This window comes from Periophthalmus magnuspinnatus, chromosome 11 (genome assembly GCF_009829125.3).
Source record: "Periophthalmus magnuspinnatus isolate fPerMag1 chromosome 11, fPerMag1.2.pri, whole genome shotgun sequence".
NCBI classification, from domain to species: Eukaryota; Metazoa; Chordata; class Actinopteri; order Gobiiformes; family Gobiidae; genus Periophthalmus; species Periophthalmus magnuspinnatus.
In genome coordinates this window covers 18410329-18554507 of record NC_047136.2, presented here as the reverse complement: position 1 = coordinate 18554507, position 144179 = coordinate 18410329, and the positions used below count along the sequence as shown (strand labels likewise).

The following is a 144179-nucleotide window of genomic DNA, read 5'->3' as shown; positions in this document are numbered from 1 at the left end:
CTGTGGGAAAAAAGAACAAAAATATTAAGGTTAAGATACATTTTATTGTCACTGCAGGGAAATTTTCCTCTGCATTTGGCCCATTTTTCAATGCCACTTGGGCAAGTGGGTGTCACAGCAAAGCACCTGGAGACCCATTTCCAGATCTTGATCTACATTTGGGCAGGACTACCATAGCTGGAGGATTTAATCTATGGTGCAGGTGGGTTGAAAGGGAAACCTGGAGTGCCTGGCCTTGTATCGCAACATATCGCACTGTCCTGAGGCGAGGAAGCGTCCAGACCAGACAGTCCAAACAGTGGACTGAGGATGCAGTGACGTGCCTACAAGGCTGTTTCGAATGTACGGACTGGGATACGTTTTATGAGTCTTCTTCTGGCATTGATGAGTTGACTGATGTTGTCAGTAGTTACGTTATCTTTTGTGAGGATCACGTGATCCCCCAAAAGACCGTTAAATTATACCCAAATAATAAACCATGGGTTACGAAAACCTTGAAGATCTTACTGGGTAAGAAGAGAAGGGCTTTTCGCGAGGGTAACCTGTTAGAACTAAAGCAAGTAACACGAGAGATCAAATGTGAAATTAGGGGAGCTAAAATCAATTATAAATCAAGGCTCGAGAATCAGTTGGGACAAAATAGAATGGGCTCGGCCTGGGATGGCCTAAACACTATTCTAGGTTCCACCAGGCAGAAACAGTCTAAGATTAACTTGAATGATATTAAATCTGATAAACAATTAGCTCAAGTTTTTAATTCCTTTTACCTTAGATTTGAAACAATGGATTTTACTAATGAAATTCTTAAATGGAAAAATGATTTGCTTTGCCCTGGCTCACCACCTTTCAATGAACGGTTAGTGGTCTCTTGCTTTAGACAAACTAATGCAAAGGAAAGTCCAGGCCCAGATAATATTTGTGGCCGCCTGTTGTCCTCTTTTGTCTTCTTTTATATATTTCAGATGTCAATCCACCAGCAGAGGGTGCCAAAGACATGGAAACAAAGCACAATAATTCCTGTGGCCAAAACAAAACACCCCAAGGTTTTAAATGATTTTAGACCAGTGGCTTTGACCTCATTAGTCATGAAATCCTTCGAGAGGCTTATGAAAAATGAACTTGTTCCTTTAGTGGAGCACTTGCTTGACCCCCTGCAATTCCCATACAGGGCGGGTCGGGGGGTGGAGGATGCCACAGCAACTCTTTTAAATATGGTCCTTAAACACCTAGAGAGCTCGAAAACGCATGCAAGGCTCCTATTCTTGGACTTCTCCTCAGCTTTTAATACCATCCAGCCACACCTTTTAACTGACAAACTTGTTTCAAATTTTAATTTGGATTTTAACATGGTGGGCTGGATTTTGGACTTCTTAATTGGGAGATCAAAGAGGGTAAAGGTGAATGGGTGCCTCTCTGATGTCTTAAATTCTTCTACAGGATCTCCTCAGGGTTGTGTGCTCTCACCACTTTTATATATTTTGTATACAAATGACTGTCGCAGTAATTATGTAAATCGACATATATTGAAATTTGCAGACGACTCTGTCATCATCAGTCTTTTGCATGGCGATGAAAAGGACCATGGCCCAGTTGTTGAGGACATGGTACAGTGGTGTGACAACTCTTTTTTAAAACTAAATGTCAGTAAGACTAAAGATATGTCTATTAACTTTAGCAGACAGGTCACAACTCCCAGAGCGACCGTTATCAAAGGTAAAGAGGTAGCGCTAGTGGAAAATTATAAGTACCTGGGAACCTTGATTGACCACAAACTGAACTTTAATGATAACACAGACATGCTGTGCAAGAGAGGTCAGCAGCATCTGTTCTGCCTCAGAAAACTGTCGTACTTCCAGGTGGACAGGACTTTGATGACTTTGTTCTATAAATCTTGTGTTGAGTCTGTTTTAACTTTTTCTATGTTGTGTTGGTATGGGAATCTGAATATCAAAGCTAAAAAATCACTCAGTAGAATTGTACATTTGAGTGAGAAAATCTTGGGGGCCCAACAGGCTACTCTGTCTGAGCTGTTCTCCAGACAGGTGAGAAGGAAGGCTCTGAGCATCTTGTCTGATGATGCTCATCCTCTTCATGATGAGTTTAGTTTTCTTCCTTCTGGCTCTAGGCTCAGGTTTCCTTCAGTGAGGAGTAATAGGTACAAGAACTCTTTTATTCCTGCGGCCATTTTGCTTTTAAATGCTGCTCAGGGTAGAAACCCATTTTAATCTTACTTACCGCTGGGTATTTTTCCTGTTCTGTGGATAGACAAATATGTACTGGTTTTTCTTGTGTCCTTTCAATGTTTTTATATGTGTTTGTCTTTTTTGTTTTCTCTCTATTGTAAAACTAATTGCCCCATGGGGGACACAAATAAAGTGAAGTTGAAGTTGAAGGAGTCTAACCTGGAACCCTCTTACTGTGAGGCAAGAGGCCACTCAGCTACTCAGCCACTATGTATAACAGATTTGATTAGAGATCGACCAGTATGGGTATATCATGGCCCATGCCAATTGTTTAGAATCCAGAGGAAGCAATAACCAATATTTTTGGGCCAATCTAGATTATTTTCTCCAATTTATATAATTTAAATTCACTACAAACTCACCCACAGCCCGTATTTTAACCAGAGACTTTTAAGAGCAGTGTAGTCATAATTTGTTTTCTTTCTTGATATCTCTTCATATTGAAGCATTCATAAAGTTTTATGTGTATTTTTAGCCAGTACATTGACCAAAACAATCGGCCTATGCTGGAGATTTAGGGCTGATAGCTAACACGCTAAAAAGCCCATATGACACTGAAGCAGCAGCACAGTATATTGGAGACATTATTAGTATTCAAATGCCAGCTAATAATAATTTATTATGATATATGTCAAAACAAAAAATATGGCAATGATGCAAGTATTCAAACAAGTTAAAGTGGCTTGAAAATTAAAAGATCCCAATGTTTTTTTTCTTTTTTTTTATGAGCCTTTCTTGACAAAGTTGGATGTGTAAATGATAAACTTTAATTCAATCCTAAAAATCTGCTGCCATTTTGTATTAATCATGTTGTCTGATTTGCAGTGTTTGTTTTAATGGCATCCATGCAAGAAAAATAAAACTTTGAAAAGATAATTGTTAATTCATTCTATTGATTGGACATTTTCACTTTGTTAGCCTTTCATTTGATTTACAAAAAAGCTTTCATGTTTCCTTTGATAGATGTTTTGTTGAGTTGTTGATTAGTTTTAATGCCCACATATGCCAGTAGAGCACATGTATTAATTTTTTATTCAGTTAAAGGGGTTAATTATTTTTTTTAAGATTGCTACCACATTATAATGTTTAACAAAAAACATGCCTGAAGAGGTTTTAGATGTCATCCATACATGTTTGAGTATTTAAGCAATCTCTCCCAGCTGTATTCACACCCTCCTTATGGTGCACACTAATTGTGTTGTGATAGCACTCTGAAGGGGGAGTGACTTAACACAGGGAGCAAAAGGAGACTCAGAGCATCAAAAATGAAAGCGAAACTATGTTAATGCATTGTTTTCGACTAATATAGTTTTTTCAAAACAATAAAAAGAAAATAGAAGTAAAATACCCCCTCTAAGTTTGGGACATGTTTTAGGCACCATTAACCTCCTAGGTCCTGGTGTCCACAAACACTGCCTGGGCAATTAAAAAAAAGGGTCACACTAATATTTCGTTGTTCCGCCTTTAGCTTTGATTACAGCAAGCATTCACTATGGCGTTGTTTTGATAAGCTTCTGCAATGTCATAAGATTTATTTCTATCCAGTGTTGCATTAATTTTTCACCTCCTGCATTGATGATGGTGGAGTCTGACGCTGCACAAAGCCTTCTCCAGCACATCCCAAAGATTCTCAATGGGGTTAAGGTCTGGACTCCGTGGTGGACAATCCATGTGTGAAAATGATGTCTCATGCTCCCGAACCACTCTTTCACAATTTGAGTCCGATGAATTCTGGCTTTGTCATCTTGGAATATGCCCGTTCCATCAGGGAAGAAAAAATCCACTGATGGAATAACCTGGTCATTCAGTGCAGATTGTTACTGAACCTAGACCTGACCAACTGCAGGAGGCTCACACCTATTTGCTTAGTTAAATCCAGGTGGTGACTTTTTTTTAGCCAGGCAGTGTATGTGGACAATACAATTTTTTTTTCTCTACAAGATCCTGGTGTTCACATATGAGGTCATTATACTGCTACTTAGTGGTGACAGAAGAATATAACACATTTTAGTTTAGATTCAAGATGGACTTTGTTAACGGCATGTGTCTTCCTGCACTTATTAGCAGCACTTCAAATGAGCCACATTTTTCCAAGAGGCACAATTGTTGTTTCTCATTTTGTTATTACACTCAATATTTTACACAAATATTGCTGTGTTCAGGCACTTAATAGTTTCTACAAATCATTATTAAAATGTGACTTTATTGTGTTCTACCAAAATGATTAAAATGTAGAACGAATATCCTCATATGTATGTAAAAATATAATTCTTTGTTTCTATGCTCATTAGGTCCCAATCAGCCCAAATAACAAAGAGAAACTAATAAAGCATGTCATGCAAAAGCTCAGGGCCTAGGAGGTTAAAGGTTCACCATGTAACTTTTCAGGTGGAGGGTCAGACAAATGTAACTAGCATTTGTTTTACAATGGGTGTTTTAGTTGCTCTATTAACCAAATAAAAGGCTGAAATATGGTGAATACTTATGAATAAACTGTGTTATTGATATAACTTCTTTCTTTCTACAATTTAATTTAAAGGTCCTATATTACACAAAATTGACACTGGTGAGCTTTTAGTTAAAATGTGACATCATAAACATACCTCAAGTTGTGTTTTGTTTCATTCACACATAATCCTGACTGATATACATCTCCAAAGCTCATAATGCTCTGTTCCACCTTGTGATATAATTACGTAGTAGTTAAAATTAACAGCAATTCCTTAACAGCAAGTTGACCTCAACTTATTCTAGTTCAATGCAAAGTGAAGCAATTCATTTATTTCCTTAAAAAAAATGTTTCAATGAGGCTAAAACAATAGCTGTTGCTTCACAGTTCGGGCATTCCAGGGCTGATATTATCCAAATAATTCCAGTAAAGGAGGGTGGAGTTTAAAAATGCATTGAAGCACTTCCCGTATTACCACATGACATTGGAACAGAGTGTTTTCATTTTGAGTGAAGAACTCAGCCCTAGTATGCAGGGTTTGTGCGGTAAACATGTGTGAATGAAACAAAACATAACTCCAGCTATGTTTTTGACGAAGAAACATAACATAGATCAAAAATTTTGCGCAATATAGGACCTTTAATAATCCACTGTCTTTGTTATAAAATGGCATTTTGGTATGTTTTACAGTCCAGATAACAATACCATCATCAAAAAACACATCTATGCCCCTAACAGTCATAGGCTGACCAACCCACACATGACGCAAGCTGAAAGTTTACAATGTGCCTATTTGAAATTCTGCCCAAATGAAAATGAATCACGGCCACTGGTGCACCAAGTGTCAGATAGTGTTTAGGGCCTTGTGTTTACTGACAATAGAGAACCATAATGAAACAGTGCCAATCTCCTCAACAACTTCACACATACAGCCCCCTCAGGAATCAGCATCCATTTCATCTACTTGATTAAAGGGATTACCTGCAGATGGGTCGTTTTCCACCCTCTTTCAGGATCTAATTGTCCAGGCAAACATTGCTTTTGCCCAATAGAGATGTTAAAATCATCTGTGGGTTTCTAAATGAGCAGCGGAGATACTGATGGCAGATAATGGATTATTACTGGCCACTGAACATGAATAATGTGGACACTGAACAGGTTTCAGTGTTAGTAGAATAATTAGAGTTACTGAATTTGGTAAGCAGAGTTGTCAAAAGTATCGAGAAAATCCAATACTAATTGATACTAAAACTTGTATTGAAACTAGATGCTCATTTGCGCAGGTATCGATACTAAAAAAGTCACATTCACAGGACAGAAATGAACCTTTCTTGAATAGCTTTAGAATGATCTTGAACTGTATCAGAACAAGTATAAGACACATAAACTAGTATACACCCATGGACCACTATGGCACATACCTGGACAACTGAGGGATTACACAGATATAAGACACATGGGAATAGAAAAGAAAGTAGTACTATGATCACATTCTATTGAGCGTTTTTTATCATCATTGTGGTATCGGAATCAGTATTGAATATCGAGTCTATTCCTTAGTACTGAAATTGAGTTTGAAAATTTGAATTGTGACAACACTAGTAAGAAGAATGTTTAGGTGATTTTAAGAAGTTAAAAGCCAAAATTCTAAATTAGTGACATAATTCTTTTGGCAATTTTATTTAATTATGCCTGTATCTGTCTTCTGATAAAACTTTGTTTTTTCCAGCCTGGGGTCAAGGCCTGTTTACAGTGGAATTAAAATTATTAATTTTAAATGAGTCATTTAATGTTTAAATAATCAATTAGTCATGATTAATCTGATTAGCTGGTTGTTGCCAGCCTTTCAGTGTGAGTAATTTCCACCCTAATAAATTAACAGTAATATTTTAGGTAGGGCTGTTAAATTCAGATATAAAACTAGAAACCTAAGCAAGTATCAATACTGAATATATATATATACATACACACACTGTATATATACATCTCATAACTGGGTACAATGTGACCTTTCAGTCTCAACTTGAATTTTATCACAGTGTAAGTTCACAAGGTGTAATAAATAAATACTATTATTTTATATTTGATTACAATATTATCTGAAAAGAGCTTGTAAAATTATCATTTGGGTGTCAAAATCAGTATTGACTTGTTATTCTTAGTAGAGAAATCAAGTACGAAATTTTTGTATTGTGACAATACTAAAAGTAGGCCGCAGATTTGTAACCTTGTTTTCTTGAGTCATATACAATAAAAAATATTTTAATATGAAAAAGGATTTTTTTTGTCAGCTCAGCATAGAACATAGAGTTACCTGCAGCAGCATAAGAAGGCCAATACATGTTGTAATAGGGTTAGTGTTGTTGCATTTTGTAGGTTGTTAATTGTAAAGTTGATCTGTTGTGATTCTTAATGGCATTTGGAGTAAATTAAGTGAGAATGGCTGCCCAGGTCTACCCTGCAAATAACTGACCTGCACTCTGAGGACAAGACTAATTAGAATAGTGGTTTATTCATTTGGTTTCAGCATGAAGATTTTTTAAATTTAGTTTCTTTCATAAGTTATCTTTTAATACCACAGTTCAGTGCACTGTCTCTTTTATTGTTGCACGTTCTACTACAGCAATAGTACCATCATGTGGTGATTTTAAGAAGTGCCATGGGTAAAAAGCATGTCTTCAGGCCATCTAGAAGCCAGTTTTAGGTTGAGCTATACAAATACTAGCAGAAATATAACAACAATGCCATTCAATTAAAACTAATACAGCTATTTCTCCACCAGCAGCAATTCATAGCTTTGATGTACTTTTTTTAAACTAAGAAAGGCCTAGATATAATAAACAGCCCTACTGAACCCAACAATTATTGTTGTATCCATTATTATTGAACAATAAGACATGATAATATGTACCGTGAGCTGATGTGGTTGTGGTGTCCTTGGACACCCATCATGCCTGTTGGATATGAATGAGTGTGATGATGAAGCGCTTTTCAAGGCATTGTTATAAAAAGCTATTGACTTCGTTCTCCTTTAAGAGTGACTTTCGAAGAGTGATCATACAATGTGATGTCTCACTTTCATGTGGGGGACAGAAGCCTGTATGCTACTCCTGTATTTACAGTTAGACCAGTTCATTTACTCTTCACTGCCCTTTTATTATTCAGATATAAACCTCAGGTCTGTCTCTCCAACAACAGACACATAGGTTTCAAGAAGCAGGTTTGGGCCAATCTCTGACTTTGTTAACGCTGGGGGTGGGTTAATGGAATAGCACCATGGCTTCACATTTCTTTTTATATTTACAGTGAGACGTGGATTGCGTTCCTTGTTCACAGTCTTATGGGATATTACCTGCCACTCTGTCATGAAGCTCCTGACCTCCTCTGGGGCCGCGCTCTTGTGCCGTCTGAACTCGTCCTTCACGTACTGGTCCCCGAGCGCGCGCAGGTGGATGGGCAGAAACCTGTGCAGCACGAGGATCCTCTTGTACAGCGCGCGCACCTGGGACACGTGCGTACAGGCCGCCATTAAACACGGGATCGATGATTAAACAGTAAGTATTAGGCTGTATAACGTGTAAAACGAGACCTCAAGGGTAAATACGTGCTCACAAGAAGGTTACTAACACATGTCCTTGTTTATCCCGGATATGCTCTTCTTCTAGGACGGGAGCAAAACTTGTGCTTTTCTTCTTCTTCTGTGGCGTACAACAGCGGCTCACATCCAAAAAGTTGCATTACCGCCATCTAGTGTCAACAAAAAATGCTATCTAGATCCTTACATACAGTCCAGGATGAAAGAAAGAAATGAAAAACTCTAAGTTCAGCTGCAACCCCAGTCCAAAACAGTTTTAAAGTCAATCAAACCTTGTTGTTGACGATGAGTATGTTAAAACAGCCTTTCTCTCTTGAGTAGTCTCTCTCTTTCATTCTTCGTCCCACTCTTGCTGCCATACTTTATATACATTTTTACGAATGGCACTTTCTCCTTCATATTTTGTTAATAGAATAACATTGTCTAGTGAATCTCTTTCCAGTGCCCTCTTGGCTATCCTATCAGTATATTCATGGGACAAACACAATTTCCCTTCAGGATCATGAATGGCTATTCAAAAATTTAATCACTAGATCTTGGCTTGATTTTGACGTACCAGATTTTATACTTTCTAATGCAGATACAGAATCTCTGCACACAAGGACATTCTTATTTCTACATACCCTAATCGGCTCTAAAGTCACATAAATACCATATAGCTCCTCTGTAAAGACATTCAAGAAATTAGAAGCATGCTTACTTATTTCACTTACATTTTGGGATGTACACAGCAAAGCTTATGTGGTTCGTTTTTATTGGCCCATTGCAGATCATTTGTCAGGAATAACAGAAGCCCCATCGTACTCTGAGCTACAAGCTTTTCAACACAGGTGTATTTCTGCAACACACCCATAACGTACAGGGCTATTGCAGGGGCTCGTCTGTCTGCACAAAACCCCCAAACCTCCTTCACTTCACAGGCCGCTCCAGTCTTCAGTACTACACTGTGCACATTGTCACTCGTTGAAAACAGAAGTTTTTCCAGCGAACCACTCCGTTTGAAAAGAGCGGGTAATGTTTTGTTTTTTGTTTTTTTTGTTTTTTTTTCCCCAATGTCTGAATCCTTTCAACTCGGTGTAGGTCTTCCCTTTAGTTATAACCTGTTGCTTTGATTGAAAATCCAGATTTGCGAATCTTTTTTTCTTGGAAATGTAATCTTCCATTTTGATAAGGCGGATTGTAAATAAAAAATAAAACTATTTCAAGAAAGAAGAAATAAGCGCAACAGTCCAGGGCTCAGCAGCGCCCTCTGCCGTGGGTCAGGCGTATTGTTTGCCTCACCGAGTGATAATTAAGACTAAACACGTTTAAGAAATATATTTCATACATTATCCAGAATATGGAAAGGCAGAGCATATTGTCAGAGTGTTTTATCTGTTATATACAGAGGGACAGCGACACATTATTTGCATCACATACAGCACAGTTTGTGAGGAATTCTACTGTGCACAGAGGCACAGCAGGGTGCTGCCTCACGGAGACCCTCATCTCTGTGTTTGAACGGGAGTTATGGGACATACGAAAATTCTGATATTCTTACTTGAAAAAAATATTGTTCCATATTGGATTCAAACGGAAAAGGTGTTTATAATACCTACCAGATGACAAATATTAATTATATTTGTCATCTGACCAGCACCAAGTACATCTCCGACAATGTTAGTGTCATATGAACCATCTCACACTCTGAGGATCTCAGGGACCGACCTCCTGCTGGTGCCCAGAGTCAGGACTAAACATGAGGAATCAGAGTTTCAGTTTTATGCAGCTAAAACCTGGAACAATCTTCCTGAAGATGTGAGACAGGCCTCGACTTTGACCATGTTTAAATCCATATGACTGAAAGATGATTATTTGTGTTTTGATTTGTTATATTGTGATTTTAATGTCTTTCTTATTCTATAAAGCACTTTGACTTGCTTTGTGTACAAATTGTGCAATACACATACACTTGTCTAACTCAGAAACCAAAGAAAAATGAGAGTCCTAATCAAGTGCACTTTGTAACTGAATATGATACTGAGGCAAACCGAATCAAACAAATAATCAAACAGAACTGGAGTATTTTAAGAAGTGACAGGACCCTAAGAGACGCTCTCCCAGAGACCCCCATCACCAGCTTTAGAAAAGCCCCCACACTCTGTAACAAACTGGTTAACAGCTATCTGCCTCCACTGAAACAAAAGACATGGCTGGACTAAGGCTGGCTGTTACAGGTGTGGTAACTGTACATTTTTGTTAATTCTTTCATGGACATTACGTCAGGTTAAAGTTTTAATATCAGAACCATCATTAACTGCAACACCACCATGTGGTATTCCAACTTGAATATCCATCTGGGCCAAACAAAACACAAACTGAAAAACAGACTGGCTGAAAACAAACAGGCTATAAGGATCTGTAACTCCCAGTATTCCATGGCCATGCATTATAAAGAAGCCAACCATGGTAGTTGTAAAAGCCTAAAAATATGTGGAATAGAACACATTCAAGAAACAGTAAGAGGAGTAGATAGACTGAAAAAACTTCTTCAGAGAGAGTCTTACTGGATCTATACTCTCAAGGCTTGTCGTAACACTCGGCACAAGGGGGGGGACCAAAGATACAGAAATCGGGGAAGGCTTACAGTGTTTATTTACAAGGTGAAGAACAATCAAATGTGGAACAAGTGGAGCAGGGTGTGGGTCATGGTCCAGGAGCAGGGCGTGGGAAATGGAGGCAGAGACAGGACGGATGGTACCGGCAGAGTAGAGCTGGGTCTGACACAGGAAAGCAGAGCCGGTCCAGGGAACAGGAGCAGGGCATGTGAAGCGGAGTCTGAAACAGGGAGGACTGTACCGGCAGAGTAAAGGTGGGTCTGAGGCAGGAGAGCGTAATGGGTCCAGGGAACAGGAGCAGGAGCAGGAGCAGGATCATTGAGGTATGCAGATGATCTGGTGCTGAGTGTCAGGTCCTGGCTCCTCTTATTCTTCTCAGGTGTGGCTGATTAGAGATTTGCCCCAGGTGTGCACGGGAGAAGCCCAGCTCTCCGCCCCAGCTCCAGACTCAGACACGTGACCAGAAAGCAAAAAAATACACAAAATAAGACAGAACAGACCAGGATCATGACAAGGCTACACAGTTTTCAGGCCTCAATGGAGAGTTAGATTACTCCTTCTTCCTCTAAAACCACATGCTTGAAATCTATGTAAATAGGCAAGGTTATTTGTATAGTAAAATGCTTTACAGAATGAGAAAGATCACAATATATACAAATCAAAACATAAGTAATCACAAATAATTATCATAAAATGAATATTAAAGGAGATAAGTGCAGAATAAGTCCTTCAGTCGTATGCACAGCTAATCAGAACCATTTTGAGCCTGGATTTAAACATTGTCAAAGTGGAGGCCTGCATAAAACTGAAACGCCGATTCCCCATGTTTAGTCCTGACTCTGGGCACCAGCAGGAGGTCGGTCCCTGAAGTCCTCAGAGTGTGAGATGGTTCATATGACACTAACATGTCGGAGATGTATTTTGGAGCTAGACCATGGAGAGACTTGTTCACAAGCAGAGCTGCTTTAAAGTCTAGTCTCTGAGCCAAAGGAGCCAGAGACCTGAGCACAGGACTTATGTGCTCGCACGTCCTGGTTCTAGTCAGGACCAGAGTAGCAGTGTTCTGGATGCAGCTGTCTTAACACTCGTTTGGAGAGGCCAGTGAGCAGACTATTACAGTAGTCTAACCTACTGGAGACAAATGCATGGATAAGTCTCTGAGTCTGGTTTTGACAGTGTACCTTTGATTTTTGCAATGTTTTTTAGATGGTAAAAAGCTAAAGCTAAAGTTATTAATTTGATGTGGCTGTTAAAGTTCATGTCTGAGTCCATTATTATCCCTAGATTTCTAGCCTGATTTGTAGGTTTTGGAGAGAGAGATTGGAAGTGACTGCTGACACTTTCTCTATGTTTCTGTGGCCAAAGACTATGATTTCAGTCTTGTCTGAGTTTAGCTGGAGAAAGTTGTTTTGCATCCACACACTGATCTGTTGATGCAGTGACAGAGTGAACCCACTGGTCCATATTCACCTGCTGCAGTGAGACATAGATCTGAGTGTCATCTGCATAGATGTGGTAAGACACATTATTGCTGTGTATTAACTGGCCTTACAGCAGCATGTATAGGTTGAACAACAGGAGTCCCAAGATTGACCCCCTGGAGCACGCCATGGGTCAGGAGCATTTATCTGAAACACATTTTCCAATTTCAACAAAGAACTCCCTTTTTTCTAGATAGGACTTGAACCAGTTTAGTGTAGTACCAGAGACCAGCAGTTTCAGTGCTGCGGTGGGGTCTAAAACCTGACTGGAAAAACATCCAAGGAGTTGTTCATTTGGAGAAAGTTAATAAGATATTGGTAAACAACTTTTTCAAGGACTTTGCCTAAAAACGGCAGATTTGAGATTGGTCGGTAATTATTGTGGCATCAAGACTGCTCTTCTTTAGGAGAGGCTTGATAGCCACAATTTTCAAAGCGCTGGGGAATGTTCCAGATTGAAGTGACATGTTAATTATGCAAGTGAGTGATGACAGAAAACTGTTGAGTTACAGGTGCAAAGTGAGTCAGCTCTAAGTGTCTAGGTGGGTGCTGAGGTGTTATTTGTATTGTGGAACTGATGGTATTTTAATACCCATAGGGCAACAATACTGCAAACTCATTGCACTTGATGTGGAAATTAATTGTAATGGCAGCAGAGCTGGAGGATTTGTTAATCTGTTTACTGTTACAAAACAGGACACAAGAGTTTATTACTGCAATTTCCAATAATGTTTGAAAAATAAATCTCCCTTGTTCTACATAAAGTGTGATTGTACATTTTCTGTACATATTTTCTCTGTAAATCTCATATTGAACCTGGAACTTTGACTTGCGCCATTCCCGCTCGGCCCTCCGGCACTCTCTTTTCTGTGCCCTGACCGAGTCATCATTCCTCCATGGCGCTTTCTGCTTATCTTTAACCATTTTAACCTTCATCAAGGCAATGGTGTCCAGAACATTCAGAACTCTTGAAGTCACATAGTTCAACAAATCATCAACATTAGAACATGGTTCAAAGACAGAACTGAGTTCTTTAGTGTTTCTGTCAAACACATTATCCACATGTACATTAAAATCACCTTTAATGAATAAACCATCAAAGTCTGTGCATACGACTAAAAGCATCTCAGTAAAATCATCAATAAAACTCAGTGCTGGGGAGGTTTGTATATGACTAAGTAGAGTATGGAGGGGGGTTGTTTTAAAGGAAAAATACTCAAAAGATGAAAACACCCCAAATGACAATCTGTGAGTAACTAAATTATCTCTTAAATTTTAACAGTCTAACTGCCCTTCTGTTAATCAGTCTACGTGGTGTAACTGCAGATATAGCTCCATCCTGTGTGTCCTAGCTCTTGGTGATAACTGCTCTGGGGGAGGGCAGGGAAGGGCGAGCAGGGGGGAGTTTGGGTGTGGGACCATGTGAGGGCCGAGGAGACGGAGATTTATAAATAATTACATATCAACGCCTACCTTTTTACATCTCTATCTCTTTGTCTATTATGTAATTGTTATTTACACTATATATATATAACGTGTGTGTGTGTATATATATATATATATATATATATATATATATATATATATATATATATATATATATATATATATATATATATAAAATTTAATTGTCATGTTAAGAATTAAACTTGGCTCAGCTTACATGTTCCATCATGCACCAGGTGACTGTGTGCCAGCCCACTTTGATCATGTGATCTACACCTATGACTTTAAATCTGCTGCAGCCATCTCGAGTTTGCCCTGATGAAGGCTGAAGGGCCGAAACATGTTGGCGTGATTTTAACTTCTTAACCATCTGCCATGTGGCAATAAAGGCTTTTAATTATTTAGTACTTTTTGAGTGCCTATTTTTTTTTTCAACTTTACAAAAAAGGATCCACTGTAACATTACATATACCCAAAATTTGTTCTGAAGCACAGCACTTTACTACTTTTACTCTGTTACCGCTGTTGTCCACCACTGGCAAAAGGGACATTGGAGCGGATTGACAAAGTGATCTGTAAGCTGGTCATGTGATCGGCTGTGAGCCTGAGACACTGGAGGACACTGGACAAACTCCTCTTCCATGATGAGACTATAAAGGGACAGAGGAGCTCATTCTTCATCAGGCTCCTACAGCTCCACTCACACAGTGATACAAGACTACACTCATACCATACTCCATACAACTCAACAACAACTCACCCTCATGAAATAGATAACCCTGTCATGTCAATCATTATTTCATCTTTGCACTGTTTCTCCTTACCCACCTCATGCATATAATCGATATATATATTTTTATTTTCACTTATATATATACAATTGTATAATTATAAAATAAAATAAGCGTCCCACTCAGAGTCGTAGGAGACAAGACACACACAGGTGATTATTGCCACATTCACCGCGCTGCTCAAGGAGAAGTTGCAGCGCTGGCTCAGCTGGCTCAGCTGGCTTTTTTTTGTGTGTGGGTTTCGAACATTCCGTTAGGTACAGAGTGTGCATCAGACCAAATCGGAAGAAAGCCGTACACAATCTGGCTCCACCACTTTGTAGCTCATCTCAAACAACCTCACGATCCACCGCGGGCACATGCCCACAGAACATTACAAATTGGAGCTTTAGTGCGGTACTTTTTTCTCCAGTTTTGCGCCCTTTCCACGCAGGGAGGATGCGACTTAGGTCCCGTTTGACTTTTGCCTCTGGTCTGGTGATTGGGTTCATGACGCTGCACGTGCTGTTGGACTGGGACCTTCATACTCTACAGCATGTGAGCAAAGAGGAGCACTTTCATCAGCCTGTGGACAGAGGTACACTTAACAACTTATCTACTTTTAAGAGTTTTTCCCCACAGAAATCTAATATCAATGGCAGTTTAGAGACCATAATAAAACGTCTCTAATATAACCATTACCCAGGATGAACATTAAAAAGATCGGTATGCAGTGACCAGCCCGCAGGATTAACTCTGACTCACAGTAAATAATCTGTTAAAGGTATTCTAGGAAACGGGATCTTTGTGAATGTATAGTTTATTTTGTTGTAGTTTGAAAGGGAGGCAAAGCACACCTCGCCTACTTGTGTAATACAATCAGAATTATAATTCACAAACAAAATTCACAAAACTAAGAACAAAGTAGGAACTTACTTCGGCGTTATGGAGTAAGTAATTATAACAATAATAATAATACAGACAATGATAAAATAAAAATAAGGGCATGCACTAAAACAGTGCTTCTCAATTATTTTCTATCATGCCCCCCCTATAAAGAAGAAAAAATCAATCAATCAAACTTTATTTCTATAGCACCTTCTAACAACCCAGGCTGCCCAAAGTGCTGTACAACGTTAAAAAAACACGATTAAAAACAGTAAACTTCATACAAATCAACAAAGCATATTACATCATTAAAATAAAGAGTCACAGGGCCACTAAGTGCTGAAAGCCATTCTAAATAAATAAGTTTTCAGTTTGGCTTTAAACAGAGGCAGGTCAGAGATGGGACGCAACTCTGTGGGCAATGAGATCCAGAGTTTTGGACCCGCCACTGCAACAGAACGATCGCCCCACTGTTTGCACCGGGACAGGGGGACCTCCAGCAGATGTTGCCCAGCAGATCTAGAGCTCTGCTGGGTTGGTGAGGGGTCAAAATGTCACATAGATAAGAAGGTGCAAGGCCATTTAGTGCATTAAAAACAAACATCACAATTTCAAAATGAATTCTGAAGTGGACAGGGAGCCAGTGCAAAGACAGGACAGGGGTGATGTGATCATGTTTGCGACTGTTCGTGAGGAGGCGAGCTGCAGCATTTTGCACAAGCTGTAAACGGTGAAGTCCATCTTGGTTAATCCCTGCGTAGAGAGCGTTGCAATAGTCTATGCGGGAGCTGACAAAGGCGTGGATGGCTTTCTCCAGGTCACCACGGCTCAAGAAAGGTTTTACTTTCGCCAGGAGGCGGAGCTGAAAAAAGCTTGCTCTGACCACAGAGTCTATTTGTTTGTCAAATTTTAAATCACTGCCCAATTTCACCCTCAAGTTTTTGACAACATGATTAAAATGATGGGGGCCCAAAGCAATAAGACCAGGAGCTGAGACACTGGGCAAGCTAGATGTTCCAAACACAATGTATTCAGTTTTGTCCTCATTCAAGCAGAGGAAAATTTCAGACTTCTTCGTCTTATTTTTCGGGTGACTTTACCTCCGTCTATATCCGCCTTTCTTTTCATCCCTGTTAAAATGTTTTCCATAGTGTCACTTTAGCAAAAGTGTCTCTCGTTTCACTGTCCTGTGTCACGATCTGTTCGCTCTCTCCTGCTCTTTGCTGTGTGCGCGCTGCGTACACGCCGTCTACAGTGTCTAGTGTCATACACGCCCCGTTATCTCACCCCACTATTTGAGAACCACTGCACTAAAATAAGGTCAATAACAGCAGACTTTGATAGGGCTATAGAAATACAAAATATGCAACATGGACAGAACAACAGTGGAATAAGGTTAATTACTGTTATTTAAAGTCTATGGTAACTGGTTTAGTGAGTGTAGAATGTTCATGCATCAGGTGACAAGTATGATACAAATACAGATCTGATTACTGTGAGAAAATTTGTATTGAGTTATATGTGATCTCTCAATATAAATTTGTAAATCTGAATAAAGTAGGCCTAAACAATGTAGTCTACATTAGTGTTGTCACGATACTAAAATTTCAAATTCCATTTTGATACTAAAGAATATACTCAGTGCGCGATACCGATTCTGATACCACAATGATAATAAAAAACATTTTGTCCTTTTTTAAGACAATGGCTATTTTCAAAATCTAGTACTTTCTTTTATATTACCGTGTGGTCATACTTGCTCAAATGTGTTTCAAGTATCGATACTAGTTTTAGTATTGATTAGCATCTGATTTTTGATACTTTTGACAGTGTACATTGTCATTTTTATTGTCAGCTTTGTTGAGCTGGATTTTCTTTATGTTTGGTGTATCTTGTATAAAGAGCTTCCACTGAACAAACTTTGACCCTCAGGTGACAACATGGCAGCCAACTCCACAAACAGCACAACCCGTATCTTGTGTTGGATTATGACTAGCCCCAAGAACCTGCAGTCTCGGACCGTACATGCCAGGGAGACGTGGGCCAAACGCTGTGACGTTACCCTCTACATGAGCTCCACTGAGACCGCCTTCCCCACTGTGGCCCTCAACGTGAGCGAGGGCCGGGAGAACCTGTACTGGAAAACCATTCGGGCCTTCCAGTACATCCACGACAAGCATCTGGACCAAGCTGATTGGTTCTTCAAAGCCGATGACGACACTTTTGTAGTGGTGGAGAACCTCCACTTAATCCTGTCCTCGTTCAACCCGGAGGAGCCCTACTATCTGGGCCGGAGGTTTTCCCCTTTTGTTAAACAGGGCTACATGAGTGGAGGGGCGGGCTATGTCCTCAGCAAGGAAGCTCTCCGAAGGTTTGTCAAGGGCTTTGAGACTGGGGAATGCACACACTTTTCCTCCATAGAAGATATGGCTTTGGGGAAGTGTATGGAGACCATGAAGGTGCCAGTGGTGGACACTAGGGACGTACTTGGCAGGCACACCTTCCACCCGTTCCCTCTGGACAAATACGTGATCAGAAAGCCCCCCGGACCACAGGCCTGGCATATGATTTACGATCACTACCCGGTCATAGAGGTAAGAACCGCAGAAAACTAGACCTGTCACAACACTTTGCACATGATATTATCAACACTCCCTGAGGATGTGAGGCTAACTGAAGGTACTCCTCCATCTGAAGCTCGGTTACTCTAGTTAAACTTTAATCTGGCCTTTAATTTAACGTAATCTGACTATAAAGAACTTTCTTAACTGGACTTACATGATTTGTGTTGTTAAACAAATGTCTCTCACGTAAAATTACAGTCACAAGCTAGCCAGCATTAACCAATTTTCACCTTTGTTGCTGAAAATCAAACACCTAAACAGGACCATGAACGCTCGTACTTATTCATTACGCTCATGAACGTATTTATCACAGGCTCCTGAAAATGTGTTGTTTTAGTATTAGTATTTTTCTTCAGTTTTCAAACTACCTGAAGACTGTAAAATATCAATACTTTACAGAAAAATCCCATTAAAAAAATAAAGAAATAAGCTTGAGGTGGGCTTTAATATTATTGGTATACTTGATACTGATACTACAATGATGATTTAAAACACAATTTCTTTAGACAATATAATGTGGCCTTCTATCTGTGTAATCGTAAAGGTAGGTTCCATAGTGGTCCATGGATGTATACTAGTCTACGTGTCTTATACTCGTGACTTCTTTAGAATTGATCCCTGCTCAAATGAGTCTAGTTTTGATGCTAGTTTTAGTATAGATTATTATCAGATTTTTTATGCTTTTTTTTTTTGATAACCCCACACCCCAGTCATCTTATTGGCGTAGGAAATCCACTTTTCCATTTTCCCTAAAACCTTTAAAGATATCAGTTTTGCTATGAGGCGAATGATGGATCCATTTATGGCAGTAACTGTTAAAGTTTTCTACATGTTTTAGTTGTGCTAGTAGTGAGTTTTGTTCTCAGCGCAAGAGTTGTGTGTGCAGCTAAACTGGGGTACTTAAGAGGACAAAGAGCAAAGCAAGTAACCTGTAAGTCTGTCCCAAAACCATTTCCACTGATACTGTTCAGTAAATGAGAAGGTAACTATGCTCGTGTTGTCATGATACTAAAATTTCAAACTCTATTTCGTTAATAAGGAATAGACTCGCTACTCGATACTGATTCTTATAGAAGATATAGAATGTGATTATCAACTTGAAATAGTAGCACTTTCTTTTATATTACCTTATATCTGTGTAATCCCTCAGTGGTCCACGTAGGTTCCATAGTGGTCCATGGGTGTATACTGGTCTGTGTGTCTTATACTTGTTCTGATAAAGCTCAAGATCATTCTAAAGATATTCAGGAAAGATTAATTTTTGTCCTTTGATGTGACGTTTTGTGTTAATACCTGTTCAAATGAGTATACTTCTACTTGTAGTATCAATTAGTGTCTGATTTTTAGTACTTTTGACAACACAACCCTAAGCCACTTTGGGCTCAGTTGGACTAATGAAATTTTGTTTATAGTTTAAAGGTACGTGAAAAATAGAACAAGTAATTTTAAACAGTTTGCAGTGGTCCAAAGTTATTCCTCACTTACCTTTCTGGATTCTGAGCATCTTAATTATTCACCACAATGAACAACTTTCAGAGACTAGAGTTAAAATGTGCCATCACAGTAAAGCCAAAACATTTCTAAACTGCACAAAAGTTAAAGTTAGACTGACACTTTTATTTTGTTAAATGTTAAAACTGTCAAAAAAGAAAAAGAAAAAAGAAAGTCTTTCTTGTGCCATTATGGAATTTTCTGTGGTGAAGACAGAGGTAGAAGTATTATGTTTTACAACTCAGTTACTTGCTGTATTTTTGTACTTTTCTTCTTGTCACTTAACTGATGTAAACTTAAGATAAGTTTATTAGTACATACCGGCTTGTCAGAGCGTGATCTTTTCAGATCTCAGAAACTAAGGCCTGGTTAGTACTTGGATGGGAAACCTCTGGGCCACAGTGGACTGGCAGAGGCAAAAGCTTGTTGCATCCTTAGGCAAGACACTTCATCCACATTGCCTAGTATGAATGTGGTCCAAAGTATTTCCTCACCCACCTTATGCACTTTATAAGAGCTTTTCACAACTCTCAGAGACGAGACTGGAGTTTTACCATGATGGTAAAGCTAATAACTAGCAGGCTAAGGGGCACAGTGGACTTATTTTGACCTCAAAAGCTGCTTATACAATATATCTGTACTGGGGCAAGACACATTTTGATCAAATAAAAATCATGTAAACTATAACTAAATAGTGCAGTCACAGGTTCTCTGGGGCTTAACGGGTGGAAGTGAATCTGTCCACCTGTGCCGTTTGCATTTCTCAAATTTCAAGAACATGCGATTTGTCTCATTACAAACCTGATTTTGTGTGTGTCTTGTTTTGCGACAGGGACCTGACTGCTGCTCTGATTACGCTGTGTCCTTCCACTACATCAGACCTGTGCAGATGTACATGCTGCAGTACATGACCTACCACCTGCGCCCGTTCGCATACAAGTACAGGTTCAACACAGCGATGCATCCACGGAACCGCACGACAAAAGCTACAGTCACAACCATGTAGAGCACAGGATGAACTGCTATTGTTGGAATCAAGAACTTTTTCTATAAAGTAAAAAATCTCTAACGTAAATAAAGAGTATTTTATTTATTTTGAAATGGGATATTTACAATGTCAATACAAAAAAAACCAAAAAAAACAACCTGTTTTTTACACATGGGTAAAGGTAAAACCAAAGCTATCGATGCTACCATTAAAGCTATGGCTGAAACCATGTTTCACACAGGATGAACTGCTATAGGCCCTTTTCACGCTGCTGCGTGGCTAGTTCTGGTTCTCTCAAAACTGTGGATACGCGCTTTCTAATCGATTCATTCTCTATGACGATTTAGCAAAGTTATACTAAAATAAATCAATATTAAAATATGGGGCAGCGGATAGCAAGCTACAACAAGCGGCATAAATATCCTACTTCACCAGAGGAAATTTCTGTATTTATAAAAGTAGGAATTTGTGTCATAAAGCTAATGCTAATTGAAATTAAAATATAATACACTGGGTTACAAAAACATTTTTGAAAGTTGTCTGTGTTTTTTCAACTGAAAAAAAGGACCATTTAGCACCGCTGAATACAAAAAAGATATCCATTTTTCTCAATCAGGTCAGGTTTTTATGCTAATTTGATTTAGAAAAATCCAATCTTCTGACTAAATTGATTACAATTTTGTGACATTATCAGTTGATTTTCTTTAATATTTCTCATCCAAAAATGTTTTAGGAGATAAAAAATAGTTTTCTAACAGAATGTATTAATTAAATGTTACGTTATGTTAATTGATAAAGGTAAGTACATGTAAATTTGAAAGTTACGTTATCATTGTGCAAAATGAACATGAACTTTCGTTTCTTTGAACCCCTTGAATGCTCAGCAGCAGGGTTGTCTCTCTTCAGAGTCCAACAGTAATCAGCCATCATGACTGCATCCCAGCGTCCCTGATACCTGGTCTCCATCTCTCTTATGTCCTGATGGAATCTCTCCCCCTGCTCATCACTCAGTGATCCCAGATTCTCAGGAAACCGATCCATATGTGAGAATAAGTAATGCATTTTGATACTCATGTTGCATCCAAGGTTTCTGAAAGCAGTCAGCATATTGGTGACAAGTTCTGCATAGTTCCTGGCCTTGTTGTTGCCAAGAAAGTTCTTCACGACCAGAACAAAAGCCTTCCATACTTGCAGTTCCACTTCGTTCATTGAGTTTTCAAACTCAGAATCTCTGATGAGCTGACGGATTTGAGGACCATCAAAGATGCCAGCTTTCAACTTCTCTATTTTTAATTCTGGAAAAGCATGGCACAAGTAAGTGAAGCAGCCACCATCCTTGTCTAGAGCTTTGGTGAACTGTTTAATCAAGCCGAGTTTGATGTGCAGTGGTGGAAAGAGTATCTTGTCTCTGTCTACCAGAGGATGGTTAATGATGTTCCTTGCTCTGCAAGGCACCAATTCCTCCCGCACAGGCCAGTCCTGCTTTGTATAATGCTGAGCAGTGTTTCTACTATCCCACATGCAAAGAAAGCATGGGTACTTGGTGAAGCCAGACTGTTGTCCCAACAAAAAATTCACCATCTTCAGGTCAACACAAATAAGCCACTCATGCTGATCATAACAAATTTTCTCCAACACATACTTCACCACTTCATACTTCTCCTTCATTGTAGTCGAGTGAGCAAGGGGTACAGAGGCAAACTGGTTGCCATTGTGAAGCAGAACACATTTCAGCGATCGCTTGCTGCTGTCAATGAACAGTCTCCAATCTTTGGGTTCATACTGTGGCACTCCAAGCTTATGCAGAAGCTGAGCAATATCTGTACAGTACACCAAGTCCTTCTCTTCAAAGAAAAAACGGAGGAACTCCTGATGTCTATTGCGGTAAAAGGTTATGCGAACACTGTCAGAGAGGAGGTTCTTTTCCTTCAATCTGGATGCCAATAGCTCAGCAGAGGACTTTGATAAGCTGAGATCGCGAACTAGATCATTTAGCTCCTTTTGGGAAAAAGGATGTGGAGCATCATCATTAAAAAACACTTCTTCTTGTTCTTCATCTTCTGGAACACTGGAGGAATTTTTGTCACTGATGTCAGGAACTTCTTCAAAGACAGGTACTGGAATTTCATCACAGTGAGCTACAGGATGACATGCTGATTCAAGATCAGGATACTTGAGGTTGCTTTCTGTTGATCCCAGTCACATCAATAGCCCAGAAGTAGCAGTCAGTGACATGGTTTGTCGGCTCTCTCCAAACCATGGGAATTCCAAACTTCAAACAACTCTTCTTGCCTTTAGTCCACTGACGCAGATACTCGGTGAATGACTTGCATGCCATGTGTGGCGCCCAAGCTTTCTTCTTGGTCACCAAATTTAATACCAAAATAAGCATGGTAAGCACACTTTATGAAACTTGTGACTTGATTCCTGTTGGGAACATTGGTGTATTCACCGCAGATGTAACAGAATATGTCAGGCTTATTTTTGCAAGATCTTCTAGTCGAAGCCATTTCATTCACTTGTAATATAATGTCCTATAAACTACAACAGAAAGTGTCCTTTAAGTAGGTAATTCAGAATATGGTAAATCAGGGAATAAACAACTGAGGAATGTCTTATTTAATATCAACGAAAATCTCTTCCACACAGGGGATTCAATAAGGGAAACAGGCTGGGGAAAATAAACTCAGGAACAGGTCACTCAAACAGAGACAAATGCAAGATCAGAATTGCAGAAATGCAAACAACAGAGTATTTCAGATGAGCTTCAACGTTGCTCTTGACTGGTCAACCATCTAGCAAAAACTAACTGAACAGAAGCAGTATATATAGGCTACCCTGGGCTGATTAACAAAACGAGAGGTAGCTGCAGGGAAACCAGGGAGGGAACAAAAGAAGAGCTGGAACAGGCTGAAAAACGGAGCCGGACTGAGGAAAAAACATGCAAACAGGTAGAACTATATACTCATACATGTAAACAAAATCAAGTACATTTGTATAGAGTAATCCAATTGGAATAGTTTCAGTTAGAATTAGTTTTTTTACAATGTCAATTGTTTAAGTGCTGTTATGGCCTGTTTACCCTAAATCTTTAGTTGTATTGTTTTTGAATCTCTTTAACCCAACCTTTGTAATACCATCTGTCATTATGTACGAGTGTATCTCTTGTTTGTTAGCCCTTGGAGCCTACGGGAAGATGCATCCAGCGTCCTCGAGCCATTTGAACTATACTAAACTGGTACGATTGTTTTGATATAAATACACTGTGTGTATGTTTATTTGTCTGCTGAGGGCGAGACAACACTCTTTGCTCTTTGATAATTGTGCACACTTGATTCACTAAACCAGACTTTTTGATTCAACGTCTCTATTGATTTTGTATTTGAAAGGTTTTACCATTAGAAAATTCCACAACAGTGCACGATAACCAGGTTCCAAGTAAGAAAGTTAGGAGTAAATTTGTTAGATAATAATCCTTGATTTCACAATTTTGCAAAAAAAAATTGATGAAAAAAAAATCATTTGATTAATTGCCCAGCCCTATGCCAGATATCTAACAAAAATACACAACTAATTTCTTTTTTAATCACCTTTTTCTTTGTCGACAGCACTACAAACCTTGGCCTTCTCTCAATGAGCTTCATGATGAAGTCCCCTGAAATGGTTTTCACTTCACAGGTATAACTTGTCAAGGTCGAGAAATGCCAAGAGTGTGCAAACCAGTGATCAAAGCAAAGGGTGGCTATTTTTAAAAATCTAAATTCTAAAACAAGTTTTGAGTAATTTTGAGTTTATGTTTTAATTACTACATTCCACATGTGTTTATTTATAGTTTTGATTCTTTCAGTGGGAATTTACAATGTAAATGGTAAAAGTAACAAAAATGAAAAAGTGTGTCCAAGTAAGCCATATGCAGCAGATAGGGATAGGACAAGATTTTTAAACATGTGGTTACATTTGGATTGGACAAAAAGGGTTAAGTGATGCAGTTACAAGTTATATTTCTTTAGAAGCTGTAGTTCCTAAAAGTAGTGCTACAATGATGGCAAAAATATCCATCCATACACCTCACTGAGACCATTGACTGAGACACAAAGGGGACTGAGAATTGCTGTTGTGTTTCTGGAATTTCTCTCAGGCTCAATAAGGCTCTCTGTCAAAAGGCTACGCCCAAAATATTTTTCAGTGTCAATAGGCCCTACATCCTTATAATAATTTTTTAATTGTTTGATTGGACAATAAAGTTACTGTTAACTTGTGCACAGAGAAGTGTGACTCACTAAAACTGTCTTACAGGAAAGGCATGATGTTAGCAATGTTTATATTTAGTTTAGCTTGGCAGAGAGCTGAGGCAGGTGCAGCACCTGTCTGTTAAGTTATGTTTTCCTATGTACCCATGTGGGAGGTTTGGGACGTGTGGCACTGTGTTTGGCGCATACATCCATTTTCTTCTGCTTATCCGGGACGACTCCCAGCAAAAATATTCAACAAAGTAAATAAAAATGGCGACACCAAACTGGTGAACTAAACCTCCCGAGTTAGGAATTTTCACACATAGGTCGAACTGAAATGTCTAATTGAAAGCACCTATCAGGTGTCAGGTGTTTGATCAGATTTTTCTGGACTGTCATCATCCAAGGGACGAATTCAGTGAATATCACCAGTAACCAACACTAGAGTTTACACCAAAAAATGCAGGTTACTCAGGTTACTAATCCTGCCCTTTGTAAAAATTTGGCTGTGAGACTTTGCCTCTTTTTACCCTTCCTCGCTTTTATTTTTTACACTTTTCACTTTTACTCTTTTTTTAAATTTGGATGTTTGAATTTTTTAAATGTATACATTTATAAAATAAACATCTTCAAGATTTCTGTAACAATAGTTGTACCATTATATTGTTCTTATCACCTTAATGAATCCATGTGATTAAACTCATTTAGAGAATAGAGATATTTAAACCTTTGTATCCTGGTGTGTTGTTTACCATGGAGTTATGATCTGATTATATGTCCTACATGTTACACAGTTTTATCTAAATGCCGGCACAGAGCAAACACATCCCAGTGTCTGACACTGATGATCAGTACTCACTACCTCTCTACAAACACTCTGTTATGTGGACACACAGGATGTCCTGAACTTTTTTAGAACTAGACATAAAGTGGATGTTCCATTTAAAGCTTAACTCCACGTATCATGGCAATAAAAAATAAAAAATATAGTCGTTATCAAGGTGGTTACAGCAGGTCTGACAACTGTTGAGTACACAGGATGTTTTTGTGAATGTGAAAAATCTGTAAGCTAAATGTAGAAAATTATATTTTATTTATTACAAACTGTCAATAAAAAAGCATTTTACAGTCAAGTGTGTTTGTCAATGATGAGGCACAGCGAGCAGCTACATGTCAAATACAGACGAGTGTGCGTAGATGAATCCTATGTAACAGTACATGGACTATAAGTCAAATGTTTGGACACACCTCATTCATTTTTCTTCATGTTTACAACTTTCTGCATTTTTTTAATATATAGAAATATCAAATATATGATGTCAATCACATATGTGAAAAAACAGTTAAATAACACAGCAAACAACAAACCTTGGCCTTCTCTCAATGAGCTTTATGAAGTCCCCTGAAATGGTTTTCACTTCACGGGTGTAACTTGTCAAGATCAAGAAATGCCAAGAGTGTGCAAACCAGTGATCAAAGCAAAGGGTGGCTATTTTTAAAAATCGAAAAATCGAAGTCTAAAACAAGTTGTGAGATGTTTACATTCCACATGTGTTCGTTCATAGTTTTGATGCTTTCAATAGGAATTTACAATGTAAATTTGTCAGCAACAACAATGAAAAAGTGTGTCCAAACCTCTGATTGTGTAGTAGTGTATGTATCCTATGTAACAGTAAGCCATATACAGCAGGTGGGGAAGGGACAAGATTGTTTTAACCATGTGGGTACATTTGGATTGGGCTAAAAAGGGTTAAGTGATGGAGAGTTAAATTTAATTAGAAGCTATAGTTGTAGTAGTGCAGCATGACAGCAAAAATATTAACCAAAAATGGTGATGCCAAAATTGTGAGCTAAACCTCACAATTAAAATCCCTAATGTCATGTTTCATCTCGTGAAAACAGAGTCTTGTCCCAGCCCTAACTGCAGACACTCATATTCACACTGCAGGGGTATCTTTCAGACATATTCCTGACTTTTTCAGTGAGTTAGTGACTCAAACATAGGTGAAACTGACATGTAATGTGAATGTCTCTCTGAAAGCACTTAAGGTAACAGTGTGATCACCAAAACTACAGGTTACCCAATCCTGCCCTCTGTAAAAATTTGTCTGACTTTGCCTCTCTTACCTTTTCTTCTCTTTTCTTTTTTACACTTTTCACTTTTACTCTTTTCTTTTTCTTTGGACATTTGCATTTTTAAATATATGCATTTATAAAGTAAACATCTTCAAGATTTGTGTAACAGTAGTTGTACCATTATATTATTTGTATCACCTGAATTCATCCATGCTGATTAAACTCAATAATCTCAGCAGCAACAGTCAGGACAAACAAGAATACTGCTTCCAACTGCAAGAAAAGGGTTAAAAAAACAAACAAATGTAAAAGCAAATGAGGGCTTTCACATAAATTGTGTCTAAAAAATCAAGAAAGAGTTCATGCAGTGTGTCAGATATTTAAAGCCTTGTATCCTGTTTGTTCATTTACCATGGCAGTATGATCTTATTATATGTCCTACATGTTACAGTTTTAACTAAATGACTAAATGACACAGAGCAAACACAGTGTCTGACGCTGATGTTCAGTACTTACTATCTCTCTACAAACACTGTTACGTAGACACACAGGATTTCCTGCACCAAGATTCGGACTCAAAGTTGTTTGCGTTTCCTTGGCAGCCACCAAACCAGAACTGAGCACATGAGTTAGCCTCAGGGTCATAGTACCAGCGCACCACGTACTGCCTACAGGGGCCTGGGTCCAGAGACTGTCCACAGCCTGCATCTGAAAAGCAATAGTCAACATAGTTATCACTTTAAACATATGGAATATATATTAAAACTGCGTTGAATAAAGTTTGAAACTGAGCAAACACGGGTTAAAACTGCAGCTTCTTCATTCAACTAACAGTACTTTTAGCAAAAAATATTTTAAGGTGGTTGGTTGCTTGTGTGGCTACCTGGCTGACACACTGAGCATTTTTTGAAACCGTTTTTTTTTAGCTCAGTTTTTACCATCATATTATGGGATTTTAACCAACTAAGAATTGCAGTATATGCAATTCAAAGGACACAGGTAAGAGACTGTTGGACGGTGTGAAATAAGCTGTTTGTTTTTCCTGTTTTCATGGAGACCATGCAAGAGGCTAGCTAAGGAGCTGCTTAAGGAGCTAGCTATAGATATTTGATATTTTATCAACAGAGCTGAGTGAGAGTAAAGCTTAGAAAAGGCTTTCCTGTTGTGTTCACCTGGCTTTCTCTGGACACTGGCTGTGACACAGAGGGACACTTTTGTCCAGAGGGCTGTTTCTCTCCTCAAACTGACAGACAGTCTGCTGACCCCTACCTGACCAGTTCTCCTGTTACACCTCACTGAGACCATTGACTGAGACACAAAGGGGACTGAGAATTGCTGTTGTGTTTCTGGAATTTCTCTCAGGCTCAATAAGGCTCTGTCAAAAGGCTACGCCCAAAATATTTTTCAGTGTCAATAGGCCCTACATCCTTATAATCATTTTTTAATTGTTTGATTGGACAATAAAGTTACTGTTAACTTGTGCACAGAGAAGTGTGACTCACTAAAACTGTCTTACAGGAAAGGCATGATGTTAGCAATGTTTATATTTAGTTTAGCTTGGCAGAGAGCTGAGGCAGGTGCAGCACCTGTCTGTTAAGTTATGTTTTCCTATGTACCCATGTGGGAGGTTTGGGACGTGTGGCACTGTGTTTGGCGCGGGCTGTCGGTTCACGCGAGAGCGTCTGTTATATGCTTCACTTGTTCACTAAGGGTATGTGAGAAAAAGTTATTACAAAAAACATCTTTTTATTGGATCAACATTGGTAGCAGAGGATGGCTACTGCTGGTGTTTACAAGATTCCGCCGCCATTTGATGAGAAGACGTCTTATGAAACTTGGAAAAATGAAATTGAAATCTGGAGATTAGTGACCGATCTGGACAAAAAGAAGCAAGCGCTAACAGTTACCTTATCGCTAAGAGGATGGGCGAGGGAAAGTGCGCTGGAGATTCCCGCTGATGTTTTGAATTCTGACACCGGTATGACCGCTCTCTTGGAAAAATTAGACTCCGTGTTCTTAAAAGAAGAAAAAGATCGCCAAAATGAGGCTTACATGGAGTTTGATTGCGTCACCAGAGAGAGCACTGTGTCCATGGTGGAGTATATTGTCAAGTTTGAACACCGGTACAACAGGATGCACAAATTCAGAATGGAGCTTCCAGATGCCGTGCTAGCCTTCAAACTACTAGATACGGCCGGACTCAATATAAAGCGCCTGGTCCTGCACCACCTCAAGTCCTTCACCTCCCCCCTCCTGGACCCTCTGCAGTTTGCCTACAGAGCCAATCGGTCTGTAGACGACGCCATTAACCTGGCCCTTCACTTCATCCTCCAGCATCTGGACTTCCCGGGAACCTACGCCAGGATCCTGTTTGTGAACTTCAGCTCTGCGTTCAACACCATCCTACCTGCTCTGCTCCAGGACAAGCTTGCTCAACTCAACGTGCCTGACTCTACCTGCAGGTGGATCAATGACTTCCTAACAGACAGGAGACTGCGCGTGCGGCTGGGGAAGAATGTCTCGGACACTCGGACTATCAGCACAGGATCTCCACAGGGCTGTGTACTTTCTCCCCTGCTCTTCTCCCTGTACACCAACTGCTGCACCTCCAGCCACGACTCCGTCAAACTGGTTATGTTTGCGGATGACACCACCCTCATCGGACTCATCTCGGACGGCGATGAGTCTGCCTACAGGAGGGAGGTGGACCAGCTGTTGTCCTGGTGCAGCAGCAACAACCTGGAGCTTAACGCCCAGAAGACAGTGGAGATGATTGTGGACTTCAGGAAAGTCACAGCTCCCCTGCCTCCCCTCACCCTGAAGGACTCCCCCATCACCACTGTGGACTCTTTCCACTTCCTGGGCACCTGCATCACCCAGGATCTCAAGTGGGAGCCGACCATCAGCTCCCTCATCAAGAAAGCCCAACACAGGATGTTCTACCTGTGGCAGCTGAGGAAACGCAAGCTGCCGGTCCAGATGATGGTGCAGTTTTACACGGCCATCATGGAGTCCATCCTCACCTCCTCCATCACTGTGTGGTTCGCTGGGGCCACTGCCAGGGACAGACAGAGACTTGTGTGCTCTGCTGAGAAGGTGATTGGCTGCAGCCTTCCATCTCTACAGGACCTGTACGTCTCCAGGACTCGGGGGCGAGCAGGCCATATAGCAGCTGACACTTCTCACCCTGGACATGGACTATTGGAGCCACTTCCCTCTGCCAGGAGGCTACGGTCCATTGGGACCAGAACCTCTCGTCATAAGAACAGTTTCTTCCCCTCTGCCATTTGTCTCATGAACACTTTATAATAATTGCACAAAGCTGGACACTTTATAACACCGGTCACTTTAATAAGTCATGTTTGCACTGTTGTTCTGATGCTGCTGTTGTATATATTTTCTACCTTTAAGTATTTTATTTGATTTTTTAAGCATATCTTTTTTTAACTTTGTGCATGTCCTTATTTATATTTGTATTTATTCAGTGTGTTTTATGTTGCACTTTATTACTGAAGTAAGTTCCTAGTTTGTGAACTGTGTTCACAAACGATGGCAATAAAAGGATTCAGATTCTGAAAAGATAAATAGATATACAAGTAAAAGAGACAGTAAAACAAACAGTCCACAAGGCCAAAAGGTGGCGCAAGGCACAAACCCCCATTGATAAACATGGATTAATATGAGGAGTGCAACATCACTTTGTTTTCAGATGACACAGCAGTAATCCACACAGCCTGCACAAGAACAATGTGTGGAGAAAAATGGCTGGAAGATTACACAAGTGGACTGCCAAAAAGTGAGTTACACAAAATAGTAGGTGAAATCAGTGCAAGACCATTCAGATTTGGTGATGGTAAAGTTGTTCATTCCACAAGAAAAGTTACCTTACCAGCAGAAATAGGTCAGACCAAATGCAAAGTAGAAACAGAGGTTGTCCCTGCAAACATACCATTGTTGCTAAGCATGGCTTCACTAAAAAGGGCAAGTGCAGTGTTAGACATTGAACATGACAAAGTGACAATGTTCAAACAACCTGTTAAACTTGAACTGAGATTTTCTGGACATTACTGTGTGACCTTGAGAGACAAGAGCAGTCAGGATAAAAAGGAGACAAGAAGTGAAGAGGAGGAGATTCTCATTGTTAAAGAAAACATGAGTACACAGTTGACAGGTTGACCTCACCTGTTCAGGGGCTCACGACAAAGAAAGCAGCACTTTTCTCAAGAACATTGTAAAAAACTGTGAAACATGTACCAGTTACACTAAGCCAAAACATATGCCAATAGCTGGTCTGCCAATGGCCACAACCTATAATGAAACAGTGGCTGTTGACTTGCATAAGCTCGATAATAATGTGTGGCATTTGCATGCGATTGACCACTTTACCCGCTTCAGTGCAGGAAGTATTGTCACATCCAAGAACCCCAAAGAGATTGTGAAACAGTTTATTCACTGTTGGATCAGTGTTCATGGTCCCCCGTGCAGACTGCTTAGTGACAACGGTGGTGAATTCAATAATGAAGAAATAAAGGACATGGCCGAAAAGTTTAATATTGAAATGAAAACAACTGCAGCTTACAGCTCATGGAGCAATGGGCTTCTGGAAAGGCATAATCAAACTCTCACTGAAATATTGCTCAAAGTTAAAAAGGACAAGAATTGTGATTGGAGAACAGCACTAGATTGGGCACTAATGGCAAAGAACTCTATGCATAATCTACACGGGCACAGCCCCTACCAACTAGTGTTTGGTCAGAATCCAAACTTGCCCTCCATGCTTACTGACAAATACCAGTGTGAGCTCTTGAGTAGCTCAACACATCGCGATGCTACATGCTATGAGAAAGGCAATCACAGAGGCAGAATGCTCCGAAAGACTTAGGAGAGTCATTTGGAAACAACTACGGCCAGTTGACAGGTATGTCTACTGAGTCTACTACAAGAGGGTGGACTATAATGAGTGGAAAGGTCCAGGGGTGATGATAGGACAAGACGGAGCTGTTGTATTTGTTAGACATGGAGGATCTTATGTACGGGTACATCAGTCTAGATTAAGAAAGGTGCATGAAACTCAAACTAAGGCAGGCGATACAAAATCAGAAATGAAAACTACTGAAAACCCTATAGCACCACCAGCAGCAGGTCTTTCTGACACTGAAAGTGATAAAGATGCGACACAAGACCCTGAGCCACTTAATGCTGAGACCAATGAACCCCTGATGCAGCAGAGCTAACTACACGAACCAGTCATGGGCAGTCTCAAACACCACAAGCCCCTTCTTCCTATGAAAGCCTTCAATTAAAAGATGGCCAGGTGATTGCATATATAGACAATGAAAGTGGTCAAAGCTGTACTGGAAAAGTCCTTAGCTGAGCAGGGAAGGCTAAGGGAAAACATAAAGACTAGTACAACTTGCCGGCAGTAAGTCAGACCTGTTCCCAGTGCATGTTGGACTCCGCCAGGGCTGCCCTTTGTCACCGGTTCTGTTCATTATATTTATGGACAGAATTTCTAGGCGCAGCCAGGGGCCGGAGGGGGCCTGGTTTGGGAACCACAGGATTTCATCTCTGCTGTTTGCAGATGATGTTGTCCTGATGGCTTCTTCGAGCCAGGACCTGCAGCAGGCACTGGGGCGGTTTGCAGCCGAGTGTGAAGCGGCTGGGATGAGAATCAGCTCCTCCAAATCCGAGGCCATGGTTCTCGACCGGAAAAAGGTGGTTTGCTCTCTCCGGGTGGGTGGTGAGTCTCTGCCCCAAGTGGAGGAGTTCAAGTATCTCGGGGTCTTGTTCACGAGTGAGGGAAGGATGGAGCGTGAGATTGACAGGCGGATCGGTGCAGCGTCTGCAGTGATGCGGTCGCTGTATCGGTCCGTTGTGGTAAAGAAGGAGCTGAGCCGGAAGGCGAAGCTCTCGACTTACCGGTCAATCTACGTTCCTACCCTCACCTATGGTCATGAGCTTTGGGTAATGACCGAAAGGACAAGATCACGGATACAAGCGGCTGAAATGGGTTTCCTCCGCAGAGTGGCCGGAGCGCACCCTTAGGGATAGGGTGAGGAGCTCGGTCCACACGGGAGGAGCTCGGAGTAGAGCCGCTGCTCCTACACGTTGAGAGGAACCAGCTGAGGTGGCTCGGGCATCTGCTCAGGATGCCTCCTGGACGCCTCCCTAGGGAGGTGTTCTGGGCATGTCCCACCGGGAGGAGGCCAGGACACGCTGGAGGGACTATGTCTCTCGGCTGGCCTGGGAACGCCTTGGGGTCCCACCGGAGGAGCTGGAGGACGTGTCCGGGGTGAGGGAAGTCTGGGAGTCCCTGCTTAGACTGCTGCCCCCGCGACCCGGCCCCGGATAAGCGGAAGAAAATGGATGGATGGATGGATGGATAGTACAACTTGCAATTTAGCCAGCCTCAGGAAATAGCAGGCACATCAAGATCAGTCAACCTTGGAGTAATGGACAGTGTTCAAGTGGTACCCTCAGAAAGTAAGGAGTGTGCTTACAACAATAGAGATGTTTTTGTTGTCCATGACAATGTCTTCGTGTCTGCCAAATACACAGAACTCACAAACTGGAAGAAAAATTATGTATTTTAAGACGTCAAAGAAGAAGGTCAGAAATGTGTCGCAACAAGGTGGGTGTGCACACTTAAAGAAACAGCTGTAGGGGTTGTGCCAAAAGCTAGACTAGTGGCAAGAGGCTTTGAAGAGCTAAACACACAAGATTTACCAAAAGACTCACCTACATGTGCTACAGAATCCTTGAAAAATGATTACAGCGGTTGTAAGTCAAAACAAATGGCAGCTGAACTCCAGGAAGCACAGAGCAAAGGAAGAGTCTGGAAGTTAAAGAAGTATGTTTATGGTCTAACAGATGCTTCTTTGTACTGGTATCACAGAGTCAGAGATACCATGCAGCAGTTGGGAGCTCAAGTGTCAAAGTTGGACCCAGCAGTGTTTTACTAGCTCGATCAGCGTGGCACAGTGAAAGGAATCTTTGCGATTCACGTGGATGATTTTATTTGGGGGGGGGGGATCGGTGTATTCTTCACAACTGTCATCCCGCAGTTAAAAGCTGCCTTTCAGGTAGGACGGGAAGAGCACAATAACTTCAGCTACATTGGAATGGAAGTTAATTCGGTGGAGGGTGAGATACAGGCACAACAAAGATCATACGTTCAGCATCTGCAGGCTATTCCTATAGACCCCACCAGGGCAACACAGCGTGAACTAGCTTTGACAGCCAATGAAATGGACATGCTTAAGTCAAAGACTGGACAAATACTGTGGGTAGCAAGGCAGACTGGACCAGACATTATGTGTGACATATCAATCTTGGCATCTAACACCAAACATGCTACTATTCTGACTCTGCACTGTGCAAACAAACTTATTAGAAAAGTCAAGTCAGACGATGCCATGTTGAGGTTTCAGTACCTGGGAGAGAACAGCTCCCTCAAACTGGTGGTGTACAGTGACTCCTCCATGGGAAACCTGGCAGATGGAGGCACACAGGGTGGACATTTCATCATGCTCATGGGTGAAAATGGAAAATTTTCCTGGCAGTCCAAGTGCATCCGGTGAGTCGTGCGGAGTACATTAGCAGGAGAGATTTTGGCACTTGGCAAGTGGAGGAGTTCAAGTATCTCAGGGGTCTTGTTCACGAGTGAGGGAAGGATGGAGCATGAGATTGACAGGCGGATCGGTGCAGCGTCTGCAGTGATGCGGTCGCTGTCTCGGTCCGTTGTGGTAAAGAAGGAGCTGAGTCCAAAGGCAAAGCTCTCGATTTACTGGTCAATCTACGTTCCCACTCTCACCTATGGTCATGAGCTCTGGGTAATGACCAAAAGGACAAGGTCGCGGATACAAGTGGGCGAAATGGGTTTCCTCCGTAGGGTGGCTGGCCGCACCCTTAGGGATAGGGTGAGGAGCTCAGTCACACAGGAGGAGCTTGGAGTAGAGCCGTTGCTCCTACACATCGAGAGGAGTCAGCTGAGGTGGCTCGGGCATCTGCTCAGGATGCCTCCTGGACACCTCCCTAGGGAGGTGTTTTGGGCATGTCCTTCCGGGAGGAGGCCCCGGGGAAGACCCAGGACACGCTGGAGGGACTAAGTCTCTCGGCAGGCCTGGGAACACCTTGGGGTCCCACCGGAGGAGCTGGAGGACGTGTCTGGGGTGAGGGAAGTCTGGGAGTCCCTGCTTAGACTGCAGCCCCCGCAATAAGCCCCGGATAAGCGGAAGAAAATGGATGGATGGATGGACTTTTGCACTTGCAGATGGGATTGATAGTGCCATCTTTCTAGCTACACTTTATTCAGAAACCACTAAGGACTACTCATCTAAAGCTGTGCCCATTGTTTGCGTAACAGACAATCATTCTCTTCTGGATGCAGTTAAATCTACAAAATCTGTCACAGAGAAAAGACTGTGCCTTGCGATCAGCTCGTACACACTGGGACTATTCAGCAGATTGTGTGGTCGGCCACCAAAGAGCAGTTGGTTAACTGCTTGACCAAAAAGGGGGCTTCTGCACTTGGTCTTCTGAAGGCCCTCAGTGAAGGCGTTTGCAAACAAAAAATCTAAATGAACTTTGCAATGCTTTATGTCTGTTGTTTATTTGTTCTTGAAGTAATGGTTACATGCTTTATTTTTACAGCACTTTTCTAAAAAGAAAAAAGGGGAGATTGTTAAGTTATGTTTTCCTATGTACCCATGTGGGAGGTTTGGGAGGTGTGACACTGTGTTTGGCGCGGGCTGTCTGTTCACGCAAGAGCGTCTGTTATATGCTTCACTTGTTCACTAAGATGCTAACAGCCTGCGATTACCTGGCAGAGAGGTGAGGCAGGTGCAGCACCTACCATGGAGGAGCATGTGATTACCTGGCAGAGAGGTCACAATGGCTGGAGGGACTGGTTCTCTCACAGGGGCTAGTGTGCTCTCTGTCCCACCCTGCTCTGTGCTGGGGGCTAAGGTGACGTCCTGGCGCGGCCTCTGCCTACCCCCTCCTGGATCTGTGAGGGATGGGGTGGGCGGGCGCTGATCCTCTTTAGGACTCTGGGTCACCGCCTTTGTAGGTAGTTCAACCTGAGGGAGTGAACATAAAGTTCAAGGTTGGAAAATCACATCAATTTAGACAAAATTGAGTAAGATTTGAAATGAAAGCTGATGAGTTCTATATATACATTTCACAATAATTTACAATAATAACACAATAATAATTTATAGATGTTTCAGAAAATAAACTTTATTTTTAAGTATAAAATGGGATTTTCTTCTTCTAAAGTTGTAACTTGATTTTTAATTTGCAGCACTTGAAATCCTGTCAGGACTTCCAAACTCACTGGTATATTCTTGTCCTCAGGTGACCTCTCTGTGGGGGCTGGAGTTTGTGGAGGCAATGATGAGAAGATGCTGTCTGGTAGGAAAGCCACTCTATTTTCACAGATCCGGTTCAGTAATTTGGTCTCTAGTGCTATAGAAACACAAGGCAAGCAATGAGACCAGATAAATCATTTGCACATTACATTTCATATACTGAAATAATATTCAAGCCTTGTGGAGACATCAGTAACTTAAGCAGCAGCACCTCAGTCACATCACAAACATTGGGCCTCAGTAACATCAACATTTTGCCTTTACAAATTTGTACTTAAGACCAACATTTCAGAATTCACAAAATTGTTCTCAACTGTAAATGGAAGAAGAGCACCTGGAGCAAATTATTATGCAACCAAAAAATCTAATTCCCCAATGACTGTAAGTGATATATTTTCTGAAATAATTTCTTATAAAAATGTGACTACGTGATCCAATAACATTTATGAGGAGTTTGATAGAGCATGTAGTCTATTTGATCAAACAGGCTTTATACAGGCTGGAATGACAGTCTCAGACTGTTCCAGCCCCAGTGCACTCCATATGGGCCACTGAAACACCCCACACCCCCATGAACCCACATGACCAGAGCGCACTCATCTTCATATGTATTCGGGGTGATTTGGTGATTTGCCATTGGAGAGCTCCTGTGGTGTATGTGCCTGTGGGCCTGTGTGTCAGTACTGTGGGCCTTACTGGGCAGAGTCCTGTAGTCATCAATCAGATAGATGTGCTGGTGGGCTGGCTCTGAAGCAATGGTGCTCATCTCAGCCTCAAACTCTGCATACAGGGGATCTGTGTGGTTCAGCATCCCAATCACAAATATCTCTATTCCCGCCTCGTGTGCTCGTGTGGCCGTCTCCTCAAACTGCATGGCGTCCCTGGGGTCAGCCTGTCCGTCAGTCAGCAGCACAGCCACCCTCCTGACACCGGGTCGCGCCTCTTCAAACAGTCGGGTGGCTCCATGAATGGCACTGCCCGTGAATGTGCCCTCTCCTAGGTAAGGCATCCTGCGAACCAGCGCTCTGAGATGCTCCTGGTCAGCCTGCTGCTGCAGACTCTTGATCACCATGTTGATGTGGCTGTAGAGCAGCAGGCCCACATGGGCGCCCTGTCTGCTGATGCTCAGGCGCTCCATGAGGGACACCATAAAGTCTTTGACCAGCTCAAAGTTCTCTGGACCTACACTTTCAGAGCTGTCAATGATAAACACCAGCTCCAGGGGGTACTCTCTACACCGCACACCACAGCCTTAAACAAACAAAAGACAACCTCATATGTCTGCTTACATTATCAGAATCAACTCTAAGAGAAAGCATCATTACCACATATCTCTCTTATTATCTGCATAACCTCTTCTGTCTGTTCAGAAATGACACAATCAGAAAAGAAAAACAGAAAACAAAAGGGATGAAATGATGAGGAGAATGTGTTTTTTACTCACTGACAGTCCTGGCTCTCCCTTTTGCCCTGCTCTGCCCTGTTGAAAGGAACCTTGTTTTAAACACAGATTAAAGAAATCTCATGAAAAGTGCCAGTCACATATGTAATGAAAGGACAAGTCACCATTGCTCCAGAAGATCCAGGCTCTCCATGGTCTCCCTTGTCTCCTTTCTTTCCCCGCTCTCCAGAAACACCTCTGTCCCCCTGTGCGAAACAGACATTTTGTTACCACAGGCAAAGAAAAATGTGTCTGTGAAATGTGTCTGCTCACACTACTGTACCTTCTCTCCTGGAAGTCCATCCCCTGGTTGGCCCCGTGGACCCACTGGCCCCTGAAAACCTGGCTCCCCCTAATGATAAAGATGGTAAGACACATAAAGGGCAGCAACAGTGGAATGAAAAGCTTTGTACCAGTCTGACATTACCTTAGGGCCCTGGATCCCTTCTCCTGGAGGCCCAGGCACCCCTGGAGGCCCGGGCTGCCCAGGGGAGCCCTGGATATAGAGCAATAGCATGTTCACATATTTATAATTAGCATATTTGAAAAGCTTTAGAAAAATAACCATGCACAGACTGACCTTTGGTCCAAAAAGACCAATCCCAGGTGGACCAATTGGCCCCGGAACCCCTGGTAACCCTCTGTCCCCCTGAAAGGTGAATTACATCCAAATAAATGTCACTTTCTGTTATCTGCTCAAATGTCAGGACTTAGTATAGGCAACCTTAGATCCAGGCAGCCCTCTCCCCTCTGGGCCCATGTCTCCTTGTACGCCAGGTAGGCCAGGGAGCCCCTAGCACAGAAAAGTTTTATCATTAGCCTTAGTACAGAAGTGAGTGGTGGTGTGCTGAAGTTGTTCTTACCGGCGCTCCAGGCAGACCTTCACCCTTCTCACCAGTAAGCCCCATAGGCCCAGGGCTGCCTTTGTTTCCCTGAAACACAGTTTAGTTTACAAGCTTAACTGTCAGGAACATGGACTGTTTCACTTGTGTCAATGAAACACACAGAATCTAATTATTCACTCCATAACAGTGAGGAACGGAGTTCTTGAAATCACCCAGATCCTTTTAATCAAATGAACAGCCAGCCACCAATGTTTGTGCTCTCACAGTTACTGTAACAGGAACATAGTGAAGATAGGGAGGTTGCCTGTCCAGTACTGAGCTGAGCAGACTTATGCTGCAGCCAAGGCTAACCAGATCAGCCTTTTCAGATCGTAGAAAATCATAATGTCCAGGATTAGAGTTTAAAGAAAGAAGATAACTTACTACGAGTATGTGTGTGAACTGAAGATAAAGGGTCTTTAAATGTGTCTTTAAATGCAGCAGCTGGGTAGCATGGTAAAACTACAGAGCGCTGTAAAGCAATACTCTCAAAGCTGAAACATATATAAATGACAAATAAAACATGTTTAAAGGCCAATCCTGTGTCACATCACCAAAAGGTTCCTGACTGTAATGACCCTGCCCTGGAGCAGAAACAATAAACTGTGGTGCCTGTAGTGCCCCATGGTGTGATAGTGAGTGCAAAGGCAGCTGCTACTACCAAAAGTTAGAAAAAACATAAGAACCACAAAAGGCAGCTACAGAGCAAATACCCCCCAGAGCACTGAGATGATAAAATCTGTATTATGCAATAACATTCATTCAATTATCCAAATTGACAATGTCTCCCTATGTTTTTTTCTGGTTGTGCACTCCACAATTGATGGAGTGCACAACCAGAAAAAATAGGGACATTGATACTTTGCAGTGACATCATGCTGGAGGTGTTCTACATGTACGTCTGTGGTGGAATGTTTATGCAGTTACCATGGTAAGAGAACACATTAGCAAACACTACAAAAAAAGTTTGAAAAAATATAAAATGGATTTAAGCAACATATTTTCAGGAGCCTGTAATCAATACAAATACTCATAGCCCTGTTTAGGAGTTTGATGTTCAACAAAAAAGGTTAGAATGACTAACTGAAAAACTATGAGCTAAAGCTAGCTAGCTTGTGACTGTAATGTTATTTGAGAGGGACTTGTTTAATAGCACAAGTCATCTCACCTGATGTGGTTCCAGCTAAGTCAGTTCTTTATGTTCAGATTGTTTTAAAACAAAACTCAGAATAAAGTCTAATTTGAGTAACAGAACTTCAGATAGAGCAGTGCCTGCAGTTAGCATCATACCCCCATAGAATGTTGATGACATCAGCTGTAAAGTATCAATAATATTCAAAATCTTTGGTACTCAGGTGACTGTATGACATGCTGTTGCTGCTTCCTACTACACTGGTATTTGGCACATTGTCCTTCTACCTTTGGTCCCATGATTCCAACTCCAGGCTCTCCGACAGGTCCTGCTGGTCCCACTGTTCCTGGGTCTCCCTGTGTGGACAAGACAGTAACAATCTACACATGCAATAAGATATAGAGGGCTTAAAAGTTTTTAAAGGTATCCAGGTATGTTTTAATGAGGAAACGACATTATAACATAGATCAGAGAATGGCATAATAATTAAACAGTAAGCAGTTTGCCTTGGAAAAGAAGGGTAAAAAGATGTTTGTCTTTTTTGCTCCTACAGTGTAAAAATCCATTGAAACAGCACTTACCTTTGGTCCTGGGACCCCACGGCCCGGAGCCCCAGATAGTCCCACCATCCCCTGGCTCCCAGGTTCTCCCTAAAAAAAATAATCTACCACTGAGCATCCCAATGAAAAACATCATACAGCTTAGGCCATTTTCCAAGTGTGTTTTTATACATACTTTTTTATATAATAGTTGAATCATTTTTGTCTCAATTGTGATGGCAAGCTCCATTAGAGTAACAATTATGTATACTTAAAAAAAAACAGTAATATTGTATAATAGAACTAAATAACTTAGGTGGTTTGTGCTCTGAATTGGCCATGACATTTTACTCTTAGGTTCATTTATTCTCATTGAAAACCAAACTTCTGTACAGCCCAAATAGTGAGATTAAACATTCCAAAAACTATTTCCCTCACTTTTCTAAACAGAAACAATTCATTTTAATATTGTTCTGTTTCACTGGTGACGAGCCGTTGCTGACTGTAACAGAGTTTACTTCATATTAAATCAACAGGCGTGTAAACTAGTCATGTGCCCAAATCAAATTTCAGTTTAGTAAATGTTGTTTTTATACCATTACTGATTTATAAACTAGTTAGATTATGTACACTGTACAATAGATTAGCAAATCTGTATAAGACTGATTAAAAAAAAAAATCAAAGTTGTCAATTTGTCATTTTTTTATTTTCATAGATGTTAAATTAAAAAAAAAATCACATATATGCTTATTATTTTTGAAGTATGGATAAAATTTATATCAGATATTTATAATTAGAAAATACTTACAATAGACATAGAGAGACATCTTTAATCAGAGTTTATTGTGAAAGTCATAATCATGATGTCCCTTGCTTTTGCATTGGTTCCCTATATTTTAAAATACAGATTTGACCAAAAATATGAAACAAAGTCATTATTCAAATAATAGACTAAATCTATTTGTGTTTACCACAGAAGATTAAAGTAGCATGAACTAACTTTATCAAACAAACTGAAGATAAAATCTAATATTTTACTTTGCGACAGAAGAGACACAGTTCTTATGGTGTCTCAAGTGCGTTTCTATGGTGCCCAAATCATCAAATTGATTTCTTGGCTATAAAATTTTTTCTGATTGGTCAAAAATGGAGCCAATGACACCCACAAAAGCAGCAGGGTCTGGAGAGTACAGTTGTACAAAAAAGTCAATTTGGCCAAAAAATTACATAAGCAGTTATACCTAAGACCGTTGATATGAAAAGAGATGTTTAAGCATAGAAGTAGAGCACAGGCAGAGTTGCATACCTTGGCCCCTGCAGGTCCCACTGGCCCGGGGGGTCCTGGCAGTCCTCTGGCTCCTCGGTCCCCCTGATCGCCCTGTGAACAAGCACATGTCAGTAATTTTTTTCTAGTTTTTAATCAAGAGGTCCACAGCCAATCCTCTGTCAGAAAAAAATATATCCCGTGGAGCTGAATCCAGACTTTTCTATTGTTGTATAACTTTACTGAGAGGAACTCTAAAATTATTAACCCTGATGCTAGTTTTTGCCAGTTTTTGCAGCCTACAGTACATATGTTTTGCGTCTTTCTATGACCAGTGTAACTGGCCTATCAGTGTGCATGCTCAAGAAAAAATGACATCTAATTTTATGCTTATTCATGTTTTGTTTGCTCTTTTCTTCCATGCATTTTGTATTTTGACCCTAGAAGGCCCTGCAAAGGCTGCAGATGTATGCATAGATGCTTTAGATTCTTTAGATCAGTGTCACTCAAACTGGCTTGCAGATCACTGGTGGTCTGCAAGCCAGTTAGTGCCCCCTATTGGTCAATGATAAAATTATAAAATAAAATGAATTTTAATTTTAGTGTTCTTCAAATTTCCACTTAATCAAATGTGTTGGCTTTCAATTAAACCTAAACATACAGCATGGAAATAAACAAAATTTAGCTCTTATCAGATGTATTTCATTTGTCCCACACTAAGGAGCAGGACACTTAGCTGCCCCGTGATTCATATATTCACTGCGCATCGATAGCGGAGGCCTAGCTTACGATTTTCTTTTGACTGTAACGCTTAATGTTCCATTTAATACGTACAGGAGTCCGAATACGTGAAAACAAACTGTGAGTCTCTGCAAACAGAAAATTTTCCCTTCAAAGACACGTGCGCACAACGAAAAAAAACAATGCAGGCGACTTTTCCGCAGCAGGGCTCTCATTGGCAGCTTTGTCAACCCTTCTGTGTCTGGACACACAGAAGGGTTGTATGGCAGAGCTTGAGGTGCACACACAGTGGAGACCTCACGCTTGCAGTGGCACAGTGCACGCACAAACGGGAATCTTCAACAAAACAGGGAGACAGTCACGGACGCACAAGGACATGCAAGTCAAGGAAAGGGAGAGGAGACAGTGAAGAGGAGTGCCATGCTGTCTCCTACCTCTCTTACCTCTGTTTCTGTCCTTAAATAAAAATCCCTCTGTGCTGTTGTTGGCCAATTTGGGCAGAAAGAGTTGACTTTGTCGATGTCAAGCCCCTCCTAAGTGCGTTAACATGAAGCTCCTCACACGCATATGACTGTTCGAGGAGAAGTGTGATAAAAATGCTGAATTGATAGGCTTAAATCACTACTTGAATATTTGTAAATTATTATTTTTTATTTCAATAACAGTGCCTTATAGTCATTTTCCTGCTGTTCTTAGTTGCCTAATCACATAAACACATGTTTGCATGATAGGTCCTCCAATTGCCTTTAACAAGAAAGTGGTCCTTGGTCTGAAAAAGCCTGAGAAACATTGCTTTAGTAGGATAAGATTTACGATTACCTTTTCTCCAGGTATTCCTTTTCCAGGTGCTCCCTCAGCTCCTCGGGCCCCTGGTACGCCCATCTCTCCCTTCAGGAAAGCAGCCACATCGTATCAGTCCTAAAAAAATTAACTGTAAGCACACACCAAAGATACTGGAACTGACCTTGGCTCCAACTGCTCCGTCCTCTCCAGGAATCCCTGGGATCCCAGCTGCCCCCTCTGGCCCTGCTTCTCCCTGAAAGACACAGTGGTCAGGTAGACCCCTGTAAGCCTGGCACAGATGTGACTTCTGTAAGACCCACCTTTGGCCCAGGTTCACCCACTCCTCGCTCTCCCTGAGGCCCTGGCTCACCAGGAAAGCCTTGGTCTCCCTAAAAACACAGCACAAAGGCTACTTTCAAGTATAAAAATCAACAGTAAGTCCTAATGTTACCTTTGGACCAATAATGCCAAGTCCAGGAGGGCCTCTAGGACCAGAGGGCCCAATAGGTCCTTGGTCCCCCTGAAATAAATATTAAGTAAATGTACAGTATGATTGGGGAAAAAAATGCACATGACAGGCTCACCTTGTCTCCCTGTATACCTGCCCCAGGAAAGCCCATCAAACCTGGTAATCCTGGGACTCCACTGTTTCCCTGGTGGTTAAAAGAGAGATCTGTAACTCATTCACAATGTAATATTACGTTGATATTATAAAAAGCCAGGAGCTCACCTTTTCACCTTTAGAGCCAATTCCAGGAGGTCCGCGGATGCCCTTGGGGCCCTCATAGCCCCTGTCGCCCTATGAGCACACACATAATACTACTCTTGTTTGGGGTAGACACTGTGGATAAATGAGATAGATAGAGCACACAACAACCTACCTTTGGTCCAGGCAGGCCTTCACCGGGAAAACCTGGAGATCCTTGCATGCCTGGAGGACCTGCTGGCCCCTAAACAGAACAAACTCATTTAATGAAGTGTGTTTCTACACTGCATTGTATATACACATGTACACTCACAGGAGTGCCGGGCTCTCCTATTGCCATTGGACCCTGCGGCCCCGCTCTGCCCTGGTGTCCTTTGTCACCCTAAAAACAAGGGGAATCACTCCATTCAGTTTATAGGACAGAACTCTTCTGTGAGAGCCGGGTCTTACCTTTGGACCAGGGTAACCCACACCATTGTCTCCTGAAGGGCCGGGCACTCCTCTTACCCCTCGCTCTCCCTTTAGGGATGGATATAGAACATGTGCACTTGTAACACTGTACCAGTTTTTGCGACAAACACATAATAAACACTATACTTGTTTTATTACCTTGAATCCTACTGGCCCCTCTGGGCCCTGGTCTCCAGGGGCTCCCTTGGACCCCTACAAAAGACAAATAAATAAATTAATATATAATTTCTTACTTGCTATAAGTGCAATGTTATTTTTACTGACATTTAATAGTGCCTAGAAAGTCTCTGCTGCCCTCTGCTGGCAAGGCTGATAATTGGCTTGTTAAACTGCATGCCTGCAGGACTGAAGTCATTTGACTAATTTAAATACTCACTTTTAAACTAACACAATCTCTGTCAAGCAAGAGAAGTTAAATATAAAGTACTCATGACAGGTTAGACTATTCATTTTACTAAAGCACAGTTAAAATCATTAGATTTCAACTAGATTTAAGATTTAGCTAAATTTGTAAATTGTTTCCCCCACTTCGGCCATTTTTAAAATTTTACTTCTTGATAAGAAATTATGACATACTAGGGAATTCCATAACTGTACCTAGCAACCGTCGTGCACACTGGGCCACCGGTTGTGTCAAATAATAATTTCTGTGTACAATGAAGAAGTTGTGGGCCATAACTCCTCTAATGTACACAGAAATGATTATTGGACATATACCAATACAAGAAAACACCTTTATTTTGTTGAAATTATGTTTATAATATCAGAAAAAAATTTGTTTCTTGCATGTAAATTGCGCTGAACTTTTGGATGTCATAAATATGTTTTAGAACTCGTTACTTCCAGTAATTGTCAACATATTTTTTAACTTTTCAACTTGATGAAAAAGTCAAACTATAAAACTGTGCAAAACTATAATTTATATTTACAGCAGGTTTTATCCCATCAAATTAAATCACAATTCGAGAATCATTAACCTGTCATATGCACTTGGGCTGTTGTTTCATCTACCATTAACCAACTCATTAACCAGGACAATAAGAACAGCAACAGCTCATCAGCACTAAGCTGAGTTAGACTGATGGGGACATGACTTGTTTATAGTAAATTGGATGCATAGGCAGCCCCTGGACTATCCTAATGCTGTGGGACACAGTGTGGTTCCAGTGGCTGTGGTGGACTACACCAGAGAAGGATCAGGCCTAATCCACAGCTCACATTCCTCATGTGCAGAAGGTCAGATGCACTGACCGCTCCTAGAGAAGTGGACAGTGAACGTGTGAGCGCTAATACTAATTCAAATCTAGAGATTCAACACCCAGACATGACCCACAGACACAGACATTGTGGTTCCCACCACAGCGGGTATGCCTCATTAGTGTTTTTAACAGACAACATGAGCCCATTCAGAGCTGTAAGACATGTAACACATTTATCGTCTTTTAATGTGCATTTGGAAGTATTGTATCAGTAATGTAATACTGTAAACTGTAAAAGTTTGAATTCATATTTAAATGTTTATACCTTCTCTTGGTGCTTTTTGTCCCTCTGTGAGTCAAACAGCCCCTGACCAATTATAACAGAGCTCTGCAGTATTGATCATGTACTCCCCTTACAATCAGTGTGTTAGATTTAAGTCCATTATTCTTATTCAAATTATTATTATTATTATTATTATTATTATTATTATTATTATTATTATTATTATTATTATTATTATTAAAGTATGCGTCTGACACATAGAGAACCATCAGAGAGGTTTAATTTTCACCTTATCTCCTTTAGGGCCTGCAGGACCTGGCGCTCCAACTGTTCCCTAAAAACAGAGTCATAGACAGTTATTATAATGAAACCTTTAATATAAAAACATACATCTGAGTCTCACCTGTTGTCCTTTTTTACCAGGGGCACCACAGTCGCCTCGTTCACCCTATAACAAGTCATTTTAATCTGGCACTGATCCAAACTCCTAGTCCAACAGAGCTCTGCAGGCGTTTACTTTGGCTATAGTAACGCTGCATAACATAAGACTATTATATACATACCTTTTCTCCTTTGCTGCCTGGCCGACCCTAAGGACACATACACATACAATCATAGTATTTATGTATTCACTCAACTTCACCTAGGTAGTACCCAGAAGTGGGTAGTACTCACTTACATTTACTTAGTTACTTTTCAGAGTAATTTTGTAGCAGCATACTTTAACTCCTATGTGTGTAATATTTTTACTGAAGTAACAGTACTCTTACTTGAGTTTTCGTTACACTCCCCCCTGTGAGCAAGTCTACAAGTGACAAAATGTTTATGTTGATAATATGAAATACCGGTAACTTAGTTTTCTAATTGTTGTATCTATCCTTTGAAAATAGCAGATTTTGTGCATTACATAATGTTTTGTCCTGTAAATTACATACACTTCAAATTATAAATCAGATGTTACTCTTTAAGTTACTTATTGAGTAATGTCTTTGACCACTACTTTGTATTTCTACTTGAGTAATATTATTTTAAAGTAATGCACTGATACAGCTTTTTTGTTCCCATATCAATATCAATACTTTAGCTTTTGATACCTGTCCATACCAAATATTACCATACCATTGTAGGGAGCATTTTGTTTCCATCAAAATATAGTTAACTTACTACAATTGTGTCATTTATCCAGCAAGTAGCTACTGAACATTTTCAGCATCAACATGAAAAAAGTTCAAACTATATGAAACATTCTAGGCCAACATTAGTCAGTAACTACCGGTAGTAACCTATATCTAATATCTAATAAAAGGTCCATATATATGATAACAGTATCATATTGGTGCATTCCTAGACGTTATGTTACTCTTACCTTAAATACAATTTTTGGCTACTCTAACCACCTCTGATAGTGGCTCACAGATGCAACACCTCCTTTATATACTTTTAGTCACATTTTGTCTGTTAGCATCCAGATATAGCACTCTCTGATAATAATCTAATAATGTTCAACACAAATATATAACAAAGGTAATACTGTAATTAAGATGTACTTACCTCAAGACCCTCCATTCCAGGTCTTCCGTTAATACCGGGCTCCCCCTATGTGGAACCAACCAGACCAAACATCCCATCAAAGCACTATTCACACTGTTCATGGATTCACTGTGTTACCAACAGAGGATTTGGGGAACAATAGACTTACGCGAGAGCCCTTTGGACCTGGAGGGCCATCTGATCCGGGCTCGCCTGGTTTTCCCTGCATCAAAGTACGCCAGAGAATTAGACCAAGATCAACCATGCCCCTTTAGTGGGGCATGGGAGTGACCTGTCTATGACCAGTGTGCAGAACAAACCAGGACTATAGCCTAATCCTGACCTTTGACCTCCAACCTCTGCAGCTCCACACAGTTCTACAGAGGCTTGGTGCGCTACTCTGATGCTACACTTACACTGTGGGAAACATGCACCTGTTCCAGAGGGCACTGCAATCACTGAGCCGGCTTCAACTGTCATCAACTACTGCAATACTACTTTCAACTGTTGTACAAATGTGCTTTGTAAAGTAATTTGAGTTTTTTTTGTCATAATTCAGCCACTGGCTAGTATTTTTTTCTGTGTATTGCATATACTGTTAATACAGTATTTTGTCTAAAAACATAAACAGATGTTTTATTTCTCTCCAGTGCAAGTATAATATTTCAATAAAGTTACATTTTGAAATCTGAATGTTTGTTTGGAAAACATAAATGTGAAAATTATAATTTGAAATTGAAAACATAAAAAAAAAAGTTTTTCTAATGAAAAGTGAGATATCTTAAAGTTTTAAAAATACTACTACTACTGCTTTAAAACCTAGGTAAGGATTCATTATGAAGTGAGCATGAATATAATAAAACTTACTGGGCTTCCAGGATGCCCCCTCTCGCCCCTGTCACACAGACAAGACTTGGGCTGTGGACACTAAACATATGCATTATAAAGATAGTACAAGAAATACATTACAAGAAATACATACACTGCAAGATGTGTATATAACTGGCCTTACCCCAGTTTTTAATATCGAATTCTGAAAAGAAAAAAACAAGACATAATCATTGTTTGCATAACGCAACCGGGCATTCTAAATGCTACATCTGTGACTACATTTGAAAACAGCATTTTGTGAAAATGTTGATAAACTGTTAGTGAGAAGGTATAGAACATTTGGTCCAGGATGAGGAATCCCATATTTGGTGCCACTAAACCTTTAGTGCCTTTTCTGTTACTAAAGCAGCAGTATATAGAACTGACCATTTCTGTGAGCAGCCTGTCCCCTAGCTGGCTGTCCATGAGGCTGAGCACATGCTGCTGTGGGGGGGCACTAGCGATGGAGCGTAGCCTGGTGCCCATGGGCCCATCCCGGGGCAGAGAGGACAGGTGGACAGTGAACACACGGATGTTGTGCTGCTTGGCCTCTGCTGCAGCAGATACAGCACTGGGGCTGCGCGGGTGGTCTGTGCCATCAGTCATCAGTACTGCCACCCTCAGACTGCTGGGGGACGTCTCACGCACAAACACCTGACACATGCGACATATATTACACCCTCACAAACGCTTTGCATTTTATTACCGGCAGTTATGCAGGGATGTTTAAAATAATTCTGCACCAAGGCCCAGCTTTGATTATTGGACACTAGTCCCTCCAAAAGTGGGGAACAAGAAGCTATGGATCACTTTATGTTATGACAAAGAATGAATCGTTTTCACAATTTTTAATTGCCTTTTTAATTGCTTTTTAAAAAGCAGTTTGGACAATAGTGAGTCGTCATACCTTGGTGGCGTTGGCAATAGCATAGGCTGAATAGGAGCCGTGTCCGATGAACTTCATGGAGGCAAGCCTGCTCTGGAACACGTCTATGTCCTGCCAGTCCCTGAAGTTGTGCTCCAAAGACACTGAGCTGCTGTACTGGAGCACGGCCAGGCGGACCCGCATCCTCCAGCCCGCAGAGTGGAGCTGGACCAGTCCATAGCTCAGGCTGGAGACAAACTCCTTCTGACGCTCAAACAGAGGACCTTTGGCTGTCTCTGAGCTGTCCACCATGAAGAGGACCTCGAGCGGGCACACCAGGACTGGGGAAAACACATGTTTAAAAGTAGTGTTAGGTATCGATATTACCAGTTTATGAATTATAAATACAGTTTCAATAACATTAGACAACACTAAAGGGCCCATTATACGCTATTTTCTGATCTATGTTATAATGTTGTTTCCAACCCTGCAAATTTAAGAGTTCTTTCTTCAAACTGAAAACACTCTGTTCCACTTTGTAATGTCCTGTGGTAATACAGGAAGCTCCCCACTTATAAACTCCATACACCTTCACTAGAATCATTTGGATGATTTCAGTCCTGGAATTGACGACCTTTACTGAACTAAAGATAAAAGGTAGCTGTTAACCTGAAAACTACCACCACATAATATTACACGGTGTAAGAGAGCATAGTCAGCTATGGAGATGTAGACATACTAATAATAAAGACACAACTCTAGGTATGTTTTTGATTAGGTAACAGCATTATAATATGGCTTAAAGCTCAATTTATACATACAAGTTTTATATGGAGCTCAGGAATGTACAGTTTTTCTAGTTCCAGAAGTGAAATCCTCATGTATTTTGCCCTTAGAGTTTTTGAAGTTAAAGAAGACATATTATGTGTTTATAGGTTTTTATTATTATTTTAGGCTATATATGGTATTATCATGATTTTATATTTTGTTCACTGAGAGGGACCAACTAAGGCCCTTGATCTGCCCCTTTAGTATTGTGCCATCCATATTGGTTACACTCTGAATTAAAAAGACTTGCTCATATTATTACGACTGGTCCTTTTGTGAGGGACATGTTTGTAAGCATACTGTCTCAGTTTCACCTTTCTATCCAAAGTCCCAGTGCCTATTGCTTAAGTGCATGTGTGTGCATGTTCTAATTAAGGCCCAGAACCATAACCATAACACATCTCATAAAAGCTTATTTTACATACCGGTAATATGTTCCCTTTTACATTATTTTTGCTGATGATGTTGTATGTTTGGATTTAATATAATCACATTATAATTAGTTACCACATAGCGAAGCCTCCACTCACTGTGCTTTCACACTGTATTATTCAAATGTAAATATTTGAATCTATTTACATCTAGATTGTCTGCCCACTGTTGCACACTATTAACCTCAGAATGTCAAAAATATTTTAATATGAATAGTAGGGATGCACCAATCCAACTTTTTCAGCTCTGATACCGATTCCAATACTATATCTGCTGGTACCTGATATTAAGTGATACCAGGGCAGAGACTGAAAACAGCATTTATTTCCTCAAATAAATAAAATAAAACTAATCTCTAATCACAACTATTTGTATGAGTATAAATTCAAACATTATAAGCCTTTCTGCGCTAGAATATCAGCTGAACCCATATTTGGAAGCCAATATCCAATCCAGCAAATTTTGAGTATCGGCTCTGATATCTGATACCACTATTGGATCTGTGTATGCCTAACAATTAACATTTAAAAAAATCAAACATCCCTTATGCTAAAGAATAAAAATATTTGATTTGATTAAATAAGGACTTATGATGCGATCCATGAAAGCTATAAACAAACCTTTGGCATCATGTAGCAGCACACGGTTATCATCCCGTGGTCCTTTCCTTCTCTTCGGCTCACACTGGACTAAATGTGACAGAGTCAGTAGAATGAGGCCGTGCAGGAGCCAACCCATGGTCAGTCTTCAGCCCACAGTATAAACCTATGAGACAAATATTATTTTGACTTCATTCTTTGTTACTTTGCTACTTTACTCACTTAAATGTCATCAATGCACTGAGTGAGTGACTGGTGGATTTGGCCAGTTGCAATAAACTGTGAATATTCAAAGAAGCAGATGCCTGTAGTTACCTCTTTGAGGCAATATAAATGTACTACGTTCATATGTACCACAATAAAATTGAAATTGTGATATTGTTTTTGTTTTGCTTTTTGACATATCGCCCACCCGCTAAATAAAAAAAATATATATATATATATATATATATATTCCATCTTACAGTTCACCCGTGCAACTGTTCCAGAGATCTAGCTACCATCTCAACACCAGAATTTCATATTTTTAAATCTACACAGCATTTAATTTTTAGGACTCTAAATGGCCAAATTGCAGTATAATTTACACGTATAATGCGTTGGCATTATAAAATAACACTAGAGGGCAGTAGCAGTTTGTGCACAGAACGTTTCATTCACTTGTTTCAAATAGGTTATAATATGATTTAACAACTCTATATATTGGGCAAGGTACTGGTTATAATGGCAATATAATTTTTTTTTTGAAAATGGAAGAGAAAATACAAGATTTTCACTTTTTTTTTGTTTTGTTTTAACAAAACCCCCTATAGGCTATTTAGCAAGGTAATCAAGGCAATGAACGTTACAGTGGTTGCCCATTTAACCAGAGGTGGCTAATACTCAGTTACATTTACTCATTACATGTACTTGAGTTGAGATTTATTTTTTAATTAATTGTACTTTTCTAGCAGCATGCTTTTACTCCTACTTCAATAATATTTAGTCTGAAGTAGCAGTACTTTTACTTGATTCAAAGTAAGTCTAGAAATGACAAGCTTTATGTTGACAATAATAAATTATTTGAACATTTCCGTTTCATTATTTTAGAAATAATGTCGTTTTTCTCATTAAAACCACTCTTTCACTCTTGAGTAATTTCTTGGACCAATACTTTGTACTTCTACTATTTTGAAGTATCTTAACTTACTTGAGTACATTTTTTGGCTACTCTACCCACCTCTGCGTTTAACCAAATAGTATCCACTCAGCATAAAACTTTAGACGACATTATCAGTCTGTGCACCATTTTATAAGACCTAATTATTTGCATCGTGTTTAAATAACTGTATTACGCAGTCCTGTCCTACCTGTCCGTTTTCTAATCCATGAATGAGAAGGGGAGCCGCGGCTGCTCCATTGATGGTGCCTACTCCGGGACAGACAGAAGCGGGAGAAAGCCCGACCTGCCTCCGCCTGGACTGCGCTCTCACCGGTGACAAGCCTCATGTGTTCCGCCCGACGCACGCACGCACGCTTCCGGAAACCCCTTCACAATAAAACTCGGGTCATATTTAAATTTAACATATTAATTGTGCTCGGATAAAACTGAGACGTCATATTAATGTTAAGATTAGGTTAGCAACGTTAACATAGCACAGGTGTTGTTTATTTCAGCACCATAATCTCACGTTTTATGAAAAATAAGTTCCAATGTCGTGCTTTTATTTGTTAAAGCAAACCCATTATACGAAAGCGACTTTTACCAGAACAATTTTAATTTTATTTTTTCAGAACAGAATTTTTTCAGAACATAAATATATATTTTTTCAGAACATATATATATATATATATATATATATATATATATATATATATATATATATATATATATATATATATATATATATATATATATATATATATATATATATAAAAACAAGCCTTTGAGGTTTGAGGTTGAGTCTTTCTCTGTTTCATGTGATCAATAAAAGGTCCCCAAGTCTTTATGAACCTGTCTCGCTGATCTGACAGATTGTACCAAATCTCTTCAAGGTACAAACAGGACATCCTATTGTTTAACCAATTATGGAAAGAGGGAGGTGTGGTGGCCTTTCTTCCCTCAGAATAGCCCTGTTTGCAATAATCATTCCAAATATAATACTTTGCTGAATAGCCTGGGAGCATCAGGCAGTATAATTTTCATGTATATAGCACCATATACATGAAAAATGAAAATGTACAAACACATAAAAAATAAATGACCCAATGAAGCATCACTCACTTTACACCTGTCACAGAATGGTGAAATAGAAGAGAAGTCTGCTTAATTTACTTTTAGATTCATGCATGGTGGATAACTTGAACATTGTTTGATCCCAAATAAAAGCTTTCTCCCATAAGGCAACAGTATCTATGTCATTTGCCCAGGCTCCTTTGCTATGTAAATATGGGGTTGGCTTGTGGAAAAGGCTAACAAATTGTGACATCAAATGGTTATTGATCAAATTCAGTAAGAGATTCAGTAAGACACTGTGTAACAAAATGCCTAATCTGCAGGTACCTGAAAAAATTACCAGATGGGACACTGGACTTGTGTTGCAACTGAGCAAATGATGCAAATTTATCAATAATATAGAAGTTCTTAAGACAAAACAATCTTTGTTAGACCAAAACATGAATGCAGAATCATACATGGCCTGTTTAAATCCTGAATTTTGACATATATTAACATAAATGAATAGGTCTGGAAGATTGAAAACTCGCCTAATTTGTTTCAAAATTCTATAAACGTTTCACAAAACAAAATTATTTTTCAATGTTTTCATGGGACTATAGGTTTTGAAAAAAAAAAATTATGCAGATGTAGATGCCCCAGTAGATGCCATGTTGGGCCGGTGTTTCCATTCCATGCCCAACATGGCATCTATGATCATCATCATCCTTAAGCCAGAAAACCAAGACTTCAGCATTACAGGCCCAGTAGTAATACCTCATAACAGGCAGACCAAGTCCACCTTCTGATGTTATTTTTTGATGAAAGATGAACTTTAGAAATGCGGGGAGTCTTGTTGGCTCATATAAATAAAATAACACTGGAGTCAGCTAATTTGAAAAAAGGTGCTGTAAGAAAAATGGGAACCATAATCATTTTTTAATTAAAAAAAAAAAAAAAAAAAAAAAAAAATCGGCAGTAGTATGATTTTGAATGTGTCATTTAAATATTTTTTTTTTTAAATGAAAAGAAGCTTGTGGTTTCTGGAGATGTTAATTCCTAAATATTCAAAATGTTCAGTAGTGACTTTGAAAAGTAAATTCTGAATGAAATCTGGGTCTAATTCATCAGAAAGAGAAAATCTCCCAGAGCTTTTAAGCACGATATAGTTGTTTCCTCACTGAGGAACTCACAGAATTCACTCACTGAGCTACAGAGGCTGCACTAGCACTGACTAATGATTGTCTGCAGGTGCTGGGGTTTAGGTGGTGACCATTCAGATCAGAGAGAGTCATTTTAGGTTTAAACCAACTGGATAAAAAGCATTGTAACTGGCTATCCAAATTAGAGACTAATTGGAAAATTGTCTTAAGAATCGAAACACCAAATTATAACATTAACAACTTGGCCAGGCCAAGATAGGCACAGTACAGTCAGCGTTCATCCCACTAATGAAACTACTGCACATAACATCAGGTTTGTGAAGGTGTAGTGTATGGTTTTGGACCATGGAGTTGTCTGGGAGCAGGCTTGTGGGTGGAGCCTTGTACAGGATTGTACTGCTAACCATAAGGAGGGTTTGAATAGGGCCCAGGAGAGATTGGTAAAATACTCAAACATACATGCATTACATATAAAAATCTCTGCAGGTAACTTTTAAGCTAACTTTTAACTTAATAGCATCAACTTTGTTGATGCTATTAAGCTTAGGTTTATAATGCCATATTGTAAGGGAACAAAGTAGGCCTACACAGGACTTGGTGAAGGAGAGCATTGCCTTTCCAGCCCACCTACAAAAGTTTAATTTTGAAAAACTTCCATTAGCTGCGTCCATAATTCACATGGACAGGCCCAGATAAGGCCCGCCCCCCAGTCCCAAACATAAATCAAACATATGTCAGTCTCTGCTGCAAAAAGTTACCAATCAATCAATAAATATGAGCTGTGAAACTACATATTCAAACTTCAGGTTCTAGTTTAAACACTTGGAAATGACCTTTCACCTTTTGAATATAAATTATAACAATAGAATAATTTATTCTTGGGCCACCTGTAAAAAGTATTTCTCAGGTTTTGAAAAATGTCACAAGCATCTGTGTAGAGTTTTGTACCAATATTTTACTTTATTTATTTAGCAAAGCGAACATACCATGTTCTGAGAGAAGTTTTGCACGTTTTTATAACTGTATGTATTTGAGCAAAATGTGTCTCGCATAAAGGGTTTTATTGTCTGAGAATCAGGAAGTGCGCGTTAGCATGCTAGTTGTTGTTAGCTTTATTGTGATTGCAGAACTCCACTTGGTCTCAGAGAGTCGTGAAAAGTGCTTATAACCTTATTGTGGTTAATAATACTCAGAATGCATACGGTAAGTGAGGAATGTCTTTGGACCACTGCAAACCGTTTAAAATGAACTGGTTGTTTTTCTCATCTTCAAGAGAGTAACGCCCTCAACTGCATCAAAATGACATGGGATATGATTGAATTTTGTGTGAAAAAACTATTTTGGCTGTAGTGAACTCGATCCAGATATCCTCAAGCAGCATCATTTTACATTCATATATGCAACAAATATAGTCAAAATGTCACTTTCACAGACCTTTAGCATTCTGACTAATTGTTGTTTGTCAATTGTTAATTGAACGAAATGCCAGAAATTCTTATTATGATCATTATTAGTAGTAGCATTATCGTATATAGTCACATAATATTTTTTTTAAGGTACAGTATGTAGCCTAACTTTCTGGAGATGGAATGTCACCTCCATGATTCCATGGAAATAGAACGTTAAAACCACTTTTTATGGAGATAGATGTGTTTTGTGCCATAGTGTAGAGGATTATAGACAATAGAACAACATTTCCGTGGAAACAAGTAGGAGTGAGAGTCAGGTTTATGGAGATGCAAGCCCACTCAGAGTAAGGATGTGGGGTTTTCAGGGAAATAAACATAAAACATGCTTTTATTTTAGTCTTCTTTTTTAATTACTACACCACACAACCATTTTCTGCACAGTATTATCAAAACTATCTCTCTTTAAAACTCGGAACAGCTCAAATGTCATTTCTCATACAAGCACAAAGAAACAGGAAAAGACAATATTCCAACTTCAGCAAATATAGTTCCATCTAATATAGTTCCAATATAGTTTCATCTATCATTTAGTACATTTCAGGGCAAGCTCTCAGGCCCAGGTTGGGGCCATGGGTGCGTGGAGCGGAGGTAATGAGCTTGCAGACAGCACAGTGCTAACACAACACGTTAGCTTCCTGTCGCATACTTAGACAAAGCCTTTTCCAGGACACAACAGCGGTTAGGACAACGCAGGAAGTTATGCTTATAAAGGTGTATTAGGTTCCATAACTACAGTTGAGCTTTCAATAAGGGATTTCACAGGTTATTCAAAACCCAATTGTCAGGAAGATATTTTGGGAAATGAATCAGTGGCTAGGCCTGTGGAATGCTTGGAAGAAACATCCAGGGCATAATTCAATCAAAATTCTTGCATTTAAAGCTGCACTGTGTAACGATTTTTTTGCACTTGCTTGTCTCCATGGCAATGTAAATGCTTTGCCTCAAATGTTCCATAGGATTTATTTAATTATAGGTGATATACTGCTCAGAAATACTGCCTTGGTCTCCTGCTTGCCAGATAAGTTTAATGCCATACTGTGGAACATTCTAGGAAAAGTATTAGCATCTTTATGAAGACCAGCAGTAAGGGAGCAGGTAGTGGACCCTCACAGAAAGAAATTACAGTTTTCAACTTTGAGGAAAAGTTAAAATGCTACATTGATTAGGTCTACACGACATGCCCTTTTCCAGCATTAGGGAAATTGATCACTATGTTATAAAAGTCTTATATTACGCAAAATTATCTCTTGCGCTTTTAATCATGTTATAATGCTGTTACCTCATCAAAAACAGACCTGGACTTGTGTTTTGTTTAATTCACACATGTTTGAGTAACACTTTATTATTAGTCTGTCTACATCCCCAAAGCTCAAAATGCTCTGTTCCACCTTGTGATGTCATGAAGTGGTAGTTTTCAAGTTAACAGTTCCTTTTGCCTTTAGTCTAATAGAGATATGCAATTCCAGGGCTAAAATCATCCAAATGATTCTAGTGCAGGTGTGTGGAGCTTAAAACCAACAGTGGAGCACTTCCTGTATTTCCACATGACATCACAAGGTGGAACAGAGTGTTTTCTGTTTGAGAGAAGAACTCAGCCTTAATATGTAGGGTTTGTGTGTTAAACATGTGAGAATGCAACAAAACACAACTCCTTATAACAGGGATCAGAAAATGGTGTAGTATGGGCCCTTAAAGAGGGAGTATTATACAACATTTTGGAGCTTTCTACCATGTTATAACTTTATTCCCCCATCAAAACCATCATTGCATGTTTGAGTAATCTAGGGATCTCTCTTGGGTCCTATTCAAACTGCATGCCAATTTTCCATAAATCCTATACAAAAGCATGATACAAAACAATGTACTACAAACCTGTCACAAACCTGACATGATAGTAGTTTGTAATGTTAACTTGGAAACTACCACTTCATGACATCACAAGGTAGAGCAGAGCATTTTGAGCTTTGGAGATGTACAGACTAATAATAAAGTGTTACTCAAACATGAATGAATGAAACAAAACACAACTCCAGGTAGACTATGTTTTTTTATTTTAACATGGCTTGAAGCTCGCAAGAGTCAATGTTGCATCATATAGGACCATAATGCAAAAAAAAGCATAGTATGTCTCCTTTAAATACTTCAAAGTTTTCCATTAGAGGGCTATTACTACGCTCCCTATGGCACTTCACTTCTAACTGAGGCAGGCCTGACAGCTCCAGTCTTATCCTTCCTCTGCTCTAGGGCCCGGATCGGCATGTGATAGATGTGCCGAGGTTAGCTAGAGACATGTCTGCTCATTGCATCATAAGGGACGGTAAAGTTAAGAGCAAACGTGGTGTCAAAATGAGCTAGGGTCCATCTTGGTATGCAGCACGTGAACTTTCAGCCTCTGCAGGTATGCTAACGGTGGACAGGGTATTTTACAAAGACATGTTAAAGAGAAACCCACCAGTGTCATGACAGATGTGTAACATCAGAAGCAGGTACAGGTGAATACTGCATATTTGTCTCAATCAGGTACAGTGTCTTTAACGTCTTAGAAAAAGTGAAAAACAGAAGTAGTTCATTTTAAACGGTTTGCAGGGGACCATAGTTCTTCCGAATGCATTCTGAGCATCCTAATTATCCACCGTGATGAGTTTATAAGCGATTTTCAGAACTTTCAGAGACCAGTGGTGGTTAAGCTAACGACAGCCAGCATGCAAACACACACTTCTTGAGTACTCGACAATAAAACAGTAGATGTAGACAGCATGCAGCAGACATATTCTGACCTCAAGGGCTTCTTATACAAGGTGTTCATAAAGCCTCTTTACAGTTTAAAACATCAAATTACAAAGGCAATTGATAAGATATACTAATTAGATTTGTTCTATTGTACTCAGTGGTTCTAGACATTTTTAATCACATTGCATTTTTGTTGGATTGGAAGAGATTGACCACCAGGTTCACCAGACATCACACCTCTGGATTTCTTTCTATGAGGCTATGTTAAAGATGTATCAAACCAAGATACAGGACATTACAGAACAAAAACAAAAGATAACAGAGGCAATTGTAGCCATAGATGAGGCCATGCTAAAGCGAACATGCAAGAAATCCAGTCCCGTCTTGATGTGCTAATAAATCCATATAGAGGTGTATTAAATGAGGTAAAAAAAAAACCTTTGGAAACCACTGAGTACAATAGAACAAGTGATTAAAATATCTTATCAATTGCCTAGGTAATACATTTTGTTTAAATTGTAAAGAGCCTTATGGACACCCTGTACATTATATCTGTACTGCAGGGGACAAGACAAATTTTGCCCAATGACATGGGAAAAAATGGGGCAGCCTTCAGTGCCTTTAAGCTAAAATAAACAGTCAAGGGGCCCACCATCAGAATGAGCTCTTTATTAGACAATGTCACAAGTGTCAGTGTGTAAAACCTATCCTGCGCTGTCTCTGATGTTATTTCAATAGATCCATGTGTTAATGCGCCAAAAGAATTTCACCTCCCTCAGTTTTAGCACCTTTTGAAAATTCAATCAAAGTGTCACAAATGAATGAGACGTCAATTATATCATTCTAACAGACAACTTAATTTATTTTGTATTTTAATAAATGGAGTTTTATCTAGAAACCAATAGACCACAGCTGGGACGCATGACTGACCCAAGTGGAACATGTCTGGAACACACCCTCTGCAGTGTTTGGATGTAACTGAATGCATGTACCAAGAACACATATTCAGAATACTAATTATGAGTAACTGTATTTTGGTGCAGTTACTTTGTCATTTGGTGGTATTCACAATGCAGTTACTTGCAGTTAGATATAGATGGCAGTACTTGATATCACAATTTAGGCTTCAAACTGCACAGAACTAGTGAGAAAAAGACAACAAAACAAAAACATCGCTCTTACATGAAAGGTGAAACAAACATAAAGCTGTTTTAATCCTATGTTGCATATTTTTTTTCAGAATACAGTAAAATCAACACACATATTACTGCAGGTATTTAGTAATCTGTATATAAATACCTTTCTGCTCTTTGAAGCTGCACTATGTAACTTTTCTTGTTAACGGTCTGCCACCCACTTGTCACCGTCTAGTCTTAAGACCCACTTTTATTCTCTGGCTTTTAACACCGCGTGAGTTGTGTGGTCCTCTGTGTTTTTTTGGGGTTTTTTTTTTGTTTGTTTTTGTTTTATTTATTTTTATGTGTTTTATTGATTTTATGTACAGTTAGTTATTAGTCAAATTAAATGAGCACCTATTTATTTTTGATTGTTGTTCCTTTTTATTTTATGTCACTTTGTCTCTGTGCAGCACTTTGGAAACAATTTGTTTATGAAATGTGCTATATAAATAAAGTGGATTGGATTGGATAGTTGAATGTTTCACAGTACGGCTGCGTCTGACTGTCCACACTATTCTCTACTTGAGGCACTATTTACGGGCCATTTTTAGTCGTGTCCGAATGTCCAGTGAGCGCAAAAGTAATGCGCTCAAAATTTCCCACAATGCACTTTGAAAAGTAGTGTCCAGCGATGGTCACTATACTGGACAATATAGACCTCAATGCATTGCCAGACTCAGAAAACATGGATAATTTCTACATCTCAGACAAAAACCTGATGAATCCAGTGTGTATATGTATATGGGACCCATTATCTCAAGTTTAGTTTAATTTGAAGCATGATTTATTTCTTTACAAAAAATTGTGATAAACGATAATATTGAATGCAATTACACACGATTCCGCTAAAGCAGGATTATTCCAACAAAGCTATTCTATATGTACAGTATTGGTATTTAAAATGAGCTGCAATAAATAAAAGTCATTCATCATAGTATGTAAAAATCACACTACTCCAAAAGAAAGGTACCCACGATAAATATTGACACACAAAAATAACTGTTGCATCTATCACGTACTGAACGATAAGTCGATATAGTAACTATCGTGACAGGTCTGCTCACATTTATTGACTAGATTAGTTCGTAAATACTTGTGTGTCGGTTGAATTTGGGGCTATGGGGGAAGCTGTGGAGAAGATTCCAAACCTGGGGTGCCAGAATCCAGCAGAACACGTCAGGTCTCAAATGAGAGAGGCCCCTTTTCCACATTGGTCCCCTCAGGTGGTGTTCTTGTCTCTGTAGAAAAGTACATCCTTCAGCCCTCTGCTTAGGGCTACAGAGCCAATCCAGTCCAGGCACACACAGGAAAACGCCATCCCAGTTTTCCAGTTTACAGGGAGCTAAATGCAGGACTTGGGAACCCATGCTTTGAAAGGTGTGCAAATAGTTTGGATCATTCCTACAGGCTACTGGCATCACCTGCTGCTCCTTTGAGGAAATCCTCATGGGCAGAAAAGTGCAATTTTCCATTTTAAAGGTCCTATATAACACAAAATGTATCATTATAAGCTTTAAGCCATGTTATAATGTTGTTACCTCCTCAAAAATATACCCAGAGCTGTGTTGTTTAATTCACACGTTTGACCCTTTATTATTATTATTCTGTCTACATCTTCAAAGCTCAAAATGCTCTGTTCCACCTTGTGACTAGTCTAGTGGTAGTTTTCAAGTTAACAGCTACCTTTTACCTTTAGTTCAGTAGAGATCGGCAATTCCAGCACTGAAAATATCCAAATGATTCTAGTGAAGGCGTATAGATTTTAAAAACACAGTAGAGCACTTCCTGTTTTACCATCACAAGGTGGAACAGAGTGTTTTCTGGTTGAGACAATGACTCATCTTAAATATGCAGGGTTTATGTGTTAAATGTCTGAATGAAACACAACACAACTCCAGGTATGCTGATACTTGATGAGGAAACAGCATGATAACATAGATCAGAAAATAGTGAAATATGGGCCTAATATGACAATAACTTCATATGAGCTCCGAGCATTCAACACTTGGTTAATCTTGCTTTATAATCTGCAAAGTGTTTCCATGAACAGGTGGAGCAGATGAAAGGTAAACATTGGTGCCTGCACTTGCAGAAACAGGACAGCTGGCTCCCCCTGGGCGTCTGCTGTGCTCGGTCTGGACTCGAGATGCTGTGGTGCTGCGGTCTGAAAATGATAAACCTCTGTACACAGGTTAGTCATAAATATACTATATTCCATTTTCCTCATGACTACACTTGTGCTACGTTTTTCAGGACTCATTTGTCACAGTATTAACTAACAGCACTTACAAATCAAACTGCTGTCAGATCCTGCCGTGGGCTTTGGAAAATGGATAGGATTACATTCTCTTACAGCAGAACAGCTATAAATACGTACAGTTTTTCCTACGACCTACACCGAGTATTAGGGGTGGTAAGAATGCATCAACATCCCTCAATTTTAAAGATGACATATTGTGGTTGTGTTTGCTATATATAGTTATAGCAATCTATGACACCCATGGATACTTATGTTAAATTTTGGACATTTTAAATCACAATATTGATCTAAAACGACTTAAGAGGTCCTATATTATTCCAAATTGACTCTTGTGAGCTTTAAGCCATGTTAGAATGTTGTTGCCTCCCCAAAAACTTACCTTGTTGTGTTTTGTTTAATTCACACATGTTTGAATAACACTTTATTATTAGTCTGTCTGCATTTCAAAAAAGCTCAAAATGTTCTGTTCCACCTTGTAATGTCCTGAAGAGGTAGTTCTCAAGTTAAAAGCGACCTCTTACCTTTTGTTTAGTAGAGATTGGCAATTCCAGGGCTGAAATTGTCCAAATGTTTCTAGTGAAGGTGTATGGAGTTTAAAAGCACAGTGGAGCAAAGGGAGTTTTCTGTTTGAGAGAAGAACATGCGTGAATAAAACAAAACTTCAGGTATGTTTTTGAGAAGGAAACAGCGTAATATGGACTCTTTAAATAAAGATACAAGTCCGTAAGTGTTCGGCATTTTTCCATTTTTTCTAGTATAGGTTTATTTTTGATTTATATATTATTTAACTATCAGATTAAGGTTAAGTTTAGGGTTTTGGGATATAAAACACTAGACCACTCTGTAATGAAATTCCACACATTTAGGAAGTCCTGGAAACAACTGCCATGCCCAATGGGAGCTGATGTTCTCATAAACACCATCACAACAAAGTGCCGCTCTGCTGGACCACGCTAACTGAACCGCCTTCAGATAGCTGCAGATCACGCTAGTGGCAACGAATTAAAAGAAAAAAAAAAGAAAAAAAAAATGTGCTAAAATAGCCATGTGATGCTGGCAAATTCTACCAATTAAGAAAACAAATAATGGAAAACAATGGGCGTATGGGCGTGTGCTGGTGGCGGTGAAAACAGATCGGAGCAATGACGTCTTGAATGCAGGAGAATAAAGATTACACAAACATGCATGATTCACTCTATGAGAAGGGAAACTACTATAACATGTTTAAAAGCTCTCTGTCACTTGCACCAGGGAAATATTGCCTGAAATGTTCGACAGTATGACATTAAACTTAAATACCTCCCTGGAGATGAACTGATGATGTATCCCACACCAGAAAAGTTACATAGTGCAGCTTTAAAGGGCCCATATGACAGTTTCCTGATCTGTTATAATCTTTTCTCATCAAAAACAGTTCTTCTCTCAAGCTGAAAGCAGTCTGTTTGTCGTTGTCATATCTTGATACAGGAAGTGCGCCACGTTTTTTATTCCATACAGCTTCACTAGACTCATTTCGATAATTTCAATCTTGGACTTGCAAATCTATACTAAACAAAAGGTAACAGTCAAGTTTGCAAAATATAGGACCTTTAAATCAAATAAAAGATGGATGTGTTTACAATCTGTCTTCACTGTGCCAAGATTTTACCATGTTATTGAAAGTAATACATTTTTAAAATATTAATACATTTGTATGTGTATCTTATATTTACGCATAGTTTGTAACGTAATTTATTTCATTTGGCTTTTTCGGGAAGCAATGAAGACGTTTGTAGAGTTCATTTACGGTAGAATTCCCATTATAATAGCAGAGTGACAGATAAGATTGAGTCTTTGAATTATTTGACAGTTGATGAAACTAGTGTTTGATTATGAGCTAGTTATAACATGGTTATTTTGCTTATGCAACATCAAGCAGGTTTAAAGGGCTAATGGGGAATAGTTCTCTTTTTAGGGATTATAAAATGTTAAGTATTTGATTTTAAGTTAATATAGAGTACAGAAAATTAAGAAAAGGGAGTTTATGTCTACCACTTTATGCCAGTAGAGGGTGCCATCTTAAAAAGGGCCATTATGCATAATAGATTTTTTGAGCATTCTACCATTTTATAAAGTAGTTTCCTCATGAAAAACATGCCTGAAGAAATTTTAGATGTCATCCCTATGTTTGAGTATTTTAGTGATCTCACCCAGGCCTTATTCGAACCCTTCTCACGATTAGCTGGAAGATTTTGTGCAATGTTCAGCTCACAAGCCTACGTCAGCCATGCTCCCACATGACAATTCTCCATAAATATACAAAAGCAGGATAAAAAAACTGTACACAGCAACTTGACAAATCTGATGCAATGTGCAGTAATTTCATTGGCAGGATGCACACCGAATGTGTTGCGATAACGCTCTGAAGGGGGAGTCGCGCGGGCAGCAAAGGGAGAAGGGACTCAGAGCATGAAAAACAAAAGAAACTTATAAAGCATGTTAATACATTGTTTTCTGTGAATATAGCATTTTCAAAACAATAAAAGGTAACATGGTGATCTAAATATATTATGTGCTAGCAGTTAATACCCCATAAAATGCTCCCTCTTTAACAATGCTGAAACTTGATAAGCATAATTTAGAATTGGCGATTCTTTTTGTCAGACAGGAGTGTTGGTTTACTTGCTTTACATGTTTCAGCACTTCCTGTAGCCGTCCTCAGAAACGTTACATGACTGTGTAGTGATGTGTCTTGTAGGCTGGTTTAAACATCCCGTAAAGCTTCTGATGAAGGTGACAGGAAGCAGCCGAAACACGTAAAGCAGTTAAACGTTTCTGTTTGACAAAAAGAATTGTTAATACAAAATTTAAACTGAAGACAGAATTAACCTTTTCCAAAGATTTGCATAATTGTAACGCACAGGATATTCATTGTGCATAATTAAGATTACAATATTTCTTTACCCCCATTCCTTCAAATATTGACTTGTCAATACAATATCAATAAATATTTCTAGAATAGTAAAGAAGCAGTTTTTCTTAGATTAATCTCCTTCCTTTCAAATGTCATGTCCCCACGTTTGAACAAGTAGAGCCATAAGGATTTTTAGAGTTGACAATGCTACCATCTGCTGGTCATAACTATTAATGCTTTTTACCTAAAAATATGTATCAAAGTCAGCCATTTGTGCATACAACTGAAAGCATCATCTTTATTTTGAAAACATTTTGTACAGAAATTAAAAATTAACAAGTGAAAATTTGTGCATTTCTATAGTGCTTATCCACTGGCAGCTCCTTCAAAGGGGTAGTGCTGAGGGAAGTCATGGATGACCCTCAAAGCTTCATCATACAGCTGGATATCTGAGGGACACAGACAATTATGGATATTAGTCTAATGTCTGCACAAAGACAATTCAAGAAAAACAACTGCCTGACAGAAGTTCAGAGGAAGGGAGATTTGTGAACTTATGGGAATAATGTCCAGTGTCCAGTACTCCTGCACTGGCTTCTTGAGTAGGCATTAGGGCCTAGAGGGTAGAATAACAAAATTGTACCTCAAGTGTGAGTAACGTTACTTAAAAAATTACTCAAGTAGAAGGACAAAGTAGTGGTCCAAGTATTATTTGGGAAACTATAAATAAGAATCACTGTCAAAAGACGACATCTGATTTATAATTTGAAGTTACAAAATTAAATAATGCACAAAATCTAGTATTTTCTAAAGAGACACACACAATAATGAAACAAACTAAATCATATCTGAGGGAGAGGTGCAAAACAAATGTTTCCATCCAAAAAATTCCATCTTGTTGTCAAAGCTTTTGTCACTTGTAGACTTACTCACAGTGGGAAGCGTAACCCAAACTCAAGTAAGAGTACAGTTACTTCAATAAAAAAATAAAAAATTACTCAAGTAGGAGTATGCTGCTAGAAAAAGTACTCTGAAAAAGTATTTCTTTAAAAAGTCACATTTACTTGAGTAACTAACCACTACTGGCTAATTGCTTTCGATTTAATTGTGATAAATGCCCATTAGAGCTGTATGATTACCGGTAATTATTATTTTCAATAATAAATGTTTCTACAGAGCCTTAACATGATTTGACTTACCAAACGTGTTTCCCTTATCCTCTCTGAGCATGTTGTATACGGAGGCCATTATGACTCCTTTGTTAGACACCATACCAATGATCTCCACCACTCCGCTCAGCTCTTCTTCAAGCTGGAACATAGAACACAACACACATTCCTTGGGTTTTTTGCATCTATATTCTAATAGACTTTCTTAAAGGAGCACTGCGTAATTTTTTTTGGAAGACAATCTACAACCTCTTGTCTCCAGGGAGATGGAATTTTCCAGGCAAAGCACAATACTGGAAGGATAGCATTAAACTCAACAAGTTATTCAGTTACATGTGCTTTTATTGCCAACTGAATGAAATTCATGTAATCTTACTGGAAGTGACGTCATCGCTCCACAGAACAGAACTGAAAATTGACTTGGTAACGCCACCATTTGTCTCCATAATGATAGTCAATTCTAATGTCATACTGCAGAACATTCCAGTTGGGGAATAGCATCTCCACAGAGACAAGCAGACCCCCACCATAAAAGTTACATAGTGCACCTTTAATGTCAAATATCTGCCACATATTTGTTCTTACATTTGTAGTGTTGACAATTAGGGAGACATAACATGCAAATCCATAATATGCTGTCTGTATAACCGTTATACCCTGGACATTTCCTAGTCCCTTCCATACAGTCAATTGCAGATTACATAGTTTTAATGTATTAGAACATGTCCACACATTAAAAACATAACCCATTAGTTTTGTAGATTCATTTTCATTGTTGCCTTAATACAAAATAAACAGGAAAACGACCCAAAATTTTGTATTATGCAAATGATACCTTCACCTACTACGCTAAGTTTGTTGGCCAATCATTACAAACACAATACAATGGTAGATTAACTTAAATAATTCTACAGAGGCATATCACTTAAGAAGTCTCCTTATATTATACCAATCAACCTCCAGAGTTTTTGCAGTACAAGCAGCAGTACTTACAGGCTCATTTAGCTCCACTGTTGCAATCTTTCCCTGTCCATCTTCAACGGTGAAGGTTTTGCCAGTGGGGTGGACCTGGATAACAAGAAGCCACAACGTATAAGCAGCGAATAAACACATGCACTACCATTAAGTATATCTACCTTTTCCACTCGCCCTACAAAGCACACGGGTCTGTTGATGTGCTGTGAGAGCATCGAGCAATTTATTCTTGGTTTAGGAACATCTATTATGTTTGCCATCTTGATAATGTGTTCCTGTGGCGCTTCTGTGGCGCGGATAGACGTGGGAAATGCTGGATCTACGCGCGAAATATGTTGAGTGCGCTTATGTTTTCAGAAGGAAGTGCCGGCAGGGCGGGGAACGAAAACTAGCATTCACAACACAGCCCGGTGTTCCAACGGGAGAGGAAAGAGTACAAACCGAGTGCTTTTTTGTTCTGCCAAAATGTGTCCCCAATTAATTGAAACACATTGGTTCCGCAGCACAATGTTTTATTTTTATTTTTTGTAAATGTTTGATTTGGTATTGGTATGTAAAATATTTAACACATTTTTAAGAAGTTGTGAGATTTAAAGTTGAAATTACGCCCGCAAAACATCAAATAAAATTAAAATAGAGACTTAAAATAGAGACTTTTTACTTATTTATTTAAAATTGTATTAATATTAATTTTAGAGCTAATGTAATAATTGTATAGTCATTAGAGATTAAATAAAGTAAGAAATATGAATGTAAAAAATAAATAAATAATTAAATAAATAAAATACTCCACGTGTAGCCCACTTGATATGAAGTACAAAAACATTAATAAATAATGCCTAAACAGTGTAATCCCTCAGTCATCCAGATATCATCCATAGCAAAAGAAAAATTCTACTCTGTCGAGTTGACATAATTGAATTTTTCAATGCCTAACGCAGTTAATTTAGGTATGTATTATAAGAAAAATATATTTCCCTTTAAATTCAGTAATTTTGTTTTACGTTGAGCGGAACCTACTTTGTCACATGTAGCTCGTTTCTACACGAACTCGGACAGAGAAGCTCCTTGCCGTGACGTAGGCATCATAACATTAGAAACAATCATGTAAATATGCAGCTGAACGCTTAAATAGTTATACTCTACTTTGATCGCGTTAAAGTAAATGATTACGAATTCGTTTTCTATAATCAAGACCTGCACTTGAAACGTTAGCTTATTAGCATCAGATTGCTTTAGTTTCGCTTTCGCAGCTTTTTTGTGGACTTGTGGACACATCAAGGTAAACTGCTATAAAAATGTATATATATTGTTAGATATTATACATAATCCTAAACCATACAATGTAAATACTACAAAATACATCTTTTAAAAATCTATCTGTTATCTACTCCCACCACAGGTATCTAACTTACTCTTTAATATTAGTTATTTAATGTTATTTTTAAAAACAATTTTGAATGCATTTAAAAGTTAGATGACAAAAATAAAATAAAAGCGCAAATTCATTATATTGCTACTACATATACTATCACTATGTTTCTTAAGTTTTGTCTAACACTGTTTGCTGTGTTGACAGGATACATCATGTTTAACTTATTTGGATTTCGCAAGGACTCAAAGAAATCCACATCAGAGAAGGAAGTAGATGGCGGTTTTGTTATTGTGGGTAAGTAAATGGGTAAGTTCTTAGAAAAAAGAACAAGGAACAGGGAATACTGTTAACTCAAATTATATTTTGATCTTTCTCAAATAAAATAAAGGTCACCAAGACAGCCACTGACTATAGACTTAATACAGTGACTACCAGTTAAAATGTCTGTAAATGTGGTGTAGATTGCCAAAAAGTGTTTACAGCAATATTGAATAAAGGAAAGATGACACCAAATGAAAATAAAGGGCAACCAAGTGTCCCAAGTCCCATGAGCAGTGCATGACCCATTTTGAAAAGCATCGATTTCACAACATCCTATGACCATTACAAATTAGTTTCCTGTCTAATAAATCTGCAACTAGGTTAAGGCTAAAGGTTGGTCAAACCTGGTAATATTTAAAAATGTATTTCATGTACTTAGTTGGCATGGAATGGTATGTAACATTACTTGATATTTAGCACCAATGTTGTTGTTTTTTGTTTTTTTTTGTAACCAAACCATAAATATAGTGTATATAGCTTTGGGATATTTTTTATCTCCAAAGAAAAATTGTATTGTTTATACAATTGTCTGGGAGACAGTAGTTGGTGGAGTTGAAGGCATGGATAAATTGGAGGAAAATGTAGTCTAACTTATACTTACTTTAATAGTTTATTATATGATTATTCAAGCTTTTGTCAAACTGAAAGTATGAGTGGCACCCAAATTGACCAGTACAAGGTTGTTAACAGTACCTGCTCTTTTGCTTTCCTTATAGACACATTTAGTATATACATTGATTTAAATACACACATACTAGTATTACAACAATGTATGGTTGGCAAAGTCAGTGTAGGATTATGGTTTGAGAAGATGTTGCTATTGAAAACTGGTACAAAAAAAAAAAAAAAAAGTTTGATAATCGTGACACCAGAACTGAAGACGCCTCTTGGATGGGTGGTGAAAAGTCTTCAGTCTGAAAATTTTGACCAGTTGACAGAATTAAAGGGCCCATATTTTCTAGAGGTCAGATGAAACACAATTTCTACAAGATGAGGCTTGAGATTGGGTCCACATTAATGAGGCGAAATTTTTACTTAATTTATATTTAAAATGTACAAACCACTTCACAATTTTGTCCCAGTAATTATTTATTTATCTTATTTTATATTTTTGTTGTCACTGTAGCACTGCCTTTTGGAACTATAACTCTTCAAGGAGATTTAACTCCCTAGTGCTTAGAGCTCTTTTCTCAAATAGAAAACACTCCAACTTGTGATGTCATGTGGTAATACAGGAAGTTCTCTACTGTGTTTTTAAACTCCATACACCTTCACTAGAATCATTTGGATGACTTCAGCCCTGGAATTATCAATCTCTACTGAACTAAATGTAAAAGGTAGCTGTTAACTTGAAAACTACAAGTAGATGACATCACAAGGTGGAACAGAGCATTTTGAGCTTTGGAGCTGTAGAAAATAATAATAAAGGGTCACTCAAACATTTATGAATGAAGCTCACAAGAGTCCATTATGCCTAATATAGGACCTTTACATTTTCTTTCACTTTTGATAGCAAGTTGTCCTGGCAATGCACTATAGAACATTACTTGGCAGTCAAGGTTCTTCCTCAAATAAATTGTAATTAATGGAATTCGTGAACATTGCTGTTCTGTTTTGGGGTTATATATAACGATTAATGTTACATCTTACCAATTATGCAACACTCTCATAACACCCAATGTGAAAATGCTTTGCACAGGTAGTTTACTTTGAATCATTTCAAGGAAGTGACTCAGATGTCCTTTTTCCAACTGAAAAGGAAGATTCCTGCTAATGTTTAAAGGTCCTATATTACACAAAATGGATTCTTGTGGGCTTTTAGTCATGTTGAAATATGATGTTTGTGTAATCCTTATTATTAGTCTGTCTACATCTCCAAAGCTCAAAATGTGTTCTTCATCCTTAAGATGCCAGGTAGTGGTAGTTTTCAAGTTAACAGCTAGTCAAGTTATCTTTTAGTTCAGTAGAGATTAGCAATTTCAGGGCTGAAATAATCCAAATGATTCTAGTGAAGGTGTTTGGAGTTTAGAAACACAGTGGAGCACTTCCTGTATTACCACATGACATAACAAAATGGAACAGAGTGTTTTCGGTTTGAGAGAATAACTCCTCCTAAATATGCAGAGTTTGTGTTTAACATGTGAATGAAACAAAACACAACTCTGGGTATGTTTTTGATGAGGAAATAACATTATAACATAGATCAGAAAATAGTGTAATATGGGCCATTTGAATTGAAAGCATATCCATGTGTCCTGTCCACGTAGGTCATTTTTCATTTCTGCCACATCATGTAACATTCAGGCTCTATTATACCAGTTATCAGATAAGTGGTGTGCAATGTAACTGGAGTAAACAGCAGACAATGAATGTGTCACTTTTACAGAGGGAAAGTGTTATCCAAGCAGCTGCTCGTTCAGATGAGCCCGATCCAGTCTGGATCCACACAAAGAGGTCTGGCCCCCGTAGGATCAGAGATGGAAAGTTACTCACATCAAAACTAAAGCCTTCTTACATATAGCTGGATACACTATGTCATTTTTTTGGTGTTTTTTTTTATTTTTAATTGCTCAAAAATGCCCTAGAAAAACATGCTTTCTAACTGTCATCAGGATTGCATCTCCACAGATATGAGTTGTAACTTGGCCTGTTGACCTTCTTGTGTCCATGGAGCTCAGTTCAACTGGCTGCCCAAGCGCCAAATTGTATAAATGGTTAACAAGGAAAAAATAGCCCTGTACTGAGACACACCCAGTGCTACCACCAGTCAGTCAATGCCAGCATAAACATTTCAGGTTATTGTTCATCTACAACATATGTACCGGATTTGGATGTGACCAGCAATCTCAGCGATGCATCTGTGACTAGCCAAGCCAGTGTAGCCAGCTGCCATCAAGTGGACAGTAATAATGGTAATGATGCGGAGCCTCACAGTGTGGGAAAGCATTTCTGCCGCTTGCGAAGAAATATGATGACAACTATATTGCGCTGGGTTTCACATGTGTTAACACGGGTGGATTTTCTTGGGCTCAGTGTGTTAATTGTGTAGATATGTAGAGAGGTTTCTCTTGGTTTGGAACACAAACCATGAGAATATTTTGAGCAGAAGTAGAAACTACTATCTTCCAGTAAGAATTGCATTCAAGAGACAGAGACTGTAAATAAGAACAGGTTACAGTCATCCTACATGCTCAGTTATAGAGTTGCTAAAACAAACATCATACTATTACTGGAGGACCTAATTGTTCCTGCTGCCATAGATATGGTTGGGACGATGTTAGGGGAAAAGACAAAAAAGACAATACGGACCATTCTGTCACCAAAGACCTACGGCTACATCAGCGTGTAAGAGAGAGCAAATTTTACTCACTACAGCTGGATGAGTCTACAGATATTGCTGGCTCTGCGCATCTCCTTGTATATGTATGTTACATTCATGAAGTGACAGTAAAGGAGGATATGCTCTTTTGTAAACCTCTGGAAGACAGGATCAATGCACACACGGATGCACTGCAGCATCCATCGTGAGGCATTTGCTTCAAAGGAAATACCTGCTACCTTCAAGAATATTTTGGACATCACTGTAAAAATAGTCAACTTTGCAAAAGCCAGGCCTCTGAACTTGCAGTTGTTTGGTGCCTTGCGTAATGAAATGGGCAGCGACCACGAGGCACTATTACTTCACATAGAGATACACATACAGATACAAAAAACTGCCTGGGGTCAAACAATACAGAAGTATTCCCGGTGTTGCATGACTTTTTATGCCCAAATTAACTTTTAACAGTGTAAAACAAGACATTAACACCTTGTTGAACTGTTTGCAGAGTTGCGCAGATATTTCCCTGAAGTGGATGGATCAAATGATTGGATACATCATCCATTCAATACTGTGACAGCTTTTTTACCAACATCGGAACAGAAGAGCATTATTGACACTACAACAGACGGATTGCTAAAAGCTGAATATAATCAGAAGATGCTCATTGACTTTTGAATTGGTGTGCGCATGGAGCAGCCTGTGCTTGCGAAGGGTGCTATCAAGACTCTGATGCCGTTTGCAACCACCGTCTTTATGTGAAAGTGGATTGTCAACCCTGGCAAACATGAAAAACAAAATACAGAGGAATACTGAATGTAGAAATTGAGTTGAGACTCAGCCTTTCGCACATTGGCCAAACATAACTGAGCTATGCACATTCACTCAAGCCCATCCTTCACATTATAACTGTGGTGTTTGTTTCCACACATTACTTTTATTACATTTGTTAATTGTGAAGTGTTTGAATGCAGGCCTTGTTAATAAGTAGCCCACAAATGTTCAGTATTACATCTGGTGTTACTATGTTTAGTCTGATACTTTTCTACTGATGGGAAATACACATTTGATTGTATAATTTGATGCATGATGATGCCTTATGTTGTATATAATGTTTATTAATTGACACTTCGAGTCTGTGGTGGCAGGGGGTACATGGCTGGGGCTCAAATGCCTGAAGGGGTACATGTCTTGAAAAAAGTTTGGGAACCTCAGCTTTAGTCATTTAGTTTATAATCGATCAGTGGTGTCTTAGTCGACCAAAATGTGTATTAGTTGACTAATTATTTTGTCAATATTACAAGGAACTACAGCCCCAATTGTTGGGACGCTGTGTAAAACTTAAAAAAAAAATACAGAATACAATGATTTGCAAATCCTTTCAACCTATATTGAACTGAATAAACTGCAAAGACATGATATTTAATGTTCAAACTGATAAACTAATTTTCAATTTGATGCCTGCAACACGTTCCAATAAAACTGGGACAGGGGCATGTTTACCACTGTGCTACATCACCTTTCCTTTTGACAACAATCAATAAGCGTTTGGGAACTGAGGACACTAATTGTTGAAGCTTTGCAGAAGAAATCCTTTCCCATTCTTGCTGAATGTACAACTTAAGTTGCTCAGCAGTTTGGGGTTTCCGTTGTCATATTTTGCGCTTCGATAATGCGTCGCACATTTTCAGTGGGAGACAGGTCTGGACTGCAGGCAGGCCAGTCTAGTACCCGCAGTACCTTTTACTATGAGGCCACGCTGTTGTAACACGTGCAGAATGTGACTTGGCATTGTCTTGCTGAAATAAGCAGGGACGTCCCTGAAAAACATGTTGCTTGGATGGCAGCATATGTTGCTCCAAAATCTGTATGTACCTTTCAGCTTTAATGGTGCCTTCACAGATGTGCAAGTTACCCATGAGCACTAACACACCCCCAGACCATCACAGATGCTTTTGAACTTTGCGCTGATAACAATCCGGATGGTCCTTTTCCTCTTTGGCTCACAGGACACGATGTCCATGATTTCCAAAAACAATTTGATATGTGGGCTCGTCAGACCACAGTACACTTTTCCACTTTGCGTCAGTCCATCTCAGGTGAGCTCGGCCCAGAAAAGCCGGCGGCGTTTCTGGGTGTTGTTGATATCTGGCTTTAGATTTGCATGTTACAGTTTTAACTTGCACTTGGAGATGTAGCGACAAATTGTGTTAACTGACAATGGTTTCCTAAAGTGTTCCTGAGCCCATGTGGAAACATCCTTTACAAATTCATGTCTGTTTTTATACAGTACCGCCTGAGGGGTCAAAGGTCACGGGCATTCAATGTTGGTTTCGGCCTTGCCGCTTAAGTGCAGAGATTTCTCCAGGTTCTCTGAATCTTTTGATGATAATATGGACCGTAGATGATGAAATTCCTTGCAATTGTACATTGAGAAACATTGTTCTTAGACTGTTGGACTATTTGCTCACGCAGTTGTTCACAAAGTAGTGAACCTTGCCCCATCGTTGCTTGTGAATGACTGAACCCTTCGGGGATGCTCCTTTTATAGCCAATCATGACACTCACCTGTTTCCAATTAACCTGTTCAACCTGTTCCAGACAGGTGTATTTTAAACATTCCTCAACTTTCCCATTCTTTTGTTGCCCCTGTCACAGCTTTATTGGAACATGTTGCAGGCATCAAATTACAAATGAGTGAATATTTGCATAAAAACAATAAGGTTTATCAGTTTGAACATTAAATATCATGTCTTTGTAGTTTATTCAGTTCAATATAGATTGAAATGGATTTGCAAATCATTGTATTCTGAATTGGGATTATATATGGGACAACATATGAAGGGAGTTTGCTGAGTTGCAAAACTGACTTTTTACATATACATTATTTCCTAGTAATTTTTCTGCAGAAATAGTTTTTGCATGAACTCCTGTGCAGGTGTAGTCTTCTGAGTCCAGTTTGCGTCAGAAACACAGAGATATGTAATCATTTGAGAGTGTTTGGCACGCCCCTTTTTTTAGGCTGATTTACACCTGAAGCATGCACCAAGGTCCGGACTTAGAACTTACAAAATATTCTATTATTTTCATTTGTTCCTCAGACTTTTGGTTTCACACTACCTCCCATACAAGTGGATTATATGCTGGGGTGTGCACAGATGGAGCCCAGGTGGTGCTCAAGCACCTGCCCCTTTGCCTTCAGTGCCCTCGTGGTTAAGCTAGGGCTGGGGAAAAAATTGATTAAATCAATTAATTGAATTTGAAGTTCAAATTGATTATTTTGAAAGGAAATACATTTTTATTTTCCCCACTTTCTTCCACTGGAAATTGCATTGAAAATGTAAGAAAGGATGCTCTGTCCTCACTGCTTTGAAATCAGTGACGTCAAATTAAATGTTGGGGCTGTATATTTAATGCTGTAGTTTGTTTCATCTCATTCATAAAAGATTTTTCCAATTGCCAGTTGGCTAAATATCATCACCAAATATAATCTGTTTAGTTTTGATCATTTTCTGTAGTTTGCAGAATATTTTTAGTGGAGAGGAGAAAAAAAATTTAAAGTCAAATTTTTTGAGAAAATCAGCTATTTTATTTTCAGGCAAAATATCCCCAGTCCTACAGGAAGCCTAACTTTGCTAATCTGACACATGATGAAACCTCTGCAGCTCTCCGCTGTGTCTAAGTGGCAAAATACGTTACTTTACTGTAGTTTATAACCACAGTAGGCTCGTCTCTCTCCAAACAGCTGGTCCAGACCACTGGTCACAGGAGCATTCAGACCTGGACTTACCAAACCAAACAGGAAAGTCTGAAAGTCTGAACCAAAGATTGCAAGTATGAAAGAGTTTGAAATACAGAGGAACATTCCAGGCAAAGCAATAATATCACCATGGAGCAGGTAGCAGATTCTTCATCAAAGAAGTTACATAGTGCACCTTTAAAAATTATTCATAACTTTTTGCACCATAGCTTTGGTTTTTCATGCATTATAACTAGTATAAGTATTTTTGCTCTAACCCATATTCTATTGATGGCAGAAGACGATGAAAGTTGAAGGCAGATAAAAAAAACAAAAACACAGAGGGATCTTTCTGAAGAAATTTGTAATATTTGCAATTTTATCAAAGAATTAATATCACTTTGTCTCCAACTGGTATCTTCATCAGATCGTGTGTCAGGACAAAAGAGTCCCTTCTCTCTGTTTTCTCTGTCCTCTCTGTTCTCTCCGTTCTCTCTGTTCTCTGTGTTCTCTGTGTCCTGAAGCCTGGAGCATCTCAGCAGCCTCCAGGGGGTGCCAGGTGAACTCTGGACATACAACAGGAGAGCCTCTTTTAAGCCTCACTCACAATCCGCTCTGTTGTTTCGGTCGACGATGATTGAAGTATTTCCTCGGCAACACCTTCTGCCATATTTGTTGTAAAAAGTCTGCAGCATTTCAGAACTAGCTGGTTAGCATGTCTAGTCTAGTCATGGATACAGGAAAAACAAACTGTTCAAATCTCACAATCCAGTATTCCTGAACTTCTGCCCTTTGAACTTAAGAATGTAAGATACAAATTTTAAAAGTTTACGAACTGCTCAGTATGCTGGCCAGCCAGCCACAAGAGTAGTCAATCACAACCATAGCAACCATGGAATCTATATATCTATGTACCATATATTAACTGGGAAGAACAGCAAAGTCCAGTCGTACAAAGGTTATTAGCCTATTGGATCCGACAGCATCCAGAGGACAAAATGTATTACACAGACAATGAGTTTCGGCAGTTGTAAAGGATGTGCACTTCAATTTCAATAGTTTTTTGTGGTAGTTTAAGACTTGTACCCATTTTTGTGCTTGAATCAGTACAAATATGTTGTATAAGCAGCTCTTGACTCGAGGTCAGAATATGTCAGCTGTGTGTGCTGTCCGCATCTAAATATGAAGTGTTTTGTAGTGAACTGGACATTAGCGTCCTAGTTGTTGTTAGCTTGACCATCACAGGAAAACTGTGATCTTAGAGAGTACTGAAAAGCACTTATAAACTCATTACGGGGAATAATTGGGATGTTCAGAAAGCATAATACAAGTGAGGGATAACTTTGGATCACTGCAAACTAGTTAAGTTTTTTTTACATTTGTAAGACCGTAAAAATCAGGTACAGTGCCTTTAATTATATAGAAATATTAGTGTGACACAAATGACTACATCCCTCCTCCCTTTTGCCACCTTTGTGTGTTTTATTCCCCTTGCAACACAGGTCTAATTAATTGGGCCTAGATCAAGCACCCAGAGCAAGCACAAAGTAAAGCCATGTACATGCATTAAAGATATTTTTGCTACAACGTTGTGTAAATTATACATAAAGTGGTTTGCTATAATTGTGAGGGATGAAAACAACTAAACGAAAGAAAATCCTGTATTCACTTTCATACACTGTCTAATTGATTATCATACTTAACTCATTTAACATATTTAGGATTTAAAAGTTAATGATTTTGGGTGAAGCTAAAAAGTTTTTGTCAATTATTATTTGTTGAGTATAAATTTACATCTCAAATAAAATGTTTATAGTATCTTATAAAAGTTGTTGTATTTTATATTTTCATATCTATAATCACAATATTTTCTAAAAACAACTGAAAGGATGCCATTCAAAAATCTTGGCTCATGACCTGAACTTGGAATATATATATTTTTGTTTTAATATAGTTACATTTTTTGAGCGACTAACAAGGATTACATCTTTTTGTTATTCAGGAGAGACGGTAGAGGAGCAAAGGCAGAAAGCGCAGGGAATGAACATTGCTCAGCCATCGACAAATGTCATTGTTCAGCCTTCAAAGGTGAGTAAGCATACCTTTTTCTACTGGAGATTGTAGTATCTCACAAAACTTGCAAGTGAGTAAAAAAAAAAATTATCAAAAAAAAAAAAAAATCTAAATCAAAACTCAAAGGTATAAAAATTTTAAAGGAATGACATTCGTTCAGTTTTTAGACTACCACTGGAATTGGTGGCTTTCATATTTTATAATACGATGATGTCATAATTCCAGGTGGAATTATGGACATCATTCTCCCTATAATATTTAATACAATATTATTGGCTTATAGAATGCTCTAAAGTTATCAGAAATCCAGCAATAGGCTCAGAAGCATGCTAGCTAGCTCACTGTGTCTCAAAGATAATGCTAATTGTTTTAAAAGCCTAAAATATAAAATAAACAACCCAACAACCATTAAAATTAAAATTGACACCCCATTATTAGATTATTTCAGTTTGTGGTGTTATTTTAATATTTGTCATGCCTCATAATTAGTATTATCATCATTTGTTTAGTCTTTAACATGTTGTCAGTGACATGCACCCTTAAGTCACTGTTCACTGTCTTATCTTTAAATATTTATTCATTTTAGCACAACTCAGCAAAAACCTCATAGAGATTGAAAAGTAGTTATACTAACACTGAGCTTTCAAGGCACTGTTGTGCACAGAGTCAGTAAGTTCTATCCTCCTTAATTTTCATGGTAACGGTTGCCATGGCATCTACAGTGTAGACATAACACTGTTCACACCCCTGTAGTAACATCTTTCCAGTCCTTTAAGATTCAAAGAGAAAAAAAAAAGTTTGAGAAAGGGCTCTGGATAATGATGTTAGGCCCCGAAGTTTCAAATGGTAAAGGGTATAAACATTTCAATTCAGTTCATGTTTATTCATATAGCACAACTTCAGCTGACCAAAGTGTTTCACGTAAAAGTCAACAAAAAACAGCATTTAAAGGGGCAAGACAGGATGGCCAGTGCAGAGGAGATCAAAAAGAGTTTTGTAAAATTCTTGCTGATTGATAGGGATGGGACGATATTAAAATTTAGGCTCACGATTATTTTGACCAAAATAATCATGATTAACGATATTATCACAATGATTATTTAAACCAAAGTTTACAGTTTAAAAAAAAAAAATCACTAAAACATCAATTGCCGTACAATTTGCAGTTGTTTTAGCAATCACCTGTATTGTTTTTTGCTGCAAGTTATAAGAAGAAATCAACAATTAATGAATAATAAATGTGTCAATTATATAACTTTTGGCTATAAAAAACACATGAACCAACCTGAGAAAGCCCCCTGAAAATAGATATGATAAAGGATACGCTGGCATCGCAACCATCAGCTGTGCAAAATGCTATTCAGCTAGTGCAAACCTAGCGATAGCAAAGTCGACACAAACATGTACCATTACTCATACAAATCCAAACTAACACAAACTACATTCAATACTTTATTTCACATGGTATGTTACTTATGATCGATATTTTTGGCTCAAGTGTGTCAAACAATGCAGGATGGTTGCATTGCATATGTGCATGTAAGTTGCTCGTGTTTGCCAACGGAACCGCAACTTTTTTTCTGCAGGCTTTGCACATTGGTGACTCATCGCCTTGTTGGTCTTGTTTTTCAAAGCCATAATAATTCCACACATCAGACTTCACTTTCTTGAGTGGAGGATAAAAATGAGATCCACTGCCTGCCCACTAGCCATGAGCCATAGGTGCAGAAGCTTACAAGTTTCATTGTTATGATAGAGGGCCCCCTAGTGGGCAAACACTAGAACTAACATCTAAAAATTGTATTGAACCCGGAAACATGAGGCAGTGCTGTGAAGGCAATTATAATCGTGTGCGATGATCACGATTATTAAAAAATGCCATGAATCTTTTTGATTGCGATTAGCGATATTATCGTATATCGTCCCATCCCTCGAAGCATGCAGAGAGCGACAGAGGTTGACAAATACCATTCTGTCACCATGAGCTAAAAAGCATGACATTTGCAGCAACCTGGACTATGATGAATACTATGACAGGTGAATGGGTGTGGCCTGAAGAAGTCAGGGACACCAAGTTACTTCCAACGACATTTTTGGACACGTGATCGTGTGACTTTGTAACCTCCCCCGTCCAACATGCAAAAAAACTACTGAACCTCCTTACCGCACTTCAGCCTCAAGGGTGTGTTCTGGGCTTGCGCAGGCCCATGGAATACATCGACTATTGGCTCAAGCACTGGTTAATTAGGCTTTAACCGTGTACAGTAATAGAGAGAGTTAGTGACTGGGATAGATGTTGTTCTCATATAAGATATTGAATACTGGCCAGAAGACATAGCCAATACTAATCTTTCTTTGCGGGCTGAGCATGAACAAGATGCTGACCAAGTGATGATGGAAATAAAAGCTTTACCTTCAGATTTGCTAGTGAACATTCTTTTAGCAGCTATACAAAAGATTCCAGCCAATTCCAGGTGGATTTTGGATGGGTTTTCTTTAAATATCAGCCTGGCACACTTGCTTGAGGAGGCTCTTGGTTGTAGTGTAGAGAAAGTCGGGTGTGTGGTCGTCAACACTCGGACAAACCTTACTCCTCCAGAGGGTGATAGAAACAAAGCAGACAACAGAGACCACAAAAAAGCCATCACATGAAGATAAAGGCAGCAAAAAAGACCTGTCTGCAAAGAAGAAATGTCCTCTATCCTTTCCACTATCAGCAAGCCAATTCAAGTATCAATGAAATGACAGAATACAGTGTAGCACCGAGCCATGAGGAGGAAGCTACAAAGGTGTGCTTGAACCTGGTCAGAGGTCTCTGGCTTGCACTTAGTTGATTTAACTCACTTTCTACTGTGTGAACAAATAGTTACACGAGCATTTTGAGAAAGAAAGGAAGAGAATTGAAAAACTGGAGTTGGAGCTAAACTGTTGAATAGGTTGGTTTTGGATGGGACTCATTTCTGTCAAAATGGTGACTTCTCGTTCACCTTTAGAAGCTCCTTCACAGAGCACCCTGCCTATTACCCAGTTTGAATCACTCGGCCTACAGTTCAGATGTGTTGCCCCTAATGGTCTTCTGTCATGTGCAGAGTTTTCCAATATGTTCAAAAACATAATGACTTCAAGCAAGAATGGAATCACCTACCAGGAACCTGGCCTGGAACAACTCAAGGGCAGCTGATTCAGATTGAGGCTATATTTAAGGATAAAAATTTGTTCTTGGATTGGTGTCAGTTCATGATCAGCCATGGCCATTATCTTCTATAAGACAGCTGTTAGATGCCTTGCGACATTTGAAGGCTGCAGGCATTGAAAACAACAGATACATTGGATACAGTATCTATAGACACTGCTGTGGTTTCCTAAAAAGACTGTCCAGTACCCCTGTGAACCAATACCTTATAATCATTTCTCTAACTTGCTCAAATTCTGCTTCAAATTGTTTGCTGACTACTCGTTCAGCCCTCCTCATCTCAACTGCAGCGGCTGATCTAAACCCCAAACAGGGGCCCTCAGTGTGATACTAAAGTAAAATTTCCATTGATCGTCATTGACCCAACTTGTCCAGTCAATGCCAAGTTTAGATGAAACTTTAGAGTTCAGCTCCCCAGAAGTGGATGTAGAGTTTTGTCAACCTGAAAGCCCTTCTTTAAGTGCTTTCTTCGGAAACCAAAAAGTGTATATACCTGCACTTCTCACTGTCATCAGCCACAGCAGTAGAAGGACACCCAGACTGAGTACACAGAGCAGTTGGTTGGTGTGTATCAGGACTTGGGCTTTGGGCCAGATGATTCAGTCACCGTCTTAATCCTCTCCACAAATAGTTTCATACAGCACCTGATGAAGACATCAGCACAGCACCAGCTGAGAACTTACAACCCTATCATAGTTGTTTGAGCTGCTCCTGTCTACCTAACACCCCATGCATACTTAAACTGACCTGAACATTTTGACTACTGCATCCCAGGTATGGAAGCCTATCGTGTCTCACACAGGGAATGCTTTCTAGAGGCACCAGACAGAAGGGGGCGTAAGTCGGTATGCACATGTGTGTTAACACGTCTGTTAGCAACTCAAGATTTCTAATGCATCCCAGATTAACACTCCTGGGGAATGGATAGTTGAACTTTTAGTGGCTTATATATTGGCAACAGGTCACTAGCAATTAAGGAGACCACCAGTCCATTATGGATTTGTTGGGTAATATACTTTTGTGTCCACACAACACATAGGCCTCATACTAACTTCAACTGTCAAACAATCAAGATAGAACATTGTATTTTTACATTTTCAAGATCAACTTGCTAATGCATTTGCTATTTATTTACTCTAGTTCTGCTCTAAATAGTTCACAATAAGGTCTTATTTGAGCAGACATCAACATATTGGTTCAGTGCTTGACTATACTCCCTTCCATGCATACAAGCCAAATCAGCACCAACTTCTCACTGTCATTATACTAAACATCATGAGCCCTTTAACATATGTATTTCCCACAGAGATTGTAATTAGGTTCATCTTGTTCCACATGGCCTCCTGCCGCTATCTTATGTGGGTGGGTGTGTTCCTCATCTGTGGACTTTAAATCACCAGGAAGCACTTCAAAGCCTCAAAGGCGAATATGAAGGCTCATTTCTGGATGGCACCATTATCGCAGCTCAGCGTGAGAGTTCTGCCATACCTGCTACATCACATGGGGACATTATGCAATTGATAATATCAGTTGTTATGACAAGGCCATAGCATATCAAATGGGGTCAAAGTTAAAGCCGGATTTTCAAAATTTTTGGTTTACGATTGCTGTTACCTTTGTCGTCTTTTTACTGTTATGACTGTATTTATAAAGTTGTCAAGATGTATGTATAGAAATAATAATGTTTAAGAACAATTGCTTACTACAAGAGGTGGGCCATATATGGAATTATTATAATTGTGAATGCTTTGTAACATTTTAAGATTGAGTACAGCAATATAATAACAAACTCTCAAAATGCTATCTCAAAACTGATTCTAATAAAATTTGACAAACTTGCATGTTTGTCATTGCATTTTTCATTCACACCCCTTTCTCTGTGGTGGTAAGTGATTTCTGATATGACAGTTTCTGATTGAAAAAAAATTGGCAATCAATCTGCACCAGTAACCTCTACAACCTACTCAATTGTGCACAGTATTTATACTTTATCATAGTGTGTGTTGCTGAAGGACACAACAACACTACATATTGATCAGGAATTGAATCCATTCACCAATATTCTGGTTACACAGGACAACCCCCTGATCCATTCTCATACCACATGTTATTATGATGCCTGTTTTCACTTTCTTGATGACTTTCTCAAAGCCAGTGTAAAGGAGCATAGGAAGCCTCAGTCCTGGCCTTGTAATTGCTCAGGAATAGTCATTTCCTGCAAAAACATCTTCTCTGCATTTAGTCTGACGGCCGCCTTTAATTACACACAACGGTTCAAAATCCTGCCAGTCCGCCCGCTCCCATCTACAAACCAGATCTGCGCTGTGCAAAGGGAGATTAACATTGAAAGGTTTACATAAGACTCCTGTTGCTGTTTAGGCCCAGCATCAGATGTTGAGCAGATAATAGCACTTGTAGGATGTGTCTGGAACTGTTTTCCTTATCTTGCTTTTGTTGGACAAAAACAGTCATTAGGTTTTGGTCTTCAATTGTGAAAATAGCCATATTTTGGTAACTGCGAGCTTTGTTCTGTGACACGTACAAAGTGGAAGATGCTATTGGCTATTGGTATCCTTGGCTCATTGAATTGCTAAAGTAAAGTCACTTTTTTCCACAGACTTATGGGTCCCTATTTATTGGGAAACCTTGTCTGCCCAGGTTTTGGAACTAATACTTGCAGGAGTTGGGGGGAGGAAATTGACAGGGATACAATTACCGGTAGTTTAATTAGTATTTTCATTAAATGATTGGGAAAAGCCATCATTACATACTAGTGTTAGGATTGTGACTTCATTTAATACCCCCTCCCTGACCAGTCAACTATCATACACTGACTTCTTGCAATATAAGCCCCAATAAGTGAAATTGGAGGAATAAAGACATTTCATTTGTTTTTATCTTAACTATCTCATTACTATGGAAGCCCATTTCCGCCATGAAAAAAGAGCCCCACAGAAAGTCGAAATTACGAGTTTTAAACTCGTAATTATTAGTTTAAAACTCGTAATTAGGACTTTTTAAACTAGTAATTATGAGTTTAAAACTCATAATTAGGAGTTTTAAAACTCCTAATTAGGAGTTTAAAACTCATAATTTTGGGAATGTAACATTTACAAAATGTGAACTTTATCAATTTTGATTAAATGAATTTGGTATTTTAATAATTTCCTCAATAAACCAGCAGGGGTTGTGACCAGCTGGCACTCTGCTCAGACCAAGAGGACGAGCGCTCACAGACCCAGAGCACAGCTCATGAGTGGTCAGAACAGCACTCAGGGCCCACTGATTTGTTCAAGATGCCAGAAACTTTACTGGAGCTTAATTTATTCATTTTTAAAAGTACATAGGTGATAAACACAACAGTCCTCCTCCTGTCTCCTCTGCGCTGTACACTCAGTTGCAATGTGCTACAAGCTCAATTAAGACTTTAAAACTCCTAATTACGAGTTTTAAACTCATAATTAGTAGTTTTAAAAGTCCTAATTACAAGTTTTAAACTCTAATTATGAGTTTAAAAATAATAATTACGAGTTTAAAAGTCCTAATTACGAGTTTTAAACTATTAATTACGAGTTTAAAACTTGTAATTTCGACTTTCTGTGGGGCTTTTTTTTTTTCATGGCGGAAACGGGCTTCCATACATTACACCAACAAGAAAAAAAAATATATATAATATATAATCAGTCAATCCAACTGTATTCAAATCAAATAATTACAGATTGAACACACCTATTATGCTTATTATTGTAATTGTTTTTTTTTTTTTTTACATCTCATATATGCACTCGAAGTTGTATTCAGAGTGATTCATGCATGCTTGAGTAATATTTATACTCTTGTATTCAAGACTTCATTGCTTCAAACTAACCCGGTTTTCATCATCATCGGTATATGCCCTCTAACCTGGCTCACACGTTCAAATGTAGCCCTCTGTATAGAGTTCTACACATTTATCATTCTGGAATGGTTCTTGCTGAGTGCAATCAGGAAAAGGCAGCGCCTCATGATTAATGTTTGAATCTGGTTGGTCAAAGCATCTTAACTGTAGAACAACCTGACAAATCAAACTTTTGTTATATCAGTTGTCATATCCAGTCCCTATCAACAAATGCAATTTTCTCTCCCCATTATTCACAAATGAAATAGTCCATATTTTCGCTAAAATATGCTGAAGTATGTCTGTCAGCGACTTTACTGTGATGGCGTTTACAGCAATGTACAATAAAGACACAGGGGGTAATTGGCTTCCATTGCACTCCACAGTTTCCCAACCTGAAAGATCAACATTGCAATTTAAAATATTCAAAATACAACATAAGGATCCACGAGTGGCATAGATTATAACTATATAGTATAGTTATAATAGTACATATACTATGTAGACAAAAGCACAACAAAGTTCAGTGCACTAACCATATATCTAATGTCCCTAAACATCAGAAGTGAGGGTGGAATCAAAGTACTCCTCCCACACGTCAGAGCATAAGTTACTACACACTGGAGTCCCTGGCAGGATTAAGGCTTTGTTTTGCCCAAGCGCTGGCTCTAATGAGAAACAGGATGTAAGGACGTGCAACACCACACTGGCTCTCCAAACAGCTGAAGACTGCTCATCCTGACCTCACCCAAACCCAAAAAATGTGCACAGTGCTCTTTCATTAGTCGTAAATACACCATCAGGCTATACTATACTATGGCAACATGCAGCCGATGTTGAAGACTGTAATGAAGCAGTAATGCATGAGTGATATATTATGGAATGTTTTTATCTAATGTAAACAACCTAACGAGGACGCTATGCACCCATTATTGATTGATGTCATTACACTGTGGAACATTTTAGACAAAGCAAAAACATCTCCATAGAAACAAGCATGTGATGGACACCCTGCTAGAAAAGTGCACTTTTACAACTGTACATATGTAGAGCTGGGTAGAGAACTACTGTAATTGTATAAGCACCAAATAACTATACATCAGTCTTTTCTGATTGGGAGATAAGAATTGTCCATTTATTTTTTATTTTTTTTAAAGCCCCTGTACCTGATTTTTTTCCATTTATTTGAGCAAAATTTGTCCCGGTACAGATATATTGTATAAGCAACTCTTGAGGTCAAAATAAGTGTGATGCTTGCTGTCTGGATCTAATTATATTTTATTGACCAGTAATCAGGAAATGCAAATTAACATGCTAGTTTTTCTTTGTTTTAACTCCACACTGGTCTTTAAGATTTGTAAAAAGTGACTATAAACTCAATGTGGACAATAATTGGGATACTCAGTGAGGAATAAGTTTGGACCATTGCCATCCATCCAATAGTCTGTCCTCATCTCCAAAGCTAAAAAAAACTCTGTTCCACCCAAAGGTTATGCTAGACTTTTTCTTTGCCGGTCATGTTGGCCATCAGACTTTGAAAATCCCGGCCATTCATGTGAATGGCCATTCAGCTGTAAATGACATTTATCAATAATGTACCTGCGGACCGATGGCGGGGTAAAACAAACCTATCATGTGTTATTTGCCACATGTTGAGCATCATGAGTTATTAGTGCATGCCTCCGCAGCCCAGTAACTATTTCAAGCTCAGAGATGACTTCAAACAAAACAAAAGCAGTCACTATGAAATGCCATTACCATTTTGTGCCAAACGAACCAAGCTTCCAGGCAACAAAGTATGTGCAATGCATTGTCCGAAATGTTTGGAGAAGACAGTAAGAAAACACAAAACCTACTACACAAATTTCATGGATGACCTTATTGCAAGAGGTGTTGCAGAAAAGGTTCCTGACAAAGAGTTGGACAATACTCCCACATGATATCGCCGACACCATAGGGTCTATCACCCACACACACAAAGATACCTCTCAGCGACCATCTGTTATATGGACCAGGCCTGACAAACATTGGTGGGCGTTCTCTGTCGTTTTTACAAAGGTTCTGTCACATTCATTTGCAATATAGAGTGAATGTTTCACCAATTCCATGTGGCAAGTGAAGATCAGGATTACTTGAGGTTTCTTTGGTGGTAGAAGGGAGATTTGGAAGCAACACCATCAGTCTACCGAATGAAGGTCCATCTTTTCAGAGCAGTGTCTTCTCCAGGCTGCACCAGCTTTGGCCTAAAACATCTTGCAGCTAAAGCACAAGGTCAGTTCAAAGACAATGCTATCAGTTTCATACAAAGAAACATTTCTGTTGATGGCGGCTTGACTAGAAGAGGTGTACATTCCACCGCAGCCTCTGTTTACGATCCCTTAGGTTTCATCCCACCGCTTGTCCTCCTAGACACACAGATTTTCCAGCAAATGTGCAGAGAAAACATCAAAATTTGGGATGAAGAACTTCCAAAATATTTAAAACCCCAGTAGGAGTCCTAGATCAAAGACCTTTTGAGTTTAGCTGACATACAGATTCAAAGATGTTTTGTCCCTTCAGATTTTGTTCAAGTCAGAAAATACAAACTTCATCACTTTACAGATGCCACTGTCACTGCATATGGCGTGTGTTTGCACCTGTACGTCAACAAGTCAGATCAAGTCCATTGTTTAGTAATGGCGATGTCAGGGATCACACCTACGAGTGTCACGACTATGCCGTGACTTAGCAGTTGTTGCAGTCAGAATCTGCTATCTTCTCAGAAAAGATCTTGAAATCCCAGAAATTCAAGAGTTTTTTGGACAGACTCTACAGTTGTCATTATCTCCTACATGCTATCAGAGGAAATGTTCATCAGTTAAAATGTGAGAAAGGAACCCATTTTGTTGGTTCCCAGAGAGAGTTTGCAAATCTCATCAAAGATATGAATCTCTCTGGATTTGTCATGAATCCCCCATCAGCAAGTCACATGGGCAGAGTGTACGAAAGACAGATAAGGACCATCCGTAGTGTTCTTGCAGCTAAGCATAGCCCCCATAGTTATGGCGATTATCAACAGCAGGCCTCTTTCTGTCGAAACATTTGAAACAGGATCTAAACCCTGAACGAAAGCCTAACCACATTCTAACTAGGAAGACAACCGTCTTTCAACCTCCACCTGGACATTTTATAGAAGAAGACCTGTACCTTCAAAGAAAATGGAGAAGGTTGCAGTATTTGACTAAGGAGTTTTGGATTTACTGGAGGAAAGAATATTTGCTTAACTTGCACACAATGGATGGAAGTTAGCCAAAATGGCTGATGTTTATGCAGGTGCAGATGGTAGAATGAGAAAGGTTAAACTTATGGTTAGTTTGTCTAATCATTTGGTTAATCATTTGGTGAATTTTTTTCACTGCCACCAGAGGGCACATCAGTAGGCATGATAAAGAGCACATGTTTAAGCTAAAGGATGAAGTTTAAGGACAGAAATAAGAAAAAAGAAGAACACCAAAGCTAATTCCTCTCTCGGTACTCAGCCAACAAGGTGGTAAATTGCCTATTTTCCGTCAAGTTAATTTTTATTTTATCTGTGTGTTTCTTTCATTTTCATGGCTTGTTTATATGGATCTATGTGCAAGATGGATGGAAATAAATTCAATAATTGAGGAAGCAACTTGTGTCTGTGGTACCTGGTGGAATTATAAGGTGTGAATAAACCAAACTAAACTCCACGAATGTTTTTGATGAGGAAATATCATTGTAGCATAATATGGTACTGCTGGTACTGCTGGACAGCAGTCAGAATTATTTCGTCAGTATTACTCAAAGATTCCAAATTCCCCCAAAAATTCTGTCTACAATTATCTCTGTCTTTTCTTTTCCAGTCAGCCCGCCCACTCCCTCCTCATCCCATCGGCCCAACGTTCCCCGTAGCCTTCTCCAGCTCTGAGCCTTCTGCTGCACCCACCTCAGCTTTAGCGGGGGTAGGATCGGAGCCTGCCCCCACCCTCCCAGACCTCCTCGGAGACATCCCATTCACACTGGCCCCTCACATACTGGCCATGCAAGCTGGGTTCCCCTTTATACCTGATGTGCTGCTGTCTCGGGACATTAACTACAACCTGTCCAACTTTCAGTATGACTTTACATTGGAGAACTCTGTGATTCATAACATGTAGCCAGACGATAGGTGGAAAATGCACATTGGAGTTGTTTGCGCTAATGTAGCAGTGCACAATGATTGACAGAAATGGGACATTAATATTTGAACTTCAGGTTGACGTGTCAAGTCCTAATACAATCTTACTTTGAATCATGGAGGATTAATGACATTTATGAGCTTTTCATAACTTGCGCTTTAAACATACAAAACAATACATTATTTTGATGAAAACTTAAGTACTTTAAAGGTATATGGTTAAAATTTTAAATTTCATAATGTGACATATCTGTGCCCCATCTGTGCCCCCAGATATGAGGTAAACATGTTCAAATAAAACATAACTCTCACTAATAACTATTGAAATGCTGATTTATTGTCAATTCCAAAAACATTGGACATGATGGACAAGTTGTTTATGTTATAGTTTGGTGTTCCGATTCTCAGTATGATTGTCCAATCAGAAAACTGAATGACCCTCACATGGGTCTCTCATTTGGGCTGCCAGTTTCAATGCTGAAAGCCAGTTAGTTTAAACCCAAAAGGATTCTCTGATCTGAATTGTCACTGCCTAAACTCCAGCTCCTGCAGCCAGTCATTAATCAGTGCTAGAATTCTGTAGGTTCTGAGCATTCACTTGAGACATGACCTGTCCATAAACTGACAATAAGAAAAACTGCTCTCATCCCAAGACTCTATGTAGCCACACACGCAGTTCTTCTATGTACTTTTCTACAACATGATCAAAGAGAGGTTAGAAAATGAAGGAGGCCCCAGTGCAGATTTCCTAATAACATAATGTACTTCTGGTGTATTATGGCAAATTTGCTGTCAGTTCTCTCTATGCCTAGAAACTGCCATGGTTGTTTTGATGTGATATGCAGCTATTTTGCTCTCTGATTTCTGATGCATTACAGAAGAGTTATATGATGAGCTATGTTTCTATCCTCTGATTAACTTGTAGTCATGTTATTTAAATTCATTTTAAATGTCCTTTATTACGCAAAATGGATTCTTGTGAGCTTTTAGCCATGTTAGAATGTTGTTACCTTCTCAAAAAACAGTTGTGTTTTGTTGCAATCACACATGTTTGAGTAGTCCTTAATTATTAGTAGTTCTACATCCCAAAAGCTCAAAATGCTTTGTTCCACCTTGTGATGAGCCGGTAGTTTACTAGTTTGTTTTTTTTGTTTGTTTTTGTTTTTTTTGTAGAGATTGGTAATTCCAGATCCGAAATCATCCAAATGATTCTAGTGAAGGATTATGGAGTTTAAAATACAGTGGAGCACTTCCTGTATTAACACATGGCATCACAAGGTGGATGTGTATTTTCTGCTTGAGAGAAGACATCCAGGTATGTTTTTGATGACGAAAAGAACATTATAACAGATCACAAAATAGCGTAAAACGGGCCCTTTAAATAGAACTTTTTCATTTTCTAGTTGACTAAACAATTGATCCCAAACAAATCAGTATCTTTGTTGTGCTTGCTATTGTTTTAATTCCCCTATTCGTCTCAGATTGGCAGATTAATGCGCCAGATGCCCTTCCTCTAACAACCGTCCTCATTATTGTAACTGAGTGGCTGTGTCTATGAAGTGACAGACTGTAAATGACTTGTTGCTGGCTAGATTAATAACTTTGATATGGTAAAGATTAAGGAATAAATAAATAAATATATTAGTGCATAATGTGAAGCCATCATTCTATTACTCTTTTTGTATGTATTCTGATGAATCCTTTCAATGCTTTTCTTGTACTGTGTTTTCATTCTGCATGTTGTTTTAAATAGTCAAGCAAAACAACTCCTCTTTCTGCTGTTTTGCCTTTTACTAAATAGAAAAATAATTTCAAGTAATTTCAGAATGATATGCATCTTAGGTTGAGGCAGGGAAGGGGAAAAATTATCTAGAATGTACAATTCTTTTTTGTAGGTTTGGTAAAACTGATTTTGTCTCTGAAAACACTAAGTGTATTTTCTTTTCATGTGTTGTCATTATGTGACTAGATATTTACAAAATCAGTCCTACTAAATTTTGAAGGTAACACTTTCAGTTAACCAAAATTTGTAATTTAGCTGATTATTTTCATATGTCAACCACCACAGCATTTATATTAAGTCCTGCAATGAATTTTTATTTTTATTTTTTAATAGTTTTTTCCATCATGTTCCAACTTCCAAAACTCATTTGGGGACCCATATAATTAGCTGCAAAACCAGCAACATAAATGTTATATAATACATGAAGGAGTCAATTTGATTTTATGATCAACAACAGCTTTTCTTCATTATTTGTGATCCTTCTTTTATGCCTAATAATCTGTCCCTACACTCCTCCATGTTTTGCACAGTTGTGCACCTCAGCCCATGCCTCCCACAGGAAGTGACCAGAGCCAATCAGAAGGTCCTCGTAAAAGTGTGGTCCACCCGCCTCTGAGGCAACCACGGATGTTTTTGACAACACAGTTCTCTTGGCAATTGCGCATTATTTTCGTTAAAAAAGTTAGATTAACCTGAATTCTACCTGGTTATAGATTATTTTTTGTTTAGTCAGACCAAAGACACGAGTTTCTGAGCTCTGATTTACACGTCCACTGACTGTTATACTTATAGCTCTAAGTAGGCTGGTCATGGAAAACTTTGGCAACTTTCGTCTGGTAGGTTTGGCAATATGTGCGTGTGGTTAAGTAAGTGCTTTCGTGCTTCATCTGGACTTGTCAGTGTCAGTGTACAGTACCACTAATGCTCTTATATAAAGTTGTTCAAGTAAAGTAGAAGAATGTCCGCGGCGAGCGCATCCTCGGCAGCAGTGGACCCCTCATCTCCTCCGCGAGTGAGACCCGGCGGCTCGCCCCCAGCCTCCTCTTCCTGCATCACTAACCCTGGCACGGCCCGGTGCCAGCCTATCCGTGCCACGGTGCCGTACCAGCTCCTGAGTGGAAACCAGCTCAGCCCAACCCGCTCCGTTTCCTCCTCCTCCTCCTCCTCAGTAGCAGCCAAGAGCCACACAGTACCGACGACGTCCCGCTGCTCCAGTCCCGCTCACCCGGGTGGAAGCGCCTCGGACGGCAGGCTGGTCCCCTGGCACAGGCTCTCTCCGCCGGACAGGACGAGCTCACCAGAGGGCCCCTCGTCTTCGCCGTCAGTCAAAGGTAAATAAATGTCTGAACACGCATCCATCATCGATGATATGCGTAGCTGTGTGCTAAGCTAGGCGGTCTTCAGTTTACATAGAAGTGAATGTCACACCAAACTCGCCTTCAAAAACATGCTTTTAACGTTTATCACTATTATTATCGCACGCCATTATGATAACAATGCTACTTTAATGATTTATCTTATTGTCATTTAGGGTTCGGGTGAACTATATCGAACTAAGCATGAACTCCGATTCGTAATTTTATGAGTTTTATAGTAATACCTGTGCCCCGTATTCTAGCGCCACGTTGTGTTTTGGAAAGAAAAAGCTGTAAAAATGATGGGCGACGCTGCATTACAGAGGACATTTTCATTCAAAATTAGTCATATTTTTTATTTTAACTAATGCCGAATGGTAAACCTTGGTTTCACTGTGGTGTACACCTTTGGGTTATAAAGGAGCAGCCATGTAATTGAGAAAGCTTGATCGACAGTCTTAAAATGCTAGGTTTTCCATTGCTAGCTTGAACATAGCTGCTGGTTTCGTTTACTCCAACGCGAGGCTGGCTGCTAAGCTAGTTGGCTAGCTTTATAATTGGGTCATAACACATTAAAGCTCAAATGGCTGACGGTAAACAAACAACAGCAGATTTACGAGCGCTGTATTAACCAGGAGCACTCTTCTGTTAATCCCGGTTTCAGCTTCATATTAAAAACATTACGAATTACAATATAACCACGATATATTTTTTTAAGGCTTATATTTTATTGCTATACACATTACTGCACTTGGATGTCATTACGACTGCTATTTCAAAGAGTCATGTTATGGATGCTTGTGGAGGGATGATGCAGCTAGTGTCGATGATAAACAAGGCACATCAAATTGCATGAAAGAATGAATGACCACTGCTATGCATCACTACATGAAATACTACCTTCACAATATTGCAGTTTTTCTTGACAGAAGTGAGAAAATATGCCCTGGACTGCTAGATTTGTGGCATCTGTAGCAGCACTGAGGCCTGGTAGCATTTGAGACATAAACACAGTGAGGTAAGCATGCAGGCCAACCTTTGCGAGTGAAAGCAAAATTGTAATAAACCTAGCTGCCCCATTGGCACCCATAACAATGTCTGGGCATTAAATATCAATGCCATGGAGACCGCTCACAGCAAGTGTCATAACTGCACCACGGCTGTACTGAGGTGTTAGCTGTGATGTGGTAAGGGTGTTCTGTCACCCGATAGGCGAGCCGCACCACTTCACGCTCTGTCTTTTCAATATTAGATGCTCCCGGCTGTGTCCAAAGTAGTGTTTTTTTTCTCTTTCTTTTGAGGTGCCAACATCGCAAAGCAGGCCTGAATCTTTGCCAGACAGCCATTAAGACTAAGTTTAATTTCTATCATCTAAAGCAGAGGAGTGAGAGTGGAATGTGAGACTGCAGCCATTATTGTCTACAGTAACAGACTGACAGATGGTGCAGATAAATAGGTATGACAACAGGTATAGCATCTTTTTCCCTTTTCACTGTACAGTGTAGCCCGTATCTTCTAACAGGCGCCAGTTAATGCTCATAGCCTACTTTGAACTCCCTGAACAGTACTAACCCAATTTTGACAGTGAAATGTTAGTAAAACGTCCTGGATCTAGACACCTTTGCTCCCCATGCAGTAGGGCCGTAGTCAACTAAAGAAATCCTTGGTCGACTAAAGACATGTCCTGCCGATCGATTAGTTGACTAAATAGGGGGTGTGGCAAAAGTTCTTAAAACTATTTCGTATCTCTCTGTATCTGACCCAAACTGCACTCACAAGTCTACGCAGGCGGAATCCATGCAAAAATACATTTTAGTAGAAAAAAATACTAGGGAACAATGTATTTATCTAAAGATAAATTCAACTTGAATTAAGCCATGTTATAATATTGTTACCTCATCAAAAACATACCTGGAGTTGTGTTTTGTTTCATTCACACATGTTTGAGTAATCCTGCATTATCAGTCTGTCTACATCTCCAAACCTCAAAATGCTATGTTCCACCATGAAGTGGTAGTTTTCAAGTTAACAGCAACCTTTTTACTTTTTGTTCAGTAGAGATGGGTAATTCCAGAGCTAAAATTATCCATATGATTCTAGTGAAGGTGTAAGAAGTTTAAAAACACAGTGGAGCGCTTCCTGCATTACTACGTCACATCACAAGGTGGAACAGAGTGTTTTCTGTTTGAGAGAAGAACTCTGAATATGCAGGGTTTGTATGTTAAACATGTGTGAATGAAACAAGACACGACTACAGGTATGTTTTTGATGAGGAAACCACATTATATAACATAGATCACAAATAGTGCAATGTAGGCCCTATAGTCTGCCTTTATACATATAAACACCAAAAAATACAAAATCTTCAGCTGACTCACTAACTTCTCCTTTCTGCTGTTGTCCGATTCAAATTCTTACAATCTACATAAAATGATTAGTTGACTAATACAAATTTTGGTCGACTAAGACACCATTTACCAATTAATTGGCTAAGTGATTAAAGGCCTACAAGCCTACCACAAAGTTCATTCTTTTCAAAATATTGTTTGTGCACAGACAGGCAGCTGTTTTTAGAAACTTGTGTGATAAGCATCAAAGTGCAAGATATGTGGTTGGATCTTTGTGGTTGATAAAACATGAGGTTAGTTTTAGTGGAGTGGCTCTTCGTCAATAGCTATAGGTGTAGTTCACATCTATAATGTTGTAATGTAATGTACTCATAATTAGCACCTATGCGTGCAATGCTAAACCGGCTCTACACAATGACAGTGTGTTAACTAGAGTAAATCTTATGCAACTGCTGTTACAGAATGGGCTGGTTAGCTGTAACCATGCTAACCACAGGCGGCAGATGTCAATGGATGAATATATTTTGATCAAAGTTTCATATTTAGATGTTATTGTTTTCTGGAGAATGCCTTGTACCTGTTGCACAACGTTTTGCTTATTTAAACTTTGAATTAGTTGATTCCAGAAATCTGCTCCAGCTAAACTAGTTTAAAAGAGCTTAAAGTGCACCTATTATGCAAAATCGACTTCAGAGCTTTTAACCATGTTATAGTTGTTTTCCCTCACCATTTATTCACCTGAAGTTGTTTTTGAAGTTGTTTTTGAAGTGATTCATACATGTTTGAGCAATCTTTATTTGCATATTTTCAAGAAGCCAAATTGCTGATCCACCCCAGTTTTCACACTCATCGGTATATGCCCATTGCTTTGTACTTAATTTGTTCTCTAATTTTATTCTCTTAATTGGTGATACACGTAGGATTCGTTAGTGCTGCGTAGTCATTTTGGTACAAATGAAACAAAATTCGGCTTGTCGGTAGCGTAATTTGCATCTATCCATTGGAGGTGTCTACAGCTGCAGGGCTCTTTGTTGCGATGTCAGTACCCACTGGGCACCACAGTTTTCTAACGTGGAAGTCAGTGGACTTGTCTCTTTTATTAAGTAATTTTAGATTATTATTGGGATTTAAAATGTCCAAATTATAATATAATGATCTGCGGGTGTCATTAGATTATAAATATATAGCAGACACAAGCACAATATGTCTGAAACTGTGGTGTATTTTATACTATTCATCTGGCACAGTTTTACAGTTGGGTGGCTGCCTGTGCTCTATCCTATGGCTTTGGCTTTTTCCTCTAAACCCACTACTTTCGCTCTTTATAAAACAATTCTATTACAACTAATAATTGTAACAGCAACTGATGGTTGCAATATCAAAATCAGTCAATCTTCTCATTGACACAGATATGTCAGTTGTACATATCTGAAAAAAAACCAAAAAAAAAAACAAAACAAGGGGAACTGCATAGACCATGATGTTTCTGTGTAGTGAACATGAAGATATTACTATGTGAGATGAAATGACAATTCTTGCTCAAATAACTCCTGAGATATATGAATAGAAATTGTATAATAGCACTAGCTTCATAATTCATGAGGTTCATATTTGTGACTTTTCTTTTTCTATTTTGACAAATGTTCATAATCAGAATACATTACAGAAAATTATTGTAATACTAATTGCTGACCACAGTAAGAAAAAATATAGTGCAGGTAGGTTTCATAGTGGTCCATGGGTGTATAGTAGTCTGTGCTTGTATGCTTGTTCTGATACAGCTCAAGATCATTCTAAAACTATTTCAAAAGGTTCATTTTTGTCCTGTGAATGTGACTTTTTTGTTGTATTGATATCTGCTCAAATTAGTATCTAGTTTTGATACTAGTTTTAGTATTGATTAGTATCTGATTTGCAATACTTTTAACAACCCTAGAAAGCTTTTTGTGTTAAAACTTAAATCTATAGTCCATAAAATAGCATTTATTATTTGTGGTATCAAATTGGCATTGTATGTCAAGCATTTTCCATGTTATCAAAATTTACTTTGATATTTTTGCTTTGTAATATCAAAATGAATATAACGGAATTAACAAATTTCACTTATTTTTTAGGAATACAGTTCCCCCGCATAAAATGCTCTAGTCAAGTACTTATATTCCCATGGTAGCAGAGTGGTTGACTGCTCTTGGCATATTGAGCAGTTTTATTTTACTTTTTGGTTTTTGAGCTCAGTTTTTAACATCATAAGTGATTTTAACCAACTAACCAACAAGTGCAGCATGTGTAGTTCAAAGGACACAAATAAGGGACTGTTGGATTGTGTAAAATGTGTTTTTCTTGTTTCAGTGTAAACTGTGCAAACTAGTTAAGTAGCTACCTATAAACCTCTGAGATGCTCCAGGCTTTTTGCACCAAATGTGGCAGCAAATGTGGCAGAAGACCTTCCAGAGGAAATACTCAGAGCTTCCAGAGGAAATAAGAGCTGAGTGAGAGTGAGGCTTTCCTGTTGTATTCACCTGGCTCCCTCTGGACACTGGCTGTGATGCTGCAGTACACAAAGGGACACTTTTGTCCAGAGGGCTGTTCCTCTCCCCAAACTGCTCTGGCAGATGATCCGCTGACCTCACCAGTCCTGTTAAACTGCACTGAGACCTTTGACACAAAGGCAACTGAGAATAATAATTCCTTACACTTGTAATGCACTTTACAGGCTTGTCAAAGCCTCTCAAAGCGCTACACTATAGTCATTATTCATTTCCACACTTGGTGATGGTAAGCTACTATTGTAGCCACTGGGGAGACTGACAGAAGCAAGGCTGCCAATCTGCGCCATCGGCCCCTCCAACCACCACCTATCATTCACGCACACACCACTGTCATACTAGGCAATGTGGGTAAAGTGTCTTGCCTAAGGACACAACGACAGAACTTGGTCCGAGCGGGACTCGATCCTCCGACCTTCGGGTTGGGGGACCAACACTAACCACTGAGCCACTGTCGCCCAATATCCATATGTCAATATGAGCCTATAACTATACATGCTAGCTGCTTTGAACAGACTGCGATGGCTGCCTCGCCTCACTCACACAGGTGCAGCATGGCCCAGGCTAATCACTGAGCCTCACCAAAGCCTTTGTGCACTGCTCCCTATGGGTCAGGCGTTAGAACTTCTAACACCACTCTTATCAATAGACTGTGAGCTCCAGCAGTCTTCTGCAATCTTCACACGTCGCCTCACCTTCTGTAGCTGGGGAGTTTTAAAGGCGTTGTACCTAATTTTTACTGTCTTTAAAATGTGAAAAACGGAACTACCGGTAGTTCTTTTTAAACGGCTTCCAAAATTATTGCTCACTTACCTTATGCATTCTGAGCACCCTGTGTATCTGTGTCAGGAGTACCTAGCTGTGGTACACCAAATCTGACATTAGAAAAATTGTTCTAGTTGCACAAATCCAACCCAGATTCAACACAAATTTGATCTGATCATTTGCAGAAAGGTCTTTGCCAACTTAGCTTCTCAATTTTGTGGTTTTGGTGTCCTTCAGGCCTGATTTGGCATTTTACAAAACTTTTTAATTAACAAATTTATCTAATTTTTTAGTCTGACTAGGGGTTTTAAAGTTTAAGAATTTTCATTCAAAAGTTCATCATTGGCAAAACATAATGGAAATGTCAGCAATGTTTTTGAATAGGCAAATTATTAGCAACATCGTTTTTGTAGTTAAAATGGAGCTCTGAGCACTATAGCCTTACCTTTGCAGGACCAGTGCTATAGTGGACACTTTAATGAGACCATATCATTTCACATTTTCTGATTTAAAGGGCCTGTATTGCACAGTTTTATGATCCATGTAATTGTGTTGTTTCCTCATCAAAAACATACCTGGTGTTTTGTTTCATTCACACATGTTTAACACACAAACCCTGCAAATGTAGGCTGAGGTCTTCTCTCAAAGTGAAAATACTCCACCTTTTGATGTCATGTGGTAATACAGGAAGTGCTCCACTGGGTTTTTAAATGCCGTCCACTGAACTAAAGATTAAAGGTAGCTATTAACTTGAAAACTACAGCTTCAGCTTGTTTTGAGATTGCCAACTTTTCAGGTTGTAACAGATGTAGATCCTTATTTTACATTTTACATTTTAATCTACAACATTTATATACAGAAACGGGTCCATTGACTTCATGTTAAAACTGCAGAAGTTGTTAAACCTAATCTCTTCATGTAGTGAGCAACAAATTTTCATTTTTTATTGTTGAAATATAGCTACGTGACATTTTTGAACCTTACGTGTTTGACCTGACCTGATTTGAATAATCGCAAGTGCAGAGAAGTGGGCGAAGATTGGGGGTAGGGGAAAACAGACATTTTCTGAGCACTCAAGCCTCAAATGCAGGATTACTCAACATGCATTCATCTACTGAAATACAACTCTGGGTAAGCTAATGATGAGGGCATGTTTATAGCATGGTTAAAAACTCATAAATGTAAATTGTACATAATAAGTCTCCTTTAATTCATGAAAAAAGCTGATTTTGGCTTGAACATGAAAAACAGAACAATTTCATTTGAAACTGAAATAGGCCAATTATTCCTCACTCACCTAATGCATTCTAAGCATCCTAATTATTCACCGCAAAAGTTTATAAACACTTTTTATTTTAGTAGTTTTTTTAGTAGTTAGTCTGTTTCTATTGTATATTGAGACTTTTTAAATATGCAATCACCCAAATAAATGTTGAAATATGGTGACTGAAGGTTTTTAAATAGAGAATATTTACGATTAAAGTAAAAAAATATATGAAAATCAGGAATTGTTGATTTAATAATTCTTCCATCTTTGTTAGGCATCGTTTGTGTTTGGATTGTGTATTGATATTTGTGACATCACACAAGGTTTTCTACATGTATTGAAATGGTGGAATGTTCAGCAGTCACCATGGTGACACAATGTGCACATTTTCAGGAGCCTGTGATCAATGCGAGCATTCATGGTCCTGTTTAGGTCTTTGATTTTCAACTAAAAAGTGAGAGTGACTAACTAACCTGTTGGCTAATGCTAGCTAGTTTGCAAATTTTATGTGTGAGTGACTTGTTTAAGAGCACATATGATCTGTTGTAGTTCCATCTAAACCACAAGTAGCAACGCAACTATAGCCCTCCATATCTTGTTGGGTTTATATTTTTGGTCTTGGTGGTGTGGTCTCCAGGTTTTCCAGTGTAAATCAATGCTTTGTGTAGCAGTGACTCAGATGTAGTAATGGGCCCATTCGACCCTCTCCCACACCGCCCGCCTCAGACAGGGTGCTTTTAACTCGACTCTGCTCTAAGCGATTCTGCAGCTGGCATCAGGGCCATTTTATCTCCAAGTCTCAATTTAGTTATTATAGCAGCATTCTGTGTGCTTTTGCGAGGTGTGAGCATTTTATTACAGCAGTTAAAACCATGGTAGACGATCAAAGTTGCTGTTGTAAGTAGCCTATGCTAAATCACATCTGGGCAGCACCATATGAGAAAATCATTTGACATTTTATAATATAATGTTGCAACAACTGTAATTTTGAAATATTGTACTGCAAGTTTACAAATGAATCTTTTTAAATATAATGATCCACTAACTTCAAAAGATGGAGGACAAAGCAGACCTCAAACTAGCTAACTTGGGAATCAACAATATCATGACTTGACTTTTTAAAATATTTTAAAGAAGACATGGTGTGCTTCAGCCTGCTATATAGTTATAATCTATGGCACCCGTGGATGATTATGTTATGATTTGTACATTTTAAATCTCAATATTAATCTAAAATGACTTAATAAAAGAAACAAGTCTGCTGATTTCCACGTTAAAACACTGCGATGCCCAATGGGGGCTGACGTCGCCAGATTTTTTTTCATTTGCATCAAAATAACTACGTAGTGCTCCAGAATCCTACATTTATCAAGGTTTAAGAAAATAAAATTGGAGAACGAGGTACGTACAGAGCAGTGGGCGTATGCCGGTGGCTGTGAATACGGGGGTTAATCGGCATTATGGCCTCCTGAAAATAAGTGATTAAAGATTGCTCAAACATACACAAATCACTCCAAATACAACTTGAAGAGGGTAAATGGTGAGGGGAAACAACTATAATATGGTTAAAAGACGATTTTATATAATGGATCTGCTTTAAAGTATAAAGTCTACTAAATTTAAATTTTACATTCATAATTTTGAAATACTCAAATACATTTCAAAATGTTTTAGCACATTTCTTGTTTTTAATATCATCTCAGAGGTAAAAAGAAAGATTTGTTTTTTTTGTCAATATCGCCTACCGCTACAATAAATGCAAATGTCTGTCAGACTGGAGACCTTAATAATACAATATAGTATAGCTTCTCGTCATAGAGATTTTATTAGTTGTTATAACTGTTGTCGACTCATACTGATGGCAAAAGGACAATATGACGCAGCAGTAAAAATGAGTTGATAGGGGAGGGAAACCTGCGTAGTTCTCTAAATAGAGCGGTTTGAATTATACATGAGCGCTCATTGGGAGGGCTGTGGTTTAAGGTGGTCATATGAACCACAGTCAGGTTGCAGCTGCTGACCTTGCTACGGTACTGAGGTTTGCCCCATCAAATATGTGTGCAAGCTAACACTGCAGGAGATGGGCTGGACTAATGGGACACTAATAATGATATATAATTTGTCCCAGTACAGATATATTGTATAAACAGCTCTTTAGGTCAAAATAAGACCACTATGTACTGTCTGTATCTGATAAAGTAGTTTATTGAGTAGTTTATTGTCTGATAATCAGGAAGTGAGTGTTAGCATGCTAGTTGTTAGCTTTCGTCTGGTCTCTGAAAGTTGTGAAAAGCACTCATAAACTCATCACGGTGAATAACTAGGATGCTCAGAATGCATAAGGTAGGTGAGGAATAACTTTGGACCACTGAAAACTGTTTAATGAACTAGTTCTGTTTTTCAGACAGTAAAAATCAAGTACAGCCATAGACTGTATAAAGTGGATTAAGCGAGTGTGAGTGGACGACCCATATCATTTGGCTCCAGCCAAATGAGGCTAGCAGTTATAGGGGCAAATTTGAAGCCAGGTTCCATATTAGGAATTGCGACCCTGAGTTTCATGGCAACCAAAGAGCCAGTTAGGAGCGAGGCTGTTGAAGGCCTCTTCTCATCAGCAGCACTGGTTTAGCAGGGAGCGGGCGCATAGCAGTGGTGTCACTCAAATCTATTGCTAATGCTAGCAGGAGCGATTTAGGGGAAAGAAGATGCCTGATTTGTCTAATATTAATATTCATATCTTGATTTCCAGACATAATAGCTAAATAAAAAGACAAAGATCATGCAGAGTGGGTTAATACAAACATTTTAAGACCAAAATGATGAGCCTGACAGCAGCAGTTACGGACAGAGGGGCAACGTTTTTTTAATACAAAGTTAATTGGTTACCTTTTATTGGGTTGAAAATGCTATATTTGCCAGAAAAAACCTATTAACATGTTTTATTCAACAAGTTTCATTTTTGATGCTTTCAATCTCCCCTCCCTATGCTCTCCGTATTAAGTCACTCTCCCTTCAGAGCACTATCACAACACAAGTTGTGTGTGAATCCCGCTAATGAAACTACTGCTCAGGTTTGTCAAGTTGCTGTGTACAGTTTTACATCATGTTTTTGTATATTTGTGGATAATTGTCTTGTGGGAGCATGGATTGCATAGGCTTTTAGGCTGAGTCCCAAGACAGAATCTTGCAGGAATCGAATAAGGGCCTGGGAGAGATCTCTAAAATACTCAAACATACATGGATGACATCTACAATCTCTTCTGGCATGTTTTTGATGAGGGAACAACATTATAACATGATAGAAAGCTAAAAATGTATATTTTGCATAATACCCCCTCAGGAGCACTTCCTGATTCAAATTTATTACATTTATTACACAATTATATGGTGAATTGACACTAAGCAGTTATCTCAGTTATCTGTTTAAGAGGAGATCCACCCTAAGTAAACATAGCTAAATAAAACCAAAAAACATGGCTTGGCTAATAGCTCATCAAAGTACATTTAAATGTTGTAAAAATGCCACCTTTTTGTAGTTTTTTCCCGTAACACATTTGGATTAATTTGCCAAGTTGGAAGGATGAGCTTGCTATTTTAAAACTGCTCTGGACAGATTCTATCATGTCCTAATTTTTTGTGGCACAGGCAAAAAAGAACTTGAACACAGATGGCATGGTGTTTGTAATAGCTTTGCAGCATAACAAAGCATCAATCCAAAATATATATTATTATTATTATTATTAGTATTAATGTTGTCATGATACTAAAATTTTAAACTCGATTTCGATACTAAGGAATAGACTTGATACTCTGTACCAGTTCCAATACCGTGATGATAAAAAAAAAAAATACATTCTTTCTTTAAACAACAGAATGACATTTTCAACATTATAGCACTTTCTGTATATCACCATGTGGTCTTATACCTGTCCAGGTATGTGGTCTTACTCTAGTTCTGATACAGCTTAAGATCATTCTGTAGCTACTCGGAAAGACTTCATTTCTGTCCTGTTGATGTGACTTTTTTAGTATACTTCAATATGAAAATCTAGTTTTGATACTAGTTTTAGTATCTTCAAGTATTTTTCAATACTTTTGACGACCCTGATTCTTATGCAAATGCAGTAACATGAAAGGTAGTCCTATGTCATAACCATCTTGATTTTGTCTCAACTTCATATATAATGCTTTGCTCATTGAAAATCCATATCTTCAAGCTGTAACCTTCTTAACCTTTGCATTGTTCTAATATATCTAATAGGGCTTTGAGTCACAGTGTGTCACGACCAATTGATTTAATGGCCTTTTAGCACTATGTAGTCCATCTGTTCTTCTTATGCTTATAATGTAACTGCCATACCCTGTCACTATGATCCAATGTAGTTTTTAGAACAAATTGAATAGGCACACTGTATCCCTTGTGTATTGCATAGTGCTGTCTTTAACCACCCATTGTTCAGAAGCCAGCGTTGTGTATACTCCACGCGTTGTGATTTTTATTGTTGCTTCACCTCAAATGAAAAGGTTTGGTAAAGTTTTATAGTGGCGTTCAGCCCTGCAGTGCTAGTTATGGTGCTAAGTTCATTTTATAATGCCAGAAGACAGCTGCCAGTGCACAGTTAGCTCTGGATTAGGTCAGGAATTCCCTCAGCTAGTGAATAAGCAACCTCCGAATGACCTGGGATTGCACAAACCTGAACATGCTAATAATTTCTCTGTATTTTCTTGGTAATTGTAGTAGCCCGAGAGAAGAGACATGACACTGGAGCTCTAATGCAGGAGAAGTTTATTGCAAGTCACCATTGCAAATGAGAGGGTCTTTTCAATCGACTTACCTGGTAAAATATTGAATAGTTAAATAACATTTCTGACATTGTCTTCTGTCCCATCAGTACAGGACCCGGCACCCAAAGACATAAACTCTGTAGTAGGGATGCACCGATGTGGATATTTTTGGCGGAAGCTTTGGTTGATAACCAATATTCGGCCAATATTTCTAATATATATTTTGTTATTTTAAACAACACAAAGTCCTATAGGTCTATTATTAAGCACTCTCTTTAGAGATAGGCCTATAAGCTATAATATAATTATTCTTTAGTCCCTCCCTCTCAGCCCCCTGCACTGTGCTCAAAGGCACTATGCTCTCCTCTCCTTCATTCAATAACTAAAACTATCTTTGAAGCAGTAAATATGTCTAAACGGATAATTTAGGAAGAAAACTTGAATGAAAAAAACATCACATTTGCAGCAGGTTGTGAGTGCATTTGTTTAAGCAAACATGTTGTCTAAAACATTTCTAGAGCTTTTAAAAGTCTGTAACTTTGTCCTTACTGGGTTTTTTGATTTGGAATCAAAAATGCATAACAGTTTACAGTCTGCTCACTTAGACTAAAACAGCAGCACGTCTCTATCTCAGATCCATGCTCTGTCCACGGAGCTGTTTTCTTCCTGCATGTACAAAGAGGCAAGGGTTTCATTTGATCTGGTGTACGGATGGGACAACATTAAAATTTAGACTCACAATTATTTTGACCAAAATAATCGTGATTAACGATATTATCACGATAATTGATTAATAATTAATTTGACAGCACAAATTTGGCTCAAATACATGGAAAAATTTTACATGCCCCTAAGGTATTTACACACCCTGAATCATTCATAATATAACAATTTGATCACTATGAATTAAGTATTTTTAATGCTTTATGGCAGTTGTAAATAGCCATTAGTATCTTCTTTTTTTAGTTAACATGATGAATGTCTCACTACTTGTTGCAGGGGCAAAATCTCCTACCTTGTTGTGCCGTGATGGTCTTGAGCCCAAAGATCCCATATAGGGCTATGTAAATTGTAAGCTAAAATGATCAAAAAATGTGATGTCTTGGAGTTTAGACCAATCATTATTGCAGTCTTCCTGCATAAATTTCATATGTTTGGTATGACACCAAAGTGAACCATTTAATTAAAAGGTAAATATTTGCCTGCTGTCCCCATACATCACATAGGTTATATAGCTGTGTTTTTGTTGTTGGGTTACATTGCAGCTCTGATTGCACACTGGGGATATCTAAGTGCACTTGACAGGAAGTAGTGGAGCTCCTAGTCTCTGAGCTTGTTAACAACCTACAACACGCGAAAATGCCACTCTTTATATCCTATACACTGTACTTTGTGCTTGCCCTTACACATATATAAAATAACACATATGTCCTCATTTTGGCTGCACTGATTTAGAGCAAATGATCATGGTCACTGTAGTTGCCAATGCCATTGGTTTTTCACCAGGCTGCTACCCAGCGACCAATCCGATTATAGTTTTGCAATCCATATGGTACCTGCCAATATTTGGTTGTAGGTTTAAAGTATTTCACGGATATGCTGTAAAATCGACCACAAAAGGGCATAACTAGCCTTGTATCCTTGTTTAGAAGATTACACTATAGTGAATTTTTTCGTTGTGCCCTGTGGCAAGGCACTTAAACCCATGTATGAAAGTAGTGTGTGGCTGAAGTTACAGATTAGCAGCCTTACTTCCGTCAGTCTACCACACAGCAGCTGTGGTTACTATAGTAGCTTACCGCCACTTAATATGGAGTGTATGAATAATGCACGTAATTGTAAAGCAATTTTGAGCATCTGGAATAGCACTATATACGCCTAATGCATTTTTAATATTACTTGCAAGTTTAGCAATTTTCTTAGTATTCTAATTCATACCAGGTACTACCCCTGTTCTTGTTGCAGTGGCCTCATTATAATCGACAGACAGACCTCTGTAGCACATGTGTTGGATATTGCCAATAGCTGATAGCATGAGTCACATACTGGGGCCCGGATTATGCTTGCTGCTGTGTGCAGTGTTGGCGTCACAGGAGCACTAGCAGTGGTCTAATTCAGTCCAGCATGGTGTAATCCTTCCTGGGGAGTTACAACGCTCCTTTGGCCTCTTCCTTCTTTAATAGGATTCACTTTAGTGGGAGCAAAAGCCAGGAGCACAGATTACAACAGGTAAATGCTGTCAGGTGAGGAGAAAGCACACTTTTACAAAGAAGTACTGCACGATATCTGCTATAGGTGGGGCAAAATGGAAATCTCACTTAACAAGACATGAGATTTGGATCCATGACAATGAAACAAGAGTTTGACATAACTTTATTTTTTACAGTATTAATGTAATTAATTCATATTTTGTTTTTTACATTTTTAGGGTGCACTGCCATTTTCTTGTCTTTGAGATGTCATTGCTTTCCCTGGATTATTCCACAGTATGGCATTAAACTTATCCAACTCCAGTGACCAACAGGTGACTTCACCAGGCTATGTTACAGGTCAGATCTGATGAGATGTGTGCGCGCTCACAGTAAGAATTTATGGATTTCATGGTATTTTTTGTAGCCTTAAGATGCATTTAATCTCCATGGGCAGTGATGGAAAGAATAGTTTGAAAATATATTTAGTTACAGAATGCTGTATACCTGAATTAAAATGTATTTTGTAACGTATTCCGACACATGGGCCAATCAGAGTACAGTATTCTGAATACTTGAAATACTTTCACACTTTCACAGTTGTATTATATTTTAGTGAAAAAAATACAACAAAGTAGAAACGCTCGATTAAAGGGCACACACCGTCAGCCCAGTCCTTGTTATCTTGGTGTACAGCATCAGAGGTATAATACTCCCTACAAGCGTAGCATAGCCAGATTGGACTGCACTAGACTAGAATGAACAACACCATCACAATGTCTTGAGGGTAAAGATGCACTGATATTTTGGCCTAGTATTGATATCCACTGATACACATGCTTTAGTAACATCAGTATCGGCCAACTTGCAGTACAGTTCCAAAAAAATATATGATGACGTACCAACATGTATTCCTTTCAATTTAGGAAAATAACTTGATTCTGAATTCTACATGAGCAGCTTCAGAAACTGTACTAACCTGATATACCTCAAGTTTGATTTTTGAGTTTGAGAATATGGACCTCTTTGTATTCTTGATCATCATGTGAAATAGAAACCATGCATTTGTCCTCGCTTTACATGAGTTTGAAGTAGCGAAAGAGATGAAGAAAGTGTACTTTGAACGTCCTTTATTACAAAAAAAATGATTCTTGGGAGCTTTAAGCCATTTTTTGAATGATGTTACCTCTTCAAACACATACCTGGAGTTGTGTGTTGTTTCATTCACACATGTTTGAGTAACGCTTTATTAGTTATATGTTATTAGTCTGTCTACATCTCCAAAGCTCAAAATGCTCTGTTCCACATTGTGAAGTGGTCATTTTCAAGTTAATAGCTATCTTTTACCTTTTGATTCTGATTCTAGTGAAGGTGTATGGAGCACTTCCTGTATTACCACATGACATCACAAGGTGGAATGGAGTGTTTTCTGCTGAAAGAATAACTCAGCCTAAATATGCAAGATTTGTGAAACATGTGTTCCTGAAAGAAAACACAACTCGAGGTTTGTTTTTGATGAGGAAACAACATTATTAGGCCTGAGCCGAGGAACAATTATCGTCCTGGCGAGGGACAAATTAAAATTGCGTCCGGAGACGTGAAAATCACAAAAATGAAGTAGTAAACAAGCCTGGACGTGCCAGTGACAATGGGAGCTCTGCCAGAATAAAAATCAACGTAGGAAAATTAAACATAGCATGAAAAATAGTACATGTCAGAAAAAAAAATATTATTAGTACCCCACCCTAAACCCAACAGGAAGCTATTGGATCAAACCCGGAACTGACAAACGCGCACATCATCATATGTTTGGCATCTCCACCGACAGTTTTCAATGAAATCACCCATATGTGATTAAAGATTATTGATTTGATTTTTGATACAATGTCGAGAATGCTCATTGTAATTTGCCACAAATATCCACGGATTGGAATTTTTAAAATCTGTTTCACATGTAGTGAATCATCATACTGAACAAAAACGTCTCTGAGGACTTGTATCTCTAACCATATGGGCATGACGATGGCAGGATTTGTATCATTGCAGTGAATGAAGGGGGAGGAGTGGTCAGGATCTTCACAGTGACATGTACCCCAGCCCAGGGGCATAAGGGCAACAAGAGCCTTTTAACACAACATGCTGCTTTAATTATTATTATACATCAGAAAATAGTCTAATATGTGCTCTTTAATATAAAACATTTTTGTATGAACTATTGATTTCAAAATGACACATTGATTACACACTAAATGATTAATATGAGTCAGTCAGTTTAGTTTGTGCTTCAGAAACTGTACTGACCTGTTATACCAGAAGTTTGATTTTATTTCTATGGAACACATTGTTTTCTTGCTCATCATGTGAAATACAAACCATGCATGTAGGCAGACTCTCCCACTTATGTTACTATTGATTATCTTAGTCATTACTAATGTTAATATTCATCCTAGCAGTATTTGAATTTGAAGAACTGAAAGAGACAGAGAAAGTGTACTTGAATGCACTTTAAAGGTCCTATATTACGCAAAAGTGACTCTTATTTTTCACTGACTTATACTCCAGAGCGACGTATAGTCCAGAAAATTAGAAGCTCCCTGTAGGCCTGTCACGATCATTACTATATCGACTTAGCATTCATTACATGACAGACGGAACAATCATTTTTGGGAGTTATTTTTTATCGTGTGTACTTTTTCGTTATAATGTTTGGACATTTTTTGTTAATTTTCTGCATTATTATGAGATTTTTGCTGTAGAAGTTTGAATTATGAACTTTCATGACTTATTATAGATAGAAACTCACTACTTAACTGTGGCGTTCTGTCATTTATTTATTGCAGCTCAATTTTTTTTTAACAATATTGTACATTTAGAATCACTTTTGGGGGATAATTCTGTTTTATGGTTTGGTTTCAGTATTATCGTTAATTGTCTATATTTACTTTAGCAATATATCACACTTCAAATTTTTTTTTTATGATGACAGGCCTAGCTTATTGGCATTTTTATTTTGTAATAGTAGCTCACCAGAGGAAAAAGGTTGGAAACCCCTTGTCTAAAAGCTGAACTAAACTGTCATTGCGCCATCTTCACACTGACACAGATGACACATAGAGACAGCACTGCAAATGCCATTGAAATGTACCCGAAGTGAAAGTGCAGCTCTTTGACACTGTTGGCTTCTATTCTGTTTTAAAGCAGTGACATTTAATTAACATGTCTGATTTTAAGAGATATTGTCATGTCTGATATTTCTATGGGGTATTAATAGCTAAAACATAGCATGTTTAGATGACCATGTTACCTTGTATTGTTTTGAAAATGCTAAATTGACCAATAAAAACGTATTATAGAGAATTGTGTGGTGGGAGCATAAACGACATAGGATCGTGGGCGAAGCCCAACTGTAAGATGGACCCGGGAGAGATCGCTAAAATATTCAAACATGCATGGATGGCATCTAAAACCTTTTCAGGCATGTTTTTGATGAGAAAAAAATAATTGTAACATGGCATTAAGCTACAAAAAGTTGATGTTGTATAATAACTGTGCAAGTAGCAATATTGACAAAAGTGAAAAAAAAATTTCCATAAATAATTACTTGAAGATGTAGTTGGATCACATGTTGGTGACTTTGGCTGCAGTCTTACGACGAGAGGATTTGCCTATTGGATTTGTTATTGCGTAGATGCAACTCTTGGACTTGTGCCTTTCATTTTAGTTGTGAGTGACACGTTGGGCTTTGTACCCACATGTGGGCGTGGGCTCAGCGTGATTCGTGTTGCACTCTGTGCTGCACCTTTAGAGATGTTTCCTTTGGAATAGACTTCTGTTTTTTCTGTTTTGACATAACGTGTGCATAGTTCAATAGAAGGGTCATGCATGCTTTCTTTAGGCATTGTGCAGTGTGGAGCCAGAGTGCTCCTCCTTACTTCCTGCACTGTTTACAGTGATATGAGCCTATAAAGACAGGCTGGGTGGTTGGAGGTGGCGCTGTGCTGTAAATATTATTGTTACTACTGTAGACACTCGGACATGTAAGACGTTTAAGTGGACGCGAGTTTATGTAAAAATGAGCTTCTTTAGGATGGCCTGGACTTGTCTTGTCTGTTAAGCAAAACACTGTTACTGTGGTAGATGGGTTTCGGCTTCCTGTATTTAAGTGACATTTTGAGAACTTTTCACCATTCAATAGAATATATGTTTAGATAGATAATATATTTAATATACCATTTTTTCATCTCTCTTAAAGCATACCTATTATGCAAAATGACTTTTTAGAGCTTTTAATTGTCTTTAATTGTTTCTCTTCTCATTTTCCCACTTGAAATTGTATTTAGAGTTATTCATGCACGTGCAATCTTTATTCTCCTGCGTTCAAGACGTCATTGTTCCGATCTACCCCCATTCTCACTGCCATGCATACATTCCCACTGCTCTGTACTTTGTTCTCCAATTTTATTGTCTTAATCTGTGATACACGTAGGACTGTGCCGAGTTGTGTGGCCATTTTGGCAGAAAAAAATCATGATCTGCAGCCATCCATAGGAGGGGCCAGCAACATGCAGCATTTTGTGGCAACATACTGTCAAGGGGTAGGCGGAAATCGGCTCCCATTGGGCTCCGCAATTTTCCAACCCAGAAATTAACAGATTTGTTTTATACAGCAGACAAAAGCATAATATGGACTAGAGACTAATTCAACAAGCCAGTTGATTTGAGAGGCGTTTCTACAAACTGTATGCTGCAAATGGAGTTGGTGAAATGGATCCGGAGTCTTGCTCAGGGACACAACAGCATACATTCATACATTCTGCCTGTGCGCCTTTTGGTTAGGGGTGCTTAACTTACCAGATGCTCCACTGCCAACTCACATTCAACTTATTTTCAGTTTTCAAAGCATTCATTCAAGTGTTTCCATGTGTTTGTGTGTGCAGTTGAAAGGAACAGACCCCAGCAGCAGACGGGCTCTGGGGTGATCCGCCGCACCTCATCTCTGGGAGCCATCACCGGGCCCTACCTGACTGGACAGTGGCCCCGGGACCCTCATGTGCCCTACCCCTTGTGTATGAGAGATAAGTCCACACAGGTAAATACACATCAATCCCAAAACAATTTGATCAACTGAAACATCCTTTTTAAAGCTGCACTATGTAACATTTCTGCTACCTGCTTATTTCTTTGGATATATTAATGCTTTGCACTGCAATATTTCCACAGTATAACATTAACGGGCCCATATTATGTTACTTTCTCATTTATTTGTTTTTGTACATGATACAACATGAATGTAAACACACTGGGTTCTAGCCAAAGGTTAATTTCCATCTGTTTTCCCCATGTTATAATGTTGTTTCTTCATCAGAATCATATCTGGAGTTGTGTTTTCTTTCATTCTCACACATGTTTAACACACAAATCATGCAAATTTAGGAATTCTTCTCTTGACCTTAACTTGACCTTTTTTTTTTTTTATGGATTTTTGGGGGACTCCTGAGGCAGCTGATGAGTACCGGCGGGCCAAGCGTGCCACGGCTCGGGCAGTCACAGAGGCAAAAACTCGGGGTTGGGAGGAGTTCGGAGAGGCCATGGAGAAGGACTATTGGACGGCCTCAAAGAGATTCTGGCAAACCGTCCGACGCCTCAGGAGGGGGAAGCAGTGCTTCACCAACACTGTTTACAGTGCGGGTGGAGAGCTGCTGACCTCGACTGGGGATGTTGTCGGGCGGTGGAAGGAATACTTTGAGGATCTCCTCAATCCCACTGTCACGTCTTCCGAGGAGGAAGCAGAAACTGGGGTCCCAGAGGCGGACTCGTCCATCACCCTGGCTGAAGTCACTGAGGTGGTTGGCAAGCTCCTCGGTGGCAAGGCTCCGGGGGTGGACGAGATCCGTCCTGAGTACCTCAAGTCTCTGGATGTTGTGGGGCTGTCTTGGCTGACACGTCTCTGCAACATCGCGTGGCGGTCGGGGACAGTACCTGTGGAATGGCAGACCGGGGTGGTGGTCCCTCTGTATAAGAAGGGGGACCGGAGGGTGTGTTCCAATTACAGGGGAATCACACTCCTCAGCCTTCCCGGTAAGGTCTATTCCAGGGTACTGGAGAGGAGAATCCGACCGATAGTCGAACCTCGGATTCAGGAGGAGCAGTGTGGTTTTCGTCCTGGTCGTGGAACACTGGACCAGCTCTATACTCTTCATCGGGTCCTCGAGGGCTCATGGGAGTATGCCCAACCAGTCCACATGTGTTTTGTGGATCTGGAGAAGGCATTCGACCGTGTCCCTTGTGGTGCCCTTTGGGGGGTGCTCTGGGAGTATGGGGTCCGGGGCTCTTTGCTAAGGGCTGTCCGGTCCCTGTATGACCGGAGCAGGAGCTGTGTTCGCATTGCCGGCAGTAAGTCAGACCTGTTCCCGGTGCATGTTGGACTCCGCCAGGGCTGCCCTTTGTCACCGGTTCTGTTCATTATATTTATGGACAGAATTTCTAGGCGCAGTCAGGGGCCGGAGGGGGCCTGGTTTGGGAACCACAGGATTTCATCTCTGCTGTTTGCAGATGATGTTGTCCTGATGGCTTCTTCGAGCCAGGACCTGCAGCAGGCACTAGGGCGGTTTGCAGCCGAGTGTGAAGTGGCTGGGATGAGAATCAGCTCCTCCAAATCCGAGGCCATGGTTCTCGACCGGAAAAAGGTGGTTTGCTCTCTCCGGGTGGGTGGTGAGTCTCTGCCCCAAGTGGAGGAGTTCAAGTATCTCGGGGTCTTGTTCACGAGTGAGGGAAGGATGGAGCGTGAGATTGACAGGCGGATTGGTGCAGCGTCTGCAGTGATGCGGTCGCTGTATCGGTCCGTTGTGGTAAAGAAGGAGCTGAGCCGGAAGGCGAAGCTCTCGATTTACCGGTCAATCTACGTTCCTACCCTCACCTATGGTCATGAGCTCTGGGTAATGACCGAAAGGACAAGGTCGCAGATACAAGCGGCTGAAATGGGCTTCCTCCGCAGAGTGGCCGGGCGCACCCTTAGGGATAGGGTGAGGAGCTCGGTCACACGGGAGGAGCTCGGAGTAGAGCCGCTGCTCCTACACGTTGAGAGGAACCAGTTGAGGTGGCTCGGGCATCTGCTCAGGATGCCTCCTGGACGCCTCCCTAGGGAGGTGTTCTGGGCATGTCCCACCGGGAGGAGGCCCCGGGGAAGACCCAGGACACGCTGGAGGGACTATGTCTCTTGGGTGGCCTGGGAACGCCTTGGTGTCCCACCGGAGGAGCTGGAGGACGTGTCCGGGGTGAGGGAAGTCTGTGAGTCCCTGCTTAGACTGCTGCCCCCGCGACCCGGCTCCGGATAAGCGGAAGAAAATGGATGGATGGATGGATTTTTTTGTCCATATTCACTGAGTTGGATTCATCATATTCAATTGCACAGAAAAAAATAAAGAAAATCCGTCTATGAAATTTCAAGTAGTACTTCTTCAAAGCTGTTGTATTTCCCTTGACATTGCTGAGTCCTTTGTTGGGAAATTCTGTTCTAATTTGTTTTTTACTTTTGGCAATCTCTTTGTATGTACCTAGCTTTATTTTTAGCATGATAGTATAGTTTTTTGTTTCTTCCTTGCCTATAATTACATAAAGAAATGTACTTTTTTAGTGATTAATTACAGACATAGTAATCACGTACTACTTAGTTCCATGCTATGATAAGTAGCACGAAACTTTTTAATGAAATTGTGCTTTCCAGCATACTTTGCTAGCAGCATACTTTTACTCCTTCTTGAGTAATATTTTGCATGAAGTAACAGTACTCGAGTAAAAGTTGTGGTTATTCTTCCCACTGTGAGTAAACCACATCAAAGTATAGGATAATTTGGCTGCCCGCGTGACCTTCATATGGATCTTTGTATGCAATTTTGAATCCACTACCCTCCTCGTGTGTGTGCTGTGCAATTCTGAGCTGCTCTTTCATAACATAACCACAAAACATCACTGCTACTGCACCAGCCAATAGAAAATACCATTAGTAGTGACTAGTGGTTTTCCTGGTTTTACTCTTACTTAAGTAATTTCTTGGACCACTATTTTGTACCTCTACTTGAGTATTATTATTTTCAAATAATGTTACTCTTAAGTACAATTTTTGGCTGCTCTACCCATCTCTGGGAATCAGTACCTGCAGTGCATAGTTTATGTTGGTTTCATAAACAAAATATTTGACTGTTGCTTTTCCTAAATATATGTGGTTGTTTATAAAAGAACAAAGTGATGCCTTCAACAAACCACATTTCCTTAGGCACAGGCAGTGGAGCTCCTCTGATTTACGTAGAATACACATGCTGCTTCACTTTATCTGCTCCTAAAATTCTGTCTGGAGGCATTTGTTTTCCACATTATCAGTCCACACGTCCTACACGCACTAGAGATTTGTGCTGTCTGCATGCTTGAGTTCAAAAGTTAAGTGCCACCATGCTAGCTAAATGGACACGGTTAATCTTATTATAATTATTGGTTAGTTTTTGAAAGCCCTACTTGTCCTCCTACATGTTCTCAAATAAAAGACCTTTATGTGGACCTGGTCACCAGATAATCATATTTTTAAGTTATAGTAACATTAGACTAGCTCTTATTTCAACTTCAACTCTGCAAATTGGCTCAAATAAGCTTGGTTAGATTTTGGCTAAACAAATCAGCCCACGTAAAATCTGTTCACTTTTAAACATTTGACAACTATTGCAAAATAAAATATTGTAAGCATTTATGTTAAAGTTTTCATTTTACAAAAGAGGGGTTGAAAAGTGGTCTGCACACAAGAAGAGGCAAATCACTTTTAATCAAGTTATCTAGGTGTGTTAGTTGGACAAAGGAGACAGGAATCCTGGGAATGTAAGCATGTACATAGTTCTGCACCACTATTACAGGGAAATGAGTAATCCAAAAAGTAATGCAAGTTAAGTTTAGAAGTTGGTTTAGAAAAAATACTGTGAAAAGAATATTTTCAGTTCTAACAAAGTAGGGCTTTGTGCACCTCTGTACATATTCTAAATTACTTTCACAAAAAATGTACAAGCATTAAAATATATCTGGTGGGGGTCCCCCACCTGCTTGTCTACATGGAGATGTCGCTTTGCTTAGGATGTTTCACAGTATGGCTTTAAACTTATATTATCTTAATTACCAGTGTTTCAATTGCTAAAAAATACCTTCAGAAACATGCATTCTTACCGTGAGCAGGCCCACTTCTCCACAGATCTGATTAATATTGGGGAACATTCCAGACAAAGCAATAATAGTTTCCATGGATACAAACAGGTGATTTTGCACCTTTTTAAAGAAGACATATTGTGCTTGTATGTGCTATATAGTTATAATCTATGACATTCGCAGATCATCATGTTATAATTTACACATTTTAAATCACATTATTAATCTAAAACAACTTAATAAAAGAAAGTCCTCTGACTTTCTTGTTAGAAAACTGCGGTGCCCAATGGAAGCTGACGTCACAACAAAGAGACATGTAGCTGTTGGCATCTTCTATGGGTAGCTGCGAATCACGCTAGCAAGCAGATTATTATTATTATTTTTTTTATACCAAAAGGACACTGCCCAATCTTGCGTTTATCACTGATTAAGAAAATAAAATTTGAGAACTAAGTAAATACAGAACAGTGGGCATATGCCAATGGTGGCGAAAAGGGAGGTTGATTGGCAGTAAAAATAAGTAATATAAAGATTACTCAAACATGCATGAATAACTCCAAATACAACTTTGAAAGGTTAAGTGAGAAGGGAAACAACTATAAAATGGTTAAAAGGTCTAAAAAAGTAGATTTTGCATAATAGGTCAGCTTTAAAGTAACTAGATATTAGGTCTATAGTCGACTAAAGAAATTCTTGGTCACCTAAAGACATTGATTAATTGACTAAAAGGGGGCGTGGCAAAAGCTCACTAAACTACTAAGTATCTCTATGTATCTGACAGTAAACTGCACTCACAAGTGCATGGGAGTTGACTATTTATACAGAAAAGTACTAGGTGTACTGCATTTTTATGTAACAAGGTAGGTGACTCATGATTCACTTTCATTTTTAAGCAAACTCACCCCATACCGTCTTCTTTCTGCTAGTGTCCCAGATAAATCCATATAATCTAAATAAAATAAGTCAACGAATGCAAATTTTGGTTCAAAATTAACTAAAAAACTAAAGGCCTGCAACACTAGACATCCTCCATAGCGGATGTAATGATTGTGCACTTTAACTGCTATATTTTATCAAATGAACACACAATACAGATTAAGTTTTTATAATTCTTGTTCTCTCTAGTAGACTTTATTGATGATACAAAATCACTGCCTAGTAGTGAATTGAAATTTGATTCCCCAGTCTAGAGCCAAAAATACCAAGCACATTTGGCTCTGACGCTAAGCCCATATAAGTTCAGATATCAGTTTAAAAACCTGCCAACGTGTCTGCTAATAATAATGTATGATGATGCCTAAATAAAAGTTAGGGGCTGCTCATAATTGATTAAATTATACGCGCTTAAATTGCGCGTATTCAATTTCAATTGAATATGTTGTTTCACAAAAAGACAGTATATTTTGTTGTTTGCTGAGGAAATTCTAATACATTCCAAATAACTACAGCCTTTACAAGTTAACAATAATTTCTGGCTAAGGTTGCAGTGCATGTTTGGTTGAAGTCTTAAAGGGACAACTTATAGACTTGTTTGTTGACACGTCACTTAAATATACCACTCAGGAGTATTGTTACTATTCTATCACTCATGTAGCAGTGAAAATTATTTTCTTGTTTCAACTTAAGACAATGACAAAAAAATGGAAGTATGTCTATGCTGGAATGTTCAGCAGTTTCCATGTTGACACAATGCACACATTAGCAAATAAAGCCAAATTATTTTGGCCATGATAATTGTGACAAAAATCTCCATATTGCCTCATGCCTACTCCCCCAAAAGTGAACTTTCGTAAGGGCTCCTGAGGCTGTGCCAGCAGTGAATGACCCTTATCATCTTCAGTTTCACCATCTGCCGTCCGCGCCATTAGACACTCTTTGTAGGTCACACACAATAAGTGGTTTTATGGGCGATAGTGTCTAGTGTTGCACATGGCCCGATGATGACTGATATTATGGCGGTGTAATTCAGCTGCCCTGTGTCTTGGCTGACCTTATTTGTGCCCACTCGGTCCGCTGTCTCCCTGCCCATGTGACATTTCCCACCCACGCCCCTGCGCTCTTCAAAAGCTGCTCGACTTCACCCATCGACCAAACGTTTTATTATTTCATGTAGGGGATGTGCAGCTGTGGTTGTTCACGCTAGTTTGCGGTCCTGATGTTGCCCTGTGGTTTGGGTGCATGCAACAGGTGTCCATGGGTAATGAATCACACGCGTTGTGAAAAATCACCCGTGTTGGTTTGTAGGGCGAGCAGTGAGATGACTTTCATGCATTTTGTAAAGGTTAGCTATTGGCAATGCAATAAATTAGAACTATTTTACCTATATATGTTATGTGTCAAATTCCAATACTGGTCTTTGTTGGGGGTTTGCGATAGCATTAGTTACTAGTGTTGTCACGATACTGAAATTTAAAACTAAATTTGATACTAAGGAATAGACTCCATACTTGATACAGATTTCGATACCATGGTGATAATACAAAACACTTTCTTTTGACAATATAATATGATTTTCAACATTAAATCATAGTACTTTCTTTTATATTTCCTTGTGGACGTATATCTGTGCAATCCCCAAGTTGTTCAGGTTTACGTTGTCTTAGTTCTGATACAGCTCAAGTTCATTCTATAGCTATTCAGGAAAGGGTTTATTTCTGTGCTGTTGATGTGACTTTTTGAGCATCGATACTTCAAATGAGTATCTAGTTTCAATACTTGTTTATCATCAATTAAGATTCGATTTTCTACACTGTTGACAACCCTATTAGTGTTTGCCAGGGATGCACCAATACAATACTGGTATCCGATATCGGCTCCGATACTGAAACCTTTACTGGATCGGATATGGGCTTCCAAATATTGGTTCAGATGATACCTTAGTTTGGCATATAAGTTGGTGTAATAAGACTATTTACTGGTCATAATTGGCCCTCCTTTTATTTTATTTATACAAAGTTCTTCTATAGTTACTTGAGAGATAAATAACAGCTACATAAAACAGTTGGATAATTTTTGTCCTATTTTATTTTAGTTTCAAGAAAATAAATGCTTTTTTCAGTCTCTGCGCTGGTATTGGTTTACATCGGTTATCAGTAGATAGCTTTAGTATCAGAATTGAAAAAACTGGATCGGTGCATCCCCAGTTATGGCTGTTACAAAATTAAATCCAATCTGAAACTTTTTTTGTAAATTGAGAACTTTATTGTTTTCATTCCGTGCAAAATGCTTACTTTTTAGAAGTTAACCATTATTACATGACAAACTCTACCAAAATAAGCGTAGACTTAACATAATATTATAATGCAGTCATTTTCTTCACCCACCTTGTGAGTGTAAATAAAAAGTATAGTTTGGCGATTGTCTAAGAAGCAGGGAATAGATTTAACAATATATTATTTTAAATAGGTCTCCCCTACAATACTCTGTTCAACTTTATCACATACTGTTGACTTTTTTAATCAATAATCCATGTAATGATTTCATGTTGTAGAATAGAGGATGAGCTAAAATGAGTGTGACCCATCCGTGACATGGACTGTGATTGCTTGTCAGATGACCACAGCAAAAGAGGAAACAAAAGTTCAGAGGCATTGCATTGCTTTAACCAGGATGTCTGTCACAGCTTGCTTCTCAACAAGGAGGAGTTACACAATGTGTGAAAGCCATGTATTGCAGCCAGATTTTTAACCGCCAAATCCGGTAAACCATCACATCAGTCATATCTGCACCAGGCCTTAGAGACACCCATCATATGTTGAAATGAGCCAGGAGCACATTAAGGGACAATATTAAGAATATTTACTTTTTGTCTTTTTCATACATTCGTTCATTTTCTACTGCTGGGGCTATCCAAAGATTATCAAGATCGCATATTATGTAATATTACTCTGTACCTATATAATTTTAATTGGTAAGTTTAGTCAGCCCTTTAACACAGGTGTCTGGTAATCCCCCATCTGCTGATTTTCTCCCCAATAGTATACTCTAAAAGTAGTCATTTGGCACAACAAATTATATTTTTTGCTTTTTGTATAATCACATGTTAACTAAGACAGTGATTACTAAAGACTGTAGTGCTTGAAGATTAAATACAAGAAAAGTAAGACACATAGAATGAAATTAATGAAACCTTCCTGGACGACTGAGGGATTACACAGATACAAGACCATGCGGTAAAATAAAAGAAAGTACTATTATTAAATGCTGAAAATCACATTCTATTATGTCTATTTTTCGTTTTTATTATAATTGTAGTATCGGAATCGGCAATATTGAGTTTATTCCTTAGTATCAAAATCAAGTTTGAAATATAAGTATTGTGACAGCACTACATGAAAAAGCAGAGACATGCCAAAGAAATGCTCCTGTGTCAAGGGAGAGTGGAAGGAACAGTACGCTTAGCCCCACGGTTGCCATAGTCACCATTTGTGTGAGGACAACCACATGTTTTTCTACTGCACAGATAAGATAATCGACCATGTCAGGAGCTATTTGTGGAGAATGCAGGTCATGTTTTCAGCACACCTGTATTTGAAATCCCTGAGGATATAAACCGTATTAAAAGAAGATAGTGTGACAATGGAATTATGACTGTCAATCTGAGACCTGCTTTACAACTAACTGTAAACTAAAACATTTAAGGGTGCCAGGTTAATCATAGACAAAAGTGTGAACCAGCTATCCACTTTACTCTCTCTTATGAAATACTGTTATACTCCACATCCCCTACATGTGGATTTGTCTACATAAATAATATACCTATACAGATCAAAATTGTGACTTTTCATTTAGCCTAGATAGATTTTAAGATGCTAAATACTGATATTTTTTAATCAAGTTGACTACAGTGTTATAAATGTATTACAAGGCACTTTTTAATATTGTTTTGGCTAAAGCAGCTCTATGGACATTTTTCACATTTCGCTAATAATGTTTTTTTGTCATTCAGCCCCCTGCTCTATAATTAAAATATACACTTTAACTCACAATTTAAATGGTCACAATCGGCAAATTATTTACACAATATAATGTTTTCTGTGAACAAAATATTGTGTCTCTGTTTAGTACTAATGTATATAAAACCTCATGTTCTCTTCTCTTTGTGGTAATTACTATTGGTAGCATTCATTTTACATTGATTTTAGTCAGCCAAGCCATCTATGGCTTGAGTTGTGAGTTGATTCGTAGTGAATGATGACAGAAAAAGGCGTGTCCTCTGGTTAGTGGTGCCATGTTGCAGAGGGTCACACAGGCTGCTCTGTGACAGGAGCCATTAGGATGAGCAGGGCAGAGTCCAAGGCAGGTGCTGTGGAGGATGTGCCTTGTCTAATACAGAGGCTTATTTCAGAGTGTCTTCAAGCCTTCTTGTTCTGTGCTAACTATCAATATAGACATTGAAATTATTAATAATTATATAATTATCATTATGCTTGATACTTGCAGATTTCAATACAATAATAATAATAATAATTAAAGCCGCAAGCGGCGATGATGGCCCTCGCCCCCCGCGCGACCGCCCCCCATGCGACCGCCCGGGGCCGGCCACCGCCCCCACGCACCATTTTCCCCGCCTGCCCACCCCACGGCTGCAATCTGCCCCCTTCACACAGTTTCTATATAAATATGTGTGACCAACACATTATAATGGAGGTCCACGGCGTTGAACCGGCAACCTCGTGCACAATACATGTATGGTGTAATGGACTTTTTTGCCCCTTTTGAGGTTCACAATTATCTCCCCAAGTTTCATGCCAATCGGACAAAGTTGTGTTTTTTACCAGTACAGTAGGGGGCGCTATGGAGGTCACTGTCCATCTGCTCATTATGTTTCTCTATTCACAGTTTTATTCCGCATCAGTGATTATTAGAATTTGAGCTTTTTAGTCTGATCCATGTGTCTGTGAGAGGGAATCAATTATGCAGGAAAGCAGTCATATTTTGACAGTGTACTGTGTATAAACCAAGAAGTTCCAAAGAATATCCCCAAAACGTGGATGATTATTGACAATAATCATGTGTACATGCTGTATGTGGAGTTTGAGGAAATTTGGATGAAAAACCTAGGACTAGATAGGTTTCATTTGCACTTAAGGAAAAGTCGTGTAGGAATTTAAATCCAATGACGAAGTCATATTTTGAGGGCATCCTACTCATGAACCATAAAGAATATCCCCAAAATGTGGTTGATTATTGACAATCGACATATGTACATACTGTATGTGGAGTTTGATGTAATTTGGATGAAAAACCTAGGAGTAGATATGATTCATAGACATGTAAGTCAAAGTGCCAAGTGCCAATTTCTTTTCAATTCATTGCGCCCCTGGTGGCCAACAGTGGAAAATAACCCATGGCCATAATGTAATTTTTTGTTTCTTCTGATGCCACCGATTTATTACCCGAATTTCGAAGGAATCCGATAATGTTGGCGATTCACCCCTATGGTAGGGGGCGCTATAGTGTTCATTTTTATTCAAATTAATATTGCATTCCATTCATGCCCCAATCTCGCATATGTGATGTGAATGTGAGCTCTGTAGGGCAATGCCTGTGGCCGTGAGAGGACATCGAAAAAACAGGAAACGAAGGCGTTTTCGGTGGCGGCGTACGGGCGAACCGTGTGGAATTTGGAGAAAACGTGGATAACTTCTGAAAACCCATGTGTCTGGATGTGGCATGTGAAATCTGAGCTCATTTGGACCAAAAACCTGAGACTAGTAGCGTTTTGAAAACACGCTGCGAATGAAGTGGCGAATTTTTGATCCAAAATGGCCGACTTCCTGTCTGTCATAGAGCAGTGCTTCAATTCATTTGTATGCTTGTCCCCCCATTCTCTATCACTGTTCTGCTTTTTGTGTGTGTTTTCCAAAATAAACCAGACTCCTCTCCCATAGGGGTGAAATTTTAGGTGGCGCTGTCGAGTCAGGGGGCATGGGACATTTTGCCGACACCAATTTTATGAAATTCTTCGCAGAGCCGGTCGATTCTATACCCCCATGTGAGACTTTTCGTGAATGTTCAGGAGGTGAAAAATGCGATTGTTTTGGCAGAAAAACGTAGAACAATGTTAATATGCAGTGTGGCCCTGAGCTGTGTGGCCCTGACTCTATATGAGAGGGGTCTGTGGCTTTGCACCGGCAACCATGTACATAATACAGGTATGGTGTAATGGACTTTTTTGACCCTTTTAATGCCCCCAATTATCTCCCCAAGTTTCATGCCAATCGGACAAAGTTGTGTATTTTACCAATACTGTAGGGGGCGCTATAGTGTTCATTTAGATACTAATTAATAGTGCATTCTGTTAATACCCTCATATCACACGTGTGATGTGAATTTGAGCTGTGTAGACCAATGCATGTGCGTGTCAGACATTTTTAAATGATTTTATTTGGAGTCTTTGCACCCCTGGTGGCCAAGTGTGGAAAATGACTCATGGCCATAATGTAATTTTTTGTTTCTTCTGATGCCTCCGATTTATTCCCCGAATTTCGTAGGAATCCGATAATGTTGGCGTTTCACCCCTATGGTAGGGGGCGCTATAGTGTTCATTTTTATTACAATTAATAATCCATTTTATTAATACCCTCACATCACACGTGTGATGTGAATTTGAGCTGTGTAGACCAATGCATGTGCGTGTCAGACATTTTTCAATGATTTTTTTTGGAGTCTTTGCGCCCCTGGTGGCCAAGTGTGAAAAATGGCCTATGCCCGTAATATTATTTTTTGGTCCATGTCATGCCCCCAATTTATTCCACGAATTTCGTAGGAATCCGATAATGTTGGCGTTTCACCCCTATGGTAGGGGGCGCTATAGTATTCATTTTTATTACAATTAATAATCCATTTTATTAATACCCTCACATCACACGTGTGATGTGAATTTGAGCTGTGTAGACCAATGCATGTGCGTGTCAGACATTTTTAAATGATTTTTTTTGGAGTCTTTGCGCCCCTGGTGGCCAAGTGTGAAAACTTACCTATGCCTGTAATATTATTTTTTGGTCCACGTCATGCCCCCAATTTATTCCCCGAATTTCGTAGGAATCCGATAATGTTTGCGTTTCACCCCTATGGTAGGGGGCGCTATAGTGTTCATTTTGATTAAAATTAATATTGCATTCCATTCATGCCCCAATCTCGCATATGTGATGTGAATGTGAGCTCTGTAGGGCAATGCCTGTGGTCGTGAGAGGACATCGAAAAAACAGGAAACGAAGGCGTATTTTGGCGGCGGCGTACGGGCGAACCGTGTGGAATTCGGAGAAAACGTGGATAACTTTTGAAAACCCATGTGTCTGGATGTGGCATGTGAAATCTGAGCTCATTTGGACCAAAAACCTGAGACTAGTAGCGTTTTGAAAACATGCAGCGAAAAATTTGGCGAATTTTCGATTCAATATAGCCGACTTCCTGTCCGTCCTAGGGCCGCACTATGATTGGCTTTTTTGCTTGTCTCCATGAGCTCTATCACTGGTGTGAATTTCGTCAAGCTAGGGCGAAAAATGCGTGTCGGCTCCCAATTCATTTTAAAATTTTGAATTTTGTAGGTGGCGCTGTCGAGCCAGTGTGTGTGGGTCATTTTCGTGATGCATATTTTCTTGAATTTTTTGCCAAGCCGGTCGATTTGATACCCCCATGTGAGACTTTTTTTCGACGTTCAGGGGGTGAAAATTGCGATCCCAGGGGGGGAAAAAAAATAATAATAATAATTAAAGCCGCAAGCGGCGATGATGGCCCTCGCCCCCCGTGCGACCGCCCCCCGTGCGACCGCCCCCTGCGCGACCGCCCCCCATTGCGACCGCCCGATGCCAGCCACTGCCCCCACGCACCATTTTCCCCGCCCGGCCACCCCACGGCCGCAATCCGCCCCCCTTCACACAGTTTCTATATAAATATGTGTGACTAACACATTACAATGGCTGTGCAAGGCGTTGAACCGGCAACCGCGTACATAATACAGGTATGGTGTAATTGACTTTTTTGCCCCTTTTAATGCCCACAATTATCTCTCCAAGTTTCATGCCAATCGGACAAAGTTGAGTATTTTACCAATACTGTAGAGGGCGCTATAGTGTTCATTTAGATAACAATTAATAGTGCATTCTATTAATACCCTGATATCACATTTGTGATGAGAATTTCAGCTGTCTAGAACCACGTATGTGCGTGTAAGAAATTTTTTAATGTTTTTTTTTTTTGAGTATTCGCGCCCCTGGTGGCCAAACGTGGAAAATGACTCATGGCCATAATGTAATTTTTTGTTTCTTCTGATGCCACCGATTTATTCCCCGAATTTCAAAGGAATCCGATAATGTTGGCGATTCACCCCTATGGTAGGGGGCGCTATAGTGTTTATTTTGATTAAAATTAATATTGCATTCCATTCATGCCCCAATCTCGCATATGTGATGTGAATGTGAGCTCTGTAGGGCAATGCCTGTGGTCGTGAGAGGACATCGAAAAAACAGGAAACGAAGGCGTATTTCGGTGGCGGCGTACGGGCGAACCGTGTGGAATTTGGAGAAAACGTGGATAACTTCTGAAAACCCATGTGTCTGGATGTGGCATGTGAAATCTGAGCTCATTTGGACCAAAAACCTGAGACTAGTAGCGTTTTGAAAACACGCTGCGAATGAAGCGGCGAATTTTTGATCCAAAATGGCCGATTTCCTGTCTGTCATAGAGCAGTCCTTCAATTCATATTTATGCTTGTCCCCCCATTCTCTATCACTGTTCTGATTTTTGTATGTGTTTTCCAAAATAAACTAGACTCCTCTCCCATAGGGGTGAAATTTTAGGTGGCGCCGTCGAGTCAGGGGGCATGGGACATTTTGCCGACACCAATTTTATGAAATTTTTCGCAGAGCCGGTCGATTCTATACCCCCATGTGAGACTTTTCGTGAATGTTCAGGGGGTGAAAAATGCGATTGTTTTGGCGGAAAAACGAAGAACAATGTTAATATTCAGTGTGGTCCTGGGCTGTGTGGCCCTGACTCTATATGAGAGGGGTCTGTGGCTTTGCACCGGCAACCGTGTACATAATACAGGTATGGTGTAATGGACTTTTTTGACCCTTTTAATGCTCACAATTATCTCCCCAAGTTTCATGCCAATCGGACAAAGTTGTGTATTTTCCCAATACTGTAGGGGGCGCTATAGTGTTCATTTACATAACAATTAATAGTGCATTCTATTAATACCCTGATATCACATGTGTGATGAGAATTTCAGCTGTCTAGAACCATGTATGTGCGTGTAAGAAATTTTTTAATGATTTTTTTTTTAGTATTTGCGCCCCTGGTGGCCAACCGTGGAAAATGACTCATGGCCATAATGTAATTTTTTGTTTCTTCTGATGCCATTGATTTATTCCCCGAATTTCGTAGGAATCCGATAATGTTGGCGTTTCACCCCTATGGTAGGGGGCGCTATAGTGTTCATTTTTATTACAATTAATAATCCATTTTATTAATACCCTCATATCACACGTGTGATGTGAATTTGAGCTGTGTAGACCAATGCATGTGCGTGTCAGACATTTTTAAATGATTTTTTTTGGAGTCTTTGCGCCCCTGGTGGCCAAGTGTGAAAAATGACGTATGCCCGTAATATAATTTTTTGGTCCACGTCATGCCCCCAATTTATTCCCCAAATTTCGTAGGAATCCGATAATGTTTGCGTTTCACCCCTATGGTAGGGGGCGCTATAGTGTTCATTTTGATTAAAATTAATATTGCATTCCACTCATGCCACAATCTCGCATATGTGATGTGAATGTGAGCTCTGTAGGGCAATGCCTGTGGTCGTGAGAGGACATCGAAAAAACAGGAAACGAAGGCGTATTTCGGTGGCGGCGTACGGGCGAACCGTGTGGAATTTGGAGAAAACGTGGATAACTTTTGAAAACCCATGTGTCTGGATGCGGCATGTGAAATCTGAGCTCATTTGGACCAAAAACCTGAGACTAGTAGGGTTTTGAAAATACGCAACGAAAAATTTGGCGAATTTTCGATTCAATATAGCCGACTTCCTGTCTGTCATAGAGCAGTGCTTCAATTCATATTTATGCTTGTCCCCCCATTCTCTATCACTGTTCTGATTTTTGTGTGTGTTTTCCAAAATAAACCAGGCTCCTCTCCCATAGGGGTGAAATTTTAGGTGGCGCCGTCGAGTCAGGGGGCATGGGACATTTTGCCGACACCAATTTTATTAAATTTTTCGCAGAGCCGGACGATTCTATACCCCCATGTGAGACTTTTCGTGAATGTTCAAGGGGTGAAAAATGCGATTGTTTTGGCAGAAAAACGAAGAACAATGTTAATATGCAGTGTGGCCCTGAGCTGTGTGGCCCTGACTCTATATGAGAGGGGTCTGTGGCTTTGCACCGGCAACCGCGTACATAATACAGGTATGGTGTAATTGACTTTTTTGACCCTTTTAATGCCCCCAATTATCTCCCCAAGTTTCATGCCAATCGGACAAAGTTGTGTATTTTACCAATACTGTAGGGGGCGCTATAGTGTTCATTTACATAACAATTAATAGTGCATTCTATTAATACCCTGATATCACATGTGTGATGAGAATTTCAGCTGTCTAGAACCATGTATGTGCGTGTAAGAAATTTTTTAAGGATTTTTTTTTAGTATTTGCGCCCCTGGTGGCCAACCGTGGAAAATGACTCATGGCCATAATGTAATTTTTTGTTTCTTCTGATGCCATTGATTTATTCCCCGAATTTCGTAGGAATCCGATAATGTTGGCGTTTCACCCCTATGGTAGGGGGCGCTATAGTGTTCATTTTTATTACAATTAATAATCCATTTTATTAATATCCTCACATCACACGTGTGATGTGAATTTGAGCTGTGTAGACCAATGCATGTGCGTGTCAGAAATTTTTTTATGATTTTTTTTTTTAGTATTTGCGCCCCTGGTGGCCAACCGTGGAAAATGAGTCATGGCCATAATGTAATTTTTTGTTTCTTGTGATGCCACTGATTTATTCCCCGAATTTCGTAGGAATCCGATAATGTTGGCGTTTCACCCCTATGGTAGGGGGCGCTATAGTGTTCATTTTTATTACAATTAATAATCCATTTTATTAATACCCTCATATCACACGTGTAATGTGAATTTGAGCTGTGTAGACCAATGCATGTGCGTGTCAGGCATTTTTAAATGATTTTTTTTGGAGTCTTTGCGCCCCTGGTGGCCAAGTGTGAAAAATAACCTATGCCCGTAATATTATTTTTTGGTCCTCGTCATGCCCCCAATTTATTTCCCGAATTTCGTAGGAATCCGATAATGTTTGCGTTTCACCCCTATGGTAGGGGGCGCTATAGTGTTCATTTTGATTAAAATTAATATTGCATTCCGCTCATGCCACAATCTCGCATATGTGATGTGAATGTGAGCTCTGTAGGGCAATGCCTGTGGTCGTGAGAGGACATCGAAAAAACAGGAAACGAAGGCATATTTCGGTGGCGGCGTACGGGCGAACCGTGTGGAATTTGGAGAAAACGTGGATAACTTTTGAAAACCCATGTGTGTGGATGTGGCATGTGAAATCTGAGCTCATTTGGACCAAAAACCTGAGACTAGTAGCGTTTTGAAAACACGCTGCGAAAAATTTGGCGAATTTTCGATTCAATATAGCCGACTTCCTGTCCGTCCTAGGGCCACACTATGATTGGCTTTTTTGCTTGTCTGCATGAGCTCTATCACTGGTGTGAATTTCGTCAAGCTAGGGCGAAAAATGCGTGTCGGCTCCCAATTCATTTTAAAATTTTGAATTTTCTAGGTGGCGCTGTCGAGCCAGTGTGCGTGGGTCATTTTCGTGATGCATATTTTCTTGAATTTTTTGCCAAGCCGGTCGATTTGATACCCCCATGTGAGACTTTTCGTTGACGTTCAGGGGGTGAAAATTGCGATCCCAGGGGGGGAAAAAAAATAATAATAATAAGAAGAAGAAACCCAGGAAGAACAATGCCCCTCGCCATCACTTCGTGAGTGGCGAGGGCCAATAATAAGAAGAAGAAACCCAGGAAGAACAATGCCCCTCGCCATCACTTCGTGAGTGGCGAGGGCCAATAACAATAACAATAATAATGATGATGATAATGATAATAATAACTCCTTTAATATTACTATGTAGTCTTATACTACTCCTAATATAGCCTGTCAAATTTTGTCTTTTAGATTTGTATATTTATTTTAAGTAATAATACTTACACAACTCTATAACAAAGTAATTGGCCGGTATGTTATAGCATGACATGCTTTAATAGCACCCTTGATAAAATGTGTAAAGCAGCACTGGAAATAACTCTTTTCTTTCTCCAGTGGCCAGTGTTATGCTCATATTTATTTATTTGTTCATATTTGAGGCAAAATGCATACCATTTTAACATCTAAAAAATGAAAGTGTTGTTCCTGTAACTGTTTTTAATACAAACGCATTGTTTCCATCAGACTCCTGGATGCTGGAGTGAACACAGTGCAGAGAAGAGGAGCCACCAACACTCGGCATCCTGGGGCAGTGCTGATCAGCTCAAAGAGGTAAATATGCCCTGTCCTTCTTCAATGTTTTTTATCTGAATGCTTTTAACTGTATGTTCTTAAATGTTGATTTTAACTGTCTGTATATGTATATATTGTATTGTAAGGTGACCTGGAGTGCCCAGAAAGGCGCCCTATAAATAAAATGTATTATTATAAATACAGCACCATGTTGCGCACACATGGGCCTGTTATTATAACATCAACTAACATAAGTTAACCTAGATAAACCGCACTATGATTCTCTTAAAGAGTTAGTAAGGATCTTAAAATTTCACCGTACATGTTAACATATTACATAAAACAATAACAAGATCCCGGCTGGTTCAATAAAAAAGTGTGTAAGCTAAATATTACACCAAAGATAAAATTGTTAATATCTCAACTATTTAAAGGACACATTATGCAAAATGTGCTTTTTTGAGCTTTTAACTAGGGTTATTTTGCTTTTGTCTTCTCTGAGCAGTCCAAATGCCTCATTGACGATGGAAGTGTGTTTTCCAAAAATCAACATAATGCAAGTTAGAATATGTGAACACTGATGGGAAGAATCCTTTGGCAATGTATTTAGTTATAACTAAATAGAAAATATTCTATTCTATAATATAGAGTTTTGAATGCCTAAATTAAAATGGATTTTGTAATGTGTTCTGATGCATCTGGGCCAATTACCGTATTCTAAATATTTGGAATACTTTCACGCATAGTTGCATTTAAATTATAGTTTAAAGCTGCAACACAGGATTACAAACAGCTATTTTTTTTATCAGTTTATGCAATTATTATCACTAATAGAGAAGGAAAAATTACACATGCATTGACCACAATTGTTTCTGCTTTTCTCTCCAACACTGTGCAGTGTTTGAAGGCTAAATTGTGTGATCAAGAACTGCAATTTGATTTGAGAAAAGTACAGTGTTGTGAAAAAATAGTTGTCCCCTTTCTGATTTCTTAATTTTTCAATAACTGGCCATGAGTCTTTCACATCGCTGTGGAAGAATTTTGACCCACTCTTCTTTGCAGAATTGTTTTAAATCAGCCACACTGGAGAGTTTCCGAGGATGAACCACCTTTTTAAGGTCATAATCAGGTCTGGACTTTGAGTAGGCCACTCCAAAACCCTAATTTTATTTTTTTATACCATTCAGAACCTAAGTGCACTTTAGCTTGAGGTCTCTAACTGATGGGCAGACATTCTCCTTCAGGATTTGTTGTTAGAGAGCAGAGGTCATGGTTCCTTCAATCACAGCAAGTCGTCCAGATCCTGAAGCAGCAAAGCAGCCCCAAACCATGACGCTGCCACCGCCATGTTTCACTGTTGGCATGATGTTCTTTTTATAAATGCTGTGTTAATTTTACGCCAGATGTAACGGGATGCACTCCTTCCAAAACCTTCAACTTATGTTTCATCAGTCCACAGAATTTTTTCTTAAAAGCTTTGGGGATCATCAAGATGTTTTTTGGCAAAAGTGAGACGAGCTTTTATATTCTTTTTTGTCAGCAGTGGCTTTTGCCTTGGAACTCTGCTATGCATGCCATTTGTCTAGTTTCTTTCTTATGGTTGAGTCATGAACACTGACCTTTACTGAGGCAAGTGAGGCCTGCAGTTGTTTTAGATGTTGTTCTGGGTTCCGTTGTGACCTCTCAACATGGTTTTTTGGAGTCCTAAAGATGGTTTGTAACCTTTTCAAGACTGAGACATGTCAATTACTTTTCTTATCTGCTTCTGAATTTCTTTGGATTGCAGCATGATGTCTTGGGTTCAATATGGCCTATTTCACCTTGTCAGACAGGTTCTATTTAAGTGATCTCTTGATTTGAAAGGTCTGGCACCAATCAGGCCTGGGTGTGGCAATGAAATTAAAATGAGCTTTTCACAATAATATGAGTAATCACAGTTACCTAATCATTTAACAAGGGGGCAGTTACTTTTTCACACAGGATGTAGGTTTGGATAGTATTTTTCTATTAACAAATAAAATCATCACAGAAAAACTGCTTCTTTTGTTTACTTGGGTTATCTTTGTTTAAAATTTAAATTTGTTTGATGATCTGAAACTGTTAAGTGTGAAACGTGCAAAAAAGGAAGAAATCAGGAAGGGGGCAAATACTTTTTTTCAACACTTTAACTTCATTCTGAATACCACCAAATGAAAAAGTAACCGACATGCATATTGTATTCTGAATACATATTCTTGATACATTTTTTCAGTTTCTTCCAAGCACTATAGGTGAAATACCTCTCCCAAGGTGACCGAAAGCAGACCACTTTATTGTACACTTAATTGTCCCAGTAGGGAAAGTCCACAGCTGCATTTGACCCATTCTTAAATGCCGCTGGGGCAACCTGTCAGAAGCAGCGTGCGCTGCAGTGCTGCGCCCGGGGACCCATCTCCAGATCTTGAGGTAGTCTTCGTCAGGACTACATTAGCTGGAGGATTTGACCTATGTTGCATGTTTTTGGTTGATGGGGGAAAACAGAATGCCCAGAGGAAACCCATCCAGACACAGGGAAAAACATGCAGACTCCGCACAGAAACACCGGATGACACGGGAATCAAACCCGAAACCTCCTTGCTGTGAGGCATAAGTGTTAGCCAGTAACAACACCATGCCGCTGTGAATTGTAAAATCACTTAGTAGTATTACTACCCAAATTAATGTAAATTATTACATTATATTGCCCTTTAACAACCATCCTTCACTTTCTTAACACCTTTCTTCCCTATCTGACGGCCCTGAGCAGCAGCAGGGTGGTGCCTGATAAGCCTCTCTCACTCCTAACTACACACTTTCCTTTCTTCTGCACTGGCCATTACCCTCCACATTTTTATGGAGAGCCAAGGCCCAGCTGGCTCCTGCAGCAGACCACAACCAGCAGAGAGGGTGACGAGATGGGAGGGAACCAATAGCCATTGTGGCTGTGGGCAAAGCTAATCTGACACATTCCTCCACACTATAAAGACTTCTAACTGTGTCTGGACATGAATACAGGCCATAAATTATTATCAAGGTTATTAAAAGGCATCCTCCAGCCAAATGGTCAGGCTTAAAGTGCATAGGACAGGTTTCCATATTTTGCAAATGATTACTTCATTTGGTGCAGGAGTACTTTCAGTAAATATTTTGCATAGTTTTAGTCAAGTGTCAGTTTTGTGAAGAAAAGCTATAAATTTAAAGTTGAAAATTACAGGAAGTAGTGTTGATTTTTAAAAAGAAATCCCGCTATATATGTCATTACAAAAATTTCATCCAAAATGCAGCAACAATTTCAATTATGCACGTTTTGGCCCTTGCTTACAGTATGGTTGCTAGGTAACAGTTATAGAATTACCTCTATGAATGTCCCATAGACATATAATTTGTAGTCGTGCAGTTCAATGCTAATGCTATCATCCACTTAGCAACTCGGCTAGTCCGGGAAGATTTTGTAACACCAGAGCCAGTCCCCAGTATTTTTTTTTTCAGATAATACAATTTTTCACTGATAATTTAATGCAGTAATTAGAAGCCCAGAATACAGTGCCACGGTGTTGGAGACCTGCCCCTTTTCCTCTGTGTTACACAAAGCATATTGGGTCGTAGCCTGCTCATATTTGTAAATGTCATATTTTTAAGCCTTTATATATATTATGTAGCCATCTTTAGTCACATTTAGGCCTATAAACTAAAACAAACTAAAAAAAAAGTTTCACATTTAAAAAATCAGGTTAATTTTATCGGTTTTACTTGTACTTGTGTAAAAGTGGCATCTGAGCTAACTGCCACCAGCATTCAGTTGAGATTTCTCAACTTGTGTACGGCTGGTAAACATCTAGGCAACACTAAACCTCAGAGAGCAGATAAATATAAAATAAATATATTTTATACACTTCCATGCTAATTTGCTTCACCATTCATTGAAAACTAGTGAAAACTAGGCAAGAATTTTTAGTAAAATCTTGAAATATAACCATGTCTACTAGGTTGTGGTAAAATGTGTAGTCTAACCTGTCATATGCACTAATGTAATAGCTTATGGGATGGATACGTTGGTGCTTGGACATCGGCAGCTAGAAAGTCACAGGAGGAGGAGATGGAGAAGCTGAGGAGGCTGTGATTGGCTCACAGACAGACAAGTACTTTTTCGGGAAATAATTTTGTGTTATTTATAAATTTATTATTTTAAAGCTGGAGTACCTGATTGTAAAACAACTAAAGAAGCAAGAATGTATTTAAACCTAACTTGCTCCTAGCTCTCACAAACACTTTGATACATCACTAGGATTCACATGCATGGTTATTTTGCCACTATCACACATTTAGAATAGCTTTTCCATACAGAAAAGTGAAGCAGGGAGGACCACCGCTGCACAGCCAATCAGCTCTCCTCCCAAAGCGACACTTAGTGACTCACATGGCTCTTCTTTACAAAATTGCATTAGATACAATGTTTCCTAAGACAGTGGAAGACGGTGTGTAGTGGTCTGATTTCTGCTTTTACAATGTATTTTCTAGGGGAAAAAACAGGATTTATTAATATTTAAGAGAAAAAAGTTAGGTACTTCAGCTTTAAATTTTCAGTGTAGCTGTCCGACATCTACACTACCAGTCAAATGTTTGGATACCCCTCAGGGGTCCAGACTTACCATTTGACTTGGGTGCAGAGGTGCACCTAAGACTTTCATTTGGGTGCATCAAAACATGATTTTCTTTAACTGTTAAAATATTTAGTTTATACTACACACTACTCATTTTATTTATTCAGAGTTGTATATTTGATCAAATAACATTAAGAATTGACATTGTTGTAAAGTTAAAACAGAATGAGTAGAAGCCTATAAGTTTAATCAATAAAAAGCTATTAAACAAATATTGACTTCAAAAACTAGTCAGAGTGAGAGGTCGATGTTTTTAAGAATCTTTACAGTTCACTGTAGTAAGTGTGGAGTGAGACCTCTTATGTTCAGTTTCAATAGTTGATCTTTGACATCTTTTGTGTCTAGTTTTCTGTCTGACCTCATGTAATAGAAAGTCTCGTTTGAGTAAGTAAACACAATGTGAAATATCTACAGTCTGATGCCTCTCTTCAAATTCACAAATAGATTTAAAAACCCCATCTCATGAGAAATCAGAGCATTTAGCTCTGTGCACCAGAGTGTGGCCTGAGCGCATTGGCCTCATCATCTCGCACTGGCTTTAACGCTCTGTACAGAGGTGAGGGAGACGGGAGAGCGAGTGAATTAACGCTTTTTCTTTTACTTGTCAGTTAAAACAAAAACATAATTTAAGGCCCAATGGAGCCATGCCCAAACACAGATATCCCCAAAAGCATGATACGTTTGTCCAGTGTGAGTGCCCAGGCATGTACGCGCACACACATGACTTTTGTATACGAGGAAACCGGTGAATAAACTCCGCTCCAAAACGCATGTCAAATCTGCGCTTACTTTCAGTCCAATAAGGACTGTGGACAGAGACAAAAGTTTTTCAGCCTCTGGCCTGCGGTTGTCCTCACTCCTCCATGCTGTTATTATATCCATAAATTCACAGTGGAGCGTATAACAGTAGGACTCATATCTGCCTCACTATTTAATAGATATTTCATGGCTCTGATCTTATTTTCTCCATTAATCAAAAATGAAAAGGGGCTTTCTTTATTTCCATGATTATTTACATTATAAATTCTCACTGAAGACATCAAAGGTATGAATGACACATGTGGAATGTAAGAAAAAATAAACTTAAAATTAACTCAAAATTTGTTTTAAAAAAATTGCCACTCTTTTATCGCTGCTTTGCACACTCTTGGCATTTCTTGACCCTGACAAGTCACAGCTGTGAAGTGAATATCATTTCAGGGGGCTTCACATCAAGAAGCTCATTGAGAGAAGGCCATGGTCGGCAGCACTGTCAACAAAGCAAAGAGTGTGGCTACTTTTGGAATTTGTGGTGTTATTTAACTTCTTTTTTTTTTTGCATATCTGGCCTAATATATTTGATATTTCCCTATGTATCTAAAATGCAGTAGAACATTGTAAACATAAATAAAAACATTGAATGAGGAGGTGTGTCCGGTAGTGTTGTTTTAGGTTTTAGATTTTGTAATAATAAGCACCCTTTGCTTTGATCACACCTTTGGACACTTGGCATTTCTTGACCCTGACTTAGCCCACCTGTAAAGTAAAACCATTTCAGGAGACTTTATGAAACTTATTGAGCTATCAGCAAAGCAAAGGCTGGCTATGTTTAACATATGAATATACAATATAGTTAGTATATTAAGTTTATTTAATTATTTATTTTATTTTTATTGCTTAATATATTTGACGTATTCCGTATATTTTTTTTCTTTATTCTTTATACATTTTATAAAGAAAAAAAAGCATTGAAGGTGTGTCCAGTCTTTTGACTGGTAGTGTATACTGTACAAAAACTGTATTATGGCAGTATAATGGCATGATTTGTATGCAATAGTCTAACATAGAGCTGGCAGTTATATAAGCAGGACATGCAGAGACATACATCTTGCTGTGAGGCAGGATCTGTAAGCACCCCTGCTGTTACATGTCTTTATATACAGCCTAATCATTCCACGCCTACGGGTGGCCATTTGGATTTAAGACCGCAGCACTGCAAGTTGAGTTATGTCAGAACTAATATATGCCAATGGGATGTAGTGGCAAATACTTTCATTTTTATTAATTTGCATGTCTAGGTTTTTGGAAATTAGTTTTTTTTTAAATTATGATTACATTAGCAATATATTTTTTGAACAGCTTAACTAAGAAGAAATCTCATTCATTTTTATAAGGGGTTTGTAGATGTTTTATGCAGAATAAGAGTGGAGTTATGGTGGCTGTTCAGGATTTGACTGGGGTGATTTAACTAAACCTATAATCTATGGAAAAGGTAGGTTGACAGTTTTTAGCTGTGAGTTCTATATCTATACTTTTTAAATATAATATGGCAAATGTGTCAGCTAACTGTATGTGAAACTGTAAGTTAAACAGTGACACCTGCTGGCTCAATCTGGGAACTGTATGGACCATCAGAAGCAGTTTTTAAACCTGACTCTCCTGGCTATTATATAATAGCTTTGCTTGAAAACTATATCCATTTTCATGCAATAAAGGGTTAATAAAGGTCATTTAGATATGATAATTTAGACACTGTAAATGATAGTAGTATTGCCTTACTGTCATCAATCCTATCTTGAAAAGTCACAATATTCTTTCCCACAATCGAAGTAACGCCAAACTTTTCTGGCTGATTGAGGGACTTTAAGGCGCTACCTCACTTCTCTTATGCATTCAGAGCATCCTAATCATTCACTGCGATGAGTTTATAAGATCTTTTTTTTTTCACAAATTTCAGAGACCAGAGCAGAGGTCATCATACAGTTAAACGCTCTGTAACTGGAAGCAGATGTATAAGCAGCTCTTGAGGTCAAAATAAGTCCCCTGTGTTCCAATATATCTCTACTGGGGCAATACAAATTTTGCTCATATACCGGTACATGGGAAAAATCAGGTACAGGGCCTTAAGACATAATTTCTCTTTTCCGTCTACCTTGTGTCCACAGCTAGCCAAGCTTCGGCACCAGCTCCAGCGCAGCAAACAGGGGGGTCGTCCTAGTAAAGACAAAGACCACCTGTCCCCCCACCACTACCACCCTCCTACCCCCCAGATCTACAACAGCTTGTACCCCAGCCACACAGCATCTGCTCTGGAGGGACATCCACAGGTACAGCCCCATGTGGCCACTGGCCACCAACACGTGTACCACAACATTAGAATGACAAGTACCGGTATACAGCTATGAAATATACTATGGAAAATGTACCTTGCATCGTAAGAGTGGTAGAAAGTGACAGTGTGGTGTATTTTAAACCAAGAAAATGTTAATTGAAAATTATAATTTTACATGTGGTGATTAGTCAGTTAAAGTTCTTGTATGTTATAAATTCTGTGGGTCAACATTGCTTGGCCACATCTGCATCCATTTTTCCACTTGAGTTCTATCATAATTGTGATTACAGATGTCACATTTATCCATGTTCCAAAAAGTACACGTTTTCTTAAAGTCACAGTTTTCTAGCATTCTGTTGTGAGGGAAAAGTTCTTCTTGTTGTTTATTTTCTGAACACAAAGGCTACTGTAGGCTGTAACTCGGCCAAAACAAGAGGAAAACAACAGCAGTCTCAATTCAGCAGAGCCAGTCCCTAACTGACCAGTCACTGACAATAGAAGCTCCACATCAACTTGTCACAAAGCAACCAAGTGCCACATACAAAAGCAGATACATTAACAACAGCACATTAATACTTAGTAGAACACAAAAGGTGTCAACCTTGAATTAAATGTAAAATATCAGATCATTAGAGTATGTAAATGTAAATATAGTCTAAAACAAGAACATGTTTTTTCATGTTGGTTGTGTTTATTGCACTAAAAGACTTACTTCTTCTCAAACCTGACTTATTTGGCCTGAAGGAAGACCTCCTTCTGCTGCTTATTTCCTTGAGAATGTTGCTCCTTTGGCTATATTATTTCACTGTATGGCATAAAACATATCTATCTCTATGGAAAATGTTTCAAAGTGGAACATGTAATCATGCAGGTAATATGTGACCTCCAGAAAGTCACATTCTATCCCTTTAATTTAAAGGTACAGTATGTAAAAGTTAAACAATTTGAATAATTTTGGGTGAACACATTTGATATTTTGACATACGAAATACCCAATACATGATTCACTTTACAAGCTGAACTATGCAGCCAAATGCAGTATGTATTAATGAATATCATGTTGTGTCTGTCCTGGCAGCAGCAGGCTTCCATGTCGAAGTCGGCCCAGATGCCACTGTCCAACATCACGGTGCCAAAGCCCTCGATCTCCAGGGTCCCCAGCAGCATGGAGGGCATCAACCACGAGCTGGAGAAGGTCTTCATCCGGGACAACGGGGACAAAGAGGAGCTCAAGGTCCTCACACCTTCAACGGCACTTGTTATCCACGGGCTTCAGATGGATGAAAAATTAGCACCATGGCAATAGCAATGAACAATTCAGAGCATACAATGCCAGTCAAAAGTTTGGACACACCCTCTTATGTTTTTTTTATTTTTATTTTATTTTTACTACTGTCTACATTTTAAATGCATATGAAAACAAAGACAGCAAGATATATGGAATTATGGAGTAAAGAAAATTTCAATAACTACTAAATATTTTGTAACAAAGCAAAGGGTGGCACTTTGAAGTTTTGATGTCTTCTGTATGTAGATAAAGTGTAGAAAGTGACAAAAATAAAGAAAAACTCACACACATTATAAGAGATGGTGTGCCCAAACTTTTGACTGGTCGTAAAATGCAGAGATATTATGAGAGCTTTTCACTATGAAGAGGTTTTAAATATCATCCATGTATGTTTGAGTATTTTAGTGCTCTTTCTCTCACCCTTTTTGGACCCTCCTTACAGTTAGCTGTAAGATTCTGTCCAATACTCAATCCACAAGCCTACGTCACCCATGCTCACACATGACAATTCTCCATAAACATAAAAACATACAAATCTGTACATGGCAACTTGACAAACCTGATGTGATATGCGGTAGTTTCATTAGCGGGATGCATGCTGGTTGTGTTGTGATAATGCTCCGAAGGGGGAGTGACTTAGCGATGAGAGTAAAGGGACAGGAGACTCTAAGCATCAAAAATGAAACATGGTGATCTAAATATGTTATGCATTAGAAGTTAATACCCCATAGAATTAAAATACCCTCTCCTTAAAGGTGTTCTTGTGTATGTTCAGTCCCTGGAGGTCCCAGACGGGCGTCGCGCTCCCTTTCCCCCTCAGCAGCGCAGCAGTAGCAGCCGCAGTGTGGACACTCAGACCCCCTCTGCTCCGGGACGCTCCAGCAGCTGCTCCAGCCTGTCCCCCTGCCCCTCGCCTGCATGCCCTCCCGGAGGATCACACGACGGCAGCCCCTATTCCACAGATGAACTGCTCTATGACAGAGATAAAGGTAACTCAAACCACATCAAGGTGTGGATGTTCATACTTTCTTAATGGAACAATGTTTATGTTTTTGAGATTTAATTTGAAATATAAACCAAAAATACTACCATTACAAATTCAAACTAAATCCCTTTAAAACTCAGGTAAGCTGAACAGAAATTAGTCTATACCAAATTTTAACTGCACATTTCTGTATTTGGTGGATTACTCCAAAATAGTATTGTGTCTCATGTTATTTGGTGTGTGTGACAGACAGTGGAAGCAGTTCTCCTCTGCCCAAGTTTGCATCTTCGCCCAAACCCAACAACAGCTACATGTTCAAGAGGGAGCCTCCAGAGGGCTGTGAGAAAGTCAAAGCCTTTGAGGAGAGGTGCGTTCTGCTACTTTTTTTATAAATTATTTTTGTTTTGTTCAGTTGATCATCTAAGGAGTGAACTTTATTTGAAGATACCATATGAACAAGTCAGCTTAATCCATCAAAACCAACCCATTAGCACAGTGATTCCCAACCCCGCTGGGACCCTCACTTCAACGCTTTCGTGAGGTCTGAGAGCTGCTTAAAAATAGAGGTCTTAAAAATTACCATTTTAAATGATTATTATTGGAATAATTATATTGACCAAATATAATATAAATGTTACTTCTTGAGAATTTATTTATACATTTTCATTTTGTAGCATCAAGATGTCAATCAACCAATGAGATTTAGAAGCTGTTAGTGTGTAGCAGATTAAACCTATAATCCTCCTCACCGTGACCCTGTGCTGTGTCCAGTTCTAGGCAGTCCACGCCAGCCTCCGTGCCTCTCTTCTCCTGCCCCGACAAGAACAAGGTCAACTTCATCCCCACAGGCTCGGCCTTCTGCCCCGTCAAACTGCCCGGCTCGCTGCCCCTGCCCCCCACCGCTGAGGACCGTGAGGGGGGGGCAGCAGCCGCTCTGCACGGGCCCCCCACACAGGTGTCCACCAGCACCAGCACGGACGACCCACCCGAGGACCCCCCCACAGAGACTGATGCTCCCCAGACAGATGATGCCGCAATCAGCTAGGCCACGAACCAAAACCCCCCAATACTGACTGCAACTAGGGGGCGCTCTGTCTCTCTCTCTCTCTCTCTCTCTCTCTCTTTCTCTCTTCCTCTCTTCAAAACCCCGCGATCTCTGCATGGCGTAGCAACTATGTCCCAGTAACCACACTCACCACAACAGACTGGCCACTGGAGGCGCAATGGAGCACTATTCAGAAAGGCAGGGGAGGGGGGGCATGCATTTTAAAGCGGTAGTATATTTCTGAAGTTAAATTATGTGTTGTGTTCGGTTTCAACATTCACAGTATGAATAAGCTCTTTAAGCATATATATAGACACACGTATATATATATCTACGAAAAGAAAGAAAAATGCTTGTTTAAAAAAAACTCCTAAACTGTGTATTGCTGTGTAACAGGCTGTACTCTACAGGATTATGTTTACCCTATCCAGGTCACATGTTCAAAGTACGGTGGCCTAGAAGGGCGAGTCACAACAACGATACAAATAGGGCCCTTATTATGCTGTTTTCCAATCTATGTTATGATGTTTCCTCATCAGAAACGTACCAAAAACATACAACTCCAGGTCTGTTTTTGAGGCGGTAACAGCATTCTAACATGGCTTAAACCTCACAAGAGTCAATTTTGCGTAATATAATACCTTTTAAGGAAAAAGGTAAAAGAGAAAATAACTTAAAAGAACAAAATAAGTTAAAAAAATATAAAAAGATCAAATAACAACATAAAGAGGTAGCAAAATAATTTAAAGGTCTGTACACAAAATTGATTCTTGTGAGCTTTAAGCCATGTCAGAATGTTACCTCATCAAAAATACACCCAGAGCTATGTTTTGTTTCATTCACATGTTTCACACTTTATTATTAGTCTGTCACATCTCCAAAGCTCAAAATGCTGTTTCACTTTGTGATGCCATGAAATGGTAGTTTTCAAGTTATCAGCTCTTTTTACCCTTTGTTTAGTCGACATTGACAATTCCAGGGCTGAAATAATCTCGTGAAGATGTATAGAGTTTAAAAACACAGTGGAGCACTTGCTGTATTACGACATGACATCATAAGGTGAAACAAGGTTTTCCTTTTCTGGTTGAGTGAAGAACACAGCCTAAATATGCAGGGCTTGTGTGTTAAATGTGTGAAAGAAACAAAACACATCAGGAAACAACATTACAATATATTACATTGCATTACAATAGATCAGAAAATAGCATAATATAGGCCCTTTAAAGGTCCACTATGTAACTTTTCTTGTGGAGGTCTGCTTGATGGAAATATTGCTTTGCCTAAATATTCCACAGGTTGGCATTAAACTTATCTATATTACATTTATTAAATTACAGGTGGTTCTTATTTCAGAAAAGGAAAAAAAAAACCTTGGCCTGCTGGTGTAACCTTCTTGTCTCCATGGAGATATGTGTGATACCATACTGTGGAACATTCTGGGCAAAGCAATAGCTTATGGAAAGAAGAATCAATTAAAATTAATTATCCAGATGACCAGATGAACCGTATTTGACAATAACTTACGAAAACAAGCAGCTGATATAGTGCACCTTTAAACTAATTGTATAAAATTCAGAATTAATAAATGTGAAATTTGGATGGAAAATTTTTAATTCAAAAGTAATACAAATATTTAGACAAGTCAAAGGACAAAACTGGCCAAAAGAATATATAGAATTTTAGTTTTTATTTTCAAATGTACAAATTATTATTTTTGAAACAGTTCTACTTAACTTTATTTACTTTGCATTTTTCAACAAAACATTTTGTCAAAGCATTGTTTTGTTTTTAATTTTCAGTCATAACATTTCATGTTTACGTTTTTAAAAAATGCGTTGTTGCGACTGTCTCTTCATGGCCACTATTCCAACCCTGTCTCGAACATTTGGACAAAACAAAAAACCTAAATGGCGGCACGTGGTTGCTCGTGTCTGCATCTGGCCTTGCTTCAGGTATTTCAATCAGAGTCGATATACTCAGGTAATTTAGGATGAGTGTCCATTATGAGATCTTAAATACGGAAAACAAGTCACCTTTGGTTCTCATTCCCATTCCAGGCTAAACATTGTTCCACTGAGTCGAGGACTGGATTATAAAAGGAAATGTGTGGACCAAATGCACTGTGAGGGGCAGGCTGTCCAGTAGAGCTGCACAATATAATACAAACAATGTATATTTGTTAACTGTAATAATATATTTTGGGGGATATTGGGGGGTAACTCCAAGTAAATACAAGCGTTCTATGAGGAATCATATTTTATGTAATTATTTTTGCCATATTGTTTAAATCCCTACATGTTGTAATTTTAAACTCAATAACTAGAAAACTTGTTACGTGAAAGACTTTTTTTTTTTTTCTATTTGGACATTTCAGTAACAATTTTGCTATGTATTGTGCAGCCCTATAGGTACATATATGATTATATATAAATGGTAAAATGAGATATCGGGAGACCAGAAGTGGATGAGTCTAACACTACATTATAAACCAATCAGAATCAAACACTGGAGTCAAGCCTGCTGCAGGGTTTACAAGATTTAATATATTTCATTTTTAATATTTTGATTAAAAATGTAGATAATTCCAAAGGGATATTACATTTCCTAAAATTTGCCTAAGATATTTCACTGGCTTCGTTATATTTTTCAAAGTAAAATTATCTGATTGTGTTTTTTGTTTTTTGTTTTTTTTGTTTCTTACCTTTTACTTCCTTTTTTAAAGCAAGTTTTATCTTATGTTAGATCATTTTGTTTTATTTCGCACACATTTCTCACTCGTCACATTTTTCTGTCTATTAGTTCCAACCAAAATTGCATTCAGCATTTAAAAACTCAATTTTTTAAATCAAATCTTGTCTCCTCTGCATCCAGGCAACCTCCAGATTTAAGACTGTTGAAAATTATCGTAATTCCATTGAAAGCATTCCACTAGATTCATCCACTGCTTAACCGACTCACTCCAAGATATCCATGCGCCTACATTACACATTACCACTGTACCTTTTTTAAGCTATAGCACTTGATGTGTCCAGTACTGACCTGAAACTTGCCATTTCTGTACAAGGTTCTTTAATTCCACCTAAAAACATGTCTTAAAATGACCCCATGCTTTACCTAAGCTTCAAAGACATCTCGACATCACCCTATGTAAATGATTAACCGCCTTCATATTTATAACATAATCAGCATTTACTATTGCGTTCTATCGTGCGCTTGTCTGACTCCACTCATGTTTTGTATATACGTGGCTTTCTTAAGACGGCTATGTCGTGGTTTCTTAATCCAAAAGATGTTCCAGCACCTTACCTACCTACCTACTGAGAGCTTTTTCCCAATGTCCACAAAACTATACTCAGCATTGGTAGACGTGTGCAATAAATAAGGTGTTATTGTCTCATCTTGCATTCCAGTTGGTTTTCCGGTGAATGGCAGAAGAAAGGAAGGTAGGGTAGGATGGGCAACGCTAGCTAGCTAGGTGTGTTAGCTAGCAGGTTTGTACGTTATCGCTAAAGCCATCACTCTACACGAAACCAGCACGGAGGATGACCGGAGCACAGCACAGGCAGGTCAAAGTTCATTTACTCTGCTCACCACATCGGAAACTCCCTGTGTAACCTGCAGTGTCAACAGTTCATGCACAATGGCAATAAAAAAGACTATGGGTCGATTGGTCTCTCTTGTGTCTGTTCTTCTATAGCAGGAGTGTCAAACATATTTTCACCAAGGTCCATCAGTAAAATGTTCGCTTTCAAAGGGCCCGATGTAAACTAAAATAAATAAACTTTCTGTATTTATCACTTATTCAATTTACAAATATTGCATCTGTATTTCCATAGATGTAAAAAATATGGCTGTATAACTTGCTATCTCCTGATAAACTGACATTTTAACACACTCGTACCTTTTAATTTACCTTGTTGTGGGCCACATGAAATGACATGGAGGGCCACATTCGGCCCATGGGCCTTGAGTTTGACACGTGTTCTATAGCATCTCTGTGGAGTTTGCTCGTGTCTGAATTGGTTCCTCTAGTTGCACACAGGCTAAATTCTCCAACTAGGTACTCCCGACCAAGCCTAGCTCAAGATCTGAAGATAATAGGTCCCTGGTTACTCAGTGTTGTTGACGCAAATGGTAAATTTTGCTACAAGGACAATTCTTGCTTGTCTCCATGGGGTTATTGCTTTGCCTGGGATGTTCCACAGTATGGCATTGAACTTTCCTATCTTGAATTTATTCAAGTACAGCTTTAATGCTTAAAAATCATAAATTGTTATACAAGTGCTCCACTGTGCTTTTAAATACCACACACCTTCACCTTCAAAAACATTTGGATAATTTCAGCCCTGGAATTTCCACTCTCTACTAAACAAAAGGTAAAAAGGAGCTGTTAACTTAAACTACCACTTGATGACATC

The 144179-nt window shown here is 39.1% G+C and overlaps 6 protein-coding genes across 7 annotated transcripts in view; 3 read left to right on the top strand and 3 right to left on the bottom strand.

Annotated features, from left to right (window-relative positions):
• The window catches only part of sdhaf3 (succinate dehydrogenase complex assembly factor 3), an 11536-nt gene extending 3139 nt beyond the window's left edge, over nt 1–8397 (bottom strand). Inside the window, exon 1 of the mRNA XM_033975289.2 lies at nt 8045–8397. Coding sequence (XP_033831180.1) covers nt 8045–8221 — 177 coding nt within the window. The 5' untranslated portion in view covers nt 8222–8397. The remainder of the gene's footprint in view (nt 1–8044) is intronic.
• Nucleotides 8398–14789: 6392 nt separating this feature from the next.
• On the top strand, nt 14790–20965 carry c1galt1a (core 1 synthase, glycoprotein-N-acetylgalactosamine 3-beta-galactosyltransferase 1a). The gene is made up of 3 exons (XM_033975376.2): nt 14790–15179; nt 17402–18063; nt 20417–20965. The coding sequence occupies exons 1-3, from the start codon at nt 15041–15043 to the stop codon at nt 20588–20590; spliced, it is 975 nt and encodes a 324-aa protein (XP_033831267.1). The 5' UTR covers nt 14790–15040; the 3' UTR covers nt 20591–20965.
• A 6440-nt stretch (nt 20966–27405) lies between these two features.
• On the bottom strand, nt 27406–52223 carry col28a1a (collagen, type XXVIII, alpha 1a). The gene is made up of 36 exons (XM_033974882.2): nt 52169–52223; nt 50841–50985; nt 49003–49301; nt 48483–48749; nt 48238–48258; nt 48093–48152; nt 47395–47448; nt 47247–47291; nt 46259–46285; nt 46099–46143; nt 45985–46029; nt 44352–44405; nt 44193–44261; nt 44056–44124; nt 43918–43986; nt 43767–43835; nt 43621–43689; nt 43488–43556; nt 43357–43425; nt 43218–43289; nt 43073–43141; nt 41555–41626; nt 40290–40358; nt 39996–40064; nt 38556–38624; nt 38417–38485; nt 38273–38341; nt 38120–38188; nt 37976–38044; nt 37818–37898; nt 37696–37731; nt 37577–37613; nt 36948–37502; nt 36218–36348; nt 35756–35960; nt 27406–27588 (listed from the first exon to the last, which is right to left on the bottom strand). Exons 2-36 carry the CDS (start codon nt 50956–50958, stop codon nt 27416–27418), a joined length of 3432 nt encoding a protein of 1143 aa, XP_033830773.1. The 5' UTR covers nt 50959–50985; nt 52169–52223; the 3' UTR covers nt 27406–27415.
• A 12785-nt stretch (nt 52224–65008) lies between these two features.
• On the bottom strand, nt 65009–67139 carry rpa3 (replication protein A3). The gene is made up of 4 exons (XM_033975167.2): nt 67012–67139; nt 66869–66943; nt 65906–66017; nt 65009–65155 (listed from the first exon to the last, which is right to left on the bottom strand). The coding sequence occupies exons 1-4, from the start codon at nt 67108–67110 to the stop codon at nt 65073–65075; spliced, it is 369 nt and encodes a 122-aa protein (XP_033831058.1). The 5' UTR covers nt 67111–67139; the 3' UTR covers nt 65009–65072.
• Nucleotides 67140–67897: 758 nt separating this feature from the next.
• umad1 (UBAP1-MVB12-associated (UMA) domain containing 1) lies at nt 67898–90585 on the top strand. The gene is made up of 4 exons (XM_033975166.2): nt 67898–68132; nt 68430–68519; nt 77607–77692; nt 88614–90585. Exons 2-4 carry the CDS (start codon nt 68438–68440, stop codon nt 88905–88907), a joined length of 462 nt encoding a protein of 153 aa, XP_033831057.1. The 5' UTR covers nt 67898–68132; nt 68430–68437; the 3' UTR covers nt 88908–90585.
• A 739-nt stretch (nt 90586–91324) lies between these two features.
• Nucleotides 91325–143427, top strand: glcci1a (glucocorticoid induced 1a). Of its 2 annotated transcripts, none has more exons than XM_033975597.2 (8): nt 91325–92041; nt 110903–111054; nt 128626–128712; nt 136277–136438; nt 137525–137677; nt 138507–138720; nt 138966–139083; nt 139488–143427. In XM_033975597.2, exons 1-8 carry the CDS (start codon nt 91669–91671, stop codon nt 139759–139761), a joined length of 1533 nt encoding a protein of 510 aa, XP_033831488.1. In that variant the 5' UTR covers nt 91325–91668; the 3' UTR covers nt 139762–143427. The 2 variants fall into 2 exon arrangements, with proteins under 2 accessions (XP_033831488.1, XP_033831487.1); XM_033975596.2 differs by having other exon boundaries at nt 137522–137677.
• Nucleotides 143428–144179: the final 752 nt, after the last annotated feature.

Bases quoted from the DNA above. Each gene is read 5' to 3' on its own strand.
- c1galt1a (XM_033975376.2), top strand. From the start codon at position 15,041: ATGCGACTTAGGTCCCGTTTGACTTTTGCCTCTGGTCTGGTGATTGGG. The intron at 15,180-17,401 runs GTACACTTAACA...TTTGACCCTCAG, and splicing joins TCATCAGCCTGTGGACAGAG to GTGACAACATGGCAGCCAAC. The intron at 18,064-20,416 runs GTAAGAACCGCA...GTTTTGCGACAG, and splicing joins ATCACTACCCGGTCATAGAG to GGACCTGACTGCTGCTCTGA.
- col28a1a (XM_033974882.2), bottom strand. From the start codon at position 50,958: ATGGGTTGGCTCCTGCACGGCCTCATTCTACTGACTCTGTCACATTTA. The intron at 46,030-46,098 runs GTGAGACTCAGA...CTCTGTTTTTAG, and splicing joins CTGGTAAAAAAGGACAACAG to GGAACAGTTGGAGCGCCAGG. The intron at 44,406-45,984 runs GTGAAAATTAAA...TGTCTTTTGTAG, and splicing joins CAGGCCCTAAAGGAGATAAG to GGGTCCAAGGGAGCCCCTGG.
- rpa3 (XM_033975167.2), bottom strand. From the start codon at position 67,110: ATGGCAAACATAATAGATGTTCCTAAACCAAGAATAAATTGCTCGATG. The intron at 66,018-66,868 runs GTAAGTACTGCT...TCTATGTTCCAG, and splicing joins CAGTGGAGCTAAATGAGCCT to CTTGAAGAAGAGCTGAGCGG. The intron at 65,156-65,905 runs GTAAGTCAAATC...TGTGTCCCTCAG, and splicing joins GGATAAGGGAAACACGTTTG to ATATCCAGCTGTATGATGAA.
- umad1 (XM_033975166.2), top strand. From the start codon at position 68,438: ATGTTTAACTTATTTGGATTTCGCAAGGACTCAAAGAAATCCACATCA. The intron at 68,520-77,606 runs GTAAGTAAATGG...TTTGTTATTCAG, and splicing joins TGGCGGTTTTGTTATTGTGG to GAGAGACGGTAGAGGAGCAA. The intron at 77,693-88,613 runs GTGAGTAAGCAT...TTTCTTTTCCAG, and splicing joins TCATTGTTCAGCCTTCAAAG to TCAGCCCGCCCACTCCCTCC.
- glcci1a (XM_033975596.2), top strand. From the start codon at position 91,669: ATGTCCGCGGCGAGCGCATCCTCGGCAGCAGTGGACCCCTCATCTCCT. The intron at 92,042-110,902 runs GTAAATAAATGT...TTGTGTGTGCAG, and splicing joins GTCTTCGCCGTCAGTCAAAG to TTGAAAGGAACAGACCCCAG. The intron at 138,721-138,965 runs GTAACTCAAACC...TGTGTGTGACAG, and splicing joins GCTCTATGACAGAGATAAAG to ACAGTGGAAGCAGTTCTCCT.